The sequence below is a fragment of the Sceloporus occidentalis genome, unplaced genomic scaffold, assembly GCF_023333645.1.
Source record: "Sceloporus occidentalis isolate IW3139 unplaced genomic scaffold, rSceOcc1.0.p SCAF_2, whole genome shotgun sequence".
In the NCBI taxonomy this organism is placed as follows: Eukaryota; Metazoa; Chordata; class Lepidosauria; order Squamata; family Phrynosomatidae; genus Sceloporus; species Sceloporus occidentalis.
In genome coordinates, this window is record NW_028316982.1 from 79354424 (window position 1) to 79498602 (window position 144179).

General features: G+C 39.9%; 1 protein-coding gene across 2 annotated transcripts; it reads right to left on the minus strand.

Moving 5' to 3' along the window:
* Positions 1-9334: 9334 nt before the first annotated feature.
* Positions 9335-101906, minus strand: CHST15 (carbohydrate sulfotransferase 15). Of its 2 annotated transcripts, none has more exons than XM_089510099.1 (8): positions 101550-101906; positions 35068-36127; positions 32702-33041; positions 28698-28838; positions 22766-22922; positions 18051-18207; positions 16601-16748; positions 9335-14105 (listed from the first exon to the last, which is right to left on the minus strand). In XM_089510099.1, exons 2-8 carry the CDS (start codon positions 35608-35610, stop codon positions 13915-13917), a joined length of 1677 nt encoding a protein of 558 aa, XP_089366225.1. In that variant the 5' UTR covers positions 35611-36127; positions 101550-101906; the 3' UTR covers positions 9335-13914. The 2 variants fall into 2 exon arrangements, with proteins under 2 accessions (XP_089366225.1, XP_089366226.1); XM_089510100.1 differs by lacking the exon at positions 101550-101906 and adding an exon at positions 38149-38246.
* Between the last annotated feature and the right edge of the window lie 42273 nt (positions 101907-144179).

A 144179-nucleotide genomic window follows, 5' to 3' on the forward strand; every position in this document is an offset into this window, starting at 1 on the left:
AATTAACGGGATGCTAAAACATCTTTTTCTGCAGAGAAAATACATGAAAAACCCCACACTATACATGTATTATTATCATCATCATTATTATTATTATGAATAGAATAAGTCATGTATGACAGATTCTTCCTCTTCCAGGATTCAGGGTTTCCTGGCACCTGTGAAATCCATTTTTGAATATTTGAATATTATTTCCATCTTTGCTCTCAGGGGACACTGATCAGTGAGAATTCTAAAAAGCATGGCGCTTTATGGAAGGATCTATACTTAGCCACTGGCAAGTTTGATCCTGCCTTTTTGAGGGCTTGATTTGGCTATGGGGGAAGCAAATGTTCTCCTCCCTTGAAATAGTGCCACAGTTCTGTTTGTACCTACATTACATTTTCCAAACTGTCATCAATCAATTTCTAATATTTGAAGAAAAACCCTGGCTCCTCTGGGATTGGAAAAGCAATGTTTTTAAGGGCCATGGAAGGAAAAGAAAACTGCAGTGCCCTCTAGTGTTTTGCCAACAATGAGAATAAAACTGGTAGCTATGTGGAGTTTATGCCAATAATTAAAATTCCCAAGTCTGCTGCATAACAGATCCAGAGCTTGGCTATATAATCTTATTGCACCATACTTTTATATAGAACTTCAAATTATTGCATATTGTTTTGAAGTGTATAGCTCCCCCACCAGAGCATGAATCATATATACAAATATACATACATATATACAGAGTGTACTTTACCTTTCCTCACAGGAAACCATTTATTTTCATTTCCCTGTTCTGTCCTTTTCCCCATCTCACTATGTTTTTGGAAATGGAGCACCCAAAACAGTATACCACAACTGCAATATGAAACTGTATCTAGGAGAAACCAAAAACACACAATGTAGTGAGGAAAATGCATCTGAGGAAGTGACTGAAATCTATGAAAGCTCATGCTGCCAAGTTTTTTCTTTCAATTAGTCTCAAAGGTGCTACAATATCTCTGTATGTACTGATTCTATGGACTAGCATGGCTATATCTTTGAATTCTACCACTAGTGAGGAAAATGTTTGAGTTCATCAGAATTCTACTTCTAGTTGTATAAACGTTAAATATCAACATAAAATATAAGTTAAATAAGTTCATGGAACAGAGGAAAAGACATTTCTTGGGCATGATACAACTTATTAAGTTTTTAATAAGTGATTTTCTTAAGTTAGGCTCCTGTCATGCTACACAATTATAGCACTATGACTGCACATTAAGAGTCTTGGTTTCATCCTATGGGATCCTGGAACTTGCAGTGTAGAATTTCTGCCAGAGAGCTCAAGTGCCTCATCAAATTGTAGATCCCAGAATTCCATACAAAGCAGCCATGGCAGTTACAGTGCTATCATTTTGCTATAATTGGGTAGTGACAAAGGTCACTTGGAACCATTTTTGTTAGATGTTACATGCTTTCAAGTTGTAATCAGTTTATAGTAAACCTATCATAGGGTTTTCTTGGCAAGATTTATTTGGAAGAGGTTTGCCATTGACCCTTTCTGAGGCTGAAAGAGCATGATTTGCCCAAGGTCAACCAGTGGTTTCCATAGCTGAGCAAGGATTCAAACCCAGGTCTCCTAGTCTAACATTCAGACCACTGTACCATACTAGTTCTGTACACATTATGGAACCATTATGTAGATTTAAATCAAGTTAGACCAAGGCTGGGTAATCTGTTGCCCACCTCATGGAGGGTGAGTTCTATGTCAGTGAGGTAATGTGGGTTTTAGTCTGATTTTTAAGAGAGATATCCAGAGGGATGAATTTATTCTGGAAAAATGCTTCAGCAAATTGGGGTAGCTTCTTTAAGGTTCAAACTGAAACCCAGAACAGATTTGCCACAAAGTAAGCCACTACTAGCAATGAGACTACAATAACCACCATATCTGACCACAAGGGAATGGTGTTAGATTATATGGCAATGATGTTAGGTTGTGGATGAACAAGCAATAGCTGTTTTCTCCTCTCAAAACAGAAAACTAATTATTTTTTCTTTGTGTCTAGAGAAAGAGATTAGCAAAAAGAGGGACAGAGATTTACATTAGCAAAACTGGAGGTCATTTATAACTGAAATATAGGAGGCACTTTAGGTAATATTACCAAGTATTTGTATAACATGTCCTTTCCCCCACTAGTCAATAGAAGCCACCACTTCTAGGATGACTAAATTAGATAGTACATAGTGTTCTAACTGTGGATTTTCCACACCTACATCAAGATATATTCTCAGTCCATCCTAACATCAAGTGATGGATGGGCCAAGCTTTTCCTAAGCATTTCCCACATCATTGTCACCCCCACCTAGCTGCAACTTGCCTTGAGAACGAAAGAGAGAAGCTGAATTCTGGGGAGAACAGTACTGAACAAAAGCCCCTCAGCCCACAAGCTCTCAAGCATGGCTTTGATTTTTCCTAAGAGTCAAGTGTTGTGGGACAAGTACCATGCCATGGTATGGGTGACCATCCAGGACACTCTGACCATAGTGTCTGCCTCCAAGAATCCCTTTAAAGCAAGGTATTTGTTGTCTGGATGGTTCTGGATTGCTAACTGCAAGTGGGGCCATTTCTCTTCATTGTTGCCTTGCTGCATCTCTTCATTGTTATCATTGCTGCAGCAGAAAAGAAGCTAGTGTGGCTTTTCAGAGCCAGCCAAAAGATGCCTTACTTTGGAGAGCAAGGCTAGCACTTCTGGCATTTCCTGGGACCACAGGCCAGAGGGCAAGGTCTTCTGGAAGCCCTCTGGTGTGTGTGTGTGTGTGTGTGTGTGTGTGTGTGTGTGTTGGGTGGGATGATTTTTCACACATCATATTTTTCCCCACCCCTGTTCATTTTATTTTAGTCCTTTCCCATGCCAAGTATGCCTGTGATAGTGGTGGAACCAAGAGCAAGCCCTACCCAATAATTTTAAAATGTGGCTAGGCTCATATAATGTGATACAGTGTTTACGATAGACTTGGAACATAATTTTGTAACATGGGATTGATTTGTCCCTTGTAGACACCCCAGTTAATCAGCCCTGGTCTGCAGTCAAGCGACAGTATTTGGGACTTGCTCAATGAGAGGCCTAATTGGTGGGCTCACCTAAATTATTTCCAACATCACATTTGCCTTCATCTAATATGATGAATAAATCACCCTTTAATATAACAACCAGTATCCCTTGCCTACGTACATTACCAAAGGGCTACTGTTATGTGAGGCTGCATTCACACTGCAGAAATAATCTGGTTTGACACCATTTTAACTGCCATGGTTCAATGCTATGGAATATATATGCATATATGTATTGTCTGCATCTTTGTGTTTTTAATCATTGAAGAAAATAAATATATTTATTATAACTGCCATGGCTCAATGCTATGGAATTCTGGGATTTGTAGTTTGTTGTGACACCAGAGCTACCAGCTTTGCTCTAGTGCCACAAAAAACTACAGTTCCCAGAATCCCATAGCATTGAGCCATGGCAGTTAGAGTGGTATCAGGCTGGGTTATTTGTGCCGTGTGGATGCAGCTTTAGTGTTCAGTAATTCTGCATGCCACAGAAAGCATGATTTGTGATAATCACAGGGAAGCCAGAACAAAATGTATCCTGTGCTGGCTTCGTCATACTTTCATTTGTATCACCCTTTCCTTCTTTTTTCCTGTGTAGTGCCCATTTATTATAGTTTGATAACATAATTTTCAAATGTGCCTCTGAAGCACATCCTTCAAGGAATGCCTTTCCTATGGCATCATAAACCCACAGAAGAGAACAGATGTCCCTGACTTCCACAGAACAATCCAGTACCATAGAGCTCAGCAAGTGCCTTTGGTTTTTTCCAGCTTTGTTCTTGTACACTGCAGGATCACAATGGCTTCTAGCAGCTTTCAGCTCAGCAGTCTATTAAACCCCCACCAAGTTGACTTGTGTATGAATCATTTTAAGTACTATTATGTTGATGTAGCAGAGGGACGAGACTATGATTTCATAAACTGTTAATCTTTTTTTTTAAGGCAGAGGCAAGCATAGAAAGGGCTACAGGAGCTTGTCACTATTGAAAATTAAGATTAACGTCAGCCTAGGGCAGGGAAGGTTTGCGCCCAAGAGCCATATTGAAGAACATGATTATTTAGCATCCAATGAAAAGGCCATAGCAAGATTGCCTCTTGTTAGCAGAGGGGGGGAACGTCATGAGTAATCTCCTGCTAGCTGAGCTGGGAGCATAAAGGGTCTGATCTTGCCAAGCCAAATTAATGCTTCCTGCTATCATGCATTATCAGAGGTCATCAATATTGCCAAGTGCCCCCCACAATCTGAGATGCATGGCAACAAAGTGAATGGACTTTTCACATGTAGTGGCAGCTGATAGCTCCCATGTCATTGGAGAGCTGTATCTATTCTAAGTTATAAAGGAGCTATCCAGAGTTCTGTGCCCCAATGTCTAAATGGATTCAGCTGTTTGGACTAAAATCTAAGGGGAATTCACCACCCAACTGACATGACAGACATTACCTGCTACTGATTTTGATGTCTTTTGGTCTAGGAAATTCTTTTCCTTCTTAGGCTTAAAAGAGCATTTGGATTCTCATCTCTGCATATCATGGTTTTCAGCTCTGTGATTATTAGTCCTGCAGTTCTCTTGTTGTGGTGGTGGTGAAGTCAACTCTAGATTGTGGTGACCCTATCATCGGGTTTTCTTGGCAAGATTTATTCTAAGTTGATTTAGAAATGTAGCTACACCAGAGTGCAAGAATGGAGAGTTAAAGTAAGCACACTAGTCTGGACCTTCTTCTTTTACTGTTTCTGTTTCCCACCTTCTGTTCAGAGGAAAACAGACATGGAGGTTTTCTATAGATAGTCTCCATGCAATGTAGCAAAACTCTATTTTTCTTTTGGCATCAGCTCTGATAGGGATGTCCTGTTTTATGGGGTTTTGTGCTGATTATTTACTGGTTTTTATTTGGCATGTATGTCACCCAGAAATTTTCAGTTATTATTAAGTAAAATACAATAACATGTCAAGAATTCATGGACTGGTCCACCATACAGCTAAAGAAAGGGCTGTATAGACTGGCTGTTAAGGCTGGCATTGTGGTGGAGTAGAGGTGTGGCATCCACACGACGCATGCCCTGACTCTGCCCCTATGCCGGCATGGTGCTGTGCACCACACCACGACAGATGGCATCACGACATTCCTCTGGTGCTGCATCCAGATGACACAGCACCAAAGGGATGCAGAAAAGTTGTGCCACCGGCAGCTATGGCGCCTTTTCTACGGCGCAGAAAGGAGCCACTTTTGAGGCTCCTTTTTGCATCATGGAAAGGCAGGATTGGGGCCATGGCATGCAGTTGCTAAAAGGGTGGCTGCATGTTTGTACAGGCTAAAGTCTTCTAGCAGAGCAGTGGAATAATTGTAGTCCACAGTCACAGCGGTGTATCCATCTTTAGAGGTGGCTGACCTTACAAAGACTGGCTGGAAAAAAAGCTGTTATTTCACACACAAAAAGACCTGAACTGGTGGTGTCTCTGGGATTGGAAAATATAAGGGGGGTGGGTGGGCTGTGCTTAGTGGAAAGGGGAAGTCTGTAGGAAGTGCCATTAACAAGAAATCACACATGCCTGAGAGTAATGATAGTTAAAGCCCTTTCCCCAAATGTCTGTAACTTGAGAACATTCAAAAAGAGTGTCTCAAAATGTATAGTAAGCTCCAGGTTTGAGGTCTTTGAAAACCTCCTACATTGGTTAGAAAAAACTTAAAAATAGGGGAAATAATTAAATATTTAAATGAATGCAGTAAACTACAAAGTAGCATGCTGGTCCATGGATGAATATGGGAGCAGCTACAAAATCATGGCTGGTTGGTGTACCAGAACATTAGAAAATTTCCTAATTCAGGCTACACACAATCCACACTCAAGAAAAGAGAGTAAATGATGAGGGGGGAAACAGAAAAGTCTAAAGAAAAATAAAGTCTGATGTTGTGTCATGTGGCTTCAAGTTAAATTCAGTCTGTTGGGATCCAAGTTGTCACTGTCCTTGATTCCAAGAGAGGCTATTTTACTCCTGCTAATGAGCTTTACATTTTACTTTCTTTTACCTCATTCATTCCCCACATGGCCAAGAAGAAGAGTGGCTTCTTACTGCATTGAATTGCCTCCAAACTGAATTACAACAGAAGCAACATCTGATGCAAAGTATGGACCTTTGACTCAAAACATTATCACTTTTCTTCTCTATACTTCCTGAATATATGTTGCCTGATAAAGCAGCCAATAGAGTTTTAAAAGCTTGTGTGATATATTTTGTGCATTTTGGTTGGCCAATAAAGGTATCCCTCTTTTGTAAATTTTAGATTTTGTCATATACGGGAAAGATAATTCTCCACAGTGGGCACGAGGTGGCAGCATAGCATAGGTTTTGTATTGGGTCTAATGTCTCAAAAGCCTAACAGAGAACACTTTTCACCAGGCACATCAGGCAAACATTAAACACATGTCCGTGCCTGATCTGTATGCAATACCTAATGCCAATTGCTTTCCAGAAAATGGGGGCGGGGGGGGGGGGGAGACCTAACATCATCTTATATGCCAAAATGCCTCTGTCTTAGTTGAGAAACTTGATTAATCCTTGGCAAAATGTCAGATATAAAGCTGAAACAACTTCTTCATCTTGAGATTATTACATTGAAGAAAGACATGCCTCAGTACTGTCATCAACTGTTAACAATATATTGTTTTCTTCATAAATACAGAAGTATGTTTGTCTTGGTACAGGGATAATTTGAAGGGTCAGTTACTCTACATTTTCTTCCTCTTCTTCCAGGTATCACAAAAGCAGATACTGGGGAAGTCACATTTTTAATGATAATTCCCCAGCTCCACCATTTAGCATGGCCTCTGGCCACAATGGTGAGGGGAACTGTGTGAGCTGTAATTACAAATTAAAATGAATTTTTAAAAAAACTTTCCTAGCATCTGTACAAAAGTCATAGATTTAGTGCAGAGGGCTTTCCAGAAATGTATTTCCTGCTCTGTTCCAAATAAAGAAAATCAAAAAAGGACAGCGAGTTAAATGGAGGTTAAAAGGATGTTTTGAAATCCACTGTTTTTCTTCATCATTTTGAAACCAGGATATCTCTGGCTTTTCCTTGATTCCTGTAATTTAGGAGGAATTAGTAGAACTAGCAGATAAGCCATAATTATTTTGTGTTTAGAGTTATGAAACTAGATAGCTTAAAGCAATAGCTTTAAGCAATAGCTTAAAGTCTTGATGCAAAAAAAAATAAAAAAATGCTCTTAGTTTGAGCCAAAACGCCATTTCATGACAGGCTGTTGCCTTCTGGGTGATAATGTTGCTAGAGCATTTTGGATTTGTTTTACTGGTCTCAATCCAAACAAGATTGCAATGCCCTATAGATTACTTCTATCTCCATACTCAGGAACAGTAGAGTGAAAGCTATGAGGCATGTGAGAACCAGTTGATCTTTGACCATGATGTAAGGATGAAGTGGGTCATGGAGTAGACAGTTTAAGGGTCATTTTCCTTAAAGAAGCTGAGTTTCTTCTTGCTTCAAATAGCACTTCTTTGCAAACTATGATTTTACACGACTCTCTTGCTATAGGTCTTGCTGTAGATGAACAGCTCACTAAAGAAGTTCACCAGGCAACTTCATAATAAAGAACATTATCACACAAGCCTTGTTCTCATTGCTGTTACCCAAAATGTGTGGGGCTGGTAAAGCCTCCAATGGCACCAGCAGTTTATCTTTAATTAATCTGGGGGTTGTTTAGCTTGGCTTTGTAAGAGGGGGTAACATTTGCAGGAAGTAAGCACAGTTATACTGGTAAGAACTGATAGAGACACCAGGCATGGGGAACTCCATGGACTTTATTGGAAGAAATGTAAAAGAACACACATACTGTACTAGAGAAACTCATTCTCTCACACAGCATACAGAGCTAACCAAATATAGAAAAGTGAAAGGGGATAGCAGAGTTTGAAGGTTGGATAAGGGGAAGTATGTACCTCTCCTGAAGAGATGGTCCATAGAAAGCAGGAAAGCAGGAGTAGCTTAAATCACAAGGCTAGAGTAGGCAGGTTTAGAGAAGCAGTCAGGAACAGACAGAGGAAGAATGACTCAGACTGAAGTATGGGGGCCACAGTCACAAGCCATGAGGAGGCACGACTGCAGCAAACAGGCTAAATTTTGTGGTTCTATTTATATCTTAAAGCCAAATCCAATCCATAGAGGTGCTGTGGGAAACCAAAAGCTCGATTGCCATTCAGTGGAACCTGAGGTTTCCAAACGGGAGTTTGTTTTGATATTTGGGAGATGAGAGGGGCTGGTTTTGACCGATGATGCTTCATGGACTTTACAACACCTAGACAGCTGGAGTCCCTAGGACTGAGAGGCCAGAAAAGGGTATTTAGAAATACACAAGAGATGAAAGAGGGCTTCTGGTCTTGTTTGATCCTGGCAGAACTGACATTTTGGCATTTGGGTTCCATCAGAAATGCAGAGTAGGGATGTGGGGTGTGTGGTGATGCTCTTTCAGCAAGCTCCTCCATCCCCATGTCTTTCCACATGGGTCTATGTGTCATTCATACTACCTATTCTGGTAGCCATAGCTGTTTATGCTGGCACCTAATCTTACATCAAACTAGAGCTGGATTAATAAATATATTAGGCTGTTTGGAGGCTTACATGTTGGAGAAAGCTCAAATATACCAGCTGGAGAGCATTTGTTATCACACATCTCCACAATAGCATGACTGGGCTCATTCTGCCATTGAAAGTCCTTCACATTTTTTCTGCACTCCTCCTTAACCTCATTTTCCTGTCCTATGCCTTACCCAGCATGTTTTTTTGGGATGATGATGATGATTAATTTTAGTGAAATTCTGGATTTATGCTAATACAGTTTAACTATGGGCTGAAAATAGTTGCCATAGGATTGTGACTGCCATTATGAAAACTGCCATGGTAGTGAAATTTCACACCTGAGGACTAATCGGACAGCAGCATGACTGTGAGCTTATTGATGGGTTTTCCTTGGTAATGAAAAAGGCTGCTGCTCTAACAGTGCCTTATAGCAAAGTAGCAATGAAATGGTGACAATGGGGCTCGACAGACCGCCCCGAAAGGAGCCACCCGTTTTTCCTCCTGAGGGGAGCCGCAGCAGCCAAACCGTGCAGCCTTCCTCTGCAGCAAAAAGAACCTGCTGAAAGCAAGTTCTTTTTGCTGTGTGTGGCGGGTGCCATGAGTGCAGATGCTGCACCATGCTTGCATCATCATGGCAGCCCCCGCATGGATGGGAGGCCACTATGATGCTGCCACACACTAGGGTTTGGGACCATGCAGCCACTGCAAACTGGCTGTCTGTACTCGACCATTGTAGTGCAATAATTATTGCCAAAAATGCTATTATGTAGCTTTAATAGTGGATTTAAAGGCCCATGTGATAATATCCATAGTTTCAGACATGCTGTTGAAACCATTTTATTGAATGATTGCTGTTATTATTGTTATATCCCTTCATGTCAACTCCATGAAGCCCATGGGTTGTGTGCACTTCTCAGGACTATTTCAGTGGCTCCAGGATCCCAAAAGGCCAACATTTTTAAAAATATATTTTCAAAATTATTCTTCATCCAAATGCTGCCAACCACTTCCTAGGGTGTGGGGGCAATTTCAACTTTTTTTTTTTTTTTTTTTAAGGCTTCTCCTGTCGCTAAAACAGCCGAGGAGGGGCCAAAAACATGATGAAAAAAATGTTCCACTCCCACTAGAGGCATGGGAGGGGGGCACTGAGGATAAAAAAATACTAGTTTTTCATGCAGTGGGAGGGTACAGGCTTCCAAAATCTCCTGTGGGCTGACCAATGTGACCATGTTACCTAACAGTTTCCCAACCCTGATAATATTAACTATCCTTTTTAAAGAGTCACCCTTTTTGTAACAAAAGCAGTTGTACAATTAGCTCACCCCAAACCCACTACCATGGTGTCACTCAGCCTCCTAGTGCTAGGAAAATGGCATGGATTTGGTCTCCTATGGCTATTTTTATTAAGAAAGAAACTGGGTAAGTCACAATAATACATGGAGCTTGGCCCTAAGCTACGCTCCTGTGTTTTGGTGAACAAAGACAATCGGGGAATGTGTGAGATCTGCAAAAATTATCTGCCACTCCGTCGTCACTTTAATTCACACTGCACTCCCAAGAGATATTACAGTACTTGCCTGATTTTCTTCTACCATATGTGTATATTTAAGAGCTTTAAAAAACCTTACTCCTTTTGTTACTGGACTTCTATGTAATCACAGTCTTCCACACTAACACCCATTCTTTATACAGATTGAAAATCAGGAACAGTAGGAGGGAAAACATGAATAAAAGTAGTTGGAGAAAATGTACACATACACGATGGTTTTGTTAGATTTCACTTAGCTTTAGGAGGGAAAATGGGAAATGTTTATAATTACAACCTCCAAGCATCCTTTTCAAAATCCTTCAGGGATGTTTTCTGCTTTTTTGCTACTGTTTTGCTTTTTGCACTGCATGATGGCAAGTTTTCTTCTGTGCCTGCTTAGCAACCAGTCTCTTTGTGTATAAGCTAAAATTGATTTTCTCAGTCTGCTTGCCTTTGTCTTTTGTATGTCAAAGCCTAGTTTTCCTTTCAGTTTTTGAATCAATAGTTTTTGAAACAATACTTCAGACAACCAGTTATCTGTCTGCTTAACCTTAATAACTTTCATGTACAGAACTTTATGCAGCTGGCTGCCAAATCATTAGTCAGAGCATAGGTTCTCAGTGGTCTTAGGAACATGAAACCCCTGCAGCATGCTAGAATTTCTGGGACATTCACTGCCTCTAGAAAGCAAGCAGCTACTAGGTAAGATCCTCTCTTGAGTTCTCTGTTTCCTGTCTCTGACAGCTAAGGAGGTATACTGCAAGGAACAGTTGGAAGAAAGAGTTTAACACCACCTAGAAAGCTGTCTGATTTCCCACCCCACTGGATTCCTTAAATCTTGGTTGGCAGAGTGTTGCCTGTGTGCGACATGCAGCCCTTGGGAGCCCCTAAGCACTGCTTGTGGGATGCCCCCCAAACCCACCACAGCCCCATAATTTTTAATTTTTAAAGCTGATTTTGGGGTGATTTCTAATCCCCAAACCATGCCAAATATCCCAAATCCACATAAAAAGACAACAGTTTGCTACCTTAAACCCATCACACACACACACACCCCAAACAGACCCTAAAAAGAAAAATCAGCTGAAAATTGGCCAACATAGCAGAATCACAGAATCACAGAGTTGGAAGAGACCAAAAAGGCCATCCATTCCAACCCCCTTCCATGCAGGAACTCAAAGCACCCCCAAGAGATGGACATCTAGTCTCTGTTTAAAGACCTTCAAAGAAGGAGACTCCACTACACTTTCCAAGGGAGTGTGTCCCACTGTCGAACAGCCCTTACTGTCAGGAAGTTCTTTCTAATGTTTATGTTGAGTCTCTTTTTCTGTAGTTTGCATCCATTGTTTCGGTCCTATTCTCTGCAGCAGCAGAAAACAAGCTTGATCCATCCTCAATGTGCCATCCCTTCAAATATTTAAACAAGGCTATCATATCACTTCTTAACTGTCTCTTTCCAGGCTCAACATACCCAGCTCCCTAAGTCTCCCCTTATAGGGCATGCTTTCCAGACCCTTCACCATTTTGGTCACCCTTCTCTGGACAAGCTCCAGCTTCTCAACATCCTTTTTGAATTGTGCTGCCCAAAACTTGACACAGTATTCTAGATGAGGCCTGACCAAGGCAGAATAGCGTGGCACTATTACTACCCTTGAACTATACTTCTATTGATGCAGCCTAGAATCACATTGGCCTTTTTTTAGTTGCCGCATCACACTGTTAACTCATGTTCAACTTGTGGTCAACTAAGACTCCTAGATCCCTTTCACATGTAGTCTTGTTCAGCCAGGTGTCCCCCATCCTATATCTATCCATTTCAAAAAAAAAATTGTCCTAAATGTAAATGCTGCACCTTACATTTCTCTGTGTTGAAATTCATTTTGTTCGATTTGGCCCAGCTTTCTAGCCTTTTCAGGTAATTTTGAATTTTGATTCTGTCCTCTGGGGTATTAGCTATTCTTCCTAATTTGGAACTGGAAATGACATTGTGTCACTTTGGACATGCTGAAATATGTGGTTTCAGCCTGCCAGGCAGGCACATGAAGCAAAAATGGTCCCTGAACTGTTTACAGTTGCCCACTCCTACTTTAAGTCATTGAGTCATGTGGAACTCATCACTTGATATCCAATTAGGTAGTTTCAGTAACTTCCAAGTATCCCATAGTGGCCAGTCTGGTACCCATGGCAAGCCCATAAGCAGAGCATGAAGAACCTCCCTTTTGGGTTTCCTAGCAAATGACAGTCAGTACTGTCTCCAATACTGGTATTATAATATAAACATCATGTACAGTAGCTGCAGGTAGTATTATTCCTCATTAATCTGTCTAATTACCTTTTAAAACTTCCCTTTGTAGAAGTGAATTTCACATTTCAACCATGTAAGTATAAGAACTGTCCATGTAGCTTACAGCCAAATATGAGACACTGGAGAGTCTGCTCTCTGCAGCCCCTTCACTGTCTGATCATGGGAATGACTGCGTCAGAAAGCAGTGTCTGATCTCTCACTGTTCTCCAGATCCCCCACCCCCCACCCCCGGCATAATATATAATGTAACTGGTGAAGTGGGAGCTTGACAAAAACAAGAACCAGGATGGCTAGTGTGAAAACAAACAAGATAACTGGCTTTCAGAAATAGAATGGTGATGCAAAGTGTATGGGGCAAGACAGTCTGGACTCTAAACCAGGCTCCCAGAAGTGGCTACTGTTACTATTATAGTTTTGGTATTCCTGCTGAGAGAATTTAGGATTCCAGCTACTTAAACTAATACAATCTGAGCAAGCATTACTAAAACCATTATTTTTCAACTGTCTAGATATTGTATTGTTCACTATATAAATTAACTATTATACTTTTAGAGTGTTTAATTTTATAGAATATTATACAGTTATTTCTGCAGTATACACTTCAAATCTAATTCTCAGTGTCCTTTATAGTCTTTGGATCTTGCCTGTGCGAGATATGGATAAACACACTGAATGGAACACTTAGGCTGGAAAGAAAATCTAAGCCCTCCCTTCCCTTTTTATGCTTCATTATATTAAAGTATATCCTTATCTTTCAGTATTACTGAGTTTGGTGACCTTGTGTGGTGTCTCATCATCCTTTTCCGTTTAAAATTTTACAAAAATAATTCTTTTAAAAATGTTGTTTATACTGAAGTTACAAATAAATGACAAATCATACTTCAGCCCTATTAGAACATAACAATATATTAATAAGTCACTTGCCTTTGCTATTCTGTTTCTAGCTGCACAGTTGAGGCAAATTTAATAGGTTCATTATGGCTGAAGAGTTTGCATACTAAAGAGTTTGTTCAAATAAAAAACAGGCTTTTAAATTAAAATCAATTACATTTTAATGGTTAAAAAGCTGTTTTGAATGCAAGACATAGCTTAAAAATGAAAATGAATGTGCATTTTAGGTGGCTAGTGCTAATTTCTGTACTGTAATAGCTTGCAAATTATATTTCAAATCCATAAACCAGAGGATGTAAGACTGCTTCATACCAAAGCTATCTGTGTGCTGTTTTTTTGCAGAGAGTGAGAAAGTTGCAAAGGAAATTGACAATTACGGCATTTTATGTTTTTCTATAGTTTCTTTGACATATGTTTACAGCAATAGACCTCTCGACCTCAGAATAGGTAATTAATTGCACCTTTAAACAGGATTTTAAAAAAATAAAATTTTCTCTAAGCATTGTATATCTGGCACTGAAACTGTGGTTATGGTTTTTTCCATAAAAAAGCTTCATCAGAAAGAACTTGAGCCAGTTTTGTGTTGAAAGGCTGATAGAAATCTCGTAGAATTTCTTTTGTGAGAGGTAACATAGGACCTAGATTGCGATCCTCAGGCCTTCTAGTGTTTGATGCTGGACTCTTGGTAATTACAGCTTCTTGTTTTTCAGTTAGGGCACCTGTTGTTTAAAAAGACAAACTAATATTAATATATGCATGTATAGGCTTTGCTATCCATTTCCCCATACATTTCAAAGATAAACATTACATGTACAAGCATGGCACATAACTTTAATATTAGATATTCAAACAAGAAGTGTGGATGATTTGTACTTCTTTTCAATGACAGAAACAAAAGTGAATAGTTGTCATTTCAGATAAAGTAAAACTATGCACCACACCCATGCATATGATCTGGCTCATACTCTCCACACAGACTCTATTTATAGAAAGAAAAATCATGCATGTTAAGGGTTTTAGCCAACTAACACCCCCCTGCTGATGGGACATCTTCTGTCAGAAAAATAGAAAAGTATGTAATTTCCCCATCAGCCTCCGCACATCCTCAAATTCTTGTTCTCCAGTTGGAGGGACACTGCACAGCAGGGCAGGGGGCGCTTCAGAACACAGTAGGAAAATCCTGTTGCACAAGCAGAAATCTATTCAGGGATGTTGATTTCACCCTAAATATCCACATGCATTAAACTTCATGTGAAGTATGTGCTTTAGATGCATCAGCCCAAGATCATGATAAAGAAACTAATGTGCTTCTGACAGCATGGGCAATATATGCGAGTACAGTGGAGCCTCGGGTTACGAAATTAATTCGTTCCGCGGCCGCTTTCGTAACCCGAACGGCTTTCGCAAGCCGAATCCCCATAGCCGCTAATGGGGAAAAGCCGCGATTTGGTGTAAAATCGCGCCGAAAAGCACCAAAAGTTTTTTCGGGACCCGAAAAAACTTTCGTAACCCGGATCAATAATTTCCTATGGGTTTTTTTCGGGTCCCGAAAAATTCGTAACCCGGGTATTTCGTATCCCGAGGTTCCACTGTACTGATGTTGGAAAAAAGTAAGGAAAATAAGGACTAGTACATAAGGGCTTGATGCTGCCCCTTTGATCACCAGATCGGGGCCATGGCAACCCCACACCTTGGCCCCGATCTGGTGTTTTTCCAGCCCCAAAAGAAGCAGCAAAATGCAGCTCCTTTTTGAGGCAGAAAAAAGCCACCCTTTCTGCTGCTGCAGTGCCTTTTTAGTGCTCATGCGGTGTATAAACGCCATGCCATCAGAGCGCCGCAATGCTGCCTGCCATCTGGTCAGGCAGACAGCATGAAGCCAGCTTGGGGGTGACATCAGGGCGTGCATCAATTAAACGACATGCCTCATGCCAGCCCAAGCTGGCATATTATGCCGGTCTGTTTTGCCCATAAGAATATGTTTCTTTCTCTGCAAGTTTGAGTGTGTAAATGTTTCAAAACTTCAAAATCTACTAATCTAGCATCCTACTTCCCACAAAGAAGCCTACATGGTATAGTGGTCTGAACACTGGACTACAACCATGGAGACTACGGTTTGAATCCCTACTCAGCCATGCAAACCCACTTGATGACCTTGGCCAAGTCACACTCTCAGTCTCAGAGGAAGGCACACAACAACAACAAACCTCCCATAAGTTAATGTAAAGTTAGTACGTTATACAAGATAATGTTCCACTGTTGACAGAGTTTTTAAATCTCTAAAATTAACTGGATTGACTCCCCCCCTCTGAATTTTATCAGTTAGTCATACTGCATGGTAAGCAGTTAAAATTATTTTTCCTGGTTGATTGGGACCAGTGCACAACATGACTGTTAAACAATGGGATATGCATTGCATTGGTCCTGATGCACATCACACAATCCAGATGGGCATAAGGCATGAGCAAAATTGGGCACTCTTGCTGGTGTCCTCTTATGCATCTTTGCAATTCATTAGCAGGGTTCCTTAGTGTCTCTGCTATGTAGCTAAATATAAGTGATGTAACACATATTGTGATACAAGATTCTCGCAGTCATCTGTATATTTGTCACTTCTCACACTGTACATACTGTTCTCTGAAACAGGACTGCAAATTATCTAGAAAGATACATGTGGAATGAAAATAAAAGTAATGAGAAAAGGAGAGCTGTAATTAAATTAAAACACCTATTGATTTATGGATATTTCACAGCTAAATTTAAGTAACCGCAAAAAGTTATGTATGGCTATGTACAGTTTAATTATGTAGTGAATGTTAATGTTATTGAACTAAATAAAAACCAGCAAATTATGCCCTGTGTATACATGCCCAACTGGAAAAATATCTCAGTAGACCAAGCCGACGATGTACAGAAAGGATGTCCCAGTTCATGATTACTACCAGGATGTGTGAGAATCTATTTCTGACAGTGAAAAAGGCAAATGAATTGACTAAAAGACCAGAGTTAAAGCTCAGAGATATACAAAATTCCAGTTTTTCTCAGCTTAAAACTTCTTTCTTTCTTCTTTGTCATTATCTGTTATCTTTACAGCTATCCTGAGGACAAATTTTAGGGACAACATAGAAAGGAGGATTGGAGCAAAGCCTTAGAAAAAATATGGAAGCTTCATTAAGGAGGTAACAACTTTATCTGGGAGAATTTAGAAATTACTTACCTAAATCCAGAAACTGGAACACCATGTGCATAGTAAACTTAACATTGGATGCATGATCTTCCAAGCGTAGAACTAGTATTTGATCTTTATTAAAAACTGTCAGCCAGTCCAGAAGAAAAACGACATACAGACCAACCTGGAGCCTTACCTAAAAGAACAAAAAACAAAACAAAACAAAAATGTCATGTTAAATATGTAAAACACATACACATATGCAGATTTTAATTATATATTTTTTTAAAAAACTGGATGATAGACATTTTTATTTAGATATATTTTAAGTGATAGTGTTTGCTTAAGAGCATTTTAATCTGATAAGTGATGTTTGGATTTTTTAAATTAATGTGCTTTTATGTTTTCATTATAATTTTGTATTTATTTCATTATTATTATTAGCTGTCTTAAGCATTATTTTAATGGAACAGAAGAATATAAATGAAATATAAACTAATAATCAGAAAAATCTCCTCTATTTCAGTAGAACCAGTCTTCAATATGCGCCTTCATGACATCTATCTGTTTTTGTCTCAGTTATCTCACTATACTAGATCACATTGTTGACGCTGTAGAAGAGGCAGAGCTTTACTTTAGACCAGTGGTTCCCAAACTTTGGTCTTCCAGATGTTTTGGACTTCAATTCCCAGAAGCCCCAGCAAGCTGACCAACTGTCAGGAATTCTGGGACCTGAAGTCCAAAACTTCTGGAAGACCAAAGTTTGAGAATCACTACACATGGTACCTCCCTTCCGAATTTAAGCACTTAAACACAAGGTAACTCCCTTCTGAATTTAAGCACTTAAAACACTTTGACTTATTTTCTCATTGGAAGCAGGAAGAGGTAAAAAAAATACATGGTTTACCATTGGTAGAAAAAAGATGTTTAAAAACCACATAAACTTGAAGTATCAGATATACATCAGGATAATACTGAGGCCCTTTATATCCACTAGGCCAGTGTTGGTGAACATTTTAGGGGCCAAGTGCCCAAACTAAAAGGTCTAAAGCAATGCCCTGCATCTTCTACAGTGTCAGCAATGCAAACTAGTATAGGGAGATAACTGAGGAAAAAACAGATAGCATTATGTTAATGGAAGATAAGAAAATAAATGTGCTGGGCCCCTCTGGACAAACCGGAGTGTCATTAAACCAATTCAGATCAGTTTGCAAACCAGTTTATTATGTAGTTGGAATCAGGACTCTTTAATTTAGATGTCTTCATACACAAGGCTTCTATGTGAATATTGTTGTAGGGTGAAGCTTTCCATCACAAGAAACAGTAACAACAATCTGAAGTGGTACAATCCAGGTACACATTTCTACTGGAGCAAGTCACAGGATCAGGTCTGTTCCTGCTTTTGTAAGGAATTCTTTTGCAGATTTTGATGGGATAAGACTGACTTCATACTCCATTGTCTAAACATGTAATCAAGTGTGAATTTAAATTTACATACTGGCATGGCATTGTTAAGGGTGTTGTTGTATACACAGGATCTCAGAGAATAATCATTGAGGCAATTTTCAAAGAGCTGCAGAGATTCTGCTACTTTTTCATGGAAGTCTTCAACTGATTTGTTAGCACTTGCAAAGTAGAGATAATCAGAATACAATCTGTGAATGAAAAAATAAAGAATAAAGAAAAGTCAAGCCATGTCATCATAATATGAATATAAAGCTAATGGAACAACATGTATTGGCCAGGGAAGAAGGAGGAATATGTCAATTTGTATAGTGTAGGTCTGTTTAGACTACAGCAGTTAACTGTACAGTATTTTTTTCTCCAGAACAAAGAATCATAATGGGTCAGCTGTCATATGGAGATAGCTTACTCGGGAGTATGTTAAAAAGGCAGTTTCATCCTTGATAAAACAAAGGTGAATATTCATACCAATGCAGATCCTAGTGGAATCTATTTCCCAAACATATTTCGACAATCTCTTTCTACATACCAGGACTTCTTTTGATGGATGGGGGGGGGGGGACTCGCACAATACTCCAAGATCCAAGCATATCTGCTGCAATTAATCTTTGTTAACATATTGCCATAGTGTATCTTTGCTAACTTATTCTCATCTCTTTAACTATCTGAAAAAGCCTTGCAGAATTCATTTCTTGGTTTCACATTGTTTTAGTCTTTTTTTTAGTGCTGTTACTCATTTTCTTGGCTTCTACTGCCACCAGTGAGTAATGATAGCTCCTCAATTATCTCAGTCTCAAAACCTCTCATGTTATCTTTTTGTTGTTGTTGCTGTTCCTCATTAGATGCATCTTTCTTTAATTTCCCATCTTCTATTTCCCTTTCCTTCGGTACCTGCAACTACTTTCCCTTCAGGTCCCTCTATTTTCAGTCCATTGTCTATTCTGTATTCTCTCATGAACCACCTTTCCTTCTCTGATTTCACTGTCCCTTCATTTTCTTCCTATCACAATCTCTTTAACATCTTACAGACACAAAACAATAATACCGTAAAAAATAAAGCATGAAAAATACAGGTTAATCTTGTAATAATAAAACAGCATTAAAACATCCTTCTTTCCTTATAGTACATTTCTACTCAGTTATGCTTATCACAGCTTTACGACTTTTCTGAGGGGAAAAATTATCCTGTGTGAAATCCTTGTCCTCCACTGTCAGAATTCCAGTTATAATCCAAGACAGCACAGAATATTAAAACAAGTGTTGCTGATTTTAAGGAAATGTAGATAAAGAAAATGCTACTCCATCCTATGGATCAGATCCAAAACCATGCGTTGTAAGTAGAAAATAGAATTCTACTTCAGGCAGTCCTTTAACAACAACAATAACAAAAACTACAAAGGAAGACTGGAAAGAAAAACAGTGGAATTAAAATACAAAGTCCAATCCATCAACAGTGGATTGGTTTCCTGGTACACTGGATACTATTAAACTATTTCATCACATCTCCTTTCTGGTTCCCAGCCTGCACACACCACATTCCAAAACTCCCTCCACCATTCATATGGTCATTCACTATCCTTTCAGTTTCAGATCATTACTAAAACCTTTATGGAAAGCAAGAAAGAGGAGGGGAGTGGGGGGGGAGTGATAATGGTACTTTTGGTGCAAATGTCTTAGTTTATGATGCAATCAATCTCTGGGTCATCACCACGCTAGTGAAATATTTATATTCATTGTGACATGACAAAAGCTATACTACAGGACTCTTAAGACTTCAATATTTGCAACTCGGGAGTACAGTAATGCATTTATTCACTGTGAGTTTTCTTTAAAAAGCTGGCACAGTGTAAACTTTCTCCATTGCAACTGAACAAGAGCTGATGTCTGAGGTTCACAGGGACATTATAAAATATACCGACACTAGCAAACATTAGAATCACACTGCAGAACATTTCCAGTTCATTTTCAGAAGAAAGCCACTTCATCCACTGTCTTGTATACAATTACGATATGTTAACATTCAGAGGCTGCAAAATATATTCATCAACTCAACAGTGTGATTCCTGATGCACCTCTTGACACAAAGAGTGGCAAGTGATATCTTAAACAATATTGTTTATAGATTTTATTCTATGCCGTCCTGATAAAAGCAAATTTCTAATAAAAAACATATTCACAATAGGAAGGTGATGTATTTATTCTATCACTAATACCCAAGAAAATATAGAGGGGATTTCATAGTAGAAAGGAAGACTGTGATATTCAGAAAACGATAAATTGACCATTTGTTGTCATGCATTCTCCCATGTTTTGAAAGATGGTTGATTTGAAGAGAAATATCTATAAACATAAGTCAAAACATCCAAGGGTATCCCCACCTATGGGTATAGTCAGATATTATTTTCCACAATACTAGACAGGTCCACACCTCTTTTGCTTATTCACCACAGGGTGAAATGAAAGTAAAAACCAAAAGATTATATAGTCATTTGAACATGTCATGCTTCCTGACCATGCAAGAATAAAACCTCCTAAAAGGGATTCATTTTTTTCTATTTTATTTTACTATGGGAAATTTCAACTTCTAATAAATATGTGATTAATAAGTTTGAGGATTTTGCTCTTTCTTGGTGTAGGAGGAGCATGTGATGCTTCCTGAATCCAGAGCCTATATATATATATATAAATGATCTTTTAAGGAAGTGTTAATAGTTTAATTTTACAACATCTGTCCATTCCAAATCTCTACCACAATAACTCTAAGGGTTATGCAAAAGATACAAAGCCATTCAAAAGTTCACATATATACAACTTTTAGGAATTTGGAATTAAAATGTGTATAATTGATTTTATGTCAAATCAAAACTACCAGAGGCTTCAATTCATTGAACTCTGAGTGCTAACCAAAACAAGTAAAATATTCTAGGTATTGTTGTTAGCATTTAACATTTTGAAAACAGATAATAAGCCCTAAGAACACCATTATATACCAATTTTCCAATGGCATTGGTGATATTAAAAATATGGGCTACAACCCTGTATCAGCTATTTAGTTAAATATACTTAACTTATCATACTTCACTTAAATATAGGGGTAGAACAAACAGGCAAAGTAAAGTGGTTCCCAATGACTTTGAAGGCAGGGCATTGAGATGATGCCCGCCACCAAAGCAAGAGTAAACCAGACCAAAGCCATATTCTGGGGCTAAAAACCAGAGCAAACAGAACCTGGAATAATCCAGTTTAGCACAGAAGATGTGCATCTTTGTGCCTGCATATAAATGCCCCAACTTGAATGTGGGGCTGTGGCAAAGTAGAGAAATGGAAGTGCAACAACTTCAATGGATTTAATTATATCATACACAAACCAGACAGTCCAACAGGGGGGAATGGGGTGAAGGGGGCATGTGAGGGGAGGAGGTTCCATGATTGCCAATGTATGCAATGATACATTGGCAATAATGGAACCTCCTCCCCCCACATGCCCCCTTAATACCAATGCATACCAATGCATCGATGCCTTGTATAAGCAAAGCATTGTACATGTGACCATGTAGCCATTCAAATGGGTAGTCATCCAATGGTATGGCATCTGGATGAATGTGGGAAGTATTTGAGGGTCACTGGTGGTGTGTTCATGTGACGGTATGATGGGGAGGCAACAAAGAAAAAAAAACCCAGTGGTATGCCTTGATACTGCACCATGTGGTCAGGCCACTCACATTCGACCCACCTGGAAGTGGGCTGTGCAGGCAGCAGGATTTCAAGCCGCTTTTAGAAAAAGCAGGATCAAGACACTTTTTTCCTCCTGTCTGTTCCAGGCCATAACTAAGGAAATAATCCTAGTCCAATCACCCCAAACCTGATGAAAACATCATTAGCCCATGCTCTGATTTTCAATGGCATATATTTCCTTCTTCCCATGCAGCTGATATCATGTAAAGTGGGTTAGAAGATTTATGATCTTGGTAATAGTGTCAAAATGCTAAGTGGCGATCATGAATGTGAAACAATTAAGGAGAAGTAAATCCAGGTAACTGTTTCTTTTTCATGACTGCTATTTAGTCACAACTGTGACATCATTTACATGATTGTAATCTCCCCCCCCCCTCCCCCCCAAAAAATCCCTATTTTACAAGGCATCAGGTGAATTGGGAAGAAGGGGATCCACTCTATCAGTATTCAAAGCATGGGTAAATGACATTTCCTTCAAGTTTTTGGGGGATTAGGTTGGGCCAGAAGATTACTTAGGCCCGAAACAGACGGGATGAAAGCACCATGCCAGCGCCGAAATTAGGGTTCCCGAGTGTGCGGCAACCCTAATACGTATGGATGGCGCCATCTTTACGTGGCACCATCCATACGTAGCGCATGTGCATGACACAAGTGTGGTGCCACGTCTGCACCACTGGGCACCACGCTTACGTCTTGGACACATCACAGTGCACCAATGGTGCACTGGTGACATCATCTTGGCATGCCAAAAAGAACCCAAGTTTGGCTGCTGCGACATCCCTCCAGAGGGAAACTGGGCACCTCCAGCACGTCCCTTTGTTAAGTATATTTAACATCAGACCATGATGTTTAGCTCCTGGTTGTTTATCAAACATACAAATAATAAATAGTAAAACACGTAATATGCTGCCTTTGGGCAACAGTATTTTTAGGATAGTTAATTATCCACAAAAGTGAGCAGAGCAAAACCATAAAATACATTTCTTTGAAAGTTTCTAAATATTTAGTGCTAACCTTTCAACAGGATCCCTAAGCATGACAATCAGTTTTGCATTTGGCTGGAAGGCATGGATAAAGTCTTGAATTAAAAATGGAGGTTCCCCCTCTGTACTGTTATCATAGAAGAAAATCCAAGCATTGTTGTCCCACATTGTTGAAGCGCTTGCCTCTCCTAGAAATGACAAAAGTTGCAAACAATTAATCTTCATTCCAGAGAACCAATCTAGGCATTGATATAAAGATGCTGGTTGCACTGCAGAAATAATCCAGTTTGACACCACTTTAACTGTTCAATGCTATGGAACTCTGGGAATTGTAATTTTGTGAGATAAGTAGCCTTCTGTGTCAGAAGCACCTATGTTATTGCTAGTTAAATTACTTCCACATTTAAGCATCTGATCATTGTCAAATGTGTTAAATATCAGCCCTTCTTGTCACATGGTATTTAGGCTCACTCATGCAGAATCTGTAGAAAGTACTATTATGTATATGATGAAAGTATTTACTTGAACCAGATGATGATTTGCATCACCTCCCAGAGCCACAAAAGGAATGTCTGTAATAAAATACATTTTTTTTTCAGAGATAAAGGAGTTTGCTTAATTACAAATGGGCACACAGATATACTTCAGTTAACAAAGGGTGGAACAGACCGGCAAAGAAAGCCAGCTTCTAGCAGGCTTTGGGGCATGGCATGCTGACAACGCACAGCCCCAAGATGCCCGAAAACTGACTTCAAGATGCCTGGCCATTTAAATGTGGGCCGTCTTCTGGGCGCTCCAGCAGCATGGCATTTATATGCCACATGTTGTGGGAGCATCCAAATCTGGCTACCTGCCATGGTGGGGCAAAAAAGCCATCTTATTGCCAGGAGCAGCTGGTTGTTCTTGCAAAACAGCAGACCGGAACCACAGAGTGTGATTGCCATGGCCCCAATCTAGCATTGTCAGGGGTGGCTTGAAGCTGCCCCTTCGAGGCGGTCTGTTTCATCCCGAAGTCGACATATTTCTAGGCAAGACTTCTTTAACAGAAAATTTGGTACCAGAGGCAGAAATAATATCAAACGAATAAGGATACACCATAAAAAAGAACAGATTAAAATGTTTTAATAAGCATAATAAGGATATGTGAAATGAAACAACCAGATCACATAAACTTCGAAGAAGTAAACAATATCATTCTGACATGTTTAAAGACCACTTGAAGGCATCTGCCAAAGTGCATTGGGTCTTGACTTTTAGTTTCACCACTCTCCACTTCATATATATATATATATATATATATATATATATATATATATATATTGTGGCCAAACTTATAAATCTATGGTGTTGGGTGTTATTTTTTTTTAACATGCTGTGCATAGTTACTGCAGCAGGGTTATCTGCTCTGCCTTTTTATTTCTACTTACTGTTCATGCATGCTCAAGTAAGGTGTTCTGGAAGCAGCTGCTGTTTACATGTCTATTGTAGGTAGGCACATACAGAGAACCCCACTTTTCCCTCACTCATGCTTACTGTACTGTTTACTGCACAATACACTCCTGCAACCCAGCACCTAAAGTCTGTGTTTAGAGAATGAAAGAGAAAATAGGGTTTGGGTAGTGTAAAAAGACTGTGTAAAAAGGAGTACTATCAAATGTACATTTCACTAGGTTCCTAAGTGCTCACATGTATACATTCTACTTTTTTTAAAAAATGTCCTTAGTCCTAAATATATTTATTGAAAAGTAAGCCGCACTAAACTTAACAAGACTATATTACACTACTCTGTTGCATAAGCTTGTTTAGAACTACACTGCTTGATTACCTTTCCTGTTCTTGGAGGAATATTCCCTTAAACTTGGTTCAGAACAGACAGGGAGGAAAAAGCAGTTCGAAATCCTGCTGTCCATATGGCTTGCTCTCAAGGCAGGCCAAATACACACCCCGACAGCACAACATGACATCAAGCCGCACTACTGGGTATTTTGTTGTTGCCGCCTCCCCACCATCCATGCACACCATTACACAAACATACCACCTGTGACCTCCAAGTACCTCCCACATCTACCCAGATGCCATCTCACTGCATGGCTGCTCCTTTGATTGGCCACACAGTCACACATGCGATGCTGCATTGGTGCTTGAGTGATACAATGGTAAAGCACAGTCATGGAGGCACCCAGTACATGCCCTCTTCACCCCCATTCACCTCATGCAACCCTATTGGACTGTCTAGTTTGTGGTAATTAAATCTATTGGAGTTGTTGCACTTCCATTTTTTTTGCTTTGCTGTAGCCCCACACTGGCACTGGTCTGCTTATATACAGGAATAAAAATGCACATTTTCCATGCTAAGCTGGAGTATCTCGGCTTCTTTTTGCTTCAGTTTTTAGCCTCGGAACATGGGTTTTTTTCAGTTTCCACCTACATTGGAGGTGTGTGTCATATCAACTCCTTATTTTGTCCAACTGTTTCACCCCTTTACTTTTTTTATTCATCAGCATGAATGAGATGCAGCCCTCTTTACATCCACTATATAAAATTATCAGATATGGATGTACATGTTACAATAAACTGTCTATGCCCCTTTTCTGGGTGTATCCCAAAGACTCTAAATCCTAAATTCTCTAATCTTTGAGACAAACTATAATAATGGAAATTCTCATGCTGCCAACTTCTTTCTTTCTTTCTTTCTTTCTTCCTTTCTTTCTTTGTTCACCAAAATCCCCATAATGGACACCATGGCACTCATCTGACAATTTTTTAATAATAATAATAATAATAATAATAATAATAATAATAATAATTTATTTATATACCGCTTTTCCAAAACTGATCAAAGCGGTGCACAACAAAGAATACAAAATACAATAATCAAAAATAACAACACGATATATACATAACATTAAAACTTGACAATAAAAATTAAATCGCAATTTAAAACCATAAAAACCATATCAAAGCCAGCTGAGTTGATAATCAGTGGTACAAGATACATATCTTGTAAGACATCACAGCCCTGTTTGAACATTGCTTCATCAAAAGCTACTTCCAGTAGGGCAATGGATGAGCAGAGAGATGGGATAGTCATGGGAAGCCCTCTGAGCCCCAAAATGGCAAACTTTCACATGGAACACTTTGAAAAGCAAGCCCTGGAATCAGCACCAAAAAAAGCCCATAACATGGCTCTGATATGTGAATGACACTTTCACCACCATTAAACAGTGGGTTTTTATTGCTTAGTAGTAGCAACTGGTCTATGACCACTGCTGTCCACTAACTCCTCGAAGATGCTAGTATTTTGGATAATGCAGCCCAAAATACTGTTCTTAATTATTTCAGGATCTCCATAACCACATCACAATTCTGTTTATGTGAAGGAAGCCATATTCAGTTCTTGATAAATTAACCACTCTTGCATTTACAGCACAATCCAAAATATAGCAATTTTTTTCCCACAGAAAAGCATATAATATATGATTAAACTGCCTGTTTTCACTGGAGAATGGTTGTAGACTGTCCTTATCCTGAGATTAATGGAATAAAATCATGTTGTGCTTACAAAAAACATTCTGGTGAATTTATCATAATAATGATCATAAATAAATAAATCTTGTCTAGAATGCCTGGAGCTGCTAACACAGTATCTTGTGCAGCACTTCTGAAACCTCCATGCCTTCTTCTGGCAATATAATTATAACCCAATAACTATAAAATTTAGAGTTGTTTTTAGTTAGAAAATTGCACTGCCTGATAAAGTTAGAGAGATGTTTATAGTTTTAATTATATATCTCCTTTTTAATCATCTAAGGTTTAATAACACTGCTCCCTAAGCGAATCTCTGATTTTCATATATCCTATGCATGCATTCTCAACTAAATTGTATTTTTAACAAGGTAATAAAAAAGTTTAATATAATAGCCATATTAATTCAAGGGTTTTTTTTTTCTTCCCTGAAAACTTGATGAGGAAAAGCCAAAATAAACTTTTCTTTAACAGAAATGTATCCCCTGGAAAGTCATTGCAACAGAAGCCTCTAAAAAACCCCGAAATACTCTGGCAATCTGAATTAATATTCAGACCAAAAAAGGAAAAAAAAAAAACGGGCATAATAGTTGATCATGTAGAGACCAGTTAGTCTTTTGATTCACATCAACCCAATTTAGGACTAATACATTCTTAATTTAGAAAGGAGGACAGACCATGTCAGAAGCTGTCTCCTAGGCGTGTTATAGACCGCCCATTTGGGGCGGGCTGGACCCGCCCCTTTCACCGGAGTATCGGGGCCTCAGCGGCCAGAACGGCAGCTGCTGAGGCCCCGATCCACCCCTTTTCAGGCTGCGGGGAAGCAGCAAAACGCCGCTTCCCCGCAGCCTGAAAAGGGGTGTCCCTGGGGCTTCAAGCCTCAAGGACAACCCGTGGCGGCGGGGAGAAGAGAAAGGGGCCGCTTGGCCCCTTTCTCTTTTAGTCCGCTGGGTGCAGCCGTCTGAAGGCTGCGCCCAGCGGACTAAACCAGGAAGGAGCTCCGAAACGGAGCTCCTTCCTGCTCCGTGTTCAGGGCGCACTAAGCGCCCTGGCACGGAGCAAGGACGTCACGTCCGCGCCGCCCCGTATAGAGGCGGCACGGCCGTGACGTCCTCACGGCAGCGGCCGTATGGAAGGGCCGCCGCCGTTTAATGCATGACGAGCATGCACTAGGGTTAGGGCGGTGCAGAAGCACCGCCCTTTTGTAACCCTAGTGCGTGCTCGTCACGCACTAAAGTGCCGGTCTGTAACCGGCCCTAGATTACTAAAACTCTCTTATAATTTCTTCTTATCTTAGGTGGATCATACATTGCTTTCTGGAAGAACTAATGGGGCCCCTGAAGAACTAATGGGGCGCATGTCCATGGCACGCACATGCCACCGCATCGCCACGCACCATGGGCATGAGCTTAATTAGTTCCTATGGGGCTTCAGCATACGCTGTTTTCCCCTTATGCGGAGGGATCTGGAACGGATCCCCGCGTAAGGGGAGGGCGCACTGTATAAATTTAATTTTGTTAGTTGTTTATGTCACAACTATTACCATTACATTCAGTGAAATATAGGAATTACGATTTATAAGTAAATTAGTACAAAAACATTACTAAAGATTCTGCATGGTTTGGTACAGGAGAAGGTCAATGGGGGGGGGGGGTGACACCATACGTTACTGCACTGGGTGAGGCCAACTCTACTGATGCCACTGTGATGCCTCTGCCACAAGGCTAACTTAGGCAAGAGACTTTTCAGTCACTACTCAGCTAACTACCTGGCTGCTGCTCCCAGGATTATACAGATGACTGGGTGGCAAAGGAAGCAGCAGCTAATATTGGTTGTTTTGAATGTGCAGTAGAACGGTAAACCTAATATCAAGAAATATGTGTTGAGGGGTGCTAGGGTTGAGACTCAAAGGGGCAGTAGCCCAAAAATGTTTGGGAACCCCTGATATAGAGTGTTGTTCTTCCATTGCTTTTTCAATGTGTTCATCAATCATGAACAACAGGTACATTTTTGGACTGAATCTATTCTTCTTAAAACAACTAGCTACATCTGCCCTCCATTTTGTCAATAGAAATTGTTCTGCAAAAATACTATTACCTTATTCATATTTTTAGCACAAATGTAGCTTGCGCTGTTGACAGATAACAATGAACTCTTTTCCTAATTTATGTGTTTATATGCCTTCCAGTCATCTGTCCAGTCATCCATCAACTTATTGTGACCCCATGAATTTCATAGGGTTTTCTTAGGCAGAGAATAGTCAGGGGTGGTTTTGCCAGCTCTTTCCTCTGAAATATAACATGTAGCACCTGATATTTGTTGGTGGTTTCCCATTCAAGTGCTAACTAGGGTTGACCTTGCTATCATGATACAGATAACTAGAACTGTTGATACAATAATACCAATACTATATAACCCACAAACAACAGTTTTCATACCAATGATGATGTTGCTCATTTTGTCATTCCCATTGTCTCCCTGAAGCACATTCTGAATCTGATGAGCAGCCAAGTCAAAAAGATCCAGGTAATCTTCTACTGGGTAGCGGTCATGAAATCCATCCCTCAGACGAATGATCCCTGAAAATAAGAATAAGAAAGAAAAGTCTGAATACAAAGCTTAAGGGGAAGAATTCTGTTGATCTAAAATTTTGAAGAAGAAAAAAAAGACTTTTCAGAAATGTTAAAGAAGTGAAATAAACAATATGCAAAAACCCTAAATGTATGTGAAATTCAGGGTATTTAACTTAATGATAATGTTTATTTATAATGCCTTTTTTAACAAAGGGCAGAACATCAGACATATATAATCAAGACTGAAACAATAAAACAAATTAAAATATATTAAAATACTAAAATATTAGTATTAAAATATTAAAGTATTAAAGCATTAATACTAAAATATCCAAAGAATATATAAATTCAAAAATGCAAACTATTATTTTGCCATTTTATGTAAGGGACACCGTTTTACTATGCTGCTGTATTTAATAGACATGTATAGATTTTGGTATCCACAAGGGGTCCTGGAACCAAACCACAGCAGATACCAAGGGCCCAATGAAATATACTAATGCACTAAAAACCTATATACCATCACACAATGAATATTCATATGGTGCACGAATGATGAAACAGAAAACTGTTACATGTGAGCATGATAATAATATATATTTTTAGTATATCATTCAGAGCAGGGCTTGCTAAATCTTGTTAAACCATACTTCTGACACCATGGTTATAGATTCCTCCTTGGTAGTTTTGCAAGGAAACTCATAGGAGATTATCATACAGAGGCTTACCATCCTTAAAATGTGGCTAGATTGTCCCTAAAGTGCAAGGGTGTTATTGCCAGTCGTGCTTGTCTCCCGTGATGAAATCGTCATGGAGACATCCCATCATTAAGGCATTCATGGAGCTGGCATTTCTCTGCATAACAGAAATTCCCATTCTGCAGATAAATGATGGCTCCGTGAATGCTTTAATGACGGGATGCCTCCGTGACACTTTCATCACGGGAGACAAGCACGACCAGTGATCACAGCCTTGCATTTTAGGGATGATCTATCCATGTTTTAAGGTTGGTAAGCCTCCGTGTGATAGTCTCCTCACTGATGTGTCAAACTTTAGCAAAAGGAACGCAAGAACAGTTAAATAAAAACATTGAAAAAATACATTGCAGAATGCTAGTAACATAACAACAGAGAGAACAGCCAATAAATGTTATATTGGAAGATTCTATTAAATCTTTATTGTAAGACCTTTATTTGAATCTTTACTAGGAGATTCCAATAAAAATATTTACTGGTAGATTCCAGTAAAAGGGAAGAATTTCATTCTGGTGGATGGTTATTTTATTAGGCAGAAAAATGTAAGCAAGTTATAATCTACATCCTTTGGAAGTTACTCTTTTGGATTACAGCTCCCAGAACCCCATAGTCAGCATGGCTACTAGCTGAAGAATTGTAAGAGATGTAGAACAAACAAACAAACCCTTTTTCAAACACTGTTTTGAATGGATTTCTTAATTCTTCCTTCTCCCTTCTTTTTGAACCATGATGGGGTGGTCTTTGTATTGCTTTCAGTTGGAAAGCAATATGAAGCATCTTCCCTTAGAGAGAAGTAATGATGTTATCTCTATATCACAAAGTGGGCTAGTGCAAGCAGAGCAAAGAAAAAAAATCAAGGACAGCATGTCTTGGAAATTAGTTAGTTGTTTCCAGGTTCTGTAGGATGCTCTGCTGTGTTAGAACTGCAAACTAACAGCAAAATCCCAAACAGATTGGAAGCAAACTCCCATATAATATGGCACTGAATCTTGCAGAATGAATCAAACAGAAGCCCTGGAAAAAGTGGAGAATTAACATGTCTCTGAAGAATGTCTGAAAGAATTATATGCAAAACACAAAGACACAAATGAAAGCTCTGCATTTCCAGATAGACAACAAAACACTAATAATGAAGAAACAAAGTGCTATTATAGCACTAAGTAAGTTCAATTCTTAAATGAATCTGTGCTTTATTCATGCCACATAGTTCTATAGAGTGTTTCTATTCTGCTAATATAAGTCAAGCATTTAGTTGAAATAGTTCAGCTTTCCTGAATCCCTATGAATATTTTTGTGTATACCAAAATAAGATAGCTCCCTTCCATATGACAGATCCTTGATTAAGCATGACTGATTTATCTTCTAATAGATAGCACTGGTAAGGCTGGTTAGTGGGAATCAGTAAGTATTTTTTGCAAGTGTCTTATTATGTCTCTATCCTATTCACAACATACAGAATGTTTCCAGGCAACTTCTCATCCAGGTACTGACCAAGCCCATACTATCAGCTTGATCTACAATGCAACCATTATTTGTGCCTGGCCCCAAGAAACTGTCAACAAATCACATTTTATTTGACAGAAATATAAAAATTGTTTACAGGACAAAGTGCAGTGCTTAGGATAAATATGAGACAAAGAAAATACTGAGTAGCAGAAATGTGCTTGAAAGAACAATACATACTAATTAAAATCCCACTTAACTTAGTCCAGCCCTCTCCTACTGAGTTTTGTTACCTCACTGCCTTAAAATGTACAGGAATTCAGCCTGTACATTTTACAGTTTAGGACATTTCACCCTTCTTCAGTTCACTGGTTCTTGAAAAGTAATACCAAAAAAGAGTCAAGCTGGAAAAGCATAGGTTTCCTATTCCAAACTACTTTCTGTTGAGCCCTTTACTGAATAAAGAAGCACAGTTGTTATGAATTCCTTTCAGTGTTCTATTTATTGGAAGATAAGAGGGGGGAATGAACAACTGCCCATTGCAAAATATTATTCTACATAGTATAGGCCACAGTCTTTAAGGCCACCTATAGCAACAAATAGCCAAAAAACTGGTAATCAGATCTACAAATGCTCAGCTGTTCCCATGTGTCTCAAGACAAAAGTGAACAGAAACATTACTAATGCTGAATGCAGCACGAAGAGTAATAGTTGTCCTGTAACAGTGAGCTATTACTCTTCGTGCTGCCTTAGTATCTTCAGCATTAGTAATGTTTCTGTTCACAATTAAAACAACTGCTTCAAAATCTCAAAATTTTAAGCTTGAAGCTTTTGAAGGAAAACAATAACATTCTGTTTTCCCAGGCCCTGAACCTCCTAAGGAAGCCACTGGAAGTATGATAGCAGAGGCAGAGTCAGCATCAGACTCCTCAGGCCCAAAGATGCCAGATGCTGACACTTTTCCTAGTTTTAGACAATAACTGTAATTGCTTCCAATGCTCACTCCTGCCAAACTGGCAGTCAAGCAAGGAGGACATTAGATACTGTTGTCACTGTGTCCTTGAATGAGATTATCATCAGATGAGAACCAGCACTCAACTGTGCACACCGTTCAGATTAGAACAATGCAGACTGACAAATTCCATGATGCAAAATAATTGTCATGAAACTGTCACCTGCTCGCCTAGAGGAAATGTACACAACCTGTGCCAACTATGTGATGGCATCATTTATGTATGTACATTTTAGCCACAGGTCCAGTGCCAGGAATCTGTACTCTTTGGCAACTACCAGTATCCTTCAATCAACTGATAATGCCAGCTACAGATAACCAGACTCTAGCACTGTGCAAAAGAAAACTAGCAACTGATCATCATTGGAGTCTGGATGCCCAACATTAAAATCCCTCAAATCAGTGTCTCTGGGGCCCTCCAGAGATGTGCTACAAAAAGGCACATTAGTTCAAAAAGAACATTAGTTCAAATGGTGTATCCCAGGTATCCTGCAAGAGATCCACACAATAAGACTTCATATCTCTATTTCCAGCATTATATTTATTGTCTCCTGAGTATCCAGAAACTTCAGAACTAAAGAGATACTGCTTCCTAAGGAAGAAGAAGCATCTATTTCTGCAAATACTACTCTGAAATATCAAACCAGGTATTTACTCACCAAACCGTTTCCTTGTCCACCAGTGGGGTTCTTTAATTGCTGAAAATCTCACATCAGGATGTAACCTGAGCCTGTCATAAAGATCTGTTGTTCCACACTTTGGCTGGCCTATGATGTAAAAATGGGGAAGGCAGCGAAGCCGATAGTGCTTGTCCTTGTAATGATACAAATGATTCCAGAATACCTTCCTAAGGTAATCAAATATTGTCCGAAAACGCTTGGAATATAATGCGTAGGAGTTTGTAGCATAAGGATTTCTGGTAGTGTTTCCTTGATATTCTTCATACCAGCAAGGATTCTTGCTGTTTGGAAGAAACTTGTTAGGAATTACTGAGAACATCTGCAACACAAAGAAGTAAAGCTTTAGTTAATGTTGTAAACAAAAATTATGGTAGCATATTCAGTTATAATAATTCCATTCTTTACACATTCCAATAATGTTAATGCTTAGGTGCCCTATTTTTTAATTTATTTAGGTATTTATACCCCGCCCTTCAGCCCTAATGGCTCTCAGAGCAGCTTACAATTATTGTTTTTAATCAGACAGTTCCCTGCCCTCAGGCTTACAATCTAAAAGACACGAGAGAAGGGAATGGTGGAGGGAAAGGGGATGAGGTCCAGTGGTTCTTCTCTCTTTCTGAGGCCTGGACCAAGGCAGATGGATTGGAAGGAGGGGTCTTCCTTCTTCCAGGCTAGTCCTGATGGAGCTGGACCTGCCTGGTGAACTTGCTCTCAGGCCGGCAGATGGCAGTTATGGAGGGCGGAGTCTCCTTCCTTCAGGCTAGTCCTGATGGAGCTGGACCTGCCTGGTGAACTCCCTCTCAGGCCGGCAGATGGCAGTTATGGAGAGCGGAGTCTCCTTCCTTCAGGCTAGTCCTGATGGAGCTGGACCTACCTGGTGAACTCCCTCTCAGACCGGCGAATGGCAGTTATGGAGGGTGGAAGTCTCCTTCCTTCAGGCTACATTGCTACTCACTTACAGGGGCAGCAAGGTGTACTCTAGCTTTTAAACAAACCCACACACAAATGATTATCTAGGCTGAATCCTACAATTATTTAATCTTTCATATAATAAGTAAATTTCCAGATATTACTTTTTAGAGCAGATGTAATTTTCTTCATTTTTACAAAGGAAAAGAATTAGACAAGGGTCTTTGCCGACACTTCTGCATGACATTCACTCTACAATGCAGATATTATATTTGTAACCCTGATTAGCTTTCCACACACTCACAAGTTTCTAGTAACTCTCTGTATTGCATAGCACCTACAGACTCCTACTGACAAGTCATCACATAAGCATTGCCAATGGAAGAACTAGATTAGACTTAATAAAGCACCCTTACAGGCTCACTCATTTTATAGCATAAATAAATGAATAAATAAATTTCCAGGGGTAAGAGATAGCTCTTTTTTCTGTATATCCATTAAGTTGCGAGTTTCATGTTTGGAGTTGCTGTCTTATTATGTATATATTTAACAGAAAGCAACCCCCCTTCTTTTATTTTGTTGTTGTCGTTGTGTGTTGGGGTTTTTAAATTGTAATTTTTAATTGTTTGATGTTTTAATTATACTGTTGGAATCCGCTTTGATTCCTTTGTGAAAAAGCGGAATACAAATTATTATTATTATTATTATTATTATTATTATTATTATTATTATTTCTGACTTATGGCAAATCTATTATGGGGTTTTCTCTGCAAGATTTGTTCAGTGGAGGGTTGCCATTCTTTTACTGCCACACCTTAAACTGTTTGTGATCATGAACTTCCTACAACTCACATGTTAGAGAATATCTAGCTCTCCAGATGCTGTTAGAATGCAATTCAGCTTGACGCAGAATAACTAACAGCAAGGGATGATAGATGCTAAAGTCTAAAAATATCTGGAGAACCACCCAAACCCTCCCCATATAGTCAGACCAAAGGGGCACTTGTTCATATATATGTTCAATCACATCTACTAAAATCATAACCCACTGCTCTAATCTATCTAACCAACCATCTAAATCGTGGACTCCAATCCTCTCATAAACCAAGAAAAGAAGCAGAATAAATTAAGGTAGTCTTATATAGGCTGCAATGTGTCCTGAAACTATACTAGTATAAAACCTAGTGAGGCATTGTATACATGTTCTTCTTCCTTGTTCTTCCTCGGCAGTACACACTATGCAGTATCTAGAGTATAAAAAATCAAGGCCACCTGACTGTCAAACAGCAATGACCATTTAAAGTGAAAATGATCCCTGGGCAATAACCCAGAGCATGCTGATTTAAAATGATAGCACTGGGGATTATCTACCACAATTGTTTAGTCCAGCAATCCTCAATAGAACAAAAATGTGTCCCATGTTTATATATACTCACATGCATTTCTTGTTTCTTCAGATCTTCCACATCTGGAAGTTGTCTGGTTATGAATTCAATGTTTGAATTAATAGTATCAATAATTATTTTAATGCTTGGATAATCCTTTGCATATGAAATATTCATTTTAGACATGTGGTAATGGTCTTTCATGTCACCAAGGCTCTCATTGTCCATTACATTTGAACTGCTGGTAAAAGTTCCATAATGGAGCACTGGCTGTATCAGTAAGATGCCACCTTTAGCTCCCGTCAGTATATATGATGCCATCACTAGCATCATTATTAATAATCCAAACATTAAGCTGCATAGCTTTCCTTTCTTCAAGCAAAACAGCCCAGGCCAGCTCTCACTGTGAACAGTCCTTACTTCCAAAACCGCAAGCAAGTTCATCTGTTTGCTATCCACGTGCAACAGAACTTTATTTTCTCCTCTGCATAGAGGATGTTTCTGGATATTGTGACTTGGTCCCTCACACCTGAAACACTGTTTATGCAAGTCATTTGGTAACAATGCTATACAACAATGAATGCAATGCCTCATATTAGTACCATTACAGCACTGGTGTAAGGAGGCATTTACAGCAGTCAGGCAGAAAACTCAAATGAATTTGAGTCATTTTCCACAATCAAACATTCTTGTATAATCTTCTTACAAGCTGTTGAAAGTTATACGTTGTTGTTTTTTAAAAAAATAAATAGGTGACTACTTAACCAAATATGGTAGCTTTCAAGAGATGTGTTATGCATAAAAATTGGATCAATAGTTGGGGAAGAGGTTAATAACAAAAAACCTACAGTGCTAACTCAGGTATTCCCCATTGAACAAAATGAAGAAAATGGGATTTTACTGTATTGAGTGAAAATAAACAAAAAGCAAAATAAGTCCATCATCCTTGGATTTCATTTAAAAAAAAAATAAAAATAAAAAATAGGTAGGTGAGAGAATATATTCCTTTGAGTTTTAAACAGTTTCCTTTATAATGCAAAATCTGAGATGGAGGAACTCTTTGGAAAGCTTCATCTTTTATCACACCACTTAGGAGGACTTGTTGTATAACCTAAAAGAAAACACATAAAGAAACAAGATAATGGTATCTATTGAGAAGACATATCAAATTGTTAATCACTGTACCAAACAGTTGACTACCAATAAACAAAATATTTGCACTGGTTGATAGATTTTTGCTAAACTAAGTATTAAAAATGTAGAAAGAAAACTGTAAATTAGGAAGAGGAATACAAGGCATCCTGAACAATTCTGAACAGCATGTTGAAGGACTGAACCCAATCAACTATTGATATCTTCTTCTAGTGACACCAAGCCACAGCATCCCCATTTTCTGAAGATAATTTTCTGAAAATCTGTGTGTGGAGATGAAATTTCTCTGGTTTTGAATGGCATCTGATGCACACTTTTGAGCCAAATTTGTTGAACCACACAGTTTAATTTTGTATCAGTGATTTTATTGCTATTGTTAGCTGGCTCAAGAATCCATGTGATTAAGAGTTAAGGAATGAAATTAGAGGCAAAGGCAGATAGCAAGGCATGAAATAGTTTTGCATGTGTCAATTATCAAATTCATTGGGGATCGCAGTAGACATGGCAGCAAGGATGAAATTAAGCAACTATCTGGAACAAAATAAGGCAACAGGACATTTTGGGGCTAGATGATTCTGCGGAATAAGAAAATGGTTCTGTGATCTCTGAAAAGATCATACAGGCAAATTTACAAGAAAAGAAAAATAGCAGCACATTGGCAACATTTAAAGAAAAAAACAAGAAGTATGTGTTTGGAGGACCCATTTAGAAACCAAAAGCAGTTGTTAAGGATTAAGGAATCTGTATTAACCATACCCTGGAGATTCTTGAAAATGCATCACACTCATAAATATGTGGGAATGTCATAGCTTACAAATCATGGAAAGATGAAATTAGTTTCTGTTTTTTCAGGACTTGTTTACCCATATTCATTATTAGCAATAGAGGGGTAATTAGTAACCACTTTAAAAAGAAGAAATACCTCTGGAGAGGCACTTATTGAAAGTCCATTCCTTTCCAGGTCGATAAAGTATATTCAGTCTCCCCTAGAAATACATCACATGGTTGCAGGTAAAAGCTAATATTGTGAAGACAGCATATTTCAAGAGGAAATGTGCTGTTTCAAGAGGCTTTACCTGAGTAGTACATTATCTGATCTAATGTAGTATATAGGAAAAGGCATCTAGGCATTCAAGGATCCACAATGTCTCTCTTTTTTAAAGCAGCTTCCACAGTAATAGGATTCTCATGACCTACAATGTTCACATAGCTAACTAAAGGGTTGGGGGGGGTGGGTGGGTCAGAAATTAAACTGATTACGGCTGAACGCCCAAGAGGAAGAGGAGTATTCTGGAGTATTAATATTAATGGAGTATTCTGATCTTGGTAGTTTCAATCTGTAAATCTTTTTCTTAACATCTTCTAACTCCTGGTCCACACAACTATTTTTCCCACTTTGAAACAAAGTCTGCTCCCATTGAAACTCCCAAACTGGGGATATATATTTGGAGACTGAGGACATTATGACTCCTGTAGATTCATGCTGCTATGGCTATTGCCATAAATTTCCACCCAACATGTCTCTTTTCTTTCCTATTTGAGTTAGAGTTCTGATTGAAGATGGGGTCAGGAAAGATTTTCCAAGAGTAGATCAAGGCTGAATCTTCCTCAGTTATCACAAAAAAGATTTCTGGCCCTTCTTGTGTCCCCACTGACGCTGTGTACCAGGACCATAGATTGCGGCCTAAACTATATTTTAAATTAATCTGTTTAGCAGAATCTATCTTTCAGTGGGACAGCAAAAACTTTAATATTTCAAGTATCTTCAAAATATTGTTTTCCCAGAAACACTTTTGGATAATCTTACATATTTGATTACATGAACATATCATACACACCAAATTATATCTGTGGCTGCACCTGAACTGCAGAAATAATGCATTTTGACATCACTGTAACTGCCATGACTCAGTGCTATACAATTCTGGGAATTGCAGTTTTGTGAGACATTTAGCCTTCCTTGGCCCAATCCCCACTTACCTCTTGATTCGAATCTTGAACCAATTCCTGGAACCGGTTCAGCAAACAGAACTTTGTTTGCACCGTTTTCAAGAATCGGGGCAGGAAGCGACAGCCGCAGCTCCCCATACCGGTAGGCCAGGGGTGGAGGAGAGGGCAAGGTAGAAGGAGAGAGGCAGGCTGGGTGGACGGAGGACTGAGGATGGAGCAGGCTTGGAGGTATGGCTGGGAGGCCAGGGAAGCCGCTGCCAGTGAAAACCAAGGTGGATTCGAATCCAATTCGAATCTGCCTGATTCCCACTTGGGCTGAATAGATTTATTTCTAAATAAATCAATTCAGTCCAAAAAACACCCCATTTTACCAGTGTCTTTTTGACACGGGTTAAATGGGTAAAAACCATGCCCCCCCTTTCCAAATTGCTTTAGAAATTCAAATTAAGTGGGAACCATGGTGGTTTAAATTGATTCATTTGGAATCACAATCTGGTTTAAACCATAGTGGGAACAAGGTGCTTATGACAGGGCTCTGGTACAACCAAACAACAGGTAGCAGGATTCCACAGCATTGAGCCATGGCAGTGGTGTCAAACTGCATTATTTCTGCAGTGTGGTAGCAGCTTGAGTTACAAGAAAAAAATGAACTCAGAAATCCCTCATACTACATTAAGAATAGCATTGTGACTGTATTCAACTAGATGTTGTTGCTACACCAAAGAAATAAATGGCTAATTTACTTACAAGGACTTTGGGGCGGATACAGACAAGTGGCTCCATGCCACCTTTTTTTGCCCCTCGTCTGTGCCGTGGCAGCTACATGGTGCCGCACCAGTACACTCACTAAAAAGGAGCCACTCTAGGCATCTTCTTTTCAGGGCATCATAATGGCACTCACGCACCATGACAATAACCCTTCCGGCAAGCACCGTTTGGGCACTCGGACGCCTGCATGTCATCATCACACACCCCGTGTGGACAGGGGTGTAGCAAAATGGCACACGGGTGCTGGAAGTAGGGCTGGGCACAGATGGACATCCAGCCCTATGGAGCCCTCAAATAGGCCGCAGGCCAGTGCAAAATGCCAGTCTGTTCTGGGCCTTTCTCCACCGATGAACAAAGCAAATCATCTTTAAAAATCAAAATTACTTTGCTGCTTTTTGGTCAAGTTGTATAGACTAAAATTCTTTAAGCCTTCCCAAAGCTGATTTCTTAAGGCTCAAAGAAAACTGTACACTCCTCAACTGCCCTACAGACTGCAAGGCAAATCATTTCCTGAACCTTGAAACCAAAGGAATTCTTCCATTCCTGAGCTTTTCTGATATACTACACTGAAATCCCCAGTCCAACATTAGCCAACATTTCTTTGTATGGTTTGTAAAGCCTTCTCTTGAGACTGCATTATTCAGACTGCAAAGAAGTTAGAAGAAAGCTGAGCCCCAAAGGAAATCAGTCAGAATTCAAAATAGTTCAGACACCATATTTTATTTGAACAACTGTGCTTATAGCTACTTGTGAGTTACATAAATTTTTTCAGGATATAATAGGATAAATATGAGACAAAGAGCTGCATGTATATAACCTGGATTCATAATTGGCACTGAAGATATATAAACATATGTCAGCTATGATTTTTCATATCTAGTACACACTGGTGGCAGTTATAAGATATAAAACTTGATAGAGCAGGGTCTCCTCACAAGACATTAACGAATATGCTGCATTTATTAAATGTGTCTATAAACTAATAACACTGAGGCTCCTTATAAAAACTAACCAAAATTTAATAGGTCTCCATTCACACTGTGTGATCACAAAATGCTCATAATTAAATGAGGAAATGACAAAAAGTGAAATGGGATGTGTGTTTACAAATACACAGAACTCTGCAGACTGAGAAAAGAACTTTAGAAATCTTTTTTGTTTTTAAAAGAAATTCTCAATAAGGATACAATAAGCATAAATTAAAATTACTGTATATACAGTACTCATGTGCAAGTCGACCTCATGTATACGTTGAGGGAAGGTTTCAGGGTCAAAATCGTGGATTTTGATATGACCGGTGGATAAATTGAGGGTAAAACTTAGCGGGCTATAACAAAGGATGTAAAGGGAAAAACATCACTTCCATTCCTCCTTCTCTGGACCTCTCCTGACCACCCAACACCACTTCCCAGGTGCCGGAGGAGAGGTTTTAACATTGGGTTAGGGAGGAAAGGAAGTGGAATTAAATGGGGTGTTTCTTTGACGCAAAGAGAAGGCTTTCAAATCAATCTGGGAAGGGAAAGAAGAGAGGCTAAAAGGGATTTCTTTGATGGGAAGAGAAGGCTTTCAAATCAGAATGGGAAGCTCTTTCTCTCTCTCTCTCACACACACACACACACACAAAAACTCCTGCCTCAAGGTATGAAGAGTGGGGCATCAGACGGTGCTTGTTTCAGGACCTTTCTAAGCAGCATTGGTGTACTGACCCTGTATATAAGTTGACCCAGGGTTTTAGGGTCAATTTTGGGGCATACATTTATCAACTTACAGTCAAGTATATACGGTATATATACTTTTCTATAAAGAATAGGGAAACTCTTGGAAATGAGTTAATCAATATTTCAGTAGGATTATTCATACTAGCAAAACGTAAAAATTGCTGGATTTTACTGGCACCAAGTGGATTTGTACTAAGAGAAGTGAAGAAAAGGGGAAGAGAAAGAAAATAAGAAGTGTTCATAATGAATGTATAATGTGATTGTAAACAGTCTAAATAGGCAAGGTAATGTAAACAAACCTGAAAAATTCTTGCGATAGCGATTTACAAGGGCTAATGTGACAGACCATAGCTTCTGAAACAGTATTAGGAAATTATACTGTTGTGTTTTTAAATACATGAAAATAAGTTTTTACCCCTTATAAATGAACTATTATCATAAAACCCAGTGCAAACATTCATTTAAACAGTTAGTTTAGAAGTTATGTAACAGCTCCTTTAAAAATTGGACCACATGATGTGTGAGAATATATCACTTGTATTTCTAAAGTTAAAGTTCATGTTAAAGCAAATAAACTTTGATACCAATCTCTGCAGAAAACATTAATGGCATAAGAGTCTTACCCAGACTTTTAATGCTTGTAGTGCAAAAAGACTCAGAAAGTTTTAGATAGGAACTTTCCTGAACAAAGATTATTCATACTAAAGGCTGCATACTCTAGGTTGGTGCTTCTCATGCTATATGATGTGAGGGGTTAGAAATTTCTCCTTGCAACATGACTGGGACCAGTACCATATTTGTGCTGTGACTGTTTCATTCCTCCCTGGAAGTTCATTGTTGACTGGCAGCCAATGGCTTGCAGATTGTCACCAGACCACAGCGCCCCATTTTGATAAGTACCAGTCTAGGATATTCACATATTGCGGTCAGCAGATGTAGTCTGTATATGGAATAGGTGTAATAGGTGTGTGTAATAGGTGGTTTACACTCTGTGTAACAATTAACAGTCTGTGTACATGTTATTCATAGCTGGAACCATTTTATTCAAATACTGTGCAATGTGAATGCTGCTCCAGGGCTCATCCTGCCATTCTATGGCCTCAAAGCTGCTGCTACATGAAGGCTGTGTTGGGGGTATTAAAGATAGCTCAACACCATCTTTAGTTTTGTCTTTTTCTCCACACACTCTTGCTCTCTTTGGTCTTATTTACTCCTCTCCTCAGTCTTACTTTCTCAGATTTTTCACTCTCTCTCAGAATTCCCTCTTTCACATATAAAATATTATCCTCAAAATATCCTATGGCAGCTCCTTAAGAACAAAGAAGGCTTGTGTCCCATGCAGGCTTTAGGGGCTATTTTTATAGCTTCTATAAAGTGAACATGTGCTCAAACAAATATACATGTATTAATTCTACCCAGGTAGAACACATTTGATCTGTACTCTAGATTTATCCCTGGCTACAACTCAGGAATAAACACATGCACAGAGATTATCACAAATGTTTGAAAATTTGTCCACACAATGTGAATACAAGTACAGTGGAATATGTGAACACTCCTTTAGTCAGTATGAGACCAACCCTTATATTTACATGGTATTCAAAAACCTAACATACACAGGAATTCTTCACTCCTAAGAACAGATAGTTTTCCAAGGCGGGTTATAGACCGCCAGAAAGTACGCGACGAGCGCGTACTAGGGTTAGGAAGGGCCGGTGCTTCCTCACCCCCCTAACCCTAGTAGACGCTCCGTGTGCAGAAAATGGTGGCGGCCGTTCCACATGGCCGCCTCCACACAAGGCGGCGTGGTTGTGACATATTGAGGCTGTGCCACGGCGCATAGTGCACCTTTTCTCCGGCTCCGGATGGAGTGCGATTTCCATGCTTCTTCCTCGGAGCGTCCGGGAGACACGCGGTGTGGCAGCTGCAGCTCCCGGACGCTGCAAGCGGTGGCAGCGGGAGAGCGCCGCTTCTCGGCGGTATGTAACCCGCCCAAGTTTCCCCTTCATCTGTTAAAAATTAATTCATGGCCAACTGTGACTGGATACACATCCGATCCCAAAAGAAGTTCAAACAGAGTATCCTAGTATTAGTACAAGAAGGAAAGTTCCCTCCATCCCGGTTATCAAGATTATTTCTCCAACATCAGATAATCCCCTGCTTCAGATCTTGTTTCGAAATGGGTTTTCAGAAAATCATGTACAGGCTTCCAAGATTTGACTTAACACATCACCAGCTGGCATCTTCTGTAAAGGGCAAAACTCCCTACTAGAAAAGGATCTTATGAGGGGGTCCTCAGTATCTGGTTAACCTTACACAGCTCTGTATCTTTTTCCATGTCTTCTTGTCAATGATCCCAAGTGTGCAGATACTTTATTATTAGTTTTTATTTGGATGCCAAAGTACTTATTCCCACAGTGGAAAATATGGGATTTGACATTGTCAGCATTAGACACTTTCATAGAAGTAATTTAAGGAAACTGTTAGCTGTGTTTTAAAATTTCTGCTTTATATTTCTTAGTTAAAATTGTAAGATTTATAGCCATTTTATTGTAGGCAAATTGATGATACAAAGATATTTGATTAACAGATGTCTAGGGTACTATATATTATGGCATCTTAGGTTTGGAAACACAAAGCCTCTAAATTGCAATGTGCTACAACTATCCTCAAGAGTTTGGAACAAAAGTTGGTTCCAAATGGCTCTGCAGATATACCCAGTAGAAAAATCTAACTAATATGATGCTGGCATATATTATTTTTATTTCACTATATGATACTGTGGTAAAAGTGTGCAGCAATGTTGTAAAGAAGTTACATATCTAATACAGTTTCCACTGTGAAATGCCATGGCACATTTCTGAGGATATGTCAAAAACTTAGTAGATTGGATCCAAAGATAGGATAGTGAAAGAGGAAGAGATAAACATAAATCCTGCAACCCCATATCCCACTAAGCCTCTAAAAACCCCTTCTGAGGGGTGAGAACTCTACCAGATGATGTGAGTTGTGTCATCGGGTGTGTAGGGGAAAACTAGTGTATCTTTACATCTTGTTGTGTGCCTTCAAACCATTTCCAACTTATGGTGACCCTAAGGCAAACCTATCACCATGCTTTCTTTGGCGGGATACAGACCGCTGCTTTGCGGCGGTCTCCTGCCGGCGCCATTTGCTCCGCACGGGAGCTGCAGCAGCCAAACCACACGGCTCCCGCGCGGAGCATAAAAGAAGCTCCATTTCGGAGCTTCTTTTTGCGGTGCCTTTATGATGTCGCAAGGCGCCGCTGGCGCATTCGCGACATCATAGGCGCCGCGACACGTCTGGACGCTATGCGTCCAGTACGTAAACATGGCAGCCCCATGTGGAAGGGGCGCCGCCATGTTGTACGTATTCTATACGTACTAGGGTTAGGGGGGTGCGGAATACGTACTATATGGCGGTTTGTATACCGCCATTGTAAGATTTTTTTGAAAAGAGATTTGCCTTTGCCTTCCACTGAGGCTGAGAGACCGTGACTTGTCCAAAGTCACCCTGTGGGTTTCCATGGCTCACTAGAGATTCGAAACTTGGTCTCCAGAGTTGTAGTTCAATGTTCAAACCACCAGACTACAATGGCTTTCTTTATGGGAATGGAGAGCTATTTTAAAAATTGGGAAGAGGAACTTTGTTATTTTTCTTGCCCTCATGATCATTCTTTATGATTATTCTTGCTGTGTCAAACTCCACCCCATTCAAGAGGGTTCCCAAACCCTGGAAGAAGCGGAGAGAAGGAAGCTCTCCATACCCTTTAACCATCACATGCTAGATCCAACCCAATATATTCCCTTCAAGGTTCAGAAATTTAAAATGATGTGATCATATATGATTTAGATGGCCAGAGACACTTGAATTTCAGTTGCACTGTTAATGCATATAGAACAGACAAATTCTAGGAGAATCTTGAATTACTGTATATACTTATGTCTAAGTCTAGAAATTTTAGTCAAAAAATTGACTCCAAAACCTGGGTTGATCTATCCACGGTTCAACTTAGTACTGTACTTTAAGTCTTATCAAAAAGAAAAAAGAAAAAAAAGGAGCCATTTCCTTCACAGTAGAGTAGCAAAAGGCAACAGCTTATGCTGTCTTGGGAGCAGCTAAAAGAAACACCAGCCTTGCCAGAAATTTTCAAGTTCTTTGGCATTATATTCTTTTTCCTTGTTCTTTACATTCTTTTTACATGCCTCTAAGTTTTACCCTCAGTTTATCCACGGGTCATTTCAAAATCCATAATTTTGACCCCCAAAACCTGCCCTCGATTTATAAATGAAGTTGACTTATAGTCAAGTATATATGGTATTCAATATCCTGATATTTGTAAATCCACCTGTTTAAAAGATTAAAATGGGATGGGAAGTTTCATACAAAACTATAATGCAATTTGGGTGTCATTAAGTTACTATAGTTTTAGAACAAAGGCCTGTAGACTATAGATGAAGTGCAGGAGAGAAAAATATGAGGAAGGAAGTATGGCAAATATTCACAAGATGCGTGAATAAGGATAATAGCTTCACCTCACTGCATCAATTTTTTATTATAAAAAGAAAGGAAGAGGGTGAGTGAGGTCCTGTAGTACCGTTAAGAGTGATTTATTTTTGCATAAGATTTCAGAAATGAGAGTCAACTTCCTCAGACTGCATGGAGGAAGACTTTTATAAACAATATATGAATTAGCACTTCATGATTGCTCAGCCTATATTCACTCCAGTAACCAATTAGACATTCTGGAAAGCCAGATATTAATACCACTTTTACCTCCCACATTAAATTATCACAGTTTGAGATTTATTTAACAGAACAATCATTGAACAAATTCCCAACCTGCCTAACCTATGATGAATGTACCTAAAAGAAGCCTTCCTTGCTGCCTTGAATTTCTTACATTAGTTTAAGGTGGACTACTGTATGTTCCTGTACATAAAAGTGGGGTTATAGCCAGCCCAGATGCTTCATTATTAATGCCCAAAGTGTTTACATGCACAACTGTAACCTCTAGTGATGATGATGACATGTGCCTATGAAGTTTCCTCACCAGCCACAAATCCCAAGAGGACATCAGGGAAAGACTAAGAATTCACAGAGACTGAGTGAAAGAGTGAGTCTTAAATTAGCTACGGAACCATCTTTTCCCCCAGTATGACACCATGTCTTCCCATTCTTTAAACAGAGAAAAGACTACAGATGTATAGGTATCCATTTTTAGCTTTTGTTTATCAGTCTGTGTAGCTAAATTTTTTTATTCATAAATAGTTCTAAAAATACAATATTTTTTTAAAAAGCGAGACTCATTCATTTTTACACATGAATTTTTTACACATGAAATAAAGAGATGTACTAAAGAACTGTGCTAAAAGGTCTTTTCAAATAAAAAGGTCTTTTTGTGGCATCAAAAAGACCTTGGGGGCAATCTAAGAGAGCATCTCTGGGGAAAAAATTTACAACTGGAGTGCCACAACAAAAAGCCCCCATCACCATTACTACTACTTCCAAAGGTAAGAGAAAACAGACTTCTGAAGCTGACCTAAACATGTAGTAAGCTTTTAGGCACATAGGAACTATGGCTTCAAAGGGCAAAAGCAGTACCTTGAGTGTGCTCAGAAATGGACCAAGAGCCAAATATTTGTTTCAAGACTGGCAAAAAGTGATCCATTTGCCCAGTTCCAAGCCCTACTTTAGTGGATGCAATAGACATCACCTCCATACCATAAAAACGATTTGTTATTAAAACCTCTGTCTTTCTTGGACTGCAGTCTAACCCTTCTGGTTAGAATCTTGTCAGTGCCTTATGAGTTGAGTGTATAACATGGGTATAACATCCACAGCCATTTTACTCTGTGGTTGCCACAGAGCTGACACCTGCACAGTTACACTGTCCATCAGGATCATGGCAGTAGATTCCACAGATCCAAGACAAAACTATGGCTTCACATATTTAATCTGTGACTTTTAAATAAATCTACTTTTATGTGTTAAATGATAGAAGGAAACTGATTTGACCTGACAATGAAATCCAAGTTAACTCCAGTCCTACGGTCTCCCAGATTCATCATCCTGTTCTCAACCTTATCCAGGGATAGGAAGATTATTGCAATTCTTCATCTTCAAAACAAAACAAAAAACCCTACACCACTTTATTAATAGAAGATTTGAAATTTCTCTTCAAAGATGAAACATTTTTGTCCAAGGTGCTATTACTGAAGCCAGACAAAGCTTGTATGACTGACATTAATTTTCCTTCTTTCAAAAATGAACTGTCAAAACTTTATTACAGAATGTAGCACGGTGAATATTGCCTAAGGTTTCAAAGCATTGTTCATTCCTCTTTCTACACAAGCAAATTTATTATGACACTTCATATGGAAATAAAATGAAGAAGGATTTATGAGGATGCTATTGGAATTTATTGGAATGCTTTAAAAGCTATTTAAGTGCAACTAGTTGTGCTATTTGAATGTGAAAGCAATGAGGTAAAGACTAATAGAATCTGCAGTCAGATGCTAGTTTGGCTATGGATGCAATTTATCTATACAGTTTCCACTCCAACAACTGATACACACATACATTTGTTTATCTGTATTATGATATGTTTTTAAAAACAATTGTAAAAATAACATTCCAAAAATTAGTGAGAAATATTTGGCTCAATGGTAAGTGGTGAAAACAATTTAAATAGGGAAGGAATGTATTCCCTTTGCAAAATTGTTTCTGTCTAAGGGCAGGTTTATACTTTCCAGAATATTGCAGGCTGCCCACCCCTGAATATTCTGGCTCCAAACTCCCCCCTCCCCAATTTCCCCTTACCTGGTCTCTTTTGATGCAAGTTTTCTGCTCTTGCAGCAAATGATGGGTGGCTGCCTTCCCACGCAGCACCCTTCTGTTACCTAGTACCACTGCAGAGGTCAAAACAAGGTACTCAGACATGCTATCAATGCTGGGCACCTCTTCCTGACCTGAGAGTGAGTTGCACAGCTCCAACACCTGGAGGCTCAAGAGGGCCACAAGTGAAAAGGCAGACACAATCATGGCTGCATAGAGAGCCTCAAACCTACAATAGAAGTTGAGTTATTTAAATGTCGGTTGGGGAAGCCAGCGTGGTTTAGTGATATGACTCTGGAGACCACGGTCCAAATCCCAGCTCGACCATGAAAACCCATTGAATGACCTTGGGCAAGTCACACTCCCGCAGCCTCAGAGGATGGCAATACCAAATCCTCTCTGAAGAAAACTTGCAAAGAAAGTCCCATGACAGGTTTACCTTAGGGTTGCCATAAGTGAGAAATGACTTGAAGACACATAACAACATCAAACAAATAGGGGGAAGAAACCCCACATTGAATGTAGGCATTGTGAAAACAGTTCAGACACGATTTGGGGTTTTGGCCTGGCATCATGTAAACAGGACACAGCAAGGCTGGGGCGGACATCATAGTAATTGACCATGTAGACAAGCCCAGAGATAGGTTGCAGTTAGTTTCCAAGCATATCTAGAGAAAGGTGCCATTGATTTCAAAATTGTGATGCAAGCCAGAGATGCCACCCACAGAGACAGGTGAAATGTCAGGAGTAAATTCTTCCACAATGCAGCCACATAGTCCAGAAAACCCACAGAAAACTATGGACACTGTCTGTGAAAGCCCCACTGCTGAAACCAAAAGAATGAATAGATAATGCAAAGAGGAAATGCATATCACCTATAATCTAAAAGCCAAAAAGTACATATTAAACAGTAAGTATGATTGCCATGTTTGCACAATAATTAAACTTAAATTTTAATTAGTTTAGCAGATACTGAATATTTTTTTGAAATTGTGTATTTTGTCTTTTACTGTATTGCCTATGATATTTAAACAAATACTTAATAAGGCATATTTTTTAACTATCATCCACAACTGATTGCACCTTTGCAAGCACTCAATACATTTCAAGTGTGTGTATACTGTAAAAATAACCTAATGGATGAACAGAAAGATAAGTTATTGTCTAAGGTAGTTATCCAGACATAATCTTCCTTCCAAAATCTTGCACTATGCATCAGCAAAGAAATTGTCTTTGGTAGATTCTGTCATTACTCTAGTACCTCCATCATATCAATCCTTCTTAATTCTAGGGCCTCACTTTTATATATATTTATGTATCTTTCTGATTCAGCAAGCCAACCTAGACACATATAGCTCATATTTCATGACTGTGAACTTCCCACTCTGCTCCATGTCTATGCATGTATTTTCATTTTTCAAATTTGCTGTATTTTATATATCAAAGAAGAAAAAAAGTCAGAATATATAATGTGAAATACTACGTATTTCTAAATCAACACAAATGATTTATGTCCATACTAGTTGCTGTCTCCATTTCTTCACAAGAGCTGCATTCAATTATTAAAGTAATGTACCTTTTCCTTGGATATTGCAAAATTTCTGCAAGTAGCCAAGGATAGTTCGTTCTGCCACCCATTATAAACCTGATAGATTTCCATAGAAACCTTCTTACTCATCATAAATACATTATTACCCATGCAGTGTTTCTTTCTATGCACTCTCACTCTCTTGTTATTTGCCATTAAATTAGTTTTCACTTATGGCAATGCTAGTGTTGACCATCTAATGAAATACCAGGCTGGACAAACAATTTTGTTTTCAGAAATGTGTGTAATAGAGCCTTCTTAATAATCAACAGAAAATACAGTCAGTCTCCACCTTTCATGAGGGTTGGGGTGCAGCATCCCCATAAAAGTGGGGGGAAACATGAACATAGGACTTTATTCTTTTCACTATTTTTCTAAGCCTTTCTAAGTTATCCAGTGTGACTCTGTAGTGAACTTGCACCAGACACTGATCATAAAATCATGTGGGTGGAACTAAAATGCCTAGAGACAACTCATTTTTTCAGTCATATGTAGGGCAGCAGAGGAGGCTGCAGCAAATACAATAATCTGCAAATAATCCAATCCATTGAACAACAGAACAATACACAGATTAACATGTAAATCACTCCTCCCAACCTAGAGTCACACAGTGTGTGTGTGTGTGTGTGTGTGTGTATATATATATACACACACGCACACGCACACACACACACACACATATACTCCACTCACTTCCATGCCAGCATTCTCTGAAGATGCCAGCCACAGATGCCAGAGAAATGTCAGGAATAAACTCTTATAAAACAAGGCCACATAGCCTGAAAAACCCACAAAAAACTATGGATACCGGCCATGAAAGCCTTCGACTTCACAATCCAATCCACAACTGCTTAACACGCAAATGAGGAAGGACAACTGCACATGCATTCAAATTACTCCTCCTAAGATGGCTACCATTGCTAGTGATGTGCATTTTGGAGATGATGTGTTTTCCTTTCTTTGCAATAAGTCTTTGGAGAACAAGGGGTTGCACTGGATGGCCCTTGAGGTCTCTCTTCCATCTCTTTGATTCTATGATTTTATATCATTCTTATTTCATAACAATTTAATCCCTTCTCCAGATTTCAAATGAACAGTTTGTCAATACTTTCATAACTCTCTTATGCAAGGAAAGTAAATTTTATTCATACCTTGTGGTCTGGAATGCCAATTCAGAAGGATTTGTGCAATTAAGATTCCAGTCTGTGGTGTTAATGCTACAGATTACCATGCAGAAGTCCCTTAAGTAACACAGTAGACATCAACTGTTCTCTTGGAGTAGCAAATGTTCTCTGTTTATTAATATTTTATCATCAAGGGCTACTGTGTACTCAATGCAATAATGCATTCATAAAAGGGATATAACTAATAGGGAGTGTTACACTTTACAGAAGATGCCAGTCCAAAATGAAATTCAACACGGAGAAATGTAAGGTACTGCACTTAGGGCAGAAAAATAAAATGCACAGATATAGGATGAGGGATACCTGGCTGAATGAGACTACACGTGAAGGGGATCTGGGAGTCCAAGTAGACCACAAATTGATCATGAGTGAGCAGTGCGATGCAGCAGCTAAAAAGGCCAATGCAATTTTAGGCTGCATCAATAAAAGTATAGTGTCTAGATCAAGAGAAGTAATAGCGCCACTGTATTCTCCTTTGGTCAGGCCCCACCTGGAATATTGTGTCCAGTTCTGGGCACCACAATTTTAAAAGAACATTGAGAAACTGGAGCGTGTCCAAAGGAGGGCGACTAAAATGGTGAAAGGTCTGGAAACCATGCCCTATGAGGAACGACTCAGGGAGCTGGGGATGTTTAGCCTGGAGAAGAGAAGGTTAAGAGGTGATATGATAGCCCTATTTAAATATTTGAAAGGATGTCATATTGAGGAGGGAGCAAGCTTGTTTTCTGCTGCTCCAGAGACTAAGACCCGGAACAATGGATGCAAGCTACAGGAAAAGAGATTCCACCTCAACATTAGGAAGAACTTCCTGACAGTAAGGGCTGTTTGACAGTGGAACACACTCCCTCGGAGTGTAGTGGAGTCTCCTTCCTTGGAGGTCTTTAAGCAGAGGCTAGATGGCCATCTGTCGGGGATGCTTTGATTTGGATATCCTGCATGGCAGGGGGTTGGACTGGATGGCCCATGCGGTCTCTTCCAACTCTATGATTCTATCATTCATTATGGTGACCTGTTTAATCAAATCTTGGGAGCCTATGCATGCTTTTTTGAAAGCATATTTTGAAATAAGATCTCAAGCAGGAAATCATCTGAGGATGAAACTAAAATTGAGAAAGGAAGTTCCACAAAGTTCAGTAAAACGCTATTTCCAAAACATATGCTAAGACTTCATAGGTGAATCTGATAACTGTGTTCCAGCTAGCTGTACATTCAATGGTCACTAAGAACAGAGGAGAATAGTATTTAATATGGCTCATTTATTTTAGCAATTATGCTCTTAGGGAATGGCATCACTTTTGCTTTGCACATACATGTATTCTGTTTCCATAAGCACATTAATCCAGTGAAGTTTATGTGTTTCACTGATATCTGGGTAAAAAATATACACCGGGCCCTCCATATTGGTGGAGTTTGTTTCTGGGGCAACTGTGGATACTAAAAAATGTGGACAGTTGTGACCTTTTTTATTCACTAGTGATACAGCAAACTCATACTCTTCATTGTATGAGTGTTCACATCTCCGCCACTGAATAATATGGGGCATGGCTATCCACAGGTCAAATTTGCAGATCAGAAGCCTGTCGATAGCGAAAGCCCACTTTAAGCCTAAAATCAAATTTGCCTGAGTACTGTCATTCTGATTTCCACACTAGATTAAATACTAGGAGAGACATGAAATTGAACTCGGACAATTCTCCACCCACAGTAGTGATAGCATCAAATTTTGCAGAGGCAAAGCAATACATTAAAAGGAAGATTGGGCAACCTATGTGCAGACTAACATGTGACCCTTGGACTGATCTCATCTAGCTCTCTGCCTAATTTTAAATGCCTCCTGCATTTGAAGGTCACTGCAAGATCTAGTTCTTGTTCAGAAGCCCAGAAGAGAGGAGGAGGAAGGGGAGGAGAGGAGGAGAAAATGCAGAAGAAACATGTGGACAGAGGGACAAACTGGCAAAACCATCTCTGAGTATTTCTTGCCAAAGAAAACCCTATGAAATTTATGGGGTCATGAAGTCAACTGGCAATTGGAAGGCACATACACACACAGGCAAAAGAGTAGCACTGCAGTCTGAAACAATTGTAGCTCAAATGACATGATGTAATTTCTATAAATGAACTAGCTGAAGAATAAAAGGGAAATTCATCATCAACAGAAAAAAGTGCTGTTGGAGATGGGATAAATTGTTGGGCTTCTCAGATTAATGCCTTCCTAATAAACTTTGCATGAACTTGTGGCTATTTACTTCTGAGCAATCAAATGTCTGCCAAAAAAAAAAAAAAAGGGGGGGGGGAGAATCAATTATATGGGAAATCACTAACCTCTGTGACCTCCTCACAAAAAGGCTTGAGTAATGTTTCTGAAAGCTCACATTACACTTTATACAGGTCAGTGACCTTCTCCAGCTCCAGTATTCCAACACTCAGCTCCGTATAAAAATGTGCAACACTCAGCTCAAGTATGAGTTTCTCTGAAAGCAACAGCGTGTAAGATATTAAGAGGGTTTGGGGTTGCTGCTGCTGCTGCTGTTAAACAACATTTGGTTACAGTCAGAAAACATATAAACTTGTCACCATAGCTTTTAGAAAGACTGAGAACTTTTCCACAAAAGGCACAATTCTTTTTTACTTAAATGGTGACTTTATAAATTATGCTGCAAGTTATTGCAGTTGTCCTAAAAGATTCGATTCAAATCTACCATAGCTACATTTACAGAAAAAAGGAAGCCATCTCTATGAATCATCTTCATTTATATCAAAAGAACATACAGCTATTTAAATCAGCTGTTCTAGTTCATTGTTTCAAAGTTCCTTCCTTGGAGAGGAAGTCAGGACAGTTTCATTTTTCTTAATGAAGATTCTTTTGGCAATATTCTTCTTCACCTGTGTTTTTAAGGAAGCTATTACTCTATTTCTATATCGTATTTGCAACATAAAAATATACTCCCTACTATGAGATATATATAAAGCAGATCTAATCAGGCTAAAGAGTGATTCAACTTTAGCTTTTCAAGCAAATCTCAAGCTTATAACCTGCAGATCCCAAGTCCCATATAATAGAATTTGATAATGGGACTTGGTTTTCATTATGAAAAATTTTACCTTCCCTCTGTGAAGACACACTATAAGGAAAATGTACAACAGAATTACTCCTACAACCTCAGTGACGCTGAGATTATTGCACCCGCATAATTTTCATTGTTTTACCAACAGGATACACACGTGTTTAACTTCAAAGACAGGTCTTACCACATTCTCCCATCTGCAGTCTGTCTGTAACCTGGGCTTATCCCACAATTTTTCAAGGACAGGAAAATTCTGCCCTTGAAAAGCCACGGGATAACCCCAAATTGTATATGGGCTGCAGATGGGAGAATGGACTAAGACCCATGTTTGAAGTTAACACACATGTATTCCATCAGGAAAACAACAGGATAAAGCATGTGTGATAATCCCCACTGCCTCCTATTGTAGCTATCTAATCATTTGATTCAAGAGGAATTGAGAAAACATGTCTCTCACTCACACAAGAGAATAATGGAGCAAATGAAACTATGTCATGGTACCAAAATGAGACACAATTATATTTACTGGCATCTCTTATAAGATTTATTTTGTTGTGTGCGTTCCAGTCATTTCAAATTTATGGTAAGCCTATCACAGAGTTTTCTGGGGCTGAGTGTGAGTGACTCCCCCAAGGTCACCCAGAGGGTTTCCATGGCCAAGCGGAGAATCAAATTCGAACCTCTAGAGTCCTAGTCCTATGCTCAAACCACTACACCATGCTGGCTCCAAAGAGTCAACCATTTTTAAATATACCTTAAAAGGAACTTAAAGATATGCACATTCCAATAAGTATTAATTCCTTATGTACTGTATTTGTGAACGCAGTATCTGCAGTCTTGCTTACCCTTGTCTAAAAAGTTCTCTCTGGGCATATCCAGGTCTTCCAGTATGATTCTATTATCAGCTTCCCAAGCATATCATAGAAGTGCCCTGGAGGACCCAGAAATGTCTAAAGAAGTGTTCTCTCTAGACCTTTCTAGGTCATTCAGCTTGATTCTGTGTTATGCTTGGTCTGGAAGATGTTCATCTCACTGAAAATTATAAGGTTCCCTATTACCCATGGTTTCAGGTATCCACGGTGTATGTGTGTTGGAACATAATTCCCATGGATATGGGGGTCATACTATAAACTGCTTCAGTTTACACAGTCATGAAAGAAAACAAACAAATGGCACATATGGGTAAAGATGCTCAATATTCTGTGTATTTGAAAATGTATATATAACTTTCTTCCTCTCATAGACACCATGAGCAATCTTCTTAAAACATCCCATGCTGCATATACTAAAACTATAATGAAAAAGAATTGGGATTAAATACACATTCCATCTGCATTCTTATAATGACAGCTTGGAACCTCTGCTGCAACATATTCACAACAAACTGTCATTTTTAGAGCCCATGAGTTCTGATTGTTTAAATAGTGCTGAACGCCTGTGATATTTCAGTACTTTATCAGTGGAGACTAAATACACCACAGGCTTAAATGCTATAATATGTTGTTTATGGTAATTAATTTTCAATCCCTATTCATTGAAGTATTCAGTTGATAGAAAATGACAGCTAGAAAATGTACAGAGACCAACTGGAAACAAATTATGATACAAATTATATCAAAGTAATTTCCATATTCATAGCTTAGTTGCAACTGCGGTGGGGGGGGGAGAGCAAAGCTATCCTATTTTTCTTTTGCACAATAAAAGGATAGATGTATCAAACCTAAATTAAATTGGCTACAAATGAAACAAATGATTCATTGCAACATAACTGTAAAGACATAGTACTTTCCCAAAAAGTCACTAATATTTCTCCAATACACATGATACTAACTCTTAACATGTTATTTGAATATTCTGGGCTAATAATCTCCAGCAACAGAATGGTGAAGGGTCTGGAAGGAATGTCATATTGAGGATGAAGTAAGCTTGTTTTCTGCTGCTCCAGAAAATAGGACATGGAACAACGAATGCAAGCTACAGGAAATGAAATTCATCTACACATGAAGAGGAACTTCCTGACAGTAAGAGCTGTTCAACAGTGGAACACACTTCCTCGGAGAGTGGTGGAGTCTCCCTCTTTGGAGGGCTTTAAGCATAGGCTGGATGGCCATCTGTTGGGGGTACTTTGATTGTGAGTTTCTGCATGGCAGGGGGTTGGACTGGGTGGCCAATGTGGTCTCTTCCAATGCTATGATCAGTACATCCTTCAAAGTAAAATGGGCACCACCTGGGATATCATTGCTTGTCCAAGTCTTCATTCTGAGAGCTCTGGATGGTATAGAGTACTGGTGTGTTTTGAATTTGGATGAATCTGAATCCTGACATAGTTTGGCTAGTTCAGTTAGATTCAAATGTCTGAATCAAAGTTCTCCCAAATAGGCCAAATCCACATCTTCACCCTTTTGAAAATACTGTAGAAATTAGGATTCAGAGGATTACAAAGATAGTTCATGTGTTTGCACAACACAACAAACCAAGAATCCACAGGAACTCTGGCTACTCACAAACAAGCAACGTGTTGGTCCATGCTGCCCAATCACTTCTGCTGAAACAAAAGCAACTTCACTCCTGTTCTATTCTAAAAAAAATAAAGAGTTTGTTCCTAGAAAAGTGAATCAAATGGGATCATTCAAGCAGTGTGGACCACCCAAAACCTGGTTGTCATGTGTTGGAAATGTACCCAATGTGTACTCAGAAATTGATACATTTCTCCCCAACGCACTCTATGAAAAGAGTGGAACATGAGAGTGGAACATGAGTAAAAAAAGAAGAAGAAGAAGAGAGTGTAGTTTTATAAACTATCTGTAGCCACCATTATGAGAAATGGAAACACATAATATGATAATGTTGCATTACTCAGTGAACATTCTTAGACAGGGGAGATGTCATCATGATGGGGAAGATTAAGAAGCAGATATAGAAATCCAAGGTTTTTCAAAGCATTTCTAAGACAATTGTAACTGGGCACTAAGCAGACTCAAACTTGCTTAGTACTTGGATGGGACACTGTTTCCATTATATTTCAGAGGAAGACACTAGCAAAACTACCTCTGAACATTCATCGTCTAAGAAAACTTTATGAAAGTCATGGGTCTGCCATAAGTCAACAAGTGACTTAATGGCAAACAGAGAGAGAGAGAGAAAGAGTCAGCATTTCACACTAATAATTTTTGTAGTCATTAAGAAATGACTACAAACCAAAGAAAGAGTTTGTTCCTAGAAATGTAATTTTTATTTTACGATGTTTTATTCTTATCATTGCTATAATCCACTTTGATTCTCCTGGGAAAAGGTGGAATATAAATAAATTATTATTATTATTATTATTATTAGTAGTAAATGAAATTCAAATAACATAAAATTAATCAAAAGGTAGCAACATCTGAAGGCTTTTCTCTAACATTTCTCTTTGAAAGACTTCTGATAATATAGAAGATTATCACATGAGGATTTACCGTCAGGGAACCGCTGGGGAAAGGTTTGGCAAGCCTGTTTGTGTGTAACGCTAATTTTCCATTTATGGGAAAGTCACTCTCCCTGAACGATTCAGGGACGCTAGAGGGAGCTCACAATTCCCTACTGGTGAGGATGAATTAAAGGAATACTTCGGTGTGCTTGCCAAACCTTTCACCAGCGGTTCCCGGATGGTAAATCCTCGTGTGATAATCTTCATAGTAAAAGCAAGGCCATCTGCTTGAGTTTGCAATCATACACATCTGCTTGAGAAAAAGCCTTATTTTGATATGTCTTACTTCTAAGTAGGCACACATAGGATTGTTCTATGAATCCATCACAACACATCAAAGTGTATAATTTGCAGCAGCCAAAAAAAAAAAAAAAAACCTTTTGCAGGCCAGAAAAAAAGGCATTAGGTTTAAATAACTGGAATATCAAAAAACAGCAGAAAGAAAATTTGCCTAGTGTCTCAATTCTGTTTCCAGGGAAGTTTTTCCCAATTAATTTCTGCTTTCTTGAAGTTTAAGATCCTAATGACACAAATTGCACATCACAGCAAAGTACTTCCAGGTGATGTGCATGATTAGATGAAAAGGCATATCACAGGTTTCCTGTGATTATAAAGTTCTTTTTTAATACTTTTCTTTAACTCTGGATTCATTGTCTGATCAAAATTATTCAGAAAACTCCCAAGGCAGAAAATTGGCTTCATATTCACAGCACTAACAAAATAACAATCCATTATGCATTTTAATTATTATTGCTGCCTTTTTTTCCTGTCAAATTTTCAATTTTCTGTACATTTTAAAAATCTATGTGCAGAGTTTCTAAAGATAGCTAAAGGAAATATTTTATAAAAACTGGCACAAAAGATATCAAACATGTTCCCTTTACTTAAGTCACTTTGGTGTGAAAGATGGTATACTTAATTCTCATCCTTTTATCTGAACACAGAGTACTTTCACTTGATCTATAGCTGGGACTTTGCCAGTGGGGGAAAAATCAGTGTTCTTGATGTTTCCAGCCAACAAAAGATCCAAAAATTGTTAGGTGAAGAAGAAATGAGAAGGGTTATCTGTATAATGTAAGGCAAGGGACTCATAGCAATAATTTCTGGAAAGATATGTGGAATGTAGAGCTTATTTTTTATACACATACACTTTTTCATGCATATGAATCCATGTACCATATATACTTGTGTATAAGTTGACTTGTGTATCAGTTGAGAGCAGGTTTTGGGGGCAAAATCGTGGATTTTGATATGGCCTGTGGATATGTTGAGGGTCAAACTCAGGGGCATGTAACAAAGGATCTAAACAGAGGGGGGCACCACTTCGCTCCCTCCTTCTCCTTCTCTGGAAGTCTCCCAAGGGTCACAGTCTGGGCATGCAAAATGTGGACAAAAATCTCCATTTTCCCTCCCTTCCCCACAACTTTTCCCAAGGCTCATGGATTGCAAAAAGGAGGACACAGACCTCCGATTTCTCTCCCTTTCTCTCTCTCCTCCCTCCCTTCTTCACCAGCTTTCCCAAGGCTCAGAGAGGAGTATTACTGTATTGACCCATATATAAGTCGACCTAGGATTTGGAACCCATTTTGGGCTTATTTTTTTTCAACCTATAGATGAGTATATATGGTAACTAATATATATCAAAAACTGGGGTGGATCCTACTGTTACTCTCAACTACAGTAGACCCAGGGAATCAATATGGTTTACCTACATGCTGACTTAGTATACCCAACAACTAATTTCATGGATCCAATGTAATTGAGAATAATAAACAGGATTCAAGCCCCAGTCGTTTTTTAAAATTCATCAATTTGGAAACATGTGGTATACTTATTAATTTTTCCACAGACCATGCAAACTGCTTTGTAATCATTGCAGTCTTGCACATTTACTGACCTGCTGTTTGCTATAGGTGCTTAGGCCTAATCAAATCTTGTATCCCTGTGGATATAATCTCTGCTTCTTCTATGGATTCTATTTCATTATAAAATTAATTCTTTACAGACATTCTAGTTTAGCACCATTCTATAAATGATACTAGTAGACTAGTACCATGTTTTGCATCCTGATACAAATCTGGAAATGGTATTTCAACCCCTTACTTTAAAAAGTCAACACTTTGGAAATTGGTTCCCCCCACCCCCCTGAACCTAGAGTTTAGAAGGGTATGTGTTTCATTCTTATAAAAGAGGTCTAGAACAAAGGTAGACAAAGTGTGACCTGAAGCTTTTGTATTCCTTCCCAGGCCCCCACAACTCCACTGCTGCTGCCCCAAAAAATGAAATGATAATTGCCCAAAAATTCACACAGAGCTCCCATAAACGTCGCTTTATCTTTCACGTTCCCACAAACACCTCCCAACTCCCCAAACCAGCCTAAAATCCTGGATATTGAAACTAGAAGTAAGTTTTTGCCACTTTTGGATGTGATTTTCAGTAGATTTTTTTTTAATGGGGGCACTGCAGAAAAGTATAGGCCTTCAGGAGTGAGAAATGTAAGCAGCACTAGGGTTTACAAACATATGTTGGACAATGGAGCACACCAAAGAATTTCAGAAGTTAATCAGCCTGTGCTTTATAGATTATAGCAAAACTTTTGATTGCATAGATCATGAAAAACTATGGATTGCTCAAAGTTGTGGGTGTGCCACAGTATTTGATTGTTCTGATGCATGATCTGTACATGCATCAAGACAAGAGGCTACCATTATAACAGATTATGGAGAAACAAAATGTTTCCCAAACAGAAAGAGGTCAAGGCAAGACTGCATTCTATCACCCTATTTGATCAACTTGTACAAGTGGGCCCTTGCTATCCACTGCGGTTTTGTTGAAGAACTCCACATAGATACTATATTCCGTGGATGCTCAAGTACATTAAATACAATGGCATAGTAAAAATAATGACCACAGATAATTTACATAACTTTAAAGTAGATTATGAAGATATAGGCCTGAAACAGATAGGGCCAGCTTCTGGCCGCTCCAGGAGCATGGCATTTAGACAACATGTGCCTCTGAGTGCCCAAGAGACACCCCTGGGCTGCCTAAGGTGGCCCCAAAAGGAGCAGCTGTTTTCTGCTCCTTCCATGGTCCATTTGGGACCATGGCAGAAGGCACCCTCAGAGCTGCATCATGCATTCACCACTTTCCCAGGGTAATTGGGCCGGAAGTTTTGCTCCATAGAAATAGTTAAAGATTTTCCATTTCTTGGTTCAGTCATAAGTTAGAATAGAGACCATAGTCAAGAAATCAGAAGAAGGCTAGGAGTTGGAATTGTATATAATCTTGGTAAAGTGGAATGCAGTATGAAAAGAGGGAGAATGTACTGCAAACAGATTGAATCAATCAAGGAAACCACAGCCCTGAGCTGGCAAAACCCAAGCAGGGCTGTTGATAACAGGGTGACTTGGAAGTCTTTCATTCATAGGGTCACCATAAACCAATGTCAACTTAATGGCAATTAACAACAAGGTTTCCTTTATCTGGATTACCTGCTTAGTTAAGAACATCAGAAGATGACATTAACTGTGAACTTTAAAAATCTAATTCTGAGGAGACATAATTATCCTGCATTAGTTCCATAATAATCCTTTCAATCGCTAAAATGAGGATAATGCTAACTAGGGATTTTTAACCCAGACTGAAAGCATATCAGTTAATGAGCTGAATCTATAAACCTTCAATAGCTAGAAAAATAGGTTAGCATTTGATCTGAGGCTTATATCTTTTACCCTGATATCAGTAAAGCATAGAAACCATAGCTCTTGAAGAGCCAAGGCAATTTTGAGTTTAATACAATAGAAACTTAAGAAGATGTGATAGGTTTTTCATACCCTTTATTCCTTGCCTGCATTTACAGAATCCAAAAACGAGTTTAGTTTAATGTGCTTACAGAAAGAGAATATATTTATGTGCAAAATAAATGCAATACCGTTTCCCAAGAATATAACTGCTAAAACAAATGAGCCATATTAAATACTATTCTCCTCTGTTCTTAGTGGGTTTTGAATGTACAAGTAGCTGGAATTCAACAATCAAATTCATCTTTGAATCCTCAACATATTTTTTGAAACAGAATTTTACTGACTTTCATGAAATTTACTTCCTCACAAACAACATTTGCCTCCCTCCTGAGGAGCCTCATGTTATCAAAAACACAAGAGAACCCCCCCCCCGTCACATATCAATTACATAGTTTAATCACTGCTATGAATCATACATGGTAGTGTTTGTTTATGTAGTTTATATTGTATAATTTAGGCGGGTTACAAACCGCCGGGTTGCAGCGCTCTCCCTCCGCCACCGCTTGCAGCGTCGGGGAGCCGCAGCTTTTAAATGGCACGGCTCCCGGACGCTGCAGAGAAGGAGCGCGGAAATTGCGCTCCTTCTAGGCCCCGAAAGAGGCGCTGCGAGTGCCAAAGGGCACACTCACGGCGTCACTTCCGGGGCGCCACGTGCGGACACAGTGCGTCCGTTACGTCAAAATGGCGGTGCCCGTATAAACAGGGCACCTCCATTTTGTACAGACTGAGTCCGTGATATAGCAAGGGGCGTCTAGAAGAGACGCTCCTTTTCCAAACTGGGACGTCCTCAGGACGTCCCTAATGGCGGTTTGTAACCCGCCTTAGTTTATAAGGACATCATCAGAGAAACAAAATGACAGTTCAATTAGAGTGCATAAAGTAAGCAAAGGTTCATAAGCAAAGCCATGAGGCACTACCAAATTACACTTCCACCTATGGTTTTTCACTGCCATCCCCTTAGGGATGGCAGTTTCGTATGAATATTTATATGTAATTGCATTAGCTCAGGTAGAAAACAAAATGAAGAAACACCAGGATTGCAAACTGAAGATGCTGCTGCGTGGACCAACCATGTTTGGATCCCCACAAATAACCTTCGACAAATGAGATATTGGCGGGTTACAGACCGCCATAAAGTACGCGCTCTGCGCGTACTAGGGTTAGGAAGGGTCTTACCTTCCTCCATTCTTCCTAGTACACGCGGAGCGTGTCCTTAATGGCAGTGCCCATCCACATGGGCGCCGCCATTTTGACATCTTGGACGCATAGCATCCAGACGTGTTGTGACGGAAGTGACGCCGCAAGGGCGCACTTCGCCCCTCGCGGTGCCACTTCCGCATTTTGAAAAGGAACGCCATTTCGGCGCTCCTTTTTCCCTGCGCCGGGAAGCCTCGCAGTCTGGCCGCTGGGGCTTCCCTCTGCAGCAAATGGCGGTGACGGGAAAACGGCTGCTTGAGGGCGGTCTGTAACCCGCCATTGTTACTGCATATAAAAACCTTGTCTGGGGAGCTTCTTAAGAAAAAATATGATATAAAGATTGTAGGAGCAAGCATATTAGCATGGAAAAAGAGATGGAACACTCATATATGGATAGATTTATCTCTCACTTTTTTTCAGTTTTTAATTCATTCATTCATTCATAAATCCATTCCATCACATTGCCTCATTCACCTAATTTACTTTAAATTATTTTACATAGTTCATCACAAAATATACACTTCTCTGCACATTTTACCTAAAACATGATTCCCTCCTGGAAAAAAAAAACCTGTTAACGGCATGACAAAATTCTTGCAAATGATAAATCAACAAGTTGATGGTGTTTGAGTCCATTTTTTAGCCAGGAAGATGCAGACTAACGGCAAAACAGACTGGCTCTAAACATCGGCTTTCCGGCAGCTTGGGGACATGGCACTTAGATGCCCACAAGACACCCAGAAGCTGCCCGGTGCTCTGGTAGCATGACGTTTACATGATGCATGCCGCAGGAGTGCCTTACAGCCAAGGCAGGAAAAGCCATCTTTTTGCCAGTGCAAAAAGGCAGATTTGGGCCACAGTGTGCAGTTGCTGCAGCCCAATCCAGCTTTCTTCAAGCCGTCCCCCTTTGGGGTGGTCTGTTTCACCTCTAAATGAATTCACTTCAAAATGTGGACCCAATGAAATTCAAGCATTCCCTCAACACATCATGAATGAGTGATACACATAGATCAGGGTGGACAAAGTTCAGCTTGTGGGATACCATGTGGCCCCAACCTCCAACTGCTCTCCACAAGTTTTAAAGATTGACATTACAGTTTGCCACCAAAATTTGATGACAAACCAACAAATGCACTACAGTTAATGACCATGTTTATATCATAGTCAATTTAGTTCCTCTCAGTTCATTATCTAATGTCAATATAATATTAAACTCAATTTAAGTACATTGGAGTTTGATTTATATAGAAATATAAATTTCATAATAATCAGGAATGGGTAGGAAAGTTTACTAGCTAATAATGAATGTTTTAAATGGTTTAACATTTGGGGAAGTATTCATTTTTAATTACTGTCAGCTATCTTTCAATCTATTTTATACATATGCAACAAAATGCAACAAAAATTGTAGCTCTCCAGCACTTCATCAACCTGAGTTGTGGACCTGCTGCTGTTGTCACACCTGGTACTGATCATTTTACTTTGAGGAAATTCCAGAAAGACTGGGTGATCTGAGGTGGAGAAGTTTAGTTTTTTATATATTAGAAAAATAATGTTACAGTAGCATGTTTCTGATAACAAATGAACACACAACATTTAGGATAGAATACTAGCAGTTTACCAGTTAATTACTAAGATGAAGAGTATAATGCGACTATGTATAAAAGACTAATTAACTCCAATGCTAATGAGCAGAATATAAGAACTCACCCAGTAACCAAGCCTGTTTAAACATAACTTTGAATTACTTGAGGTTGACTCTGAAGGTAAAATGACTTCAGCTATGTTTGCCAATATTAGATGAATATTGAGCCATTTGTACAATTACAGCAAGTTTTCATAAGGGGCCAGGATGAATTTGTCACTAAGAAATCCTCTAGTTATGCTGTTGAAAGGCTCACTGTTATACTTCACCCAAATCATGAAAGGGAAAATAGAAGTTTGCTGCTAATCTTCTCTCAGCGGTGGTCAATGCACAAGGATGCCAACATGAGATTATTATTATTAACCTTTATTTATGAAGCGCTGTAAATTTACACAGCGTTGTACATGCAATCTTTTTAGTTAGATGGTTCCCTGCCCTCGGGCTTACAATCTTCTGATGTGAGGCAGGAAACAAATATTTTGATAAATAATAAATAAAATTTAAAAGTAGCTGCAACTTGAGCATATTGTTTACAGCTTTTCTTGTGACAATTTCATAGAATCCCAACACTGTAGATCTAGTTTTGTGTGAATGCTGGAATAAAAAGCTATACAGTGAAGTCCACATGAGTAACTAAACAAACCCTCACAAGTAAAGCCCTGCATAAACAAAAACAAAACCCTGTAAACTCTTGTCTGATGTCCAGGTAGCCTCAACTCAGTTTATAAGAAGGCAAGGTATAATAGTGCCCCATAACATGCTATTTTCCCATTTTTATTATATATTTTTTAAGAAAAGGAAAAAAATATGCTTACATGTACCTTAACAAAGAATAAACAAACACTGCAAAGTATATACAATATATAAAACATACCTTCCCATGTTTAAAAATGGTTTATTTTCCTCAAATTGTTACTGAGAGAACAGAGATGGTATAAATCAGAACTCATCATAGCAGGCTCTTCAGCAGCCTCAAAACCTGTTCCACTGATTAGTCAGGGATTAATCAAATTAATGTGTTTATCAAATTTATTATCTAAAGCTTTCTTATTAATAAATACATCACCAATCTTAAAACTCTAAACTCACAGGCAAAAGCCAGCAGACCTGTAATGTGTTCTCCGGCACTCTTCCTTCTATACAACAGCTCTGTGTAAAATGTTTTTCTTACATTCTGTAAATACGGGGAATATAAATACAGTCGGCCCTTCTTATACACGGATTTTTTATACACGGATTCAAGCATACACGGTTTGAAAATGTTCCAAAAAAGTATAAATTTACCTTGATTTTCCATTTTTTATAAGGGACACCATTTTGCTATGTCATTATATTTAATGGGACTTGAGCATTCTTAGTATTATAATTAATAATGTTATTATAATTCAAACATGTGCTGGCAAAATATGCAATTTGACTTTTTGTAGTACGTATTAGGTTCACTGAATCTATGTTGTAAATTTTGGTACTGTTTTACTACAGTTTACAAAAAATAGTAATAATAATCAGTTCTGTTACTAAAGGCTTTTAACTAGATCTGTTTTGAAGTTCATAATTTGTTATGTATGCAAAACCAGATGCTTAATGAAAAATCCTTAAAAAGAAATCCCTGTTGCCCTGCTGCCAGGTTTGATAAATAATCTGACCCTCAGTTTTGAAAGCTGAGAACATGGAAATGGCATCCTTAAATTGTCTTACGAGCATATAATTAGCATTCTGTTTGCATGTAGTATAGTAAAATTCAGCTGAGTATTGACATAACATTTCAGAATAATATTCTGTATTTCGCAGTCAATCATCAGCATACTCCTAAAGCCATTCTCAAAAGGACCAGGGGATGCAAACCAATGGCATATAGGCTCTGAGGGTCAGAATTAAATAGTGGAGTATATGATTAGGATCCCATACTGTACTTCATGTTCAAACTGAAGCTTCAGGCTTCAGAATTTTCCTTATACTGAGCCAGACCATTCATCCATATTTGAATTCTGTCTATAACTGGCAAGAGATTGATAGCGTTGCAGACAGTGATCTTTTCCAACCCCAACTCTAGATGCCAGGAGGTGAATCTTCTGTATGAGCTTTCCACTAAGCTATAGCTTCACTCCAATTTCTGCACCCATTCATAAGCATTACAACATTCTTTAAAAGTACAGGAATTCTGTAAATGAGAAATCGTGACACATTTTTATCTGTTAAGGATTGCACTGCTGGCAGTATGCCAGTAGTGGATAGCACCGCCCCCATTTTTTTCTGGCAACTTCTCCCTCCTAGTCTACACAACCTTCTCTGTGTACATCTGACAGCCCATTTCCTTTTCTTCTTCTCTGCTTCTGACATTACTTTCTCCTTCCCAGGAAACTGAATCAGGTGAGGAAAAGATTTATCATGCTAAAGATTTGTGCTAAATGCCTGCACAAGAATGTTCAAACTGGCTTAGGCAATATTCCTCTTGAATATTGAGACAGAATGAAAGTCAAATATGAGTTGATCATATATGAGTATGTCTAGTCAAATATGAGCTGCAGTTCAAACCACAAACCCATTTAAAACTGGGACAGATGTATAAGTGAGGTTCAACACGATAAACTGCCGTAAAGATTAAGATTAAAGATTAACTGCCGTAAAGATGGCAGTCCTGCTTATGAAACAATTCTCCATAGCTGCTTGACCCACACTTTCTTTTTTTAAAGGCATTAGAGAGAACACACAAATTATTGCATTATGTTACACAGCTTGAAGAATGAGATTTTATCCTAAAAGCAAGTACAAACACATTCTATGTGTATGTTTAAATCTAAACATGACACTATATTCCTCCCACTGCAACACACACCTGTTCTCAAGAGATCTATCACATTCTATGTCTTGCTAATACAGGTCTACCTCAATAAACAAAGTAGATAGCTTCCTGGGCATTCCTTCTTTAACAGAAAAATTAGTGCACACATGCAAAAGGGAGAAATAACATGGAAATAATAGAGAGAGGTTCTGATACTACTCACAAAAAGAGTAATTCTAACATGTTTAAGCAACTTTTAATCCAAAATTAACAATATGCATGTCTGAACTAAAGCAAGTAAGTCAGGCAAGCTATGCATGAGTAAAAAAAGCATTTTTAACCTTCCAGTGACCACCTTGTAGTTCATGTGCTGGTAACCATAAGGGTGGACTTCTGCAAAGTGCTGTACATTGGACTACTTCTGTACCAAGTTTAGAAACTTCAATTTGTTCAAAATATGGCAGCCAGATTGATTACTCAGACATTCAGGAGTGATCACATCACACTGATCTTAAAATCACTCCCCTGGCTGCCAAAATGTAGTTTTTGAGCATGGTACAAAGTGTTGGTTATTACCTTTAAATCCCTACATGGTTAAGGTCCAGGTTATCTATGGGATTGCCTCTTCCCATATAATTCACCCCGAACAATCAGTTCCTCTGGTGGACATCTAATCCAGTCAGCCAGGATTAGGTTGGCAATTGTCAGCCAGAGGACTTTTTCTTCAGCCACCCCAGACTGAAATGACTTACTGGAAGAGATCTGAAAGCTGAATACACTGCCTGTATTTAAAACAGCACTGAAGACCAGTCTCTTCTGGCAGGCTTACCCAGATAATTTTTTTAATTATGAATTTTAAATAAATTTAAATATACTGTAGATTGTTTTAGAATGTGTATGTCTTATTTGTCCTTTTAAACTGTTGCATGTTTCAATGTATTTTAACTGATGTTGTGCACTGTTTATTTGTTGTTCCCCATCTTAACACGAGGAAAGGACAAGAAATAATAATAATAATAATAATAATAATAATAATAATAATAATAATTCCATTATCTGCAGTGGGCCAGGATATTCTGGGGGCAACCCACAGTATTATGGCCTCAGAGCTGTGCTGACTTCCCTGCTTTACCTGGCCCTCCATCCCTGCATTGGGGCAGTAGTCTGCACAGATGTCCTGCTGAGCTTCCTGATGTGTACGCTGCTGCCTCAGGCCACTCAATTCTGGTAAGAAAGGTGGAGATGCTGGGTGGCTCAGCCCTATGTCCTTGCAAACAGCTGTCCTGGCATGGGAATGGAGGCTCCAGATATTCTTAGAAGATCCAGAGAAAGAGGTAAATTGTTTTTTGGTTTGATAGACCACCACTAAGAGGCAGTCTGCAGCCACCCCTTTTAGCACCAGATCAGGGCCACAACAACTACATACCGAAGCCCCAACCTCTGATTTCCATGGTGCAAAAAGGAGCCAGAAAAAGTGGCTCCTTTTTGCTCCCCAGAAAGGGTGCCATAGCCACTAGTGCACGGCATTTCTGCAGTTCTTTGGCACTGCATCATGTAGATGCAGTGCCAGAGGAGCACCATGGCACACGCCCCATGTAGAGCGGGACAGGGTGTCACACCAGCCTGGGGGCGGAGTCAGGGTATGTATCATGTGGATGCCACGTCCCAACTCTGCCGCCAGGCCAGCCTTTCCCGTCGGTCTGTACAGCCCCTGAAGAATGACTGGTAGCTGGATGAAGATAAAAGGACTTTGTAAAAAGGAGCTTCTTTATCAGAAACCAAAAGGACGGTATCCTGGCACCCAGCTTTGGTCCGTGGGGAAGCCACAGCCTCCAGATCGCAGGACTTCCCTGCAGACCAAAAGAACCTGCAAAAAGCAGGTTCTTCTTGTGGTGCCATTATGACACCGCAGTGCGCCAATGGCACACTCACGATGTCACAATGACGCCACGATGTGCGGACACAAGGCGTCCGTCACGTAATGATGGCAGTGCCCATCTGTACAGGGCACTGCCATTTTGGCACCCTCATCCTGAGTGAGGGGTGAGGGGCGTCTAGAAGCGCCACCCCTCGCATGTGACAAGGGCGCCCTATCGTGGCCATCTGGACCGGGCCTTTGTTAACTGAAGAATGCCTGTGCATAGCCCAAATATCATCTTATACAATTCTCAGAATACAGTTAGCCCTTGGAACACACAGTTCCAAATATTAAGCGTATTCAAGTCCCATAGGCTTGAATGGGGAGTGTTCATGTGGAGCGTGGCCCCATTGCCATTAATTGCAGTCACCCCTCTGCAGATTTCCAAGTCTGTGCATCTCAAGTCTGTGGACGTGGAGGGGCAATTGTACTTGAAAAAACCCCTCCACACACACACACACAAACCCCAAACAAACCAAAGGCTGGTATAGACCTCAGCTATTTTGACAGATATAAATCCTCTGCATGAGTTGCATGATCTTCATGTGTCTAATTAAATGTGTTTGACTTTATGGGAACATATTATCGATTAAATGTGTACCTACCAGCATATAAAGCATCAGCAAGATAACATTTCTTAAGAATGGATATGATTTTAAAAAAAAAAAAAAAAATTCATCACTCCACATTTAGTGCTGCTGGAAAGAAGCCAGAGGAAAAGCTCCAGTAGATTTTAATGAGCCAGAAAGTTTGTGGCTTGCCCTTTTGCAAGAAAGACAAATTCCACCACAGCACATCAGACAATCTTCATTTACTAAGCCAAGGTAAACTAAGCCAAGGTAAACTCATTAGTATATTTATTTATTTATTTATCCAGTAGTATTGCCCACCTCACTGTTATTAAGACAGAAGCTATACCCATATAGAATTAATAGACTCCTCCTGCTAACATGAACTTTCTGTGCTCATAACAGCAGCACAACTAGAAGAAACTCAATAGATGAAGGCTTTTCAAAGGCTGTATCTACATGAAATGAGTAAAGTGTCCCCACTGAACTTCTCATTGCCTTGCAGCTCTTAAAGACATAAATGTCAAATTATCTAGCAGCTTTATGCAGAAATGAACCTGGAAGTTTGAAGAAGAGAAGAAAGTTGAACTTCAGTCTGTCTTTTCCTTCTCCTTCTCCTTCTCCTCCTCCTCCTCCTCATTATTATTATTGCTAGGTTTCATCTCCACCAGGCCACCAAATTAAATTCAGACATTAACAAATCTGAACTTTCACATCTTCAGAGTGTCAAAACTGTCTTAAAATTGTAAGTTAAAGTTTTCTTCAGAAGCAGGTGGCCACCGAAGAGAAAACCTTTTTACTATTCTCTTGGGCTTTATCTATTTATTTATTTAATGACAATTATCCTCTTTTGATCAACCGATTTACTGATTACATTTAGTATTTTTCATCTTTAAGTCCCTGGCTCATTTTCTATTATATTTTAATAATCTGTAGTTTTTATTGTCCTTCAATAAAATCTGCTTTTTTAAAAAAGAAAAAAATCTGCTGTTTCATTTACAACTTATGGTGACCCTATGGTGAACCTATCACAGAGTTTTCTGGGGCTGAGAGTGTGTCACCCAGTGGGCCAAGACAAGCCAAACAGGGGATCGAACCATGCTCTCCAGAACCATAATCCAAGGCTCTAATATTTCATGCTGCCATAAAAGACAGATTAAAAGTATCTGAAATAAAATAAAATGCAATGCAAAAAGAGGAAAAATATTATGGAAATGTGGATGTAAACTGTACCTACAGCTAAGATGTTTTTAAACATGTGATTTAGCACACTTTCCCTACTTGTTCACTCTATCAGTTGGTTAATGAATATGATGGTGCAATTTCCCCTTTATTCTTATCCAGCTGGTTCACTTGAACAACATTCAAAACATACATACAGGCAGAGAGGTATAACATATGGCTAACTTCTATAGTGGATCAGTGAGTTCAAAAGGGTTTTTTACACATTAAATTAACACAATTTTTTACACTACAGGCTGGTTCATGCATGCAAATATGTCACTTTTCACCAAGAATTCATCTTGACACATATCACCAGGTGAAACTCTGCCATTTCTGAAGACTCCTCCAAAAATTAAAGCAGCATCTATACCCACTCTGTAAAATTGTTTATAATTGTGAAACTACCACATTTGATTTCTCTACACAGTTTCCCATCTGAGGATGATCTGCCAAGGAAACAAGCAAGACAGTACCTCTGTAATTCTGCTTTATATAAATGGGATTTTTGCAGTCAGTGAGAGTCCATTTTCTTAAAATGGTCATCAAATGTACAATTTCTCAAGCAGTATAATATACATTCCCTAGGGCTGCAAAGATTTTTTTAGAACATAGAAGAATTTGGAATGATGGGTTTCACATGCTTTATGATTGCTTCAATTTTGAGGGGAAATGAATTCAGAAGTTTCTAACACCTGTGTGTTTGTTTTGGGCCTCATGGTGCTCTGTCCATAAACCCTTCTGTTAAATAGAGTGTGCAACTCATAATTTTTTGCTATCTTTCTCTCAACCGTTTACAAGACAATTGAAATGTGCATTGACAGCTGTTGTTGGTTTTGTTGTTGTTTTGTTTTTTCAATGCTTCTTCTTTCTGAACAAAGAAAATGGTTTGCCTTTGAATATACATTTTGAGGGCCAGGTTTTACAGGACTGGCAGCAGATCCTAGTATTTAAATCTCTATCAATATTTAAACTTATAGAGCAGTTTTAAATACAAAATGGATGGAATGCTTATCACAGCTGGGTGGGGTGGGGAATGATTTCAAGGAATAGACCATGTACCTATTGTAAAGAGTAAATTCAGCACTTTACTTGTGATCCCAATTGTGTCTTAAATTACATCCTTTAAACTAGGGGTCCTCAAACTCCGGCCCTCCAGGTGTTTTGGACTGCATCTCCCAGAAGCCTCAGCCAATCACTACACACATGCAAATTTCCTTCCTACCTGAGGATTCTACAATCAATCTGAATCTGAATCCAGAGCCCCACAAAGGCTGTCCTTCCTCTTTGTCCCTCAGCCAATCACCGGCCACATCCAAATTTCCTTCCTACCTCATAATGCCCCCCCCCCCCCCGACAGCTTGGCCAATGATCTGGGATTCTGGGAGGAAGTCCAAAACATCTGGAGGGCTGGAGTTTGAGGACCCCTGCAATACCGGGATTTGCAGGCACATTTCTGTTTATATCTTACATTCTTGACAGTGCCCACATGTACTGAACATTTGAATTAACATTTGGATTAACTTCAACCAATGGTCATCAGCTTTTCCAAAGAACTGGGCCCATTTTCCTAGTACGTTGGCATATGTTGCTCCCATCCAGTGGTTGATCAGACAATCACTGATAACATGGTAAGCCATTAAAAGTTATTATTATTATTATTAAACTTTATTTATGAAGCGCTGTAAATTTACACAGCGCTGTACATACAATCTTTTAGTTAGACGATTCCCTGCCCTCGGGCTTACAATCTAAAAAGACATGACACAGAAGGAGAAGGGAGTGGTGGAGGGAAAGGGTAAGAGGTCCAGCAGTTCCTCTCTACCTCCAAGGCCTGGACCAAGGCAGATGGACTGGAGGGAGGGCGAGGCTTCATAGTGGATGGTTAATCATTTTCCAGGGAAAATACATACTCTCAAGTAGGTTAATACATATACTTTAAATCTAGCTTGTCTATTTCTAAACTTTCAATTTAACACTGTCAGTTATTTTCTTAAAGGGGGTGCATAGTATGACTCAGGTGAAGTAATTTGGACACCTCTATATTCTTCAAATGACAGGAAAAGTTTTTACCTAAATATTAGGAAGAACTTCCTGATGGTAAGAGCTATTTGACAGTGGAACATGTTGCCTGAGGGTGTGATGGAATTTCCTTCTTTGGAGGTTTTTAAGCAGAGGATGGATGGGCATGTGTCAGGAGTGCTTTGCTTGTGTCTGCTTGCATGGCAGGGAGTTAGACTAGATGGCCTTTGTGGTCTCTTCTAACTCTATGGGGCTGTCCACATGGATCAGCCAACTAATATAATGTGCATAATATGGTTCAGATAAGGTAATATGGACACCTGTATAGCATCTTGATGTTAGAAATCACAGGCCCCGGGCAGATGGGCTAGGATATCCTCACTTGGGTCCCACCCTGTTTTGGTCCTCAGGCTGGTATGTGACAAGCAGGTATTTACAAGCCCACCCACTGCTGTGCCATGGACCCACTACTGCATGCACGTCTTACCTCCCTCTGCTGTTGCTGCTAGTGAAAAGTATTGTCATGTTCCCCCAGCCTTGCATCATCCTATTTGGATGGGATCAGGCAGACTGAATACAGATCTAGGTAGATCCAGCCCAATCCAAGATTAAAAGGGTCTTAGTGCAGGTTAAAATGACCTGTCGTTTGCCATGAACTTTGATGGAAATTCCACAGCAAACCCCAGCAAACCAGATGGCCTGTGCACTCCTTACTTCCCTCTGCTGTTGCCACTAGTTAGAATACCCCCACTGCCACATCCAACATGGATACGAGGCAACTGCTCATGTGAGTGCAGTCTGGTGCCTGACTTGACAATGGGGTCTTTTCATTACCAGAAACAGCAGAGGGAGGTAAGAAGTGCATGCAGTAGTGGGTCCATGGAACAGCAGCGGGTGAGCTTGTAAACACCTGCTTGTCACATACCAGCCTGAGGACCAAACCAGGGTGGGATCCAGGTGAGGATATCCTAGCTCATCTGCTCAGGGCCTGTGATTCTCTAACATCAAGATGCTATACAGGTGTCCATATTACCTTATCTGAAGCATATTGTGTACATTATATTAGTTGGCTGGTGAATGTATGGGCAAAGAATTTATGCCAATACTCCTCAGCAGGGAGGAGCCCTAAGTAAAAGGGCAACAGGACAAAAGGCATGATTATCACTTCACAATGGTTCTGATGACCTAACATAATAGTGTTCATTTAGCCACTGGATAAACACAACATGGACAAAAACAGAAACTCCAGATTTTGTAGCATAAATCCTTTTGGGCAGGAGGAGACTGAGCAATAAAAACCTGAGAATTTAGAAATAATCACTTAAAGATCTAAAACTTCTTAATTAATCAGATTTTATCAAAGCACTCCCAGTAAAAATAAGTACAGGAGGGGATTAAAAAACCAACGTAACAGGGTACATATTTACCTAATATTCTGGAAATTTAATGCTTTATATTAATTACACTGCAAATACACATCAGTAATGCAAACTAGCTGACATTATTTGCTTTTTGAGAGGTATTATCACTAAAGGAATGGTTACTTACAACTTGTTTTGCAGCAGTTATCTACAGAAATATCTGAAAGTAGAAGAAAGACAGATGCATGGCTATGTTCAAAAGACTGATGGTATTGATTGCGTGAAGATACAACAAAGGCAACAGCAAAGAAACAAGGACTTCTGTCAGACTGACAAAAATATATTTCCTACAACTCAAAGAAAAATTACTTTGTAAGAGAAAGGATTAATCACAAAACAACTTTTATAAGCAGTCATGGCACAATTCATGAATACACAAAACAGTACGTAAAGAATGACCATAATCAATCCTGCTGAAATGTGAAGGAACACTAACACTAGCAGCAACTTAACATGTCATATACAAACCTCTAGGGAAGAGGGAGGACATCCCCATTAGAATCACCTGCATCCCTCTTCATGTGCATTGTTTTCACAACCATAAACATCTCCGGTACTAAAACCTAACTGGGTGGTGTTTCCTTGAGTTTGAAAATCTACCAGTGACGGCATGACCACAGGGGAAGGTGCCAGCCTGCAGATAGCCCTCCTTACCATCTGAACTAAGACCAGAAACAGAAAATGCAGGCCTATGACTAACATCTTCATTTTTTTTTTCTCCTGTTTGCCTGAAGAAGAAGCCAGTGTGACTTCAAAAGCCTGCAACATGTAATTGTGCATTTTGGTTGGCCCAATGAAGGTAATATTTGTTTCCTGCCCTATGAGATCTTTCTCATGCTGGCATGCTGGTGCATTGGCCCCCACTAAGAGAAGGTTAGCAATAATCTCTAATTTTCCCTTTCATGATTTGGGTGAGGCATAACAGTAAGTGACTGTGGGGTTCTCCAGACTGCCCCTAAGGGAAGGCATACAGCCGCCCCTTTACTGGTCGGATCGCAGGTTGCCGCAGCCCCGATCCAGCCACAGCCCCGATCCGGCTTCTAGAGAGTGCAAAAAGGAGCTGCAAAAAGCACCTCCATTTTGCACCCTCCCAGGGGCGCCATAGCTGCAGCAGTGCAGCTTTATGACACCACATCATGTGGATGCAGCACTTGAGTCATCATCATGGTGCATGCTGTGTGGACTGGCGTGCTCCAAAATGGCGCCCTGGGGGTGGGGGTTAGGGCACGCAGAGTGCAGATGCTGCACCCTAACCTCAACTACAGGCCGGCACAAAGTACTGGTCTGTATTGCCTCTAAATTTCCTTTACTTTGAAAATCTACCAGTGACTGCATGGTCAAAGGGGGAGGTGCCCTGCCACACACACACACACATACCTGCCCTAAGCAAAGTGCATGATTTTCTCTTTTGTTCCCTTTTTGATATTTCCTCAGTTGCTAAACTGAGGAAATGCTAAACTCAGTTTAGCATTCCTCATACAGATTTCAAATAGCCATCTGGTATAAACCTAATTACCATTTTTCAAGAAATTCACATTAGCCCTTTTTGGATATTAAACTATTCAGTTGAAACTACTATTTCTTTTCTGTGCTCAAAGCTTTCCTTAGTATTTCATGCCCTGATGCCTTTAGTTTTTGTTTTTAATCCTTCTATCCCTTAAAATAAAATTATTACATTGGATATACTGTGTTATGTTCATCTGCATTCTTCACATTCATGCCTAAATCTACAGGAAAAGCTAAAATGGTTTGCTAGATCTCATACTGGTGTTTTGATTAGTGTTTTTCTTCTGTTTGCTTTTGATGTTGATTTAATGTTAAGTTTTTACTAAATTTAAGACCATAAAAATAGCCACCATGGATGAGGCCCATCTAGTCCAAGATTTCTTCCAGTCCTACAATGGTCAACCACATGTCCATTGGAAGGACACAGACAGACATGAATACATTAGCTTTTTCCTGTTCATGTCACCAAGCAATCAAAATCCACACCAGATGATATCATGTCTAGTAGCCATTAATAGATATAACCACCTGTTATACTTTGTCTAATTTCTGCATTTTAAAGCCATCCAAGCTGATGATCTTATGATCCAAAGGCCTGTCAGCAAAGAGCAGGGAGAGGCTGAACCGGACTTCCAATGGAAAGGAGTTTTACACAGAGCAGCCACAGAGAAGGCTTTCTCTCAAGTACTCACCAGCCAAGCTTGTGAAGGTGGTGGGCCAGGGCCTGAGAGAAAGTCATCTCCTGCGGATTTTAGAGCTTGCCCTTGCTTATATAAGAAGATATGGTATGGACTTTGAAGTGGTGTCACATTGAGGATGAAGCAAGCACACAGAACAATGGATGCAAGCTACAGGAAAAGGGATTCCACCTCAACATTAGGAGGAACATCTTGACAGTAAGAGCTGTTCAACAGTGGAACCCACACCCTCGGATTGTGGTGGAGTCTCCTTCCTTGAAGGTCTTTAAACAGAGGCTGGATGGCCATCTGTTGGGACTGGTTTGATTGTGATTTCCTGCATGGCAGGGGGTTGGACTGGATAGCCCTGGACTGGATGGCCATAGACTTCTTCCAAGTCTATGATTCTATGATCTTGGAGCAGAAAATTCCACAAAGTACTGCATATATGTAATATAAATTGAATTACTTGTTGAATGTAAGTATTACATTTAATTAATTAAATATGTGTTATATGAAGTATTACATATAATTAATTTTATATGTTATATGTGTCATTGTATCTTTCTAGAAACTTCTAACATTTAATTTCATGGATGGCCTACTAGGACAGGGAGAAATATTTCTCCTTCCTATCCTTTTTTTCTATATCGTATATAATGTTATACATATCTATCATTTCATCCCCTGTTCACCATTCTTCTAAACTAGAAAGTATCCTAAAATGTTGTGTTTCTTCATAAAGAGTTGCTCCAGAGCCTTTATTATCTAGTTTGCTCCTTTGTTGTACTGTTCCAGCTCTATAATATCCTTTCTCAAGTGCAGTGTCCAGAACAGTGTGTCCTTGGTATCAACTAAGGTTTGGTTACAGGACCCCCGTGGATATCAAAATCTGTTGATGCTTAAATCCCATAAAATACAGTAACATAGTAAAAAGGTGTACCTTATTTAAACTAGCAAAATCAAGGTTTGCTTTTGGGAATTTATATATATTTTTAAATGTTTTCAATCCGTGGATGCTTGAATCCATGGATTTAAAAAATGTGGATATGGAGGGCTGACTGTCCAGTGTTCTAAGATATAAAGGTAATGTTCTATTAGCATTTGCCTTTTTCACATATTGGGTTCACGTGTTTACTGACTTCTCCACCATGGCTGTGTGGTGTGTGTAAACAGCTTTTGGGATTTATTTTATGTTTGATGATGGCATTTCTATGAATCTATTGGTCAATCATCATGATAAAAAACGTGTTCTAAGAGAGAAAGGCACCTAAAGGGTTGAAGCACATTTTCAGGATTACCGTCAAGGACATAGATGGGCTCAAAATGTAGTTTTGAAGATGGGGGGCTTAACATCTAGGTGTGGTGAATTTTCCTACTTGTAGATACTTGCAGGGGAGAGACAAGTTGCCAGTACACACCGGCAAAAAGAGCTAGCTTCAGGGTGGTGTGGTGTGTGGTGTCTGCATGCCACACACCCCGACTCCGCCCCAAGCCAGCATCATGCCTCCCGTCCAACCAGATGTTGAGGTTGCCACGGCCCTGATCTGTTTTCAGCCTAAGTTATTTTTCCCACCCTCTGTCATTACATATTTAAGGAAACTGCAAACACTTACAAGCATAATGGTTGTGGATACCTTCTTCAGTGCAGCTTACTCCCAAGTGTTCACAGGATATATTGCAGGCAGCCTTTATTATTTGTTGGAGGACATAACGTCAGCAGATTTCTTAATGTTTCTTAGTGCCTGATAATTTAATATACCAAAGAACTGATAATTTATAAGGAGACTCAACTTCATAGAGTCTTGGTGGTTCAATTTTGCCAGAGCATCATTTTGTGGGGAGCTTAGTCCACAGCCTAATTTCAGGTGAGGCTCATCAGACACACACCACATACCATCCTTTGCATGGTAGACAAGTGCCATTTACTACTCAGGTTTTCTATAGTAAAGCAGAACTCCTAACATACCATCTGCTTGCCAAAATTGGTGGTTAGAAAATATAGGAACCAGGATAGCACAGACCCTATTCCTGACTCTGCTTTCCTTTTCAAGACTTACATATCTCAGGGCCAAAATATGGATCTTTCAGTATAAAGGAGGGTTATCCCTTCTCTCCCACAATCTTTCACAGGTTTAGTTGCAGTGGAGTGGATTGTTTTTACTGTACATTTCATAAAGTTGGAAGAAACCACAAGGACCATCCAGTCCAACCCTCTGTCATGTATGAACAATCAAAGCACTCATGACAGATGGCCATCCAGCCTCTGTTTAAAAACCTCCAAAGAGGTCTACCACCCTTTAAGGCAGCATATTTCACCATCAAACAGCTCTTCAAAACCACTTTACCACCAATCATTTACAGAGCAGTATGGCTTTAAATTAATGCATCATTCCTTAGTGCTGTCACAGGAATGTCTAAACTATGTGCATATGTTTTCCACTGTACAAAATTGCCATGGCAGGGCACAAAAGGTGAGAAGCTGACAAGGAGAATTATTAAAAGAAAAGTGATGAGGAGAAAAATGAGAAAACCAAGAGTGATAAGTCAGCAAACTCAGGTTGCATTTAGTGAAGTACTTTGAAATCGGATTTATGAAGCAGTAACTTTGCTGAAGCACTGTCCAGTAGCCCCAAGCTTGTGAGGAAAAAATAGTATATAAATAATGAAGAATACAATGCTTATGTTAGTGGGTTACATTTGTTGTCGTTGCTATGTGCCTTCAAGTCATTTCTGACTTATGGCAACACTGTCATTGGGGTTCTTGGCAAGATTTGTTCAGAGGAGGTTTGGTGAAATCAAAGTTAGCTCACAAAGTTAGCTCAATGCCTTCCTTTTCATGTGAATTAAAGATTACCAATGTATACTAATTTGCCATACACTTAACTATGTGGAATTGTATCCTTAATATAGTCAATCAAGAGGAATTCTCAAAATCCCCCAGGTTTTATGGTTCTAGGAAATGGGAACCCTAGCATGGAAACACACAATTGTATATAATGGGACTTGAGCATCCACTATCTGGAAACCTCTGAGACTAAATGCAGCTTTTTCCCTCTGATAGATAAACCATTATAAGCCAGTGAACTGGTTCCATATAATGCTAAACCCATTCTTCCTTCCTCCTCTGACAGAGCCACAATGAGTTCAAAATCATTCATTTCCCACCTGATATTAATCAGAATGAATTTATTTATTTAAACCAACAAATTTAAATATGGTGAGTGGAAACTGAACACCTTCCAACTACAGTTTACTAAGCTTGGTCTGTTTCCAGTAATCATGGTTAAAATATGGAAAACCCAAGCAGTCCTAAAGGAATATTCTTGATACAGTTCTTAATGTTGAATGTTATTCATTCCAGAGCAAGGGAAAATATTTCCACTTACGATTAAACACTGAAACAGAACTCTTCCTTTGCTCATGGATGATGTTCACAGAACTGCACTTGATGCAAAATCATTGCTAGTCCTATGCAATGGTGCAACAAAACTTGAAATTTAATGCTGACTAGTGGTAAATACACTACACTATTATGTGTTGGAGATCTGTGACTCAATTCTTACCTCTATTATGAACTCACTGGGTGGCCACAGGGGGGAAAAAGAAAGTACTTCTTCACACAGAACATAGGAGTTTATCAGACAAGGGAAACTGGAAGTATAATCCAATGGCAATCTGAACGCAATCATGGGGTTTAACATTATTGCGTGATAGACTACCACACGCAAATTCGGGCAATGGGAAGTCAGTCCAAACGCAATCATTGGGTTTCACATTATTGTGTGAGAGGTGATCACACACAATTTCAGGCAATGGCAAGCTATTTCTGGGCAATGAGAAGTCAGTTCGAACACAATTCGAATTCACGTAAATTCACTGAACTAGCAAATTCACGTAAATGCATTCTGGCCCCACTTTCTTTTCATTCAAAATTTAGAGAAATTCCTCCCATGTAATAAACTCCATAGTTAAACTGAGGAATTGTTTCCACAAGATGTACTGATGGCTGCCCACAAGAGCATTGTTAAAGGACAAATGAACAGATCCATAGAATCAGGGTTACCAATGGGAATCCTTAGGGATAAAAAATGCATGGCTTCATCATGCCATTCTAGACGGAATTTTGTTTAAGATGATCTCACCTAACATTAAAGGAGTAGCTGTTTATACACTACTTTATAAGCTCAAAGGCTTCACAGAAACACCAGTTATAAATTATCAACATATCTCCAAGTGATACGTGCCTTAATTTTACATTTATCTCATTCCCAAAAATGTAAATATAAAGGGAATTAAATGAAACTAGCAAGAACACTTTGAGGGGCAGTATACACTCTGAGCACAAAATATTTGAGAGCACATCAGAATGCTTTTGCCATTTATAGCACAATGTACCAGTGCTGGAGGATAAAAGCTTGAAAGACTAGCGAAATTATTATGCCCACTTAAAGGCTACCATTAAATAACTATTAAACCTAGCAGAAACTTTTTATACATTTCATTGTATTGCACCATGGTGAGATATCCCCAAATGGTAGCTTTTGCCATCCGAAAGTTATTTATTATTTAATGAGAACACTTTGATGTGCCAAAACTGTGTTGAGTAATTGTCAGTAGCTACGGAAGAGACATTTATAGAGAATACTGAAATTATTTGAATATGATTTAACAAACCTGAATTGCAGCGATATTAAGCTAAAAGCTACACATAAAACATCAAGAAACCCAAAAGTACTAGTCATTACAACAGATCACTCTTGTACTTTTACTACCTTGCTAGTAAAAGCATGTATTTTATTCAGATAGTGGCAGTTAGTGGAACAGGAAAGTAAGTGGTTGGTAAATACTCACTGGCACTCACTGGCAACTGAGAGGAAGAGGATTATATTGTAAAACAATCAAAGCATGGAGCAGTTCACACAAAATGTCACAGCTATACCACTGATAAGGTAGGGATGGACATATAAGACTAGTTCCAGCTTATGACTTTTATTCAGCAGCCTACTCCATCTCAACTTTGTCTCGATTTGAGATTTGTGGGTTTTTTAATGCTAAATCTGTAGTTAATTTTTTACACTTTCCCCCCTATTTTATGAATTTTATCCTAAAATATATATGTTTCATATATATGTTGAGATTAAAAACTGTATCACAAAATTTATTTATGCAATATCCAAAAGATAACTGTGTTTATTCTGAGCCACATTATTATTATCAAAAAAATGCAGATCCAATAAAATCCTATAGTGAAGATCATTGATAATATTGACTCATGGTGCTGTACTTGCCCAGTGCTGTATAAACTACTTCCAGAGTCAGCTCCTTCCAACAAATATTCAGTCATTTACTGGAATGGGTCCAAGGATCCCCTGTCACTCAGTAAGCACTTAACTTTGGACCATTCACTGCTTTCTCTCACACCATATCAGCCACCATAGAATCATAGGCCTGAGACAGATAGGCCAAAAGGGGCGTGGTGGTAGGGCTCACACACCAACTGCATAGTCCCTAACCCTAGTATATGCAGGCAGCGTCCTGATGGCAGCTTCCTGTCCACACGGGGGCTGCCATTTTTACGTAAGTTACGTGGAGCATCTGCGTGTCGCTTATGTCACGTGTGTACCATTGGCACACTCATGACGTCCGCCTGACAACTCTAAAAGAACCCTTTTTTTCCAGGTTCTTTTTACTCCATAGGGATGCTGCACGGTTTGGCAGCTGAGGCATCGCCCCCGGAGGGAAATAGGCCGCTGGCAGACCACCCTTTTGGGACAGTCTGTCCCAGGCCTCAGAATCATAGAGTTGGAAGAGACCACAGGGCCATCCAGTCCAACTCCCTGCCATGCAGGAAGTCATAATCAAAGCATTCCGAACAGATGGCCACCCAGCCTGTGTTTAAAGTCCTCCAAGGAAGGAGACTCCACCAGCCTCTGTGGGAGTGTGTTCTATTGTCAAACAGCTCTTACTGTCAAGATTTCCTCCTAATGTTGAGGTGAAATCTCTTTTCCGATAGCTTGCATCCACTGTTCCGTGTTCTAGTCTATGGAGCAGCATAAAACAAGTTTGCTCCATCCTCAATGTGACACCCCTTCAAAGTCCATACCACATCTTTTTATATAAACAAGGGCAAGCTCTAAAATCTGCAGAAGATTACTTTCTCTCAGGGTCACCACCTTCACAAGCATGGCTGGTGAGGACTTGGGAGAAAGCCTTCTCTGTGGCTGCTCCCAGGCTTTAAAACTCCTTTCCAGTGGAGGTCCAGTTGGCCCTCTCCCTGCTCTCTGCTAACAGGGTTTTAAATTTTGATTATGGAGCTGCAGTGTGAAGTGGTCGTGCTCTCACTTTCTCGCTCTCACTGGCTTGCTCTAGATATTATTGATATTGCATTTTAAATATGTGTTAAGTGCTTTTAGTGGTTTAGCTGTTTTTAATAATGTTGATGGTTAATTATTTTTAACTTTTGTAAATTAATGTTTTAGTTGGATTATTAGTTAGTTAATTAGATAAATTATTGTGTGCCACCTTGGATGCCACTTTTGGAGAAAGATAGGATATAAGTGCAATAAATAAATAAATATGTCACTACCAAAATACATATTGTGTGTGTGTTCCTTGCACAGCATCTGTATAAGACAGATTTTATGTCTCTGTCACCAAAGACCAAGTACATTGACTGACAATTTTTGCCCCTCGTGGGAATGCCCCAGTAGCAGGATTTCTGCACACAGATATGTCATAGACAAGTGAGCTAAGAGTTATTTCGCAATACAGCAACAGCTGTAAAATACTTAGGAAGTCTGGTTAGTGAACAGAGAAGGGAAAGGCACAGGACTAAAGACAGAGCAGGAAAACTGGCATTTTGAGTATTTGTTCACAATGGGGGAAATTATTATTGTTGTCATCATTGTTTTCATCATTATTTTTACTTTTGTTATTAATTTACATATATCTCACTTTTTTCTGAAAACTGGGATTCCAGGTGCCTTACAAATCAAAACAAATATAATATAGCTAAAATGTACAAAAGGCCCAGTTTAAAACAGAATTAAACTATCAATAACACTCTAAAAACAATTTAAAACATATAATTTAAAATAATAAAAAGCGGGTATGCTTTGATTGAGATATCTTGCAGGGCAGGGGGTTGGACTGGATGGCCCTTGTGGTTCCTTCCAACTCTATGATTCCATGATCAGTTTAAATGGTACCACTAAAAACAATACAATGGTCTGTTAAGTGCCCTTTCTTTTAAAATGTTCATTCCACAATGCCTGTACCAGCCTCCTCAGTTAGGGTTGCCATTAGTCAGGGCCTCCAACCGGGACAAATGTAGGACAAAATTTTCAAATGTAGGACCTTTTTTTGGGGCCCTACATTTGAAAAAGAGCCTCGCTGAGGGGAGGATTCCTTCTGTGCTTGGGCTCCGTTCACGGAGCCCAAGCGGAGAAGGAATCCACCCCCAGGGAGGCATTCTTTTCCCCTTGGACTCCGTTTTTGCCAACGGAGCCCAAGGGGAAAAGAATCCCTCCACTCAGCGAGGATTCCTTCTCCGCTTGGGCTCCGTTCATGGAGCCCAAGCGGAGAAGGAATCCGCTCCCTTTCCTGGCCTCTGTGGAGGCTTGGCCTTCACAGAGGCCGGGAAAGAGGGAGGAGAGCAGAGCCAGGCCGCCTCCCTCAGCGGAGGAGGCCAAGCAGGGAAAGGGCCTGGCGTCCATCGCAGGGGGGGTGTCCCGGGGGCAGGGCCAAACTGGGGCGGGACCGTGAGGACCCGCCCCAAACCAAGAAAGTCCCGCCCCCAGGCAGGATATGGCATCCCTATCCTCAGTCAATGAGGAATGGGCCATGGTCAGTTAAAAAAGAAACCTCTGCATATGATTCCCACTTGGAGGTCTCAATAAAGAATAGAAAGAAGGATGAGAATATTTTTTGTTGCTGCTGCTGATGTTGCTGCTGCTGCTGCAACAGAGATCCTGTGAAGCATAGAGCAAGAACAAGAGCAAAACAAAACCTCTGGGTATTAGATGGAAATAATGACTGGCCTTACCAGGAGTTGTGCCCACTAGACTAGTGTGTTCCTCAGAGGACTGTACCATTCTTGCCTAATGGGGTAAAGGGGGGAGCAATCCATCTCAGAATTTTCAGTCTTTCACTACTGGGGTAAAAAGGTATTTACCTACCAACTAAAGGACAGCAAGACGGGTGCCATTCAGGAAGGAGGAAAAGATCATCACTTTCACAGATTTGTTTCATGGAAAAGTGACTATTTTTGGCTGCTGCTCCCAGGCTCTGGACCCTTCATCCAGAAAGGAGGTTCCAGAGCCTGGAAGCACCAGCCAAGAAGATCTCACGTCTCTATGAAATATGTCTGTGAAATTGAAGATCCTTTCTTGAGGAACTCTGGGTGTGGGCTATCTCATATGGGATTTGTCAGGGTTTGTTTCCAGAACCCCCCATGGATACCTAAGCCTTTGGATGCTCAAGTCCCATTATATACAGTTAGGGTTGCCATAACCCTCCTGCCGGCGGGACATTCCCGGTTTTTCACCACTAGGGGGCGTCCCTACACGGTTTCCTCCTTGACTCCCAGCCTGTTGCCAATCTGGTGACTTTCACACCAAAATGGGTACTTTTCAGAGCCTTTGGTGTGATTTTGGTGGTTGGTTTTAATGGTAATTTTGAGAGTTGAAATAAGTTCCAATTATTTTTATTCAATTAGGGCTACGTTTTATTGCCATATTAACATTACAGGGACTTTTCAGGGATTTTGCCTGAATATTTGCTGAGATATGGGGGGATTTGGTGAGTTTTGGCCAAACGTTTGGGGAATTATCTTTCAGGCTTGTTGGCAACAATTGTTGCCAGACTCAGGAAGAGGAGCTCCTCCTCTGTTTGGTCCCAGCAAGGCAGCAGGGGGGAGAGGGCCATTTTCTTTGGCACCAAGGTAAGGATGGTGAGGAGGAGGAGGAAGAGGAGGAGGAGGAGGAGGAGGTGCGTGGCCATTTTCAATATTTATTTTGCCCCTGTGTATATTTTCTGACTTTGACTGCCAGGGCTCAATGCTCTGGAATTCTGGTGTCTGTGAGGCATTTGGCCTTCTCTTTCAGAGAGCTCTGGTGCCACAATAAACTACAATTCCCAGGATTCCATAGCACTGAGCCCTGGCAGTCAAAGCAGTGAGTTTTGGACACAGATATCTTCCTTTTGTGAGTTAATAAATGAATCCAGTCCCTAGCCTTTCTATCTCTCACACACACTGCAGGAGTAATAACCCATTTTGAAACTGCTTTAACTCAATGGTAGGGAATCCTGGGAATGCTAGTGTTTGGGAGACAATGAGACTTCTCTGTCAGAGGCTCTGAGGCCACAATAGACTACAGTTCCCAGGATTCCCCAGCACTGAGCAGTCTCAAACTGGACCATTTCCTTAGTGTGGATGCACCTGGGGAGGCATTCTGGGCACTGCAGTTCAACTACGTTTGGAGGATTATGTGACTCCCTGCCAGAGATAGCTCTGGGGCCACAGTGTTCTACAATTCCCAGCATTCCCCAGCACTAACCCAAGACAGTTAAGTCACTCTCGAACTGGATTCTTTCCTCAGTGTGGAACTCTGGGCATTTCAGTCCAGCTATGTTTTATTTCTGCAGTGTATTTTGGACCAGAGACAAGGTGACCAGACATCATCCTCCTTTTCCAGGACATGTCCTCTTCTGTCAAATTTCAAAATGTCCTCCATTTTGATCATGCCTAAGAAACATGCATTTATATTAACATTTTTAAAAAATCATCAATTTTTTCACGTGTCCTCCATTTAGTAAAACTGTGTCCTACATTTGAAAATGTTGTCCTACATTTGTCCCACATTTGTCCCAGTTTGGAGGTCCTGACTTATGGCAACCCTATATACAGTGGCATAATAAAATGCTGCCCCTTATATAAAATGGTAGAAGCAAGATTTCAAAAATGGAAAGCACGATTTCAAGTACATGTAATAGTTTTCAGAAGGTAAGTATTTACAAGATGATTTCATTTTGATGGTGGTATTGGCACTTTCCTCTTTTTTCCCGTTTTATATTAAAGTGACAATGTCTCTTTTCTTTAATCAGTCAAGAGCACAGATGAGCAAAAGGTTATCCCCAGGCTGTTTTTGAGGTCCCCAAGAACCCCCAGTGTCCCCTTTACAAGGTTTCAGATTTTATTACTAAACAAATACCCACATGTATAGTAGGGGATCCCTGTGTGAGTCTAGGCCCAGGATAGTCTTTTTAAAAAACAAGAAGTAAACTAAAATTTAAGTTTAATCTGTTTTCCACGCAAACATTTTACTATGTGGGGGAAGGTGGAAGGAGGAGGATCCTCCAAAGACCTTGAAAAATAGCAATATGGATTCTATCCCTGGCAGCTATCCATCTTGATTCTACATGCATTCTGGGAGGAACAAATCTTTTATCCCACAACATTTGTTAACTATTGTAAAAACATAAAAGAACTCCAGCTATTATCACTGGTGCCTTTCCTGGAACATTAAAGGAAAAGGGGAGGCGGCAGTTACCCTAATAAGTGTCCCACTTATGCTGGAAACAGGTTCTTCCTCAATTTTCTTTATCAATAGGAGGTGTGATGGAGCCCTCTCATGAGGTCTGCTTAATTATTTTTTTTCTCATCATCTTTTCCCCTTTTGTGTCATGTCTTTTTCGATTGCAAGCCCATGGGCAAATGTTGAAAGTAGCATGTTCAAAGTAATGACACTCCTCTTAATATGTTACATTTTTAAGTACAAATGTCATTGCTTTTTCATGTTTTTGAAGAAAAGGATGAAATGATTTAATTTTTGGCATAACAAGTAATGACTACTCATTATTTTAAATGTAACTTAGGAGGGCATTTTTGGCTGCTTCAAAACCATTTTTTAAAACTTAGTAACTGGGATGGGTAGAGTGGGCAATGCTGGAAGCCAAATTGTAACTCCACAACCTGAGTGAGACCCACACTTGGCCACCACAACCACCCTGCAACTGAAAATAATACTTTTTGTTCTGGAAAGTCATTCCGAAGCAAAGTGTGTGGAAGACATATGCTCCTTGTTCACAGGCCATTAGCACTTCCTGGAGGCATCTAACAGCACTAGCTTTGCCAAGATCATGTGTTCTGTGCAGTTTATGTTGCAGTTGAAGAAAGAACAGAACACAAATGTTCATTTTCACTGCCGTCATGGCAGATTTGGTGGCAGGGAGGAGGAGAACCTTTGGGGAGCTTCCTTATATTTCTAGATAAAAACATTGGTGAAAGTACCATGTTGTAATGCATGACATTACTTGCTATTCACAAGGAAGGAGTACCCACAATAAGCAATGTGTTACTCTCAGAGATCAAATTTAATGAGCAGTTATGTTGCTCTTCTAAGTCACATTTTCTAGCTCTGCTTGTAAACATGAACTGCTTTTACTGGTTATATGTGTCCCTCTCTGGTGGCTTACATATTCATCTCCCAAGAATGGCATAATAAGCTGGAATGGCTGTTCTGTCTCATCCTATGGGCCCAGAAAGGAAAGGGACACTTTGGCTGCTGTTTTAGTGACATTCATTTTGCTACTGACAGCCTTGTTATTCCTCTTAAACGCTTTGGACACAGTGTAAAACAAAATGTTTAGATTGCTACAAATCAGTTACAGCATGCACACTTATTCAAGGAACACAACCTGGAAGGCTTAAGTTGCACTTGAATGCCGTGGGGGAATACATAATAAACATGCATATAATTGCACTTAATTATTTAAACTGATGTTTCCTCCTCCTTGAAGATCTAAGCAGTGGTTTTAAACAATGATTTTAATTGATCCTCTTTTCCATTCTTAGTACTAAATGTCATTAGGACTAGTTTATATCAAACTGCATTAGTTGGTTTTGTCTAGGGAATGTCTTGAGTGCCTGATGAAGGGTGCCTTCCCTCAGTGGGGAAAGTATGCAGTTGTATTGGGACTTATACTGTAATCCCTGTCCTTAGTGGGAAAAGATACTCCACCAGGAACTGAGGATCCTGCAACTTCTGCCTCCAAATACATGCGATCTTGTTTGTTCTAGAAGCTAAGCAGAGAAATGCATAGTCCATATTTGGGTGGAAAAGCCACCACAGAAAGCCAGGGATCTCCAGGCCAGGCTCAGAAAGAATCCTGCCTGAATTTTTTGACAGCTACTGCAAGTCAGATTTGGTAATACTGATGCAAGAGGGACCAATGGTTTGAATGCAGCCAGGCACAGAATGGCAGCCAAGCACAGCATCACCATGCCTTGATTCCAGCAGCTGAGGAAAGACCCTCTCTCCATCCCAACTACCATTGCTCTGGCTTCAGTGGGAGATAAGGATTAACAGTTGGTAAGCCTGTTTGGCATAGTGATTTGGGTGTTGGGCTACAGCTCTGGAGACCATGGTTTGATTCCCAACTGGGCCATGAAACCTTGAGGAAGTCACACTTTCTTAGCCTCAGAAGATGGCAATGGCAAACCCCATCTGATGAAACTTGCCAAGAGAACCCCATGAAACTCCACCTTAGGGTCACAGGGGCAAAGATGCACATATTTCGTGCTCAGCCGTACTAACCCAGCTCCTGTTTGCTCCAGTTTTTGGTCCTGGATCGTGGCTTCAGTCCGGTTTCCACCTGCTTTGGAGGCATGCATCACCTAAATGTCCCACCTTCAAAGTAGTTGGAAACCACTTTATTTGCCTCTCTGTTCCACCTCATAGTTTGTTATCCCATCCTTGTTATTTTTGAGTCTTGACCATTCATTCAAAGAAAGCAGTGTGGGCAAAAAGGCTGTTAATTAGTTATTTTCTACCTATGGGGCAACAAGATGGGCACATACATGCCTAAAATGTATCCTAGTTTGAAAATTGCCCAGATCTAAAATGCCTAAAACATTCTCAACAACCTCTTTACAGCTCCTTGATTTACTAAAAATAATGTCACTCATCCTGTTCTTCAACTTATCTCTACATTTAGCATCATATAGCACAGAGAGCTCAATTATTATCAACTACAATCATGAAACTTTAATATACTTGGATTTGTGTGTCCTTGTGTGTTTTAAAGGTCATGCCAATGATGGCTTACTGTGTACAAAGCCAATGTGTGTGCTCACTAACTTGAAACTCAGTCATGTGCACATAAAGCTTTTGAGTAAGGCTTCAGGGACAGATGGTGTTCAGCCCATTTTAAATGGATCAAGTTCTGGGGGCACTCCTAGATACAGCTTTTTTTTTTTACTGGAGGCCCAAGCAGTTTCAAAGGGGCAGAATGATGGAGCAGCCGTCCACGAAAAGCCACAGCTATAGACTGGTTACAACCATGCATGCTCTGCTAATATAAGTGATTACTGCAATGTGTTATACCTTGGACTGCCTTGGGAAGCCAAGTGGAAACTACATTTAGCTCTAAATGCAACTAGCATGGCTGCTGACTAGGACTAGTCAATGATAATATATCCTGCAGTTATTGATATATCAGGGCCATTTACAAATATAAAAAAGTTTATGTGCTTAATTTTTCCTTGCTATTATATAGAATCACAATTTGTCAGTGTCACAGCAAGCAGCACCATTCTGAAGAGAATTATTGTTCTTCTTCCATCTTGTGTCTTCGGATCCTAGCCATCATTTCAAAAGAGTGAAGCAGCATTAGGAAGGCATTTCCAGCAAAACAGCAATAGATGGCAAGCAAACATGTAATTCTTCCCTTCAAAACCTCTCAACAATTTTCTTTTCTGACATGTCTCCCCCACCACAACATTTAGAGGAATTCACATTATACACTTACTGAAAGTATATGAGATGTGTAACTAACAGAATCCAGTCCTATTAACCTCATCAACTTTCTTCCCCTCCAGGCTGGGAAAAAGTATAAAAGGTTTTATTTCCTAACTTATTTATTTATTTATTTATTTTATTTAGGTATTTATATCCCGCCCTTCAGCTCTAATGGCTCTTAGGGTGGCTTACACTTATTATTTTTTAATCAGACAGTTCCCTGCCCGCAGGCTTACAATCTAAAAGACACGACACAAAAGGAGAAGGGAATGGTGAGGGGATCAGGTCCAGCATTCTTCTCTCCCTCTGAGGCCTGGACCAAGGCAGATGAACCGGAGGGAGGGCTCTGCTTCTTCCAGGCAGGCCTGGTGGAGTTTGCCTGCCTCTCTCCTCTTCAAGATGGTGGCTGAAGGGAGGGCTGGTCTTCCTTGAGGAAGGCAGTTGGAGCTCGCCTGCCTCTCTCTCCCCTTCCCGATGGTGGCTGAAGGGAGGGCTGGTCTTCCTTGAGGAAGGCAGTTGGAGCTCGCCTGCCTCTCTCTCCCCTTCCCGATGGTGGCTGAAGGGAGGGCTGGAAGTGTCCATTTTTCTTCCGGAGGGACGCCACAGCAGCTAAACCACATGACGTTCCTCCGCACTAAAAAGAACCTGGGTTCTTTTTAAGGCACCTGGCATACATCACAACATAAGCGATGCACAGCGATATCTGTACTGCACATCGCTTACATAATCATGGCGGTGCCATGATGTTGCTGCCATTACATGCTAGGGTTTGGGAGCATGCAGTTACTGAGCACTCCCAAGCCCTAGTATTGGCATCAGCACATCACTTTTGGCCCATCGGTACCAAGCCTAAGAAATTCAAATACCATTTTAGTAGGTCGCCTTTAGAATCAATGTCACATAATGAACTATTCTTGAAATACATTTGAAATAAAAATATTTATCACATGATGATGCATTATTGATTACAACGTTTCCATTCTATAAAGCATGCATTATATATATATATATATATATATATATATATATATATATATCCATACTGCAAAACAGAGAAAAGATTAATTCACACAACTCTTACTTCAACAGGAAACCAGCAGGAGTTCTACGTGGTAAGACTTCAAAAGTAGAATAAAAGCAGAGCTTTTAACATTTCAAACACGTACCATTCCATTCACTTTTGAACCTTTTTCATCCATCCATTTCCCTTGTTCTAGACCTAGTCCAGATATTTCTCTGAAACTATGGCCAGTACAGACAGCATGTCTTCTCAAAAACTGATTCTTCTCAAAATAGCCACCATTTTCAACAAGACTTTCAGGCAATGAAGAAACTGGGGTAACAAGTCAAGAATTTTCAGAAACATTGTTCATAATGGTAACACTCAGAAGGTGAACCAGTAAATATTGTTCTTTTCCTCTCAGTGTTCACAGTAATAGAATCGTAGACCCCCTGCCCTGAATCACACTGGAAATAAAGTATACCAGCTGGCACTAGTTCACCTTGTCACTGAACTGTATGTTTGGCAGAAAAGAAAAAGGTGACAAAAACCTCAACGGTTGGGTTAAACCAAAACATCTGGCAAAGCTTGCCCCCTGTTTAGATTCAAATGTAAATGTCTCTCACATGCACCATGAACAATATATTCAAAACATCATTATAATCAGTACAAATCAGCGTGCCTTCCAAAGGCTCTAATACATTGTCAGCTTAAGTAGTTAGTTAAATACATAAAAACCAAGAAGGAGCTCTACCCAAAGCATCGCCAACTCAGGAAAAAAATCACTCCCCTTTTGCCTTTCACTTGGTTACCTATTATTTTCAAAGTCAGTTCTTCATATGCTATATACCTGCAATAGGGAAGATGTCACAGGATGCCCTTCACAGACTATAAACAGTATAAGTACAGAACAACTCCATTAAACTTGGGGGAAGGGGCTGATAGTACCAAGAGCAATATGAATCCTGGAAAATGGCCAAAACTTGGAATACTTACTGACAGCATTATAGTTATCAGGTAGTAAATTGACATTAAAAGCACAATCAGTACCTAATGAATCCCAGGGTATTTGTCATTTTGTTTGAAGTAGTGGGCCTGCATGCTTACAAGCACCCAGGCAATTATTATCAGTAACAACAATCCATCCATCCCGAGCAAGCAGTCAAGCATAACATTACAACCAACCTGATAAACAAATAATGTCCAAAGTAGATGAGCATTTTGGAGAAATAATAGACAAAGGATAGACATGGAGAAAACGTCTTTTAACAGTCAATTCTAATGGTGCAAAATGAAAGAAATGCCTTTATGGAAGATTTCTGAAACTTCTTCATAAGCAGAATTGTTGAACCATTAAACAACACAGCTGGTAACTTTACAGTTCATCATTTCTCATAGGGAGTTATCATACATTTAACTTGCTGGTGTCTCACATCAGATAGGCTGAGAAATACTGTGCTAATGAAGGAATACTACTTCCACTAGCAAGTGGAAATGCATGAAAATAAAATTCTAATAGTCATTGTTAAAAAAGAAGAAAAGTCACTTGGTAATTTCAAATGAAGCAGCAGTGTGGAGTCATGGGATTTTCATCACTGTTCTTGTTCAGTACTTCTAAGCTTCCTAACAATCCACAGATCACCACTGAGCAGTACTAAACTAGCAGAACAAACACTGCTAGAGGAGTGAATTTCTCCTTCAGGCTCCTTCAGATCCCTGAAACAGGCTTTAAATAGATGGGGAAGCCTTCAAAGCAGATTTGAAGATGAGGGAAGAGGGAAACATCTGCTTTGTAGGCCCACTTTCTCTAAATCTAGCCCATTTCTGTGACAATCCATGGGAAGTTAACATGCATTCAAATTCAACAGAAAAGATACCTGGTACACATTTTAATTTCTCATCACATACCAGAACAGAGAGATTTAAAAAAAAAAAACTCAAATGGAGAAAAAATGGTATGTTTAATTTTTATTTTAACATAAAATAAAATAGAAAGGTCATACAGTAAAATTATTGCAACAGGGATATAATAGTCTCTGCTCCTTACCTTTCACAAAATTTAACTTGTGGAAGTGAGACTATCAACTACATAGAATGAAACTGTGCAGAGTGTTATCAATAAACCCTCACCCCCAGATACACTATTTTCCTCCATATTTCTTTTACGCTGAATCAGAGTTTGTTGGAACTGAGGTAAATACTTGTTCTTCATGTAAGGATTGAATTTAGGAACATATGAAATAACAGGTGATTTCTGAGTATTTGTAAATGACTTTGTAATTCATCAAGTAACCACAGGAAGCCTTGGCCATTCCTTGGACCAATGATTCCCAAAGTGGGTGGTACTGCCCTCCTAGGGGTAGTAGAAAGATCAGGGGGCAATAAGGAAAAAGGAGGTGGCAACAGGAGGACAGAGGGTTGGGAGGTGGTGACTAAAAGGTGCCTAGCTGTGAAAAGCCATGTTTCCTCTTCCCTCAACTCTAGTGGTTTTCAAGTGAGGTTCTAGTAAGGTTTTCAAGACCTCAGAAAGACATCTTCTCCCTGCCTGCTCCCAGAAGCTGACAAGAATATAGGGATCTAAGGGGCTGTACAAACAGTCATGAAGGGGCGGCCTCCAACCGCCCCTTCTTCAGCCAGATCGGGGACACAGCAACTTCATGCCACACCCCCAATCTGGCCTTTCGAGCAGTTCCTTTTTGCGCCTTCAAAAAGGGACCACAGCTGTAGCGGCATGACTATATATCACTCCTTCGGCGCTACATCATATGGACATAGCACTGGAGGCGCATCATAATGCCGTGTGCCATGTGGAGTGGTGCACAACATCAGGGTGCTGGGGGGGTGGAGTTGGACATGCGTATTGAGGATGCTACACCCTGACTCTGTCCCCAGGCCAGCCTTTCAGGCCGGTCTGTACAGGGCCTATGGCCCGGTACATACCTTACATTATGTCCAGGCTGGCAACGGCGTTTTTTCCTGCAGAGGGAAGCTGCAGCCACTAAGCCATGCGGCTTCCCTCCACAGGAAAAAGAACCCACAAAAAGCGGGTTCTTTTTCTGCCATGCAAGTTACATCCGAGTGTGCTATGCGTCCGTTATGTCATAATGGCGGTGCCCATGTACACGGGGCACCACCATTATGCCGCCACTAGTATGTGCTAGGGTTAGGGACCGTGCGGTTGCTGCGTGGTCCCATAACTCTAGCATGGTGTGAACACGGTGTTATAGTGTTGTCTGTACCACACCTATGACATCTTTTTAGTGCCTTTCAGCCCGATGTTGAAAAACTAATATCCCAAGCACATCCATGCCACTTAAAGTTTGAATATAAAGTTACAAATTGATTATACTATTGTTTTACAAAGTTAGGTTTTGTTTGTGATATACATACACTTGTTTAACTTTATAGTGCTAGATTTATTTCTTTTGAAGAACAGTAGATTGAATATCAAGAAATAGGTGTGTGGTGACGCCAGGGTTATCACCCAAGAAGAAAAGGGCAGCAAACTTAAAAAGCTTGGGGGCCACTGTCTGAGGCAAACTTTGTACAAAAGCTGTGTCTGGGCTATCTTCTCTTCAGGCAGCATCAGCAGCAGTTGCAAACAGCTAATTAGAATTCACTTTCCACCTTTCCCTATGACTCAACCTCAGGGCAAGAAAATGGTCAATAAGAGATAAGAGGTCTTTCCAAAGACAAAAATCACATTCACAGTCCAGTACACAATTTGCTGAGTTGCCACTTTAATTTCCTGAATCTTTCAGATCAATGCAAAGAGGATACAAACAGCAGCTCTTTGTAAAGTAAATGGAGTTTCTGTCACAAGTATACTGTCTTGATAAGTAACAAAACTTCAGTCAGCACTGAATGAAGCATGATGAATGGATTTTGTTTTAAAAAGTCTATATCTGTGTTGTAGAGGGTTTGCCCAACATGACGCTCTAGACACCAGAAAATTTGTGAAGAAAAATCTGGCATTAATTACCATGTAAGAGATAGCTGCTTTAACTAAGGTGCCCTGTGTCATGACTCCTGTTTTGTTTTGTTTCACTCTGATCCTACTTTTCATCCTGCTCCACTATCGCTAAACTTAATGCACAGCTATTGGCAACAACCTTGGCTCAACCACACATTTCAAAAAGGCATTTGAAAGGACTGAATGGCTCTTCATTTTCCAAACATCAAAATACCTCTGTTGCCTCATCATAATTGAAATATAGTATGTATACTGTGTTACTTCATGACATAATTAGAAATTCTCCTCTTATGTTTACTCAAAACAGCTTTACTAGCTAAAAATACTTTAGATGAATAAATAAACTAAGTAGCCCTGGTTAAATGCCTGTACTGCAGCCACTCACTCAAAAACCACAAGGCTGTGAATTTAATACCAGCCAGGAGCTCAGGGTCAACTCAGCCTTGCATCCTTCTGAGATCACTAAAATGAGTACCCAGCTTGTTGGGGGCAATCAGCTTACACATTGTAAACTGCTTAGCGAGTGCTTAAGTGCATCGCTAAGCAGTATAGAAATGTACTTCCTATTGCTATTGCTACTGCTAAACCCCTAAACCCTTGAATGCAATGTATCCAATTCTAACAATAATATTAGACTGTAACTCCGCCTTGATCCAATGGGAGAGGCAGGGAAACATAAATAAAATTTATTATTATTATTATTATTATTAACAATAATATTAAGGCAGAAAATACAAATTCCATAGCCTTGAGCCAGACAAAATACAAATAGGCTAACTATTTAGAATATTAAGTGTCAAACTGTGAAAATGTCTACACAAATTTTTGTACAGTTATTTAAGTCCTATTGTTTTTAAAATGTGTTGTAATTTGCCCATTATGTGGAAAAATATGGGACATAAATGAAATACGTAAATAAATGCAACAATCAAATAGAATATGAATTATTAGATTATGACAGCTGCCACACAAAATTCAAGTGTTCTCATTCCAAATGTACCAAATTCAAATATTCCCAACTGATCAATACTCATGGAAATGTGGGGTGGGGGCATATTTGTTTAGCAAGCCACTTTTTTCCCCTATTTTAAAGAGTTCCAACCTCTGTATTTCTCTAATGATCTGAAACATCATTTCATAATTAGACAGTAAAAGAAAAGGAAGCTGTAAAGGGTAGTATTCAACAAAATCTATTCACAGTTGAAAGAGGCACCACTGACAGAACAGAAAACTGCACAATTCTCTGCCACCCGTTGTGGGAATGCAGAAACAACAGCTGGGATAAGAGGATGGGGGGAGCAATGAGACTGAATGAAATCAAATCATTTTGTGTAACTTAGGACATAATCAATCAAAAGTAACAGTACTCTATTGTGTTTGTTGCCATGTGCTTCCAAGCTGTTTCCAACTTATGGTGAACCTAACGCAAACCTATCATAAGTTGTTCTTGGCAGAGTGGGTTTACCGGTACCATCCTTTAAGAGAAGCTGAGGGAGTGTGACTTGCCCATGGGTTTTCACATCCAAGTGGGGATTTGAACCCTAATTTTCCAGTGTCTAAGTCCTACACTGAAACCACTACAACACTCTGTAAATCTGCTCAAAAACTCCACTGGGTTTAATAGGCCTTACTTAAAGATAGCTAGCTCTGTTTAGGACTGAAACATAAGACTAACCTACACAGTTCTAAATGTATATGTACAGGGACCGCAGTGCACAAAATGAGGAATTTGAGCAAGAAAAAAAATGCATATTCAGAGATTGAGATGTATGCCAATGGGCTTAAGTAAAAGTTATTGTTACAATTCATTTATAAAGTGCATCCATTAACATGGAAGATTAATGCAAATTAATGTTGAATATATCACAGTTCAGCGTTATATGACAAAGTAACATTCCCTACAGCACTTGAATGAATCATTGTGCCATAACTGATTATAGATACAAAAAAAATTAACTGTATATCCAGTGGACCCTTGTTATACGCTAGGGTTTGGTTCCAAGTTCCCCCGTGTATAACAAAATCTGTGTATGCTCAAGTCCCATTAAATATAATGACATAGCAAAATGGTGTCCCTTATAAAAAATGGAAAACCAAGATTTGATATTTATAATTTATACTTTTTTGGAACATTTTCAAACCATAGATGCTTGAATTTGTGTATAAAAAAATCCAAGTATAAGAAGGGCGGACTGTACTGCATTAAAGCCCTTTTTTCAGTATTGATAAAAGTCTAGGAATCCACATAATTTTGTTTTTCTATAAAAGTTATAAAAAATTTAAATGTTAAAGGAATGCATTAGCCCAAAAGATAAGGGAAACTAGTTAAAAAAAAAACAATTACAGGTTGCCAAAAATAATCATCTCATGAATATTAAGAAATTTATTCGCTTCCGGGCGCAATACAAGGTGTTGGTTATTACCTATAAAGCCCTAAATGGCTTGGGCCCAGGGTACTTGGAGGACCGCCTCTCTCCATATAATCCGCCCCGCACACTGAGAACAGCCGGGAAGCAAATGCTAAGAGTTCCGGAAGCTAGATTGGCTACCACCACCAGGAGGGCCTTTTCTATTTCGGCCCCCAAGCTCTGGAACTCGCTCCCCGGCGAGCTCTGCTCGGCCACCTCCTTAGACCAATTTAAGAAGGGGCTGAAAACACACTTTTTCGAGCAGGCATACCCCTGACTCCTGACTTCTGTATGCTCTCCCTCCCCTCCTGACAGCACTGCTGAGCTGGCATGAGATATGGTTTTGTTATTTGTATATGGGGGGATTTTTAATATATTCATGTTTTAATATTTATATTGTATGTTATATATGCTGTTAAACCGCTTTGATCAATGGAAAAGCGGTATATAAATAAAATTTTATTATTTATTATTATTATTAGTTGCATCTTAGTTGCTTATTATCATAATGGGTCAGTTTGGACTCAATAAGCCTTCTCTGCAACAGAATTAGGTGGCACAAACCCTCCCCAGATACATATCTAAGTGTGCAAAAGAATCTTTGCTTATCCTGTAAGGACTAGCAAAAGTTACTCATATATAACTACTGGTTGGGAATTTTGGGAGCTGTCATCCCAAAAGTAGCATTTACAAGTTGTAAATGCAACACTCATCCTGCCTGTCTTCTCATGCTGTTTGGTTATCGAGTTTCATACTTTCTTTCAATGGTAAGAAATAAATGAATACCATAGTTGACTTCCATCTTCTGATTTGCCAACCTAGGTCCCTTGGAGCTAGAAAATGATGGCCAAATGTGTCACATTTGACATTATAATTGGAAACATTTCAGTGCAAAATCCAAAGATTTTGCATTATTTTTTTTCTTTCTATCATCTGTTAAAGGAAAATTTTAATTTGAGAATAAATTCTTTCTCAGTTACAGAAATCAACTGTGGTCTCCACATTGATTATACTGAAGCACATGAGAATGTTTTTCTTGCTCTCCTAAGGGTCAAACCCCATTTAAATGCATTTCTGTTACACGATCTTTATATAAGTAAAGCCTTTTTGAGCATGTAAACTCATTTTCTTTTCTGGCTTATAACAAACCAAATAACTGCTTTGACTAAACGCCCAGTTGTAGAAGAGAGTAAAACAAAGATGGACTTAGACAGAAATATGTGTGATATCGTTTGAAAGTATTTGGTTCAATGTAATGCAAAGGCTAGCTTTGATCAATCACCTACAGTACATTTAATGCACTACAGCTGCCTCTTCTTCAGTCTGATTGGGGCCACGGCAATCTCACACTGCAGCCTTGATCCAGCCTTTCCAGGGTGCGAAAAGGAGCAACAAAAAGTGGCTACTTTTTGTGCCCTGGGAAGGGCGCCATAGCTGTGTTACAACAGCTATGTGATGATCCTTCGGTGCTGCGTCATATGGATGCAGCGCCAGAGGAGCACCATGATGCCGCACACTGTGTGGAGTGGTGTACGGCATCATGGTGCCCTGGGGGGTGGAGTCAGGATGTGCGTCATGTCAATGTGATGTCATGGCTCCGCCCCCAGGCCAACCTTTCAGGCCGATCTATACATGGCCTATAGTGACTAATGGTTTCAGATACTGGCTATTTTATGCCAGTATCTCATATAAAAACTAAAGTCATTCCGTGAAACATTTATCTACACAAATCAATAAGCAAACACATCTTACTTTTGTCAAACCTCAAGAAAAAAATTTCTTTATGGAAAATTGTAGTAAAACAGTCATGGGCAGCATCTGAATTGTTCTTTCCATTAACCTAGTTTTACAAGTTGTTGCTGACACCTTCTCACAAGAGAAAGCAACAGGATCATCTCTGATATGCAAATATTTGAGATAATTAAGTTATTTCATAGGTTTTCCTAGCCAAAAGAGGTTTTCATTCATATCACATTTGAAATATTTAGAAGTCTCAAACTCAGCACTCATGAACCGAAAAATAACCACGAACATTCATTATGTGAAGTTTTCAGCAAAACTTTACCATGACTGTGCTAACTGCACCATTAAGCCTTCCAATAACACAGTGTTTGACTGTTCTGCTCTCTAGAAAGCAAAGTATTATTACAACAGTACAATGAAAAGATGTGTCAATGCTCAGATAGTGAATAGTTCATTTTGATTCACGTTCTTATGTCATATAAGTTTAACTGAACTTTCAATTTACTAAAGCCAATTTCAGCAAATAACAGCCACCCATATGACAGGCACTCTTCATTACTATTTCAGTATTTCATTGTGTAATAGCCACTCTCACATACTGACACTTTTGCTTCCAGATATATCTATGCTGCCTGTGCTAAGTTTTTAAGAAGCCTCTGATACAAGCTGTTTTGCCATTCTTCCCTGACAAATCACCATTAAAAGGCTTTAATTAGCCAATCAGCCATTCTCAGACAGACTGATCTGAGCCCAGCAGGCAAGCCAAGTAGTTGACAGCAAAATTACATTATCTGAGTTATTATGCTGCTTCTCCAAGGCCTTTCTCCAGACAGATAACGTTTTGAAAGGGCACATGACATTAAATAAAAATCCAAGCACCCCTATCTATTTGCTGAGAGCAAATGCTGTACAGCTCACCATCTCTTCATGGACGTGTACAATAAGAAATAGACATAACAAACTGCACACCTCAGTGTTATTAAGCAATGAGGCTGATACGTTTTAAAACCTTGTTTAGTAGATCTTTTAGGAGGCTCATGCCAAATGCAAAAAAAAAAAAATGCTTCTGTTTTCCTGTCTTCCGTAATGCCTTCATCCAGTAAGGTCACTGCCATGCGTTTGGGTTTTTCTTTTAACAGCAAAGGGAGGCAAATGTTTAAGGCAGTTCAGGATCATCAGCAAGTAGCCACTGTATGGCACTATGAGCCCTAGTCAGTGACTAGAGGCTGTGTGTCCAATGGTTCTGCCGATTACTTTCTCTACTGCTACAGTGACTGGTCCTGTCATTGAAATGAAACAGAAAGACTTTTTTGCCAAGAAATCTAATTAAGCCACCAAGCAAAACAGTATGCAGAAACACATGTCTGCCCAAATTAATAAACACACCAATTCTGCCAGTGTAGAAGTACCACCTTTTGTTGGAACTCACAATGATACCCACATATACCTTTGTCAAACAGACATCTTTACATCCACACTGTACAGATGCTTCTAAACCACTTAGAGCATCATACAGTATAGTTTATGGATGATCAGTACCTTGTTATCCATAAACAGACAGAACGCTGCATTCTTGAAGCAAAAGGGATGCAAATGTCCTTGGGTCGGGGGGGGGGGGTGAAGTCAAAGCTTCAAATGGTATTCTTTTGAGCATGTTATAATGCATGGCAATAGAATATATTTAATATACTGCTGGGTATATATTTCAATTATCAGTGAGTGCCTAGATGACTGTGATTGAATGTATGCTACTACTCCACTGATACCATGTTTACGTTATGCTCGTATCAAGGATTTACATAGATACAATCAATCATGCCACACTCCGGTATATTGCATTTCTAAAGCCAAGCAAGTCTGCTGAATGCCAACTCAGCACTTTGTTACGATCTGTGCAAATATCTCAGCACTGAAAGTATCTGTGCAAACAATCTCAAGTCTGTGATTTTTGCTGATGTGTCATGTGTGTACACTGCACATCTGAACCCGCTCCTGTCTTACTTTGCTTGCCTATTCATTCATGCATAACACTCACACACACCTGGCAAGCTTGGAGAGTGGATCACTGCCATCATGCCCTGTGGCATGTCAGAGAGAGGACTGGTGCTAAACAGACTGATGCTAAGCGACAGAAAGACAGAAAGAACCAGAATGTGGAGAGCTCTTGGAGCACCTTTGAGACTAACTGAAGAATGAAAGTGGCAACACGAGCTTTTGTAGACTTCTGTCTACTGAAGTCTCTTAAAGTAGATGCTGCCACCTTCTTTCTTCCAGTTAGTCTCAAAGGTGCTCCAAGAGCTCTCCACATTCTGGTTCCAAAGACGAACATGGCTATGCCTTTGAATTCTACCAGAAAGAAGCAATTCCTCCTCAGCCCTCTTCCTCACTGAGGACAACCCTCCCACTTTTCTGCACATGTCTGCCTAAGTACAAGACCAGGGTTCTTGGGATTCTCAAGGTCCCCCCTCCCTCCAGCAGTAACCTTGGGAGATGACTGGGGTAGGTAGTAGACACACGGTCTCTCTCAGTGGGTGTCCCTGTGCCTTCATGTCACCTGTTGATTTAAGGGCTCCCCATCGATCTCATAGAGGTTTCTCAAGCAAGGGATCTGCAGGGCTGGCGTTTCTTTCCTCTAAAAGCATCTGGTATACAAGGACTAACCAGAGCTGGCCCCGCTTAGTTTCCAGGATCCGACGGGATCGGGTGCCTCTAAAGTACTACTTGAGACTCTCTGAAAGAGCTCATCCGAAGCTCTTCAAGGGAAGGTCAGACCTGATGGGAGCCTCTGCTCTGGAGCCAGTGTTACAGAAGAGCGCCTGGCCCAAAGCATTCTCCGCTGCCTCCAGCTCCGGGACAGAAAGGCCGGATGATCCCCCAACTGGCTCCCCGCCTTCACTCACACAATGCTCCCAAGACACGGCTTCCCCTTGCGCTGCCTCGCCCCCTTCCCTTTCCCTCCTCCGCCCAGGCTTCTTCCCTCCGAAGAGGCTCCTGCCAGCCCTGGGAAAAGACCCCCCCCCCCCAAAAAAAAGGCCAAGGCAACAACTCCCCCTGAAAAGGAAGTTTAAAAGGAACTCTGCCTTCGGGAGAGACTGACCTGGCGGGGCTTGGGCTTCTCTCCCGCCTCCGACAGCCAGCTCCGAAAGAAGACCACCAGAAGGGGGCCAGGGACGCCTCCGCCTCTTTTTCCTCCTCCTCCTCCTCCTCCTCCTCCTCCTCTTCTTCCTCCTCTTCTTCCTCCTTTTCCTCTTCCTCCTCTTCCCTCAGCAGCCCCTCTCTCCTCCTGCTGCCCTCCAAGGGCTGAGAGGGGGGCGCCTCAGAAGAGCATCCCTTTCCTCCTCTTCCGCCTCTGCCCTTCCTCCTGCTCCTCCTTCCCCTCTTGGGAGACTCTCCTGCTGCCGAGGGGCCCTGGCCAAGTGGCTCCCTCCCTGCCGCCTCGCCTCTCTTTGCTGCTGCTGCTGCTGCTGCTGCTGTGGCTCCGGAGGCGCCCGCCTTGCGCTCAGCCGCCTTCTCCCCCTCCCCCCCCCCCGAGGCGCCGGGCAGCAGCAGCAGCAGCAGCAGCAGGAGGGAGGGCGGAGGGAGGGAGGGAGGGAGAGGAGGCGGCTGCCTAGTCTGCTGCCCAGGAGGGACGGAGCTGGTGGTGGCTCTGCTTTGCCGGAGCAGCCCGGAGGGAGGCCGGGAGGGCCCTTGCCCTTAGACAGAGAAGCAGGGTCCCCAGTGTCCCCTTTGGCAAGGCCAAAGGAGGGCGAGGCGCCCCAACAGTGCAGGACCTCGGAGCCAAAAATGGAGGGCGGGCTCAAAACACTCACAGAGAATTCATGCCTCTCGGGCTGCAGCCACACTGGAGAAATAACCCGGCTTGGCACCGCTTTAACTCTATCTGGCTCTTTGCTATGAAATTCTGAGAGTTGCCCAGAGCGGGGCCCAAGTTCCTTGGCGCTTCCCAGAAGAAGGCAAGGTGCTTCTGGCTTAGGGCGACCCTAAAAGAAATGGCAATACTTGCCCATAGGGAAACCTATTAATAGGTTAGACCTGGCCATAGGAGGACATACTAAAATGGCAGTGCTTTCCCATAGGGAAACCATCCTTGCCTATACAGAATCATTGGAGAATACTTGCCCATAGGGAAACATTGGAGAACACTTCCATAAGGAACCATAGAACAAAACTTGCCCATAAAGAATCATTGGAGAATACTTGCCCATAGGGAAAGACAGGGAAATACTTGCCCAGAAGGAAACCCTGGAGAATACCCTCCCATGGCATAAGGAACACAACTAGTTATCCAAAATACTGTGGGCAACATGCCAATTTTTCCCACACAGAAGCGCTTGTTTAGTGCTTTGAAGAGTTCACTAGCTCAGAAGGTGGCATGGTTGGGGCTAAGTTTCCATCCTACGCTAATGTTACTTTCACATAGCATAATGCTTGTCCTTACTTTGGTGATATTAAGTCTTAGAACTACCAACCAATAGAGAGTCTGAAGCTCTTCTCTCCATCCCACATTAATGGCGTTTCTATGGTAGGAAGAAAGAAGGAAGATGCAGTAGAGAAACACAGAAGGAAGATCCTAAGAACCGTGGTAAAATTCCATGTTTGAGACAGGGTGATTGCACGGTAAAATCCTTCTCTAGAAGCACCTTATTTCTCAGCCCTTCTTTTTCTTCTTCTCAAATTTGGATTGAATTTGCATGTTTTACCCCTACACCCCCAAAATGTTCCTGATGCAAAACATGGAGACTTCTTGAGGAATCCATTGTCCTCTGCCTACAAAGAGGCCTGTGGCCTCACAGGAATAAAGACAGATTGGATTGCAAAAGAGGAGTCCTTGTTGATATACAAATGGACTTTAAATGTCCTGGGCTTTGAAAATCTCTCTTGGCGCATGCCAGAAAGAGGAGGAGCCTGCCTGCACAAAATATATCTTTCCCAGCATACCATCTTTACTAAGGAGTGAAACAACATGCAGGCATCTGACTAACATCTCCAATTGATTTTTACTTCTCTTGTTTGGTTTGTAACATCTTGCCTGATGAAGAAGTCCATGGAGCTTCAAAAGCTTGCAACAAGTATATTGTGCATTTTGGTTGGCCAATAAAGATATCACAGATGGATTGTTGTTTGGATTTGTTAAATGGCCAAGACAGCTACCCCTGCACATTTCCATAAAGCCATTTTGTGACTTATCTAATCCTAGGGCTGGAGATGGTGATAATGATAAGCTAAGCTTAAAGGCACCAGATCCCATCTGATTTTCAAAGCTAAGTAGGGTCAGCCCTGGTTAGTACTTAGATGGGAAACTGCCAGCAAATGCCAGGCAATATTTCAGAGGAAGGGCCTTGCAAAACCATTTCTGAGTATTCCTTGCCTAAGAAAATGCTATGAAATGTATGGGGTTGCCGTAAGTCAACAGGAGACTTGAAAGTACATACATATGTATCCTGCCCTTTTCCTCTTTATTTATTCATGACTACCAAATGTCAATTTGAATTCAAAAGTCTTAATGCAGTTTGGGCAAATCTCTGGGGAGGAGATTAAAAATGCTGCTCCTATCAGACATGTTTGACACCTATTAGAGAAAAAAGAAGGTACTTGTATTTGGAATGAAACTATACAGTGCAGGAAAATGGATTTTGCATAGCACAAAAAATTGTTTGCAGGCAACAATTAGCAAGAGGGAATTTTTTACCATTTCCCCCCACACAAGACCTCATAGACCATTTTAAAAATCACCTTCTCTTTCTAAGACCAGAAAAACATACAGACTAAAGCAGTATAATATCACGTATGGCGGAAAATTAGCTGGCACCAATTGGACCAAGTGCACCTCACTTGCCCCTCCTGCTCATATTGCACGCACAAAAGCACTCTTCACCCTTTACATCTGATAACAGTAGTGTTTGTTTTTTAAAAAACTAAGAGTATAAACTACTAAGGACCACTTCATATGTGATAATGTTCCAACAAAGAGATTTTGTCTGTCGGGGGGGGGGGGGGGGACCCTAGACAGCAAAATGAGGATAAATGATATAAAATGGATGTGCAAAAGTAATGTCCTTCACAACTGATTTGCATTGAAAATCATTTGGAAAACTACTCTTCCCCTTCCTTTTCTACTAAGGATTGGGTCCAAATGCTCATATTTATCATGTGATAATCATGTGTGAAAACAGTTTTCATGGAAGATGTTTCTTCATGAAGGTTGAACAAAACGTGTTTATCATTTGATAAAGATCATATCAGTATTTTAGTTGAACTTGACCTAGAAATAACTGTTCTGAAGTAGGTCCACAATTTCAACAGCTTTTGTGAAGATATTTGTTTACCAGTTTTAACTGTAGGTAAGGGACTGAAATTGCTATCACTTTGTTAGATGTCTTTTATTTCCTTTGGTGAATAACATTTCCAAAAACTCTTCAAGGTCAACTTTACACATTGCTCTAGTCCTCTTAATATGACAAAAGCAAGAATAATATTAGCCAGATCTGCTTTTCTTAGAAAAGAGACAGCTGGTACCATGAAGGAAAGGTGAGAGGAAACATACTCATGTCCACAGCTACCACCTGGGACTCTAGGGACATGATCAGGCATGAGAGTACTCTCAGATCTGAACCTGATACTTCAAGGAATGTGAAACTCCATGTTTTACCATGCCCAGGTCTGTTCTCCTAACCAAAAATATTATGTATTGAGTAGTTGTAATGTCCATTTATTAGCCCACATTTATCTTTTATCGTGTTTTTATTGAACTGAAAGTTCCCTTGCAAACTTTTTTTAGGTTAAAAAGTGGTATAAAGCTGATTTAAATAAATGTTTAGGTGCTATTAATTCAATAGGACCTTTCAACTATGAACACATTTCTTGTTAATATGGACAGAGTGTCCTTTTAATGGGTATATCTCTTCTTTTTGGTGACTCCGGTAAATATCTTTTTGCTGTTGCTTAGATTGCTCTAAACTCCAGCTTTGGCCTCTTCCAACTACTAGTTGCTCTTGTCAGTCATCCATACAAGTCATGTCATTAGCATATGGCAACACCAAAACTTCAATGAGCTCTCTTGTAATGGCGGAGGAGAAATGGAATTATAGCTTGAAAGTAAAGCAAATGAGATTTTTATAAACAGAGATATCTCTATTCTGCAGAAGAAAATCAGTTCCATTTTGTAATTTGGAAGGCACATAACATCATGAAAGAATAAAGAAAATAAAGAAAATGGTGTGCTTATCATGACAGAATTCTCTTCCTAGAATGAAAAGCACAGCAAGTGAAGCGCTGCAAGTTTTTTGTTATGCTCTCTGCTCATTTACAGCATCTATCTCTGTCTTGCAGCCTTTTCCCATTTTCCAAATATTCTACCTTTGGAAAGCCCTTTCTACATCAATTTGGCCATTGGGAAACTGCAAACATCATCCATATAGTGTGTTCATAGTAGGTGTGGGGAGCATGGACCAGACCAATTTTCTTCCCTATCACTCAACATTAACTGACAGTGCACCCCAGAAAATGCATAATGTTCCACTAAAGCATGTCTGCTATAAGAATTAGGGAAATTCAGGATTTCTGAGAACATAGTTTGAATGGTGGTACACAAGCCAGTTTGTCCAAGTCATTTTCAGCCTCACATCCATAGCTGCTTTGCTTCATTTATTTATTTTTCCTATTCATCAAGCATGTGAGCACGCACATTTCTAACCTTGTCCAAAACACTTTTCTGTCTCCTTTTTTGCCATGGGAGGACTGGCCTTCAGCCATCACTAAAGATAAGCCAAGCAGTTATTCAGAGATACAGGTATAAATATATACCAAGCAGATATACTGGTACCAAGTTATGCACACTAATGCAGCAACCCTTTAAAAAATGGAAAACGAGCCACTCAGATGTCCAGTCTCTTGAGAATCATCCCTTCCTGGTGGGAGCAATTATATGACCACCATTCCCTGTCTGTCCCACCCCAATCATCACAAGTTCATCCTTTTGCTGTCAAAGCGAATCTGCTGGCCACAATGTGCTCATCTGAATTTTCCTGACAAATCAAGAGAAAACTGAGGGGCTAAACAGACCACTGCTTTGCAGCAACCTGCTGCTGCCCCTTTCAGTGCCAGATCGGGGCCACGTCCCTGATCTAGCATTTCTACAGTGCAAAAAGTGGCTCCTTTTTGCACCATGGAAGGTGAATCTTTGCTGCCACCACGGCACCTTCTGGTGCTCCTTTTGGTGCTGCAGTCAGGCTCACAGTGTGATGCGTTGTGTGGATGCCATGAGGCCAGCGTATAATGCCAGTCTGTACAGCTTCTGAGATTCCCCCCCCCCCCCCATGGATTAAAGCCTCCATGCACCTCAAAACCACACACCTGCTGTGAGTAGGACAGAATGCTGTTTGGCTGAATCTGAAGCAAGGATTTTTTTTTTTAATAGTGTAGACAACCCCTATAATATTAGGATGCCCACAGTGACATTATGCATAGTTTCTTTACATTATTTTAAATGAATGGAGAGGGAATAGAGGAGATATCTATTTGCCAGGTTTTATTCTTGGCAATAGCCATTTTCTCATCCATTGGGTAGAGATCTAGTAGGCATTAGTGGTCTGCAGAAGCCAATTAGTATCTGCCTTGGAAAAGTGAGTAGGTGGCAAGTAGAGACTAATCCTTTTCTCACAGTCTATACATGTGGGGATTTACAAAATGGACATTACAAGATGTGTGTGTTGTGTGCCTTCAAGCTGTTTCCAACTTATGGTGAACCTATCATGGGTTTGTTTGGGGGTTTTTTGTTTTGTTTTTTGGCAAATTTTGTTCAAATTTTGTTTTGCCATTGCCTTCCCCTGAGGCTGAGAGCATTTAACTTCCAGTGGGTTTCATGGCCAAGTGGGAATCGAACTGAGATCTCCAGAGTTATAGTCCAATGCTCAAACCACTATACCGCAATGGCTGTCATAGGATGAGATAGTTTGTGCCAAATTGTTCTAAGCACTATAGAGGAAGTTAAAATAGATTCTAGACCAGTATCACAATATATAACTCTGTAAAACACACAATAGAATAAAGGAAACTCACGTATTTTACCCCACTACTATTAAAAAAAACCTCTTCACCCCAAAGTATATCAGTTTAACAATTCTTCAAAAACAGGAATTCATTGGAAAGCAAACTATATGAAAATCAGTCTTGTTATATTTTCAAGTTTTGCTACCTGTCTGGATCCATGGGTGTTTAGAACAAACGCAATCATTGTTAACCAGAATAAAAATAATTATGCTTTGCCAACTAAGATGACTTTCCTGGGAGTAAGTCATATTAAAATCAATGGGGCATACTCCTGAACAGTCATAGAACTGAACTGTAAGGGGCTGCAAAGACAGCCCCTAAGGGGCAGTGGGATGCCCCCCCCTTTCCTAGCCGGATTGGGGCTGTGGCCTTTCCATAGTGTAAAAAAGCCCCCCAAAAGTGGCTCCTTTTTGCACCACAGAAAGGGCGCTATAGCCGCTGGCACCATGGTTTGATGCTCCTTTGGTGCAGCATGTGCACATGCTGCACTAAGGGAGCGCTGTGATGCTTCCCACTGTGCAGTGGGGTACACAGTGTCATGCCGGCATGGGGACAGAGTCAGGGCACAAAGCGTGCAGTTACCATGCCCCCACTCCGCCCCAATGCCAGCATTTATTGCACATCTGTACTGCTTTTAAGAGACCTTATCACTCAAACTGATCAGAAATAAATTGGAAAATGAAAAATAATAATATACAGTACATACCAGAAATTAAGCCATTTCCATCTCATACAAAGCCTTGCCACACCCTTGTAAAGATATGTAAAATAGCTAACAACCTGGGAAAGGCCTCAAAATATACCCAGGGTAGTCCATGTTGCCCATACAGCAAAATACAACAGCATCCAAAATCCACAAAATAGTGCGACCTTTTTGGGGCCAACCAAAAATGTCCAAAATACAGCATGCAAGCTTTCAAAGCTTCACTGGCTTCTTCATATGGCAAAGATGTTAAAACTTTTAGTGCTTTCATTGCTTGATGTATTTTGTATAATGTATTTGGGGCATTTTTGGTTGATCCAATAAAGGTATTGTTTAGTGGATGTGGGAAAGGCACATAAACAAAAATCAAAAAGGGATCAAAAGTAGAAATAGTGCAAAGTATTTTTTTCAAGTTACCTTCAGCAACTCATATTGGGTTTATGCAGTAACATCATCTTTGCTGTACAAAAAAAAAATCTACTTCCGAGTAGCCAAAGGAGGGAAGAAGTGGGGAGAGTGAAGTGAGAGTTATTGCTGGCTTTCAAAACCTTCCACAAATCTCAGTGTTGGAAACATTTGACTCAGTTGAATGCCACAGGCTTCTAGTACTTGTCTTTATGCAGTCCACAAGCCTTACTAAAATTAGTTCAGCCTACAAAGGAGTAGGAGGAATTGTTTCCACCCTGCTCTAAATGTTCCTGTAATTCTATACATAAAGACAGAGTGGACAGAGTTGCAATAGGAGTGTGTATTCTATAAATATTAAAAAACTCTTTGATTTCAGAGAAGCATTCAGACTCTTACACTTTTATTCATGGTCCACAATGTTAAGGCTCCTGCCTTAATTTGTCCACAGTGTACTCAGTAAAGATGTTCAACAATCTCACATATCATGTTTGCTTATCATTAGATTCCAGCCTCCATATACTCTATATGCCCTGACCTTCCAGCTCCAGTTCTCCTTTCTCTGTTGGTTTGTGGTGGTACTGAAGCTGAGCACATGACAGTAAGCACCTTAGTAAGCACTTTACTACTCAGTGACCCCAGTTTTTCTTAGATCCTCTCATTTCTATTCCTTCATGAATGGGGAGGGGATTCTAAATGTTTCATACAAATCTGATTACATCGTATGTCAAAATTAATAAAACAGAATACTCTTGAAAGGAATGGATCCTTCAGAAATGTCAATTTGGAAATGAATCTTATTGTCACTTGCAGAACCCATTAATTGGATGTGAAAGTATACAATATGGAAGAAGCAAAGAGGAATAATAGAAACAGACACCAGGGAAATGGAGCTGAAAAGAAAAAAATAATAAAAGAGGAGGTGACAAGGTTTGAACACAGTAGCAGGGAACTATGCAAAATGGTGGGATGAATGCCATGGCAAATAGAATGACTAGTTTCTAGACTGACAAGCTGTGTTTTGGGAAACAATAAGATAATGGAGAGCACTCCTACCATTCTTCTCAGCTTCAGTAACTGCCTTACTATTGTTCTAATCAGTATTGCTTCTGTCCTAATTATTCCATCACGCCTCTGTTTTCTCAAAAGCTGGGGAATAACACCATCCTCCCTCACCACATCTAAATGTCTGACTCTAGTGTAGGCAGACTGTGTGTTTCATTTATAAAAATAGTCTGGAATTTTTCTAGCCAGCATATGTATACCTAGTACAGGGGCAGTACCTGGTACTGGTAGTAGGAGTGACCATTGCGTTCTCATCTGCCAAAGAAGGTTTTTTTTTTTTTTTTTTTTTTTTTTTTGTCACCACCATAAGTAGTAGATGAATATTTCTGGTGACCTCAGAGCATTGTACATAGATTGCACACATTTACAGACTACTTCCTTAAGAACAATCTCTGAGTGTCTGGCTGTCCATGATGTTACAAATGTTTGCACAAATATCCAGCCTTCCTTTAATAATGTCTCCTTCTCTACATCCTGCAGCTGTTAACTTTGTGCAACATTCTCTCCAAACCAGTGGCACCTGTAACTTCCATGTCAACGAGGTAGTGAATTAACACTGGGTTTTAATATGAACTGTAAAAGAACTATCCAAGGTACTGGAACTATTTAGGGAATCAGTTTCAGCTCTTTGAATAACTTTTAAAATATCGGCACTGAATCCCAGAACTGCTTCATCAACCCATTGACATGGGAGCCCCCAACTGCCACTGCTCTAAACTTAGGAAAAACAGAGACTTCCAATGACCCAAAAGATGGATTTATTTATTTTTGTCTACATCAGCCTCTGCAAAGGTTTAGGCATATTTTGTAGCTTGAAAAACTACTTTTAACAAGATTTAATATAACAGCATGCTGAAGCCATCCATAATTTCTTCCACAGCTTAGTTATGGATGGCTTCAGCATACTATTATATTCATTCTACTTTCCAAGCTTTGGTTATGGTTAAAAGTCCTATCCTCCCATGAAAGGCCTAAATGAAACAGTCTGCTATGCTAGCCTGGAGCTGGCATAATGAAAAAAGTATATAATCCTTCTTTCCCAGTTGTCACAAGCCATTAGGGCATAGAAAGAAGTGCTGGTCATCCCCCCCCAGCCCCATACCACTGAATTGTTTTCTAAGATTACAACCCTATATACAAACCTATATACTGCGGTGGACCATTTCTGAAGATCCAGGAACCATTTTTGCTCTCTCTGCAAACTTCATGGGCCACACCTGCCTCCAACAACCCACCTGAAAAAAAGGTGTGTGATTCCAAAACAGCAAAATATACCTGTAGAAACCTCTGATTATGCAGTTTGCCATTTAAATGAGAAGTAGCCCTCATCCAAGCTTCTGCATGCTACTAAAGTATGCCATAAATCTAAGTAATAATGTCAATATCTTTTCATGCCTCAGAGCTATAAGGAGGTACACACTACACTTTACATCAAGGATGGGCAACTGTAGCCTTTGCACTTCAACAACATCTGAAAGTGTCCAGCAAAACCAATCATAAGAGGCACTTAAAGTTGCATGCCAACAATATCTGGAAGGTGGCATAGTTTAATGCCAGAAAGAGCAGAAATGAAATAGTTGAATGCTATACACATTTATTGGGAAGTCCCATTGTTCATGTTACTCAGTTTGATGTTGACTTATGGCAACCCTATCATAGGGTTTTCATGGCAAGATTTATTCAAAATAGATTTGCCACTGCCTTCCTTTCAGAACAAAAGGTGGACCTTATTCAAGGTCATGCAGTAGATGCTCATGGTTGAGTGAGGATTCATACCCTAATCTTCTGTAGTCCTAGTCAAACACAGTCCACTACACCAAACTGACTTAGCAGTAAGTCCCACTGATTTAGCAGTAACTTCCCCAATGAACTCTGGAGGGTTATGCCAGCACTTTGATCATTATTATTCCATTAAAAATAGTTTTTAACTATTTTATAAACCTAGAAACAGTATTTATATAAGCTTTCTGGGAATAAATAAATATTTTATCCACCCCTTTCTGCAGCTCGTTTTTTATTATTATTATTTCTGCTGTATTTTAGCATTTGTTGTAAAATAGTGTATCTACTTTAATGTAGTTTGTAGCCAGTGGTGGAGAATAGAATTAACACTTACCAATATTTATTTTTATTACCATGTTCTGTTGAATATTACTTTTAGTATGCTTGCTGGGATGCAAACCATTCCATAAACTTCTTTATCTTCCTAAAGTTAGTGAGTGAAATTGCCCAAAGTCCAGCCACAGACCTTCATAGCTGAACATGGATTTAAACCCAAATATCTTGACATTAGAACTTGAATATTCCTTTCAGGCTTTCCCTTAACATGTTATGCCCTATACCACACCAGTCATATCACTGTTTTGACTCTTATTACAGTATCGAGTCAAGTGCGATTTTAATTTACTGCTTTGTTCACAAAAAACAAAATCATTCATAATAACTCTTTAGAAGAGAAATGCAACTCCTATGAATTCACCTTGTATCACTCTGTGGTTATGTATAGTTCTGGGTGGATCAAGAGTAGCTTAGCTATGTTTGAAAAGTGACTGCCACCTACTCTTATGATTTAAAAAAGGATTAAATGATAGGCTCAAATTTGCATCTACCACAAAGGATTTTAAGACTACTGTCTCAGTAAAACAACTGACCGGGTCACTAATTAAGCCTTTAATCTGAAAATGTTACATTTCTCTGTTCAGTTTTGGATTAAATGTGCTGTCCTGAGAAAAGAAAATGTTGCCTCATAGGATACATATTGGAAATGAATTTTCTTCAGGAAGCCACCTACACCCTCATGTTTTCAAATTGTGTTTCATATCTTTGACAAAAAAAGTCCCCCCCCCCCCCCAGTAACTACTCAAAGCAGTAAAATATGTAATATTCTCTGAGTGCTATTGGTTCCATCTGGTAAAAACAGCCAGATTAGTATATTTTATTATCTATATCTGACTTTTCCACCAAAGAGCTCAAGGCATACAGTATACTTCCACCCAGGTACAAGATATGCAAGAAAAGGGGAGAGTGGAATAAAAGAGATCAGGTAAAGGCTACCAGTGTGAAGTGCACTGTATATTAGCATTTAACTAGGGATGGACACAGTGAAGACTGCCAGTTGCATCCAACCCCCTCTATACCCTTTTTATGGTCTTTGCAGTGCACTCCACCAATTTGGAGGAGACCAAAATATTGTCAAACATGCCCCCAAAAGCCATTTCAGACCACCGAAAAAGGGGGCTGAGGAAGTTCTTGATGCAGATATGGCATTTTTAAAGAAAACAGAAATGACTGGAATTCACTGGGGAAGTTTTCTTTGGGTCTAAAATAAGCCCAGCCCTATCTCTAACTATCCAACAGAATCCTGGGATTTGTCATTAAGTGAAGCACCAGAGTTTTCCAACAGACCTGGCTGAATACATTACCAAAGTTAAAAATCCCAGGATTCTGTAGGACAGTCATGGTAGTTAAAGTGGTGTCAAACTGCTTTAATTCTGCAGTGCAGATTATACCCAAAGTCAGGCAAAATAGCCAATTGTGGTTCTCTTTACAGACATATGAGGGAACATCTGTCAATCTTTTTTTTTTTTACTAACAAAAAACATTGGAATGGGAAACGCAGGGGTCACAAAGACCTGTATGACCCTTTAGGGTCCCAAGAGAGCTAATGCAGCCCACTGAGTCAAGGAATTTACCTGTCCCAATTCAATCAAACTGACAGTCACTATATAGTCCATGTAGAATGCATGTCTAAAATTGACCTCAAAGGGCAAAACAAGTTAATTTAGAAATGTCCTTCCTGCTTTGAAAAGTCTATTAAAACTACCCAGTTTTAAAAAATTATTTATAGTTTATGACTTATTCTGCATAAAATTTGCACAAGGTATATTTGGGGGGGTAAGCATAGCATTTTCTGTACAGGAAGCAGAAGTTCTGCACAAAAATGTTATTTTCTGTTTGGACAATTCTGTTTCCTGCACTGAAAATGCTTTCATGGGGACATATTTTTCACAAAGTTTGCATATATTTTTGTGCAGAAAAAAGCATTTATTGAACAGGAAAAAGCATTTTCTGTACAAAAAAATAATATTTTCCAGGTGTAAATTTTACACAGGACAAATCCTAATCTGCAAAGATTCTCATTGATCTGTGATTCCCCTTAGCACATTTTCTTGGCACTTAACATTTTAAACATATTTTCAAATATTCTTTCTGTCTCTATCTTTTGTATCATAGACAAAACACTAAATATATTCCTTCCTGTAGAATGCTTTGGTTTTTTTTTTTAAAAAAATGTCTGATACCTGGGGTAAATAGGAAGATATTTTTCAGGTCTCTGGAGAGGAAAGAGGAAATGTTCATCTCTCTCCTCATATTATGTTGTATTCTTAGCAAAACTACTATCCGTTGCTACTATAAGACTGGGTCACAAACATATATAAGTAACATAATTTTAGGCCATACTGGACCAACATACACTGTGGTCCTGCAATCCTAATGCCGGCACAACATAGCAGAAGCCTAGTTTGCCATGAATGCAAGATCTTTCTTATACAAAGGTTAAGTAGGGTGGGAAAAAATAAAGCTGGATCAGTAATGTAGGATAGGAAAGGGAGGCTTTATCCATTTCCCCCTTTACAACACACTGAAGTGCTGATCCAGATTGGACTCCCCATGCATGTTGTAACTGAACTGAAGAGAATTCCTGTTCATATGATCCTTTTTTTCCAGCACAGTTACATAGGCTTCCTTGTCACGGACGTGAATTATGTCTGTTATTTATGCATCACTCAGAAAGCAATGCAATATGCAAACACCAGACAGGTTACTAGCCTCCTTTAGTAGAAACAACTTAATGTCTTAAAATCTTAAAAACCACATTTTCCCTTACAAAATTGCTCTTGGGAATTACGTTGGTAGGCTCATAAATTCTGGAGTCAGTCCTGGAGCCTAGGCACTCAATCCCAACTCTGTTAAGAGATTGTTCTAAATAAAGATTGAGGCAAAGTGGAACAAGAAAAACACAAAGTAAAACACATCACCTATTATACAGTGACTTTCAGGTTCTGCAATCCAGTTCTTAGTCTAATCCTTTTATTTCCATACTTGTTCTGTAGAGTAAGTAAATTCTACACTAAATAATCCCTTTGACTTCATAATTACATCCTATCGAACCTGTTGAAGGGTTTTGTATCATTCAAAGCCTTACCAAGCAATAGAGACACACAGACAACTTTCAAATCACATAATAAGTCACTGTCCTAAGACTCTCAATAATTTTTATGGCTATTTCGTTGATTCTCTTCACTTTGTCTATAACTTTCAGGCAATAAAGTTCACACTAAAATAAGGTTGCTTGCTATGATCTCATCGCATCACTAGAGACAAGGAACATTACTTTAAAAACACCTTTAATAATTATAACAATTTTATCAATGTTTTCAAATTATAGAGCAAATGGAAATTGATCCAAGAGGCTTTGAGGTGATACTGACTGCAAAAATGTAGGAGAGATTCAAGAGAGCTGGTTTTGTTAAAAACAGTTGACACCAATTTTTTCCAATACCACTTTTTAGTACATCAGTAAGGAGACAGAAGCCCTGATCACTTCGTTAACAGAACAAATCAATCCATAACAAATTTTAGAAATCTTAGTTTTAAATCAACTTTAAGTGATTTCTAATTATTCATTACTGATGGTACCATTACATAGCTAGAGAACAAGCGCTTTATTCAGGAGGTGGTTGTGATCCTGAAGACCACAGTATTTCCACCTAAGCCATTCTATGTGTCTATTCAAAATTTCTCAGTGTGTACTGCATTGTGATAAGTATGCAAAGAGATCTTGTAGCATCTTTGAGACTAAGGCCAAAACCAGACAGTCCTAAAGGAGCAGCTCACGCTGCCCCTTTGCTTTAGATTGGGGCTGCTGCAACTGCATGCCATGGCCCTGATCCCGCGTTTTTCCAGCACCAAAAGAAGCAGCAAAATGCCACTCCTTTTTGGAGCTGAAAAAACCTGCAGTGGCTCTTCTGTGTTTCGCTGATGCAGTGTGTGTAAACACCGCACTGCAGAAACGTCATGATACCACCTGCCATCTGGTTGGGTGGGCTGTGTGATGCCGCTTTGGAGGCAGTGTCGGGGCGTGCAGTCAGCATGACCCCACTCCACCCCATCATTGGCTTTTCTTGCCTCATCTTTGTATGCATTGAAGTCAACTAGACTAGTAGATATGTCAACACTATCAATAAGATAGTATCTTCTCTGGCACCTGAGTCTATACACTAGTTGAGGGGGGCCTAGAACAGGTTGTGTGTCACATGTTCTCCAACCAAGGGAAACAGCCTGAGAATAGCTGGAAGGCTTCCACTGCTACTCTTCAGCACCTGCCAGCAGTGACCTCATTCTGAGTGATGAGGTCACCTAAATGAAACATAGATATATGTGACAGATGCATATTTCCTGTATATTTTCTTTTATGAAGCTAATAAAAACTTTGGGACATGAGATTTAGATCTGGGAAACAGCACAGGAGTTAAAAACAAAACACATTCTCTTGTCCTGTTACATCTCTGGTCTTCAAAGTCACCTCCTGTTATTTAGATATGTCTGTGTCTCTACACGTGTGCCTTAAATTGGAACTTGATCATAGATGTCCAGGAACTTGCCTATTTTGCCTTAAGACCATTATAAAATCATGAAACTCCTGTCTTTATTTGGTATGGACTTTTATTTTCCAGTGGTATGGACTTTTAGCAAATGACTATGGGGCTGGACAGATAGGTGACATCCAGCTGCCCCTTTACTGGCCGGAACGGTGCAGCAGCAACCACATGTCATGACACTGATCCCACCTCTAGGGAGCACAAAAAGGAGCCAGAAAAACCAGCTCCTTATTGCACCATTTAAAGCTTCATAGCCACCGTGGTATGGCTTTGTGGTGGCCTTTTGGTGCTGCATCATCTAGATGTAGTGCCAGGGGCATGCTATAATGCTACACGCTGTCTAGAAGTGCATGCGGCATCATGATGCGATGGGACGGAGTCACTGCTTCCAGCATGTGAATACTGTGCCATGGCTCTGGCTACAGGCTGGAACAAAGTGCCGGCCTGTATAGCCTCTAGATCTCAGCTCATTTTGAGCCTATTGAAAGATAAATGTAACCTTATGGTGCTGTTACAAATACAGTGGGTCTTTGTTATCCACTAGGGTTGGGTTCCAAGCCCCCACCCCACCCCATGGATATCAAAATCTGAAGATGCTGAAGTCCCATTATATACAATGGGGTAGTAAAATTGAATCTTTTATATAAAATCAAGGCTTGCTTTTTGGACTTTTGGGGGGGCGGGGCAGGGTATTTTTAAGCTGCAGATGGTTTAATCAATGGATGCAGAATCCGTGGATATGGAGGGCCAACTGTACAATATTGCTAAGAATAAATATGATAAATACAAGCGAACCTGTCCCTTGCTTTTAACATTAGAGGTCCTGCTTTCAGAAATACAACTGGGCAGGCTATGAGACACATTCTCATCCACTGTGGCACTCTCCCAGAGGAAGAGAGATTCAATAGACTCTTAAATTCCAAGTAAGCTGTAAAGGCCATAGAGTTCCATTATAATTCTGTTGTGGTTCAGATTTATTTTTCTGGCTTTATACCAAATTGCTTTATTCTCTCCTTGTCATTATTGTGTGTAATTGATTTAAGTAATCTGAAAGGTTTTATTTTGTTTGCGTATTTTATTTTTTTGTAAACTGCTTTGAATTCATTTTATAAAGAAAAATCGCTTACATTAAGTACGGGGAGGAGGGAGTGTGGAAGAAAAAGTCATTCATCAGATAATGCATGTGAAGTGCTTTGAACATATATGTTCTACATAAAAGCAAGGCATTATTACTAATGCATTAGAAACACTGCTCATTGACCAAAACCTTTTAACAGTTTGTGTAAACCCCAATATTAATACTAAGCACTATTAGCTAAGAAGCACGGAAGCTCAGCTGGATGCCAAAAGCACCTGCTTCCTACTAAATAGACTTAATAATTTAAAGACCAACCGTCCTCCTTCTTTCTCTCCCAACGTAGGAGATATAAATGGTATTTTGTTGGCTGTCTACCAGCCTCTATTGATGAGAAGTACTGCTATGGGGTGCCTGCACCAAGGCAAGTTGAAAGTTATGACTAGCAGAAAGCCATGAATGGATATGTTCTGGGAGTGGGATTGGGGCCTGCGTCCTTTTTCCAGAGTGGCTTTACTCAGGCCAGCCAGTTACATTGGCCTTGGAGAAGCCATCACTGAATTTCCCCTTCAGTGGCAATGGCAGGAAGAAATTATGAATGCAAGGACACAAGTGCTGGACTCAGAGGGGAATGTTGCCCTCAAACATTAACCTAAGAGAGGCTGCTTGTCCTGCCTTCATTCTTTGTCCTACCTTCCTACTGTGGGAAATTCTTCTTGTTGTTGTTTTTGTTGTTGTTTGCCTTCAAGTTGTTTCCATCTTATAGCAACCCTAAGATGAATCTACTATGGGGTTTTATTGGCAAGTTTCGTCAGAAGGGCTTGCCATAGCCATCCTCTGAGGATAACAGAATAGGACCTGCCCAAAATCACCCAGAGGTTTGTATGGCTCAGCAGGGTTTTGAGCCCTTGTCCCAGATTTGTAGTTCAATGGCCAAACCACTACGCCACACTGGCTTTCACCACAGAGAAAAAGAGAGTGTGAGTGAGTGGTTGATTGCCTGGCCTGGCCTGGCCTGGAGAACCTTCCTCACCACCGTGGCTGGTCCTGATCAGTGGAAGGCCAGTGTTCATAGCACAAATAAGGCATGGCCACATCCACCCAAGGTCACCCAGTGGGACTTGCCCACGATCACCTAGTGGGTTTATATGGCCAAGCCTGGATTCAAACCTTGGTCTCCAGAGCCATAATCCAACACTATCCATGTTGGCTCCCATGCTTATTTTTATGCAGCATGGGTTTCTGCTACTCTAGCATCTATGCTCATTAGAGTTGCCAAAGCTGAGGGCCTGGCTTTGTCTCCCATTGTCATGGTTCATCTCAAGGTAGGAGATGAGGATACATATTCACAGGTTTAGTAGGCCCATCTCCAGGCAGGAGTAAAGGACTTTGTGCAAATCTCTTGCTCTGCCAATTGTATTTAATGTGGCTCTGTACAGACCGGTGAAAAGCACCAGCCTGTGGGCGGAGTCACGGTGTAGCATCCACATGCTTGACACTGTGGCCTCACCACCAGGGCGCCATTTTGGTGCACACCCATTTACACTGCGCACACCATGGTGATGCCACTGTGGCGCAGTATCCAAACAGTGCAGTGTGGAAGAGGCATCATCATGGCATGTTGCCATGCCTATAACACCCCTTCTAGGGAGCAGATCAATGCCACTGCATGTGGTTGCCCCAGCACTGATCCAGGGTGGCTGCATGCCCCCATCTGTATAACCCTTTAATTAGCTTCTTTCTTCCCTCCCAGTTAATGTGCCACTACAGTTCACCCTCTGCTCTACTCTGCACCTACCTTCTGACTAGAAGCAAGTAGGCTAGATTAAATGTTCCTGATCCCTTCTCTTAGGCAGTGAGAAGAAATAAATGTTCATTTCACCTTCATTTGGAAACACCCCCTTTAGATAAGGATCCTCTATTAATTTCCAAAAGTGCCAAATACCAATCAATGGGGTATTTATTTCTAGTTCTTGGACCTGCAGCCACTAAACTAAGCCCCATTTGCAAAGAGGAATAACAAGCCTGCTGACATGGATATGGTTTTAAAAAAAATTTCCACTCCTCCCTGATTCCCTTAGGATTGCTCTGCCCTATGTATCAAAATGACTAGCTCAAGGAATTTTGACAGCTAGCAGATATAGTCAAAACTGAATTATGAAGAATATACTGTATACTTGGTGAATAAAAAAAATCTGGTCTCACATTCGGGGCCTTTTGAATGTGAGAAATACATTGCTTGAGATCCATTTGACAACAGAACTCTGGTACCAGTTATGACCAGTGGGATGCCTATCAATGGACAGCTGCATTCCTAAGGTTTAAGAAAAAAATTCTGCCAGATGATCAATGATAGCGATATGCAGTAGTGCCTTCTGAAATACATGTGCTAATCCCACTAGATAGGAGTAATGAGTTGTCTTGTTCAGTCACTTTCTGTCAATTAGGATCACCATGAGCACAAAAAACAGGATGGTTATACTGTTTTTGAAGGCAATGTTAGTCCAAGAACCAGAAGTAACAATTATGAAGGATTTCCTGACTGTTAGATGGAATGCTTCCTAATAGCTAGGGACTTCCACAACTGATATGAAAAAGAAATATGTAAGATTATTGCCTTTAGAGATTTGGTCTTGTGCCAAAAGAAAAGGGGAAACTACCTCCTCCCACATTTCTATTGCCTTCCTCCAGCCTTCTTTTGCTACAGAGGCTAGCCAGGCGAATAATCATTACACACTGTGTTACAGAAAGTACTAAGGAGGAAAAACTTTATCCTTTATACTGCTCACACAGGTACAAACCTACACATTTTCTCCAATCCCTTTACTTCAAAAATTGAAAACATATTGATTCTTTGGGCTGGAGTTACTAAAAAGTCACATTTGTCATATAATTATTATGCAAAACCCCAGTTATAATCCATTTAAAGTTCAATGGAATATGTAGGGTAATCCTACATAAAGTATTGGACAGCCTTTGGGGGTAGAAATGGAAAGAGTGGAGAGATCACACTCTCTGCAAACCATGCTAGGCTTATGTGCTGGAGGACCCCTCCTGCTCTACATGTTTATTTGTTGGTACATCACATTGTGCTTAGAGGATTTCACCATAAATCAACAGGTAACTTAAAAGCACATACACAATGGGATGGAGACTGATTAAACCATTCTATCATAGCTACCAAGTACTCTCCTTTTCGAAGGAAGCTGGGCTGATGGCTTTCAATGGCTGGTTTTTAATAGCTGGAAATAACTGAAAGGTGAACTGGTTTCTTCCCACCCTACCTTAGCATGATTTGATTTAGGTAGACAGCAAGCATGGTATAGCAGTTTGAGTGCTGGACTATGACTCTGGAGACCAGGGTTTGATTCCCATTTGGCCATGCAACCCTCTGGATGACCTTCAACTTGGTATTATTATTATTATTATTATTATTATTATTATTAAATTTTTAAAAGACAGACAGTCAGTACAAATACAGATACGAATACAATCCACATACCTTACACACATATAATTCAGACAGACAACAACCACTAAACAACATGGAAAGTAAATCTAAAGACTTAATCTAAAAAAACTTCCGAAGACTCCTACTTGTTGATTCATAAATTTACTATCTTTTTCTGTATATCTTCTTTTACTAATGTTTATAAATAAATGTTTACCCTTCATCTATATGTGGTTTATTTAATGTCTTTGTAATATTTATATCATTTCCATAATATAATATAAAATAATACATGCTTCAGATTTAGGATTTATATAGCTATACACATAGTGATATACCTTGGATAATATTACAAATTATTGTAGCATCATTTTCTCCAATTTTGTTCTATTTCTCAATTTATTCTCTAAGCTCTATCGTCAAGTCATTACCCCACTTCTTCTTTATAAAATCTAATATTTTTTCCATTCATCCATTTTGATATTTTTTGTTTCTCTGTTCAATTTTTTTGACAGAATATCTATTTACAACATATCTATTAATTTGATAATCCATTCATCTATATGCACTTCCTTTTTGGTTTTCCAGTATCTTGCATATACCGGTCCAGCTGAAGTTAACATGTAAAACATGATATTTCCATATTTTTCTTCCAATTTTTGCTCTACTTGAAGGCACACAACACGCACATATACACAATTAGGAGGTACCACATTATGGAAAAGAGAGTAAAAAAATGAGTTTGGCTTTTTATGCATCTTAGCTTGTTGACTGAGTTATATTTTGATGTCTCTTCACCAATTCACTTTCTGTGTTTGTAATTTCAAACATTACAAAATGCCAGTGTGTGTCTAGTGATCTTTTCCCAGAGCCGGCGGGGGGTGGGTGGGTGGGTGGGTGGGTTGGATAAGACTTGCAGTTCTACAACTTCTCAATACTTGTAGGACAAAAGTAGAGCTTGAAAAATTGATATTTGGGGTTTTGTGAGACCCAAAGTCCCCAGGCCAGCCTGGCCAGTTGCTAGGCTGGATGACAGTTTCTAGGAATCACAGTCCCCCAAAGGTAACTTTCTAAAGCTTTTCGGTGAGTGTGATGCTATTATGTTATAAAGACGCATTAAAGCATCTTCAGAATGTCTCCCAAAGATAACAATTTACTAAGGACAATTACTAGAAAATCAGGTCTGTCCCAATTAGGAAAAAAAAAGGGGGGGGAGTGTCACTGGAAACTATAACAACTGTAGAGGCCATCTGTCCATCATTGTATGTCCATGGTTCACAAATGCCAGTGAAGAGAAGGCTCTACTCCTCTCAATGTGTTTTGTTTTTCTTCCCCAAAGCACATCTTTTTAAAACCACATAGTTGTGGGTCATCTGTGGACTCAAATGGCATTTTCTCCAAAAAACAGGAAGAAGGAAGGCAATGGCTTGGACTCTTGTCAACTTCTGCACTGTCTCATATTGACGCTTTGTGAACCCTGCCAGCCTGCAGATGTGAAATGGAATGGGGTAGCAAGAGCAGAGAAGACGAGTTCACATGATTGACTCCTCCTTGCCTCAAGGTGATTTCTAGTATGAACAAGTCCATAAAAATTGTTTAGCTAAAAACATTTTAGAAGTTTTGGTTAAGCAGTCAGGAGTAGTCTGTATCAAGCTGAAGGTTTTGTCTGTTTTCTGGGTGAGCCCTTCATGTACAGCAACTTTTGTTTATTAAGGCCAAGCATGGCAATTTTTAAAATAGTCTGAGGAAAATTATACTGCCAATTTTCCAGCACTACATGTGCAAGAGGGACCTCTTGTAAATGCTGCTTGTTCAACAACAGAGTCCTTAGTTCGGGTTTATTTTTTCCGTCCTCCAAAGTGTTTGCAGTGCTTCTGAATTATTTCCTAAACATGTGTTTCTTTCTATCTCCAATAAGAACACTTGCAACAGATTGAGCTTAATGGAACCGATCTCTATTAGCTTTTCAGAGTTTATGCAGTTCCGTATACCTTTGCAAATTCCAGGAATGAAATTTAGTAAAATGTAATTCCTTAGGACAGAGGTAGGAAACATGCAGACTTCCAGATGTTGGACTGTCACTTCAAGCAATTCTTTATCACTGGTTATGCTGGGTAGAGCTACTGGGATCTACAGTTCAATAATACCTGGAGTGTTGCCACCTCTTTCTCTAGAGAATAATGTGTCACAGTTGATATTATTCTTATAGCAGGGGTGGGGATCATGTAGCCCTCCAGATGTTGTTGGACTGCAACTCCCAGAATTGCTTGCATTGGTTTTGCTAGCAGGGGCTCTATGGACCTGCAGCTCAACAACATCTGGAAGGTCACAAGATTCCTGTCCTTACCATAGACACAGAGCTTGGAAATAATTACATTTTTGAATTGCATCTCCCAGTAGCTTGTTGGCTAGGGGATTCTGGGAGGTGCAGCCCAAAATATGATGTTTCCAGGTTGTGCTGAGTTCAGAGTTTTCCCTGTATACATGCTACAGTTTGTAGTTTTGTGTGTATGGCACCCTTTGAGCACTCCCACCTGCTTTCCCCGTCAGGCAGGAAGTGCGGCAGGAATTTGAAAGATCTGCTTGCCCCACCCTTACTATCAGCATCACTTGTCTTCACAGATTATGTTTTTTTTTAAAAAAAATAAATAAAATAAAGGCATGTAGTTTCATGTAATGTTGATATATTTTGCCCCCAGAAGGCTTCCTTTTATTTTGTATAGCAGCTGCAGGTGAACTGGAAAATCAGGCAGTAGAAGTGAAGAATGTAGAGAGAGACTACTTAACTCTTTCTTTTGGATCTGTCTATCTTCTCAAAATCTCCCTCCAACATTCACACATATACACACATTCAGGCAACACTGTGATTTCCTTTATGTATAGTTTTATGTTAACATATTGCAAATAATCTATTCCACTCAGTTGTGCAGCCTTTTACATTTCTCAGAAATATTATGTACAGGAACGAATTCAATCTCGGTGTCACAGGTAGGGAATTGTAGGTCATCAGGCCATTCTGTGTACGTGACAGTATCCAGCATAATCCATCCTTCCTTGTTCATTTCTTATTCTTCCCCATCTCCTGAATACAAAATGCAGCCTTTAAAATTTGATCAGAGATGCATTATACTGTAGGTTGTCCTTGAATCATGCTACTCCCCCCCACCCACCATGTACATTTGACATTCTTTCCTTAACCCACCAGTCCAGGATTGTTAAAGTCACTGTACGACAAATTTTATGCCCTTATTCCCTTACATTATAACTAGTTCTTCTGTCCTCCACTACCTTTTTAGCTTGGTTTGATTGCTGCTGTGGCATATATCATTTTCTGCAGGAGATCTAGATGTTTAAAATGGGCAAATTTGAATGACTTCAATAATCAAAAGAACTCTGAACTGGATTTCAGCCAAGGTATGTTCTTTTCCTAAGATTTGGTACTGATCTTGCTTTTACACTATACTGCTGCTGCTGCTGTTGTTGTTGTTTGCCTTCAAGATGTTTTTGATATATGGTGACAAGGCGACCCTATCACTTCAGTTTGTTTCTGACATATGATAACAAGGTGACCCTATCACGGGATGTGTTATCACATGCGATTCCTTTCTGTGGGGGCTTCTTCTAAGGCACTTCCACAGTGATTCCAATGTGACTCCTCATTTTGGCGAAATTGGTATCAAGCGAATTCATAGAAATCGCTTTCAAGCTCATTTCGAATTCACTCCGAATTGGTCTGGTGTGGAATGCAAATTTGCTTCTGCTCTGGTACACCACCACACCCCCCCCCCCGATGCAAATTTCCCATGATGTAGCGCTGCAATTTTTCTCCATTTCCTTTCGGTGGTCCTTTCACTTTCAGGGCAACTTTCAGGGCAACTCATTTTTTTGGAATGTGTGTGTGTGTGTGTGTGTGTGTGTGTGTGTGTGTGCGTGCATGAATGTGAATATACAGATATGTCTGTCTGTCTGTCTATCTATCTATCTATCTATCTATCTATCTGTGTGTTGAAATTGCTGAAATGGAAGGGGAAATAAAAAGGGGGGATGAAGAAGACACAGAAATATTCACGAGGCAAATATTCACACAATCATACAATTACGTGAAACAGGGAACAAGAACTTGCGCCCCTTTTCACCCCAGAAACCTACAAGGTCAAGATGCATTCAGACCCCCACTGAACATGTGCAAGTTGCCAATTCGAATCGCTGCACCGATGTGGTAATACAATTTGCACTCACTCCGCTTTGTGTGAATCCGCATCACATGACTTGCCTTGCATTCAATTGCCCCTCGATTCGGAAGGGCAGTGGAAGGGCAACCAGGTGTGACAAAACATTCACATTATAACATGAATTCGCATAGCTGAACTGGGAGTCACCCCGGATCTGAGCTGCAAAAACCTCCATGTGATAAACACAAGGGTCTTCTAGGGTAGATTTTGGGTCAGATGAGGTTTGCCTTTACTGAGTCTGAGAAAGTGTGATATGTCCAAGGTCACCTACTGGGTTTCCATGCCTTAATGAGGATTTGAAGCCTGGTCTCCAGTCGTAAGAGTTTATTGCCCCGCGACAGATTGGGGACGGAATGAAAGGGGCCGGGAACGAGTGCAGAATGAGTGGGGGACACATTTTACCGCACACAAAAGTCCCCATTCCATTCCGTTCCCTTCCATTCTGTCCCCCATCCATCTCACAGAAGGCAACTTTTGAGAACGCTTGCTGAACAGTTCTCAAAAATTGCCTCCTGTAGGACGGATGGGGGACAAAACAGAAGGGAACAGAATGGAACAGGGACTTCCTGTGTGCGGTAAAATGCATCCCCCACTCGTTCCAGCCCCATCCCGGCCCCTTTTGTAACGCACAAGCCCAGTTCCAGGGGCCTGTGAGATAAACTTCATAGTCCAACCTTCAAACCACTACACCACTGTAACAGAGAGCACTCCCAGCTGTCCAATCAGAAGGTAGCTGAGGGCCAGCCAGTATCCTGTAGGCTGGAACTTTTGAAGATTCCGAACGGACAGTTGGGGAGTCAGTTGGAACGGAGGCAGTTGAGAGTTCAGTTGGGGGTTAGAATGTCAGAGAGTTAGGGCTTGGAATCCTGAGAGGGAGGGTTTCAGAGCTATAGAAGTACGGTTAGGGGAGAGTCTGAGTAGAAAAGGGCTCCCTATCAGGGCACTTCCAGACCTCTAGGAGAGGGAGGGGCTGGAGTGTAATATCCTGCAGGATATGGTTAGCCTTGGTGGCTGAGTTAAGAGAACGAACTGCCTAAAGAGAGGCAGGAAAGTCTCTAGGTGATAGAGAGATATTTGGGGAAAAGTGAAGTGACAGTAGCCGAGTCAATTAATACAAATGTAACTAAGTAACCTGTGCCTGAACTAGCCGTTATATGCTATCATTCAGTTCAAGAAAGAGATGTTCAACCATTTTGTTTAATAAAGTTCTTGTTTTGGTTTATATAAAAGCTTGTCAGTCATACATATCAGCTCCATGCTACTATATAAAGAAAAGACCCTACTGCCAGTCCTTAAAAAGAGGGAAGTCATAACAAAATTGGTGGCAGCAATAAGGAAAGAAGGGTAACCGTTACAACCACACTGGCTCATTCCTTGGGGGAAATGAATATACAAATCTTCAGATATGTGTGGATTCCAAATCCGAGCATCCCTCGCCTTTAGCATTGCATGTGAAACCTGATGGGAGTTTGAACCGCATCTGAAGCGGAGGCAACTTGCTGCCAACCCTTGCCTTAAATTAAATATAGGAACTAAATCTGTTACAGCAACAAAAAACAAAGCTTTGATCTCTATAGTTCATATCAAGGGTGGCTTTTTGGAAGCATAAGTGGGTGCTGCAGTGGCTTGACAAAGGGGATAAATGAAAATCAAGTGCCCCAGTTTGCAAAGGTAGAAGCACATTCAAATGGAAGTCAGACTTTCCCAGGCTGTTAGCCGTTGTCTGGGGAAAATATGAAAATATCAAAGCTAAAACTGTTAGGAATTAGCCTTCACATAGCAAAGTAGCAGATAAGTGTGATTCAATTTGATGATGCTTCCCTGAAAACAGAAACTGACTCAAAAATAAACAAAGCAGGGAGCTTCAGGTTAGAAACGTAGAAAAGGTTTACTAAGGGCTTTACATTTACTTTTACATTTACATCTACATGCATGGAAAACCTACATTCATCCTAGCTAATGAAGAAATTATGTAAAGAGGTAGAATTTTCATTCCTAACTCACCACCTTGTTGATGGTAAGCAAAGAAGAGGAAGAGATCCAAAAAGAAGAAGAATGAGACCGAGAAAGGGGAACTTTCCAGGGTCACATGGTCTAGTTACATGGATACATTAAATGCCTTGGGGAAGACACCAGCAAACCTCCTCTGAACAAATCTTGCCAGGAAAACCTCATGATAGGTTCACCTTAGGGTCACCATGAGTTAGCAATGACTTGAAGGCACACAACAGAAACAGCAAATATCTTAGAAGAGACCATGCATTTCAAAACATAGGAAGAGCAAATGGGGAGAAAAACCAAAAGGATTTTACATGCAGGAATTCTGTCCTATCTGGTGGTGCAGTGGTTAAATGCCTGTACTGCAGCCACTCAATCACAATCCATAAGGTTGCAAGTTCAATCCCAGCCAAGGGGGCTCAAGCTCGACTCAAGCTTGCATCCTTCTGAGGTCACTAAAATGAGTACCCAGCTTGTTGGGGGCAATAAGCTTACACTTTGTACACTGCTTAGGGAGTGCTTAAGTGCACTGATAAGCAGTATAGAAATACTATTGCTATCGCTAAACCCAAATTGCTCCAACATATTCCATTTCCAGAAAGAAGAAGATGCACATGGATTTCCATTGAGTTATCAACTGAGCCTGGAAAACTAACTTTTTAAAGATTACAGTGCTCCATATCCCCCAGTCAGGATGGCCAGTCACAGAACAAAGTTGGAGTTGCAAACCAAAAATGTAACTTTAAAAAAAAACCTGCAAAGAATTACAAGTATGCCAGAGTCTCAGCTGCCCTGGCTAAGAAACAACCCTACCAGTACAACTTTTTTTCCTTCCCCATACCATAAGCATAATGAGGAAGGAGGAGGAGGATGTGGTACATCACAACATGTTTAACCCCTCTCTCTCTCTGGCTTTACTTCGCAAACAAAGATTTGGGAAGGACTCCTCCGACGCTTTCTACAAGTGCATTGATGACTAAAAAGGCCAATCTGAGATAAACAAGACCGGTTGCAGAAAGCACAGCAGAAAGTCTCCTTGGGTGATGTTTGCGGGTTGTGGTTCTTTCTGCGTTGTCATTTCTCTCCAAGACTCGTTTGGCGTGAACTTTCAAAAAAGGCTGCCTCATGGATAGTGCGTCTCCGTGCCTCCCGATGCGAGGCCAGGGCAGACCATTGTTGGTGATCAATTTGGCCAAGCCTGAGATGTTTAACCATGGAAAAGGAAAATACAATAACACCCAAAATCTACAAAACAATGATACCTTTATTGTTCCAATCAAAATGCACAAAATACATATCACAATCTTTTGAAGCTTCACTGTTTCTTCATCAGACAAAGGTGTTAAAAATCATATAGAAGTAAAAAATGGTGATGTTGGTCATTCATTTTGTCAAGATGTTGCTGTTATTGTTCTGTGTCAAGATGGCATAGAGGGATGTGGTACCAGGGGGCAAAGCATTTTAAAGTCCAGGAAATAAAATTTCAGTTCCTTCAGCAAGAACAAAAGGTACTTCCGTTGAGATCCAGGTTCTTGAGAAAGGAAGCAATGGATAGAGACTTCATTCACATTCCTGATCTTCCAAAAGTAAGATTTCTACCCTCTTTATATACATGGTGAGGTGTTAATAAAGCACCATCATGTACAATCCTGTCTTACTGCAAGAGGTAGGACTGGGATCTGATGGTAGATTGATAGATAATTAGCAGTAGACCTATGGTTTAAGACAGGGCTGGGCAACTGCAACTGCAACTGCAGAGGGGTGGGAACCAATTTTCATCCTGTGCAACTCCTCCGGGCTGCACTGTTGCATACAACGCAACAGGAAGTGACTTCAACTATTTTATTTTGGCTAACTTTTTGCCGTCCCCCATTTTGGGGTTATGATTTGGGGAGGATTACAAACTGTCCAAATGTTAGGGGCTTTGGGGGCTTGGAAGAACTTCCTAAGGATTCCAAGGTCTGGCCACATGCAGCCAGTAGACCACACGTTGCCTACCCATGCTTTAAGTGTAACCAGAATTTGGAAAAGGTCCTTTGTGGGACTACACAACTTCCAGTATCCCACAGCTGACAGCTATGTTAGTTGGTGAGTTGTGACAGCTATCATTTAAAACGTTATCCGGCTCCAAGAATAGCAAGCAAAAGTGGGAAGAAGGGAGAAATGAGAGTGTTTGTAGAAAGTGGAGAAATATTATGCCAAGATTGGTTCATGCTAATTGCTTCATCAGTTTTATTTGTAGTGTTCCTCACTTGTAAATTGCTTGCCTCTCATCAAGTTGTCTTTGTGCAGTCTTGCTTTCCTTTCTGAAGTTTTGTGTTAGAATCCCTGATCCACAGGTAACTCAGAGGCAGATTTGTACTGGTATATGGATCATGGCAGTAAGGCTACTGGCTCACTCCCCACACCACTTTTGTTTCTGGTTCCAGTACCATTCAACTACTATTTTGCATCTCAGTATTATTCAGGGACTTTGGGGGTGTATTTAAAAAAAAGACAAAAAAGATTCTCTCAAACCCAATGGCTTACCAGCCTGCCTCTATGGGACAGCATATTTCTTCCAGAGCAGCCTTGATTAAATAGTTCAGTTTTGCAACAGTTCCCTGAGTGCAGTTTCAAGGATACATTTATTGAATATCTATTAATTTTTGACACACATTTTCAATCATGTAGTCATTCTGAATATCTCCGATAGTTCTAATGAAATATAGTGCTTAAGAATATTAATAGAAACACCAGAAAGGAAGCTTTCTAAAATTCAGCTCTTTTTTAGAGAACCACAAAATTGGATTGAAATGGAATTTAAGACTTTGTGTATGTGCTTTGAATTGGATGATTGTGGGGAAATGGATTAAATAATAAACATCTAATTCTTTGTTGTTGTTCCACAGACAGTAGTGTGTCAACCCATCAAAAATGCTGAAAATATTGGCTTTCTCAATTTATAGGATTTCTATAACTTAGAAATTTTCCCGTATTGACAATACACTGAGGACTTTTTCACATGGGGGCCTATGTGCCCCCATTCTGAAAATGGCTAAAGTGCTGGCATTGTGGAGAAGCAAATACATTTGCAAATGGTTATCATACCCACGCACAGCAAGAATTTAAATCCACAGTAAAGACAGCTCAATTCACATTGTGTCATCAAATGAGGGTGAACAATTTCCACAGGAGGGAAGGGTGGCTGTCTTGGGGCTCAGTAAGAAAACCCCACGTCCACGGCAGTAGGGAGCCTGGGCAGAGATCTCCTTGGCCCTCCGCTGCCTCCTCCTGCTCCTCCTCATCCCTCCAGCTGATGGAGTGTGACTGTGGCTGGGAAGGGGAGCAAGGTGACATAGGCAGTAGTGAGTCGGTGCCCTGCTCAGCCAAGGCTGCTTTGGAGGACTGGCAGCACTGGGTGAGGGCCTCCCACAGGGTCCCCAGTGCAACATCATCCTCAGTGGGGCTCCCTTGGCAGTACCGTGGCCACTCGGCCAGAGGAGCTGGAGCAGCTGAGGTGGAGGCGGCAGCGGAGGTGTTATCTGTGGCCGGGAGGCTCTTGCTGGTCCTGGGAAGCAATGCTGCCAATGGCAGGGGAGGGTGCCGATGCCGATGGCTGGGGAGGAAAGCTGATGATGGTTCTGCCACTGCCACCACCGCTGTCGCCCTCAGAGGAATCCAGGTGGGTGAGCCGGACCATCCTGATCATCAGCGCCCTCTCGGAGGCCCTGTTCCCCACAAAAGTCCACAGTCTTCCCCACAAAAAGTCAAAAAAATAACTGCTTCCCCACAAAAGTCAAAACATTCAGCCACAGAGAAGAGAAGAAATAGGAGGGGGGGGGGAATCAAAGGGAATCTAGAGACAATCCACAAACACATTCCATACCAAACCAAATGCAATTTGCCTGTAAATTCACATTGCAACGAGCATTTTAAATTCAGTAGTTCATTTCTGGGATTACTCGGCATTGCGTTTGAATAGGGCCTGGATTCCATTTGATGTCATGCAATAACCTCCTGCGAAAGAACGTGAAACCCCATGCTTGATTCCGCATTGCCTCTGGAATAACCTTCCAATTTCCCCCGTATGGAAACATCCTGAGGGAGGAATATGTTTCACTCATTTGTGCTGTGAGAGGCTGTGGGCTCAAATTATAGATGTTCCTGAAATCTGTGCTTCCTTAGTTCAGAATAAAAAACTCAGACTGGTTATGCCCTCTGTAAACACTTGGTTCATGATACAAGTCTCAGTGACTAGTAATGTTCCTTAGACATTGTTTATGTCTTCTGAGTTCTTCTATAGCCTGTGTTTTAATCCAAGCTGGATAAGAATTCAGTTGTTCCCTATCTTCTTCTTTCCTTCTTCTCCTCTCTAGTACCCTCCTCACTGCCAGAGCTTCTGGATTCCCTCTCTTCTACACTCTTCTCAGTGTAAAGTGCTGGCAATTGGCAGAGTAAAAGAGCAGCATTTAGCAGTAGATTTTTGAGTGTCATGAAACTGCAGCAAATTGTCAATTATTTAATGTGTTAATTTAAATGTATTTTAATTCCAAGGAAAGGGAGAAGTGCTTAGAAATTTTTTCCCCTCAAATGACCAAATGGTAGAATTTGGGTAGTAACAAAGCATTGGAAAGTTACTTTCTGAAATGTGTGTCTGTGTGTGTGTGTCTTCAAATTGCCTGTGATGATCCTATGGATTTTACAAGGTTTTCTTATGCAAGGAATATTAAGAAAGGATTTGCCATTGCCTTCCTCTGAAATACAGCTCACAGCAACTAACATTCTCTGGCAGTCCCCCATCCAAGTACTAAACATGTTTGACTCTGCTTAGCTTCCAAGATCAGATTGGCTTTAGTGCCTTTAGGGTTTGTGAACATTCAGTATAACTCCCATAATCCTCTAACTGGCATAGCTATGTAAAAAAAAAAGTAACTTGTCAAAGCCAGGGGTACAAGCCAGCATTACTTAAAGGTTGTTATTTGCTGTTTGGCAGATGTCTTAAATCACCCTAGGATAATTGGTTAGGGCTCACATGCTGAAAGGTAGATGGGAAGGAGATTTTTCTACAAACCCTAGCAATTAATCCTTGCTCCAGCAGTAAAGAAAACATTATCAGATATGAACAAATGCAGTTTTCCTTAGTTACTGATATTCTAAGGATATCAGTCATGTTGATACAGCTACATTCCTCAAGCTCAATGGGGAAACTGAACTGCTGCTGCATTAGAGATGCAGAAATTGTAAATGTGTGGCAAAGAAATCACTTTTCTTTTTATCAAACCTTAGAAAAGTTACTTTTTTGGATCGCCACTGCTAGAACTCCCAATCAGCCAATGGCCATACTGAGTAGGGTATTTGGAAAACTTAAGTGCAAAAAAGGTAATTTGCCCAGATATTGTTTTCTTTTTCCTGACCCCGACCAATGAAGAAATAACCAGCTAAATGTGTTGAATGGGAAGGGGGGTTATTTATGGGCTCTCAAGGGAAGCTGAGGGGGGGGGGAATGGCCCTATTGTTCTAACAGTGATTTGCCAACTGACCCAAGCAAACTAAGGGTTCTTCTACACCTTTCAGAATATTCTGAATATTCTGGCACTAAATTTGTCCCTTACCTGCTTTGCAGCAACAATATGCCCCTCACTTGAGAGATCCTGAGCTGTGGGACTGCTGCTCTGAGGCTAAAACAAGACCATGCAAGTGAAGGAAGCCACTGCCGTCACCACACAGAGACCAGAAAACCTGCAGCTAAAGGTTATTTAAGGCCTCATTCCCACTGGGCATATAAACTGACTTATCTTGCTGCGAGTCCACTTCGGATCAAGTATTCGAATCGTATTTGAATCATGGTTATCGTTCCCATTACCAACAGGAGCATACGGACTCGGTTTTTATTAGCGCATGTTTTGTTCCCATTTACATTTCTCTGGTGTATTTTGACGTGGATTTATTTTGCTCCCCATTCCCATTGCGTTTGTGGAGCCGGTTTTTCCAGGTCTTTTTTTTTTTTTACTTTGAGCTGTTGCTCAAGCACTTAGGTGATTAGACGTCACTGTGATGCCTATTCCTTCAGTGCATTTTGACGCGGACTTTTTTTTGTTCCCTGTTCCCATTGCATCTTAAAAACTATTTTTCTTGTTTTTGTTTTGGGTTGAGCAGCCAGTCAATCAATCTGGCTGCTCAACCCAATAGGCTAAATTATTTCCAGGCACCAAGCCTGGCTCCAACCACAGCAAATCAAATGAATGCAAAGCTGCTTAGGAGCTTAGGTGCTGAGGTGCTCAATCACCAAAGAAAAAAAATAGTTTAAAAATGGTGTTCAGTGGGTCTTCTCACGCTCCATGTCTGTGCAGCAGGGGAAAGTTATGCCGGGGGAGGGGATATGCTTACCGCATTTTGAGCTCAATGTAGCAAGTAGCTATGTTTGGAAACCTGACAGAAGTGCCTAGGTGATTGAAAGGTTAAATTAAAAAAAAATATTATTTGACTGCACACACGATCACTTCCCGCACCACCGAGGAAAGGCTACGCAAACAGGAAAATGGCGCCGGGAATGCCAGGAAAGAGAACATAGCGGGTGACACCTCCAGACCAGCCCCTTTAACATTGGCCCTCTCTTCCTAAAATACCGATTTGGACACACTTGTTGTTCCCATTAATTTGCACCAGATCGGACACAGTCCCTGGCAAAAGAACCACTGGAAAAGTGGTGTCAGGATAACCCAGGTTATCCACCGCTGATTCGAGTTTTTGCTAGAGAAATCAACCAAATTAGGATCGGACGTGAATTCAAATGGGAACAGTTTCCCTTTAACTAGGATCGAACGCGAATTCAAATGGGAACGATGTCCCTATAATCTGATTCTTGATTCGCTTTATAACCCAGTGGGAATGGGGCCTAAATAAATGTAGATTGGGGGTGGAAACCTTGACCCAGTTTGGGGTTTTGATCCTGACCATGTAAACAGGACACAGTGAGGCTGGGTGGGGGAGGCTGGAGTACTTAGTCAATATAGGCAAGGCTTTAGCTATTATAAACCCAATAACAAATAAAATTGTCATATTACAACACACAGAGCTACAGTCAGCTCTCTTTATCCATGGATTTTTTTATCCACAGATTCAAGCATCCACAGCTTGAAAGTATTCCAGAAAAGTATAAATTCCAAAAAAGCAAACTTTGATTTTGATATTTGTTATAAGGGACACCATTTTGCTATGCCATTATATTTAATGGGACTTGAGCATCCACAGATTTTGTCAACCACGGGGGATCCTGGAACCAAACCCCAGTGGATAACAAGGTCCCACTCTATTTCTTGATGGCGTGGAAAGAGCTCATTTTTCTGGATGCAATTACAAGTCAAACCAAATTTTGAGAAAGCACTGCCCAGGAATGGAAAGTAGCTTGTTCATCTAGGCAGGGCTATAGTCAGAAAATTTTCACTGAGCAGGTAGAAAAAATAAGGAGGCTAGTACGGTAACTGGTCGTTATAAAAGAGTTTAACGGAAATACATTTTCATCTAGGAGGAAAAGTTATCATTTGAAGAGGCATGCTTCTGAGTCTGTACTGCATTTGAAGAAGTGGGTTTCTATCGATGACACCTCATGTAAAACTTAAAACCAGTTAATTTTAAACGTTCTGCCACATTTCTTTTTCTCTCTCTTCTCCCTTCCTTCCTCTGTTTTAAGGCAGAGATAGTAATTGTGGGCCACATGAGGCCTGCCAAGACTTCCAGTGAAGTTTTTAGGGACCTCAATAGATATGATTTGCACCTAGGTTGCAAGAACTCTCAGACATGCTCCCTGGCAAGAACCTTTTCCTATCTGTATATGCAGAAGGTCCTCAGTTTCATCTTTGAGGCCCAAGAAAGAGCTTTTCTGAGGAGAATTAAAGAACTTTGATGTACTATATTTTTTTACTTTTTTTTCTGAATGAACCCTATATAAGAAGTTGCAATTGTTTAATAGATCTTCAAATGCAGGGATAACCTCCCTAATAGAGAAATGGTATATTTACCCCACATATGAAGCCACCAGCTTCTCCTGCTGCCATTTAGACAAGCTAGATGTTTGGTCATCCAAATCTGAGTTCCAGTTGCTAGGCAACCACAGGATGTGCTTTAAAATTTCCCTCAAATTGAAAATCACTTCCCTGCTTGTCTGGACTTGGAAGATGGTAATCCAGATCCACACGTTCCTTGTCCAATGCAAGCACCTAAATGGGAACAGTGAAAATTGGTGAGATAAAGGCCTGGTGTTCCTAGGAAAAGAAGGCTACTTTCTCTCCCTGCCTGCCTTCACCCATCAGATTCCAGATGACTCAGATGTGATGATATAGCTGTGTTGATTTTAGAAAGGCAAAGTAGACACAAAGGAAGATGGAGACTGGGACTCTACACTCAAACAGGTTTTTTATTCTTCATCATTTATACCAAGAATGTCTGATGGGCTTTGCCTCACCTTGGGGTTTTTCATGCTACAAAGTTATACAACTTTGATTCCACTTTAATGTCTATGGTTCCATTCTATGACATCTTGCAATCTGTAGTTTAAGAAGGGGCATTAAACCTCTCAGCCAAAAGAGTTCCAATACCTCTTCAGACTACAAATCTCACTATTCCATAGGATCCAGCCATGGCAAATAAAGTGGAGTTCTAGCACTTTGTTGTATTTATTTAGTTAGTTAGTTATTTTCTATGCTGTCTTTCTCCTAGCATGGTATCCAAGGGGTTATAGTGTGTAAAGTGCTCTTATTGTGCTCAGAAAGGATGTCAATTGTGGACATATCTTTCAAAGCAGAGGTGGACAAACTTCAGGGTCTCAGGATCTACTTTTCCTTTTGCTTTTACTAGAAAATGTGGAATGACCTGCTGAAGAGCCAAATTACATCTTTAGAGGCCTTTAAAAAGGTGATAAAGACATACCTCCAAAATGAGAACCTGAACTGCTCAGCTACCCACTGTCTCTCCCTACGACCACTCCTCTAAATATTTTTCCGTGCTCCTAATTTTAGCTGCTACTGGTATTATATAGTATAATGTTTTATTTGTATTTTAGCAGGAAGAGGGAAGGCTAGGGGATTGGGATCATGTTACTACTGTTTTTAAATGTTATATTGGACTGTTGTTACCTACTTAGATCCTCAAAAGGGAAAGGCGGGATATAAATAAATAAATAAATTATTATTATTATTATTATTATTATTATTAGAACCTTGAGATCCATCAACCAGTGCCCAGTATAAAACAAATGCACTTCGACCTAAAAGACTTCTGAAATTATTTTGAGTACTACAACTAGCAGAACTTAACAAAATACACAGTCATTCCACATAAAAAACATTCCCTTACAGTCCTCCATTCACCTTCTTAATTTCAGCAATGTAATTTATGGCACTGAAACAGGAAGTCATTTTGTTGCTGCTGCTGTGAAGCAACTGAAATTTTGGGGTATCTAAGGCAAATCACCCAGAAAGCAACCAGCCAATCACTGTCTTTTTTATATACAACTACTCCTTTTCTTGTTATTAGAGTTGTGTGCCCTCAAGTCATTTCCAACTTTAGACAACCCTAAGGCGAACCTATCGGGGTTTTCTTGCCAAGATTTGTTCAAAGGAGGTTTGTGATTGCCTTCCTATGAGACTGAGAGCATCGCCCAAGGCCATCCAGCAGGTTTCATGGCCAAAGGGGATCAAACCCTGTAAGGGGCATCTAGAAGCTCACCAGAAATCCCATGACATAGGCTTAAATCAAGGAAGAGGCAACCACAGTGGATGCAGTAGCTAATTTTTGCTCCTTGTCCCCCACCGTGGTGTGTACGTGTATAAAAACTGGCTTCTCTGCAGCCAAAAATAAAACTACAAGTGACTTCCTCTTCCTATTTTCAGCTATCTGTAGCCAGTTTTCACAGGAGTACAAATTTGGGGAAGAGGGTTTCAGGTCTGTGTCAAAATAGTGCATTTAGAGATTTGGAGATGCAGTGAGGGTCCAGCAGGGTGTCTGAAGGAAATTAAAATGCCTCTTGGAAAGCTGCATGTGGCTTATCTAAGGATAAACATTATTTTCTGTGACAGCTCTATAGCAGAAAGAATTTTAGCAGATGGTGCCTTAGGGTTGCCATAAGTCAAAAATGACTTGGAGTCAGACAACAACAACAACAACAACAACAACAACAACCACATATAAAGCTGCATTTCTTGGTGTTTGCTCATCTGTAGTAAAACCATGCCGGACAACCCTGTGATGTTGTTTTTGTAGTTTTTTCTGCAACTTGTCAGCACAGAAAAAATCTGAGGCTCATTTTAGACATGGAGTGCTATAAAAACAAATCTTTCATTTTTTATGATGTGTAGCCACTTATATATGATAATTGCCATTCATTTCATCTTCCATAAAAACTAGCTCTCTTCTTCTAAATATCTTTAACAACATTTTTACTGTCATATTTCTAGGTTTTTTATTTTTAAAAAGTATATATGATTTTCATTAGTCCCCAATAGCTATCATTTATTGGATTGGGGGGTTGGGGGGCTTTTTAGTTAAGTAATCATTCATTTTCTTGAAAAAAGATTTGACTCACTTCCTAAATCATGGTAAACACAAATCACTGTAAAAGCAAGCGGATATCTTTAAATGTATTGTCTCATTTATGCTAGAGGAAGTGGCTGTCTCTCTCAGTCACAATAGTGAGAAAGAGTTGCAGGGATACTAAATAAAGACTAATGATGTTGTAAAGTTTGAGCTGAAGGCCTTATTTTGCATTTGAAGGAGTCTAGTCAACTGGATTTCTAAGCAACAGAGCCCATGGCAACAAAATCTCCATAATGTGCTAAGCGGGAGTATTTTTATACCACTAATCATAAAGCATAAACAGTGTACAATTCTGGTGGGTGCACAGAGCTTTCAAAGAAAAAAAGCAGTTTTCTTAACCTTGGGCAAGTACAGTTGCATCAGATAACTTCTGTGGATATTGACTAGCAGCCAAGGATATTCTTTTGTGCTGCTTGTTCCCAGATTCCAAGGCTATGTAGTAGCTGACAGCAATTTCTACACAGAACCAGGGACTTTCCAGGTGGTTTTTCTGGTGCTGTTCCATTGAAAGCTCAAGCAAAGTGTGGAAATGCTGTTTCTGGAATTTATTCCCAGCATCCCACAGCCAGCATGACCAGAACATTTCAAATATTGTGACACTTTCTGAGGAGTCCTGATAGTAGTAGTCCAACAAATGAAGAAGATCTGAACTGGGCTGACCAGACCCAACAACAGAACAAACAAAGGCCTCATTCTCACTTACAAAAAAAAGTGGTTTGAGATCCGAATCAATGGATTGATTTGACAGCAGAACATGGTTCCCACTACATTTGCCCCGATCACATTTCCCCCTGTAAAATAGCCCACTTGCGGTTCACATTTACGAATGAATTGGTTCAAAATGGACCTGCTCCAGTCAGCCGAAGGGCAAATTTAAATCAATTCTGATGCGCATCTGATTCAGACTTGTGCAGAATCGATTTATCCAAAAAGACATGGAAAACATCAGCGTCAAAAATGAGTCTAGCGCATGGCTCCCCTCTCCAAATCGCTTCAGCAAATCGCTTCAAGTGGGAACCAGGGTCATTAGAATCAATTCAAACCGATTTACCACCCGGTTAAAAGGGTATGGGAATCAAGCCAAAGAAAAGAAAACACCCTTGTGCTTCTTAGAGTAACATGGAATAAAGTTTAACTGCAGTTAATATCAGTTCTCTCAAGCCCGAATAAAAAGCTGCAATTGTGGCAAGCCACCTCATGTATTTCTCATAGTAGGGGTCGCAGACTGCTTTGGGCCTTATATCCTAAAGAGCATCAGATCCTCTCTGATCCTGGAAGCTAAATTGGGTCAGCCCTGGTTAGTATGTGGATAGGAGTATTCCAACAAATATCAGGTGCTATGATGTAGTTCATGAGGAAGAAACTGACAAAACTACTTCTGAGTATTCCTTGCCTATGAAAATCCTATGAAGTTCATGGCATCACCATAAGTTGATAGCTGACTAGAGGACACACATATACACACGCACGTGTGCACACACACACACACACACACACTTTATGAGACATTAATTGAGGCCAACCAAGTATATAAACCAACAATGTGTGTGTGTGTGTGTGTGTGTGTGTGTGTGTGATATCTATAAATAACTATGACATGCGAGGATTACAGTGAGAATGAGAATTCGAATACAGTGGACCCTTGTTATATGCTGGGGTTTGGTTCCAAGATCCCCAGTGTATAACAAAATCCGTATATACTTAAGTCCCATTAAATATAATGACATAGCGAAATGGTGTCCCTTATAAAAAGGGGAAAATCAAGGTTTGATATTTGAAACTTATACTTTTTTTTGAACATTTTCAAACCGTGTATACTTGAATCTGTATAAAAATCTGTGTATAAGAAGGGCCAACTGTATATGATTCTGATTAATGAGTGGTCATTAGTTTTATAACACATCTATATCTAGTGTGGTTATAGATCTCTGACTATGGGGCAAAACAGATGGTCAGAAAGAGTCGGCTTCCTGGTGGACTGTGGCACACCCCCAGTCCTCCGTGAAGCCACATGGTCAACCGCACATGTGGCAGATCCACAACATTTCAGCAGCACGGCATTTACACATGCTGTGCCAAAGAAATGCTGAAAAAATGTTATGGAATTCTGGGAACTGTAGTTTGTTGTGGCCCCAGAGTCGAGCTCTGTTGCACTTTGAAGCCACAACAAAGAACGGAGATCACTGTCAAAATTCATAAAAGAGAAGTAGGGAATGCTGATGGCTCTGTGACTTAAAGATATATAAATGAATAGCTTTGAATAATGTAGAATTGAATATATTAATTCTAGAAGGGAAAAAGAAATTATAATATTAATATACAAGTTGCTAATTACATAAGTACACATTCGTGTTTAAATATGTCAAATCGGAGTGCTTCTCCAGTGTGGATCCAGCCTATATTACACATAATTTTACCATTTTTTTTCCAATTTATCATCAAAAATAGCCAACAAAATTTTGAAATAGGCATGTTATTTTGAATTATTTATCTGTTTCTTAACAAATGACCAATGGAAGTTAATTTTTCATACTATTCTGACCGCTAAAAGATTAATACTTCTTACTGGAAAGACAACTTTTCTCCACCTGTGATTCAATGGATAGAAAATCTAATAATGCTTCGAACATTTGGTCAGCTGATATAGAAACATATGACTAATGTAGGTATTTTTCTTCCTTTTGTTTTTTATTTTTTTTTCTGCTTTTGTTATACTAGAGGGTTATCATATGTAACCGAAATCCCGTTTGAAAGTAAATACATCTAAAATAATCATTTAAAAGAACAATTTTTAAAAAATACAACAATTACACCAGGGTAATTGATGTGTTTTCAAAATTACTCTGGAATAACTGGTATGTGTTTTTTTATTATTAATCATAATTTTTATCATTTTTTTATTATAGAAACATATTACTAGTGTGGTGATTTTTCTTCCCTTTGTGTTTTTATTTTCCTGTTTTGTTATACTGGAACATTATATATGTAACTGAGATCCCCTTTGAATGTAAATAAATTTAAAATGATAATTTTAAAAAAATCAATTTTCAAATAGACCAATTGCACTAAGATATGTACTTTGAAAGAGTTATCCTGTATCTCCTTGCATAATATCATTACCCCCAGTATGCAAAAACAGCCAAAGGGTCTCCCAGCTACTGATCAGATGCAGGTGCCCTTGAGTATGTGTGTTGTGTTTCTGACTTTTGGCAACCCTAATGTGACTTTGTCATTTGGTATGATTTGTCCAGAGGAGGTTTCCCAGCCCTTGAAAAATCATTTAAAAACTAAAAGTGTTACACTGCTCCTTCTCTGCTGGGTGTGCAACAACAGCTGAACATACCCTGGCACAGCCCTGTTTCAGATCATGACTGAGAGAATGGATTTGTATATCTAAAAGCACCCAGATGCTCTTGTCCACTGAGAGAAGGGGAGACAAGAAAACCACCAGTACAGTAACTCATTGGTTTTGCAATGGTTCATTAATTACCACTTGCAGTGTTGCACAGATGGTGTTCAGATTATGGATGACATGACATTTCTAGAGAGATAACATTGTAAACTCCTTTTCATATATATTTGTTCTCCTCTGTCTTCTCTACTAAGAACCAACTCATAAGAGAAAGGTCCTTCTGGGTCTCTTCACGGAATGTGCTGAACGTAACTATCATGCCATACTATCCCTATAACTTTTATTGCTTGAAAATCCTAATGGTTGCCATTATCAGAACCACAAAGTAGCCAAACTGTACTTGTATCTTGTAAATTTGCTGTGTATATCAATAATGTGCATAACATGTCCTGACTGATAATAGCTGTCTACAGTTGTCTAAACAGTTTGCTGGCATACAAATGGGGAAAATAAATATTTTTGCCATGTAAGTACAGAAAAAACTAATATTGAGACATCACTCAGTTTTCTTAAAACTGGATCCCTTATCTTTTATCTAAACATGATGTCACTGTGATAAAAAGTTTTAGACTGACTTGTGGGTTTTTTTTCTTTAAAAATACTTTCAGTTCAACTTCATTTTTTATCCTAATACATTAAAAAGAAAACTCACAGGTAATGGAATAACAGGTCAAAAGAGTATTTCTTTGTTTTTATATTGAACAGGCAATATTAACATATTTGTTGTATTTTTTTCATAGTTAGTGCAGTGATCTTCACGCACATTTTCATGCACAGTATGAACACTGAAGATGAAAGGGGAGGAAGTTAAACAAATGCTGTCTGAACATGACCTGTCCTCCCAACACTGAGTTTTCTTTTGTATCAGGGTCTCTTCTTTTTTATTATAATTATTATTATTAGAATTTTTAAATATATTTATATTTTTAAAAATATAAAGCAAACAAATACAAAACATACAAATTTGACAATACACATATAGAACAAACAATGAAAAAGGAACACACACCTAACTGACAACTCAGCAGAATAAAATTTATAAAGACTTTCTGTTTCTATGTTCTTTGTTTTCTCTGTATCTATCCATATTTTTGTGCTTCTCTAATTTATGATTATGTACTAATTTCATCTATAAAATTAGATTTTAACCAAGATTGTTTCAATTAAAGTAATTTTATTAATATGTCTAGTAAGTCTGTTTATTTTTCTACATTTCACTAACAAACCAAATGTCTTAGTAAAGTTAAGTATTTCCAATTTTCTAGTTATGTGTATAATTCATTTCTGTAAAGGTCCTGACATTGTTCAATAGAGATGTTATTTTTAGTATCATATATATTACTTCCCCCGCTCCAATTATTGTTTAACATGTATAAGACTATATCTATTCCTATATTCCATTCTTTTCTAATAAAGTTCATTACCTTATCCCAATTTTCTGTCATTTCATTCACATTTTGTTTCTGGAGAATCCTTGTATGTTTGTTGGTTTATCAAGTAACTTGGACAACCACTTTTCTGTTTCCGGTATTCTCTGTTGAAGGTAGACAGTGTAATTGGTTCCTGTTTAGACACATAAGAGAAAGGTACATGTTCGATATGAAAACACTGGGAATAGAATTAGTTACTGCAGAGCTGGGAAATTTATTCATCTCTAGTAAAAAGATTGTGCAAAGTACTGTTAAAATATAAAATGGAAACAGAGGTGGTTAAGGATAACATGATCCAATGGGCCAAGAATCTTGGCCACCATATTGAGATGGAACAATAGGAACTTGCCTGGAGAAAGAGAATAAAATATACAGCTTCCTAAACTTTGAAGGAAAGTTATTATAAAACATACTTTAGATGGTATTTGACTCCTGAAAAATTACACAAGATTTCTGAGACTATCCCAGATAGATGTTGGAAATGTGGTAAATAAAAGGGAACTTTTTTCCATCTCTGGTGGTCCTGTACCAAATTTAAAGAATTTTGGCAAAAAAATACATCAAGTAATATGTAAGATTATAGACATTAAATACTCCGGAATTGTTCTTACTAAATATTGTGGGAAAAGAAATAGAAAAAAAAACCCACACACATGGAAGACTGATACTGGCAAAAGTATGGAAACAAGAGATGTTTCTTCTGACTTTATTAGTATTCATTTTCATTTATACTCTTGCCAAGTCATCCATGTGATAAGAGCCTTACTGTCATCTTCAACTATGTATATTTGCTGAGAGCACATATACTGCAAATTGGTAAGATGATGGAACATTGCAAGGAGAAAAATAATGTGGATTTCTCATTCTTTTCAACAGCTTCAGAGGAACCAAGCAAGATAATGCTTAAGTACTGAACTTATCAGAATGTGCAAATGGTCTGGATGCTTTGAGCTGTCCATGAAAAGGACCTAAGTTGAAATAATCTTTCTAGGAGTCAATGGATTTCTTGACCCTTTGTCTTGTAGTTTTATTGAATTGAAAATGTCACTGGCTGCCTACAGATAGCAAAATGCATAAGGCCAATGTGGCTATACATCATTTATACATACAACTATATATGATTAGTCTTATTCATAGACTGTGTTGTTCACCCACAGTGATAATCCTAGATTCTTGCCTTATGCTGGTTTCCTATAAATGGCATACATGTTGTACATAGCTTGTATGTTTCCTCTTCACACCTCTTTTCATGAAAGTGAACAAATGAAATCAGGATATTGTGATGGTGCAACACAAGATCCTAGTTTGTTATTCTCAAATGAGACAAGTTTGTCAAATGAAAGCAAACCCTGGCTGCTTTGTCTATCAGGCTAAGCCATGAATGCTGGTTTATTAGTCTGTGTGGATTTAAGAATATGGGAGTCCAGAAAGCTGGACTAAGTTGGACCATTTTTGTCCACACAATCTGGCAGAGAATTTCCAGGCTCTGAGGCAGGAGTTTTTCCAACCCTCACTGGAGATACTTGGCATGGAACCTGGGACTCTCAAAATGCAAAACATGTGCTCAACCACTGTGCTACAAAGAGTTTCCTACCAACCATCAGGCTGCCAACTGTGAACATAGCCACTCTCTACAATTTCATGAGGAGTGTGGCTCACTGCTATTTTTAATTC

What these genes read in the sequence shown, in the direction of transcription:
- CHST15 (XM_089510099.1), bottom strand. Translation starts at nt 35,610, where the DNA reads ATGAGGCATTGCATTCATTGTTGTATAGCATTGTTACCAAATGACTTG. An exon ending in TGAAGAAACAAGAAATGCAT is followed by an intron (nt 33,042 to 35,067) that starts GTGAGTATATAT and finishes TTTGTGTTGCAG; the next exon opens with ATGTTCTCAGTAATTCCTAA. An exon ending in CTTAGGGATCCTGTTGAAAG is followed by an intron (nt 18,208 to 22,765) that starts GTTAGCACTAAA and finishes TTTCATTCACAG; the next exon opens with ATTGTATTCTGATTATCTCT.